The sequence below is a fragment of the Podarcis bocagei genome, assembly GCF_964188305.1.
Source record: "Podarcis bocagei genome assembly, chromosome: Z".
NCBI lineage: Eukaryota > Metazoa > Chordata > Lepidosauria > Squamata > Lacertidae > Podarcis > Podarcis bocagei.
This window is the reverse complement of record NC_138140.1, coordinates 8,086,777-8,230,955: the sequence shown is the minus strand read 5'-3', so window position 1 is coordinate 8,230,955 and position 144,179 is coordinate 8,086,777. Positions and strand designations below refer to the sequence as shown.

General features: G+C 44.6%; 3 long non-coding RNA genes across 6 annotated transcripts; 1 reads left to right on the top strand and 2 right to left on the bottom strand.

Moving 5' to 3' along the window:
- Positions 1–37,287: 37,287 nt before the first annotated feature.
- LOC308578965 lies at positions 37,288–72,838 on the bottom strand. 4 transcript variants are annotated; one of them, XR_014004233.1, is made up of 5 exons: positions 72,618–72,837; positions 48,987–49,133; positions 45,021–45,102; positions 42,032–42,145; positions 37,288–38,676 (listed from the first exon to the last, which is right to left on the bottom strand). It is a non-coding gene; the product is annotated as an uncharacterized lncRNA (long non-coding RNA). The 4 variants fall into 4 exon arrangements; XR_014004232.1 differs by lacking the exon at positions 37,288–38,676 and adding an exon at positions 40,123–41,522 and having other exon boundaries at positions 41,966–42,145; positions 72,618–72,838; XR_014004234.1 differs by lacking the exon at positions 37,288–38,676 and adding an exon at positions 40,123–41,522 and having other exon boundaries at positions 72,618–72,836.
- Positions 72,839–74,149: 1,311 nt separating this feature from the next.
- On the top strand, positions 74,150–75,315 carry LOC308578966. The gene is made up of 2 exons (XR_014004236.1): positions 74,150–74,259; positions 74,293–75,315. It is a non-coding gene; the product is annotated as an uncharacterized lncRNA (long non-coding RNA).
- A 49,844-nt stretch (positions 75,316–125,159) lies between these two features.
- Positions 125,160–135,215, bottom strand: LOC308579111. The gene is made up of 3 exons (XR_014004295.1): positions 135,136–135,215; positions 125,876–126,025; positions 125,160–125,316 (listed from the first exon to the last, which is right to left on the bottom strand). It is a non-coding gene; the product is annotated as an uncharacterized lncRNA (long non-coding RNA).
- Positions 135,216–144,179: the final 8,964 nt, after the last annotated feature.

Here is a 144,179-nt window from a genome sequence, read left to right as displayed (position 1 = left end):
TGGTTTTCTTTTTCATTTGTGGGGGATCTTTACAAGTTTGGTGATTGTGAGATGAAGCTTCCATTATTGCTGTGAGATGACAACAGCTGGTGTGTACTGTGCTTTTCTTTCCATTAAACTTTTCTCTAGTGCTCTAGCCATTACTCTTAATTTGGTGGGCAGTGGGGCAGGAAGTCCCATGGGAGAAGCTAACTCATGGCATCTTCTCCTGGGTTGTAACTAAAATGTGGGAAGCCAGGAATACCGGCTTTGAATCATAGAATATTGGAATTGGAAAGGACCCAAGGGTCATCTAGTCCAACCCCCTGCAATGCAGGAATCTCAACTAAAGTTAGCTCATTTAGACCCTGGAGATAATGATTTTATACTCAGTGTTAACCATCCTTAGAGTGGATCTATTGAAATAGAAAGATATAGCTAACTTAAGTACCTTTATTTCAGCAGGTCTACTCTGAGTGGAATTATAGAAAATTGTAGAGTTAGAAGGGACCTCAGGGGTCATCTAGTCCAATTCCCTGCAATAAAGGAATCTCAACTAAAGCATCCATGACAGATGGCCATCCAACTTCTGCTTAAAAACCTCCAAAGAAGGATAGTCCACCATCTCTTGTGGGAGTATGTTCCAGTGGCGAACAGGTCTTACAGTCAGAAGGTTTTTCCAAATGTTTAGTTGGAATCTCCTTTCTCGTAACTTGAGTCCTAGCCTCCAGAGGAGGGGTAAACAAGCATGGTACCCCTTCTGTTTGACAGCACTTAAGATTTTTGAAGATGGCTATAATATCTCTTCTCAATCTCCTCTTTTCCAGGCTAAACATATCCAGCTCCTTCAAGTGCTCCTCATTTGGCTTCAGTTTCCAGACCCTTGATCATCTTGGTTTCTCTCCTCTGCACATGTTCCAGCTTGTCAACAGCCTTATTAAATTGTGGGGCCCAGAATTGGACACAGTATTCAAGGATTGGTCTGATCAAGGCAGAATAAAGTGGAAGTATGACTTCCCTTGCTCTGGGCACTATACTTCTGCGGATGCAGTCTAGAATAGTGTTTGCTTTTTCTTCTTTTAATAAATTTATTTAACATAATTATGACCAAATATAAGCAAAATATTGCAAATACATCCATACATCCATACCTATATAGTTCAGATAAGCACACACATATATAATAAGAACAAAAGAGAAAAAAAGAAGAAAAGAAGAAAGAAGAAAAAATAGAGAGAAAAGAAGAAAAGTTGGAAGAATTTCTTCCAAATTTATTCTACAAATATCTCAATATGAAAATATTAATAAAATTTCATTGATTGACTTCCATCGCTTACACTGCACTTCCTATATATATTTTAAGCAAGATTGTATAAACAGTGCCGCCCTGTGGCCAGTCATGGAATAGACATCGACAGGAAAATAAACAGTGCACTGTGTGGCCAACGCTGGTATAGACATTGAAAGGAAAATAAACAGTGCCACCGTGTGGCCAGCGCTGGTATAGACATTGAAAGGAAAATAAACAGTGACCCCGTGTGGCCAGCGCTGGTATAGACATTGAAAGGAAAATAAACAGTGACCCCATGTGGCCAGCGCTGGTATAGACATTAACAAGAAAATAAATAGTGACCCCGTGTGGACAGTCCTGGAATAGACATCGACAGGAAAATAAACAGTGCCACCTTGTGGCCAGTCCTGGAATAGACATCGGCAGGAAAATAAACAGTGACACTGTGTGGCCAATGCTGGTATAGAGATTGAATGGAAAATAAACAGTGACCCCGTGTGGCCAGCGCTGGTATAGACATTGACAGTAACATAAACAGTGCCGCCGTGTGGCCAATGCTGGTATAGACACAGGACAGAAAAATAAACAGTGCCGCCCTGTGGCTAGTCATGGAATAGACCTCGGCAGGAAAATAAACAGTGCCCCGTGTGGCCAACACTGGTATAGACATTTAAAGGAAAATAAACAGTGACCCCATGTGGCCAGCGCTGGTATAGACATTAACAGGAAAATAAACAGTGACTCCGTGTGGCCAGTCCTGGAATAGACATTGACAGGAAAATAAACAGTGCCATCATGTGGCCAGTACTGAAATAGACATCGACAGGAAAATAAATAGTGACCCCGTGTGGCCAGTCCTGGAATAGACATTGACAGGAAAATAAATAGTGACTCCGTGTGGCCAGTCCTGGAATAGACATTGACAGGAAAATAAACAGTGCCGCCTTGTGGCCAGTCCTGGAATAGACATTGTCAGGAAAATAAACAGTGCCACCGTGTGGCCAGTCCAGGAATAGACATCGGCAGGAAAATAAACAGTGCCCCGTGTGGCCAACGCTGGTATAGACATTGAAAGGAAATTAAACAGTGACCCCGTGTGGCCAGCGCTGGTATAGACATTGAAAGGAAAATAAACAGTGACCCCGTGTGGCCAGCGCTGGTATAGACATTGAAAGGAAAATAAACAGTGACCCCGTGTGGCCAGCGCTGGTATAGACATTGAAAGGAAAATAAACAGTGACCCCATGTGGCCAGTCCTGGAATAGACATTGACAGGAAAATAAACAGTGCCATCATGTGGCCAGTCCTGGAATAGACATCGACAGGAAAATAAACAATGCCACCTTGTGGCCAGTCATGGAATAGACATCGGCAGGAAAATAAATAGTGACTCCGTGTGGCCAGTCCTGGAATAGACATCGACAGGAAAATAAACAGTGCCTCCCTGTGGCCAGTCCTGGAATAGACATCGGCAGGAAAATAAACAGTGCCGCTGTGTGGCCAATGCTGGTATAGACATTGAATGGAAATTAAACAGTGACCCCACTGTGGCCAACGCTGGTATAGACATTGAAAGGAAAATAAACAGTGTCCCCGTGTGGCCAGCGCTGGTATAGACATTGAAAGGAAAATAAACAGTGACCCCATGTGGCCAGCGCTGGTATAGACATTAACAAGAAAATAAACAGTGCCCCGTGTGGCCAGTCATGGAATAGACATTGGCAGGAAAATAAACAGTGCCCCGTGTGGCCAGCGCTGGTATAGACATTGAAAGGAAATTAAACAGTGACCCCGTGTGGCCAGCGCTGGTATAAACATTGAAAGGAAAATAAACAGTGACCCCGTGTGGCCAGCGCTGGTATAGACATTGAAAGGAAAATAAACAGTGCCATCATGTGGCCAGTCCTGGAATAGACATCGACAGGAAAATAAACAATGCCACCTTGTGGCCAGTCATGGAATAGACATCGGCAGGAAAATAAATAGTGACTCCGTGTGGCCAGTCCTGGAATAGACATCGACAGGAAAATAAACAGTGCCGCCCTGTGGCCAGTCCTGGAATAGACATCGGCAGGAAAATAAACAGTGCCGCTGTGTGGCCAATGCTGGTATAGACATTGAATGGAAATTAAACAGTGACCCCACTGTGGCCAACGCTGGTATAGACATTGAAAGGAAAATAAACAGTGTCCCCGTGTGGCCAGCGCTGGTATAGACATTGAAAGGAAAATAAACAGTGACCCCATGTGGCCAGCGCTGGTATAGACATTAACAAGAAAATAAACAGTGCCCTGTGTGGACAGTCCTGGAATAGACATCGGCTGGAAAATAAACAGTGCCCCGTGTGGCCAACGCTGGTATAGACATTGAAAGGAAAATAAACAGTGACCCCGTGTGGCCAGCGCTGGTATAGACATTGAAAGGAAAATAAACAGTGACCCCGTGTGGCCAGCGCTGGTATAGACATTGAAAGGAAAATAAACAGTGCCATCATGTGGCCTGTCCTGGAATAGACATTGACAGGAAAATAAACAATGCCACCTTGTGGCCAGTCATGGAATAGACATCGGCAGGAAAATAAATAGTGACCCCGTGTGGCCAGTCCTGGAATAGACATTGACAGGAAAATAAATAGTGACTCCGTGTGGCCAGTCCTGGAATAGACATCGACAGGAAAATAAACAGTGCCGCCCTGTGGCCAGTCCTGGAATAGACATCGGCAGGAAAATAAACAGTGCCCCGTGTGGCCAATGCTGGTATAGACATTGAATGGAAATTAAACAGTGACCCCACTGTGGCCAACGCTGGTATAGACATTGAAAGGAAAATAAACAGTGTCCCCGTGTGGCCAGCGCTGGTATAGACATTGAAAGGAAAATAAACAGTGACCCCATGTGGCCAGCGCTGGTATAGACATTAACATGAAAATAAACAGTGCCCTGTGTGGACAGTCCTGGAATAGTCATCGGCAGGAAAATAAACAGTGCTGCTGTGTGGCCAATGCTGGTATAGACACAGGACAGAAAAATAAACAGTGCCGCCCTGTGGCTAGTCATGGAATAGACATCGGCAGGAAAATAAACAGTGCCCCGTGTGGCCAACACTGGTATAGACATTGAAAGGAAAATAAACAGTGACCCCGTGTGGCCAGCGCTGGTATAGACATTGAAAGGAAAATAAACAGTGACCCCATGTGGCCAGCGCTGGTATAGACATTAACAGGAAAATAAACAGTGACTCCGTGTGGCCAGTCCTGGAATAGACATTGACAGGAAAATAAACAGTGCCATCATGTGGCCACTCCTGGAATAGACATCGGCAGGAAAATAAATAGTGACCCCGTGTGGCCAGTCCTGGAATAGACATCGACAGGAAAATAAATAGTGACTCTGTGTGGCCAGTCCGGGAATAGACATTGACAGTAACATAAACAGTGCCGCCCTGTGGCCAGTCCTGGAATAGACATCGGCAGGAAAATAAACAGTGCCGCTGTGTGGCCAATGCTGGTATAGACATTGAATGGAAAATAAACAGTGACCCCACTGTGGCCAGCGCTGGTATAGACATTGACAGGAAAATAAACAGTGCCGCCGTGTGGCCTGTCCAGGAATAGACATTGGCAGGAAAATAAACAGTGCCACCGTGTGGCCAGTCCAGGAATAGACATTGGCAGGAAAATAAACGGTGCCCCGTGTGGCCAATGCTGGTATAGACTTGGACCGGAAAATAAACAGTGCTGCCCTGTGGCCAGTCCTGGAATAGACATCGGCAGGAAAATAAGCAGTGCCCCGTGTAGGCTGTGCTGGTATAGACATCGGCAGAAAAATAAACAGTGCCTCCGTGTAGCCAGTCCTGGAATAGACATCAACAAGAGAATAAACAGTGCCCCGTGTGGCCAATGCTGGTATAGACATTGAGAGGAAAATAAACAGTGCCAACCTGTGGCCAGTCCTGGAATAGACATTGACAGGAGAATAAACAGTGCCCCGTGTGGCCAGTCCTGGAATAGACATCGACAGGAAAATAAACGGTGACCCCATGTGGCCAGTCATGGAATAGACATTGACAGGAAACTAAACAGTGCTGCCGTGTGGCCAGTCCTGGAATAGACATTAACGGGAAAAGAAACAGTGCCCCGTGTGGCCAGCACTGGTATAGACATGGACCGGAAAATAAACAGTGCCGCCCTGTGGCCAGTCCTGGAATAGACATCGACAGGAAAAGAAACAGTGCCCCGTGTGGCCAGCGCTGGTATAGACATGGACCGGAAAGTAAACAGTGCCGCCCTGTGGCCAGTCATGGAATAGACATTGACAGTAAAATAAACAGTTACCCCATGTGGCCAGTCCTGGAATAGACATAGACAAGAAAATAAACCCTGACCCCATGTGGCCAGAGCTGGTATAGACATCAACAGGAGAATAAACAGTGACCCTGTGTTGCCTGTCCTGGAATAGACATCGACAGGAAAATAAACAGTGACCCTGTGTCCCGTGTGGCCAGTCCTGGAATAGACATCAACAGGAAAATAAACAGTGCCCCGTGTCCATTGTGGCGAGTGCTGGAATAGACATCGACAGGAAAATAAATAGTGACCCTGTGTGGCCGGTGCTGGAGTAGACATCGACAGGAAAATAAACAGTGCCGCCTTGTGGCCAGTCCTGGAACAGACATCGACAGTAAAATAAATAGTGAACCCTGTGTGGCCGGTGCTGGAATAGACATCGGCAGGAAAATAAACAGTGACCTCGTCTGGCCAGAGCTGGTATAGACATTGACAGGAAAATAAACAGTGCCTATTCCTCAGCCTCTGTGGGCCCAAGGTGTTTGAGACGGCCCGAGTTTTGGTTGTGCCACTAGCAGTCCAGGCAGCACTGTGGGACGTGGTAAAGGAGACGCTAAAAAACAATACCATCCGAAGCCATCTAAAATTGTTGTTCGCCATGAGTTCTACCACCGGAACCAGGCAGAGGGGGAGTCTATCAACAACTACATCGCTGCCCTCTGAAAGGCTGCGCTGCACTGTGAGTTCTGAGACTTAGATGATGCCCTGATGGATCTAATTCTCTGCGGGGTTCGGAACAACCATTTGCAATGGCGTCTTCTCACCCATCCTGACCTCACACTGCAGAAGACCATTGAGGAGGCTGCAGCCTCAGAAGCTGCTGAACTCTCCACCCAGGGGATTTGCAAGGACAGCAGCCCGCATCCTGCTAAGAAGCCAATCCCAGTGCACCAAGAGGAGGCCAGCAGTATCGAGGCATCTCCCAGCAAAAACAATGACATGCACCAGACGAAGCGGGAGTGCGGGAAGTTCAGAGGTACAAGGATAAATGTCTTGGGTGTGGAGGCAATCATTCCCGTGTCAAGTGTCGATTCAGAGACGCCATCTGTCAGCAATGCTCCAGAAGGGGCTACATCGCTAAGGTCTGCCAATCTGCTCCATCCGACATACCAGGTCTTCGCTAAACTGGACCTTGCCCAAGCCTATCAACAACTGCCCGTTGACGCTGCCATCGCTGAAGCTCAGATGATTGTCACCCACTGCGGGGCATTCCAGTGCCCCCGGCTGCAGTTTGGGGTGAGCGTGGCTCCTGGCATCTTTCAAAGCTTCATGGAGTGTCTCCTGCAGGGGCTTCTGGACGTGGTACCATATTTCGATGATGTGTTGGTATCTGCAGACTCAAATCAGTAGCTGTTCGAGCGCATCTGCGCTGTGCTCACCAGGTTCCAGGAGGATGTGTACACGCTCAAGATGAAAAAAGAAAAGTGCCAGGTTGCCGTTCCGCAGGTGGAGTTCTTGGGCTACCTTATCAACGCCTCCGGTCTTCACACGGCAGCATCCAAGATCCGGGCCATTCAGCAAGCCCCAATTCCAAAAAGCAAGGCGTTGTTGCAGCGTTCCTGGGGCTGCTGAACTTCTATAATATGTTCCTGCCCCACAAAGCAATGCTAGCCGAGCCTCTACACTGCCTCCTCAGCATGAAAGTACCGTAGTCCTGGGGTCATCGGGAAACGGTGGCCTTCAATGCAGTCAAAGCCCTTCTCTCATCAGACAGCGTGCTGGTACAGTACACTGAAGCCAGGCCGCTGGTCCTTGCCTGCAACGCCTCACCCTTTGGCATCGTTGCCGTCCTTGGTCACTGGTTTCCAGATGGTAGGGAAGCACCTCTTACCTACTTCTCCCAGCCCAAGGCACCCTGGTCGAGGGTGCACATTGATCTTGGCGGCCCCTTTCATGGCCAGACCTTTAAGGTAGTGGTGGATGCCTATTCCAAATGGCTGGAGGTGGCCCTTATGCCCTCCACCCCTACTGAAGCCGTCATCCGGGTGCTGCAGGGCCTGTTTGCAACTCATGGGTATCCTGATGTCCTCGTCTTGGACAACAGACCTCAGTTCACATCAGGCACCTTTGAAAGGTACCTCTTGGGGCTGGGCATCCGCCATGCCCTAACGGCACCATTTCACACGGGCAGGCAGAAAAAGGCACTGGCGCACCTGGAACAGAGGAACTGGCACGACTGGGTCACTGAATACTTGCTCGTGCAGCACATGACCTGTTTGTACCAGGTGGCACCCGAGAACGGATACTTGTGGCGCCAGCACATAGACCACCTAAGGTGCAGGGTTGGGGATTTGAACACTACTGATGTGCCCCCAACTGTGGCCCCAGCTCCAGAGCGGTCGCTAATGGAAGGCAAGGCTCCACCTACATCTTCCTCACAAACTGAGGGCATGGAGCCGAGCCAAACCGTTCTGGTGGGTCTGCCTGGCTCTCCAGAGACTCGGATCACTGCCGTGCCTGACCATCTGCTGAGTCTGCTCGCGGTGGTTCCTTCAACAGCAGCGGAGCCAGGGAACTCAGGCTCAACGCCACATTTGGTCGCACCACAGTCGCAGCCAGAATCGGGCGGCCACCCGGACTCTGGTACTGGCCCTCGGCGGTCCAGCAGGGTTTCCAAGTGCCCAGCTTATTTAAAAGACTACGATCACTGGACAAACAGCACGTGTAAAGCTGTATGGTGAATAGGGTCAATTAATATGCTTATGTGCCTTACTGAAACCAAAAAGGGTATTATACAGCAATGGAACCACTATGATTGTAACTAATGTCTTATCTCAGTGGGGAGGGGTGTTATGTATTGAAGTGCTCACCCTGGCCACCACGGATATTGTGTATATAGTTTTCACTCAGGTCCACGTCAGTTACTTTAGGCGGGGAACCTTGGGGTGTAGTTGTTACAATGTTGACAGCCGGCTGCGTATAAAAGCAGGGCGGCTGAGCTGTTTGCTGTTCAGTTCAGTTCCAGCTTACTATAAAGAACCTCTTGGAAAAATCTCTGTGTTGTCTGCTTTGTCAACCCACTATTTAATACTTGGGGTGTTCGTTTTTGCTCCTAACAAACTCTTCTGTGGTATTATAACAGGATTTATCTGTGCTGTGTTGCGATCCCCTCTTTATTTCAAGCCAAACTCTGTGTCTAAAAAAGCTGATTATCTTGTTGAAGATTTTAAGTTTTCTACCGCCGATTTTGGGAGTAAAACGTCTTGTTTTTAACAGTCTCTCTCTCTTATTGGAGAGTTCGGCACCGCCTCACCAGGTTTTGGGGCGTTTGTGTCGGAGAAGGAATTAACCCTTTTGCACGGAGGTCCTCCCTGCGTATTGGCTATATACTTTGTTTTCTCGCTTTGGGAGACCCCTTATTGCACTGCCATGGGCACTTCCCTCAGGATCCCACCCTGAGGTCAGGTGACTTATGCCTTGTCACCTGTTTCTGCCTCTCTCCAATGCCGGGTCTGCCTTGAGATATCAGGTGCGCAGATCCCCACCCGACTGTAGGCGCGCTGCTCAGGAAGCTTTTCTTGCTGCTGAATCAAACTGCTGCTGAATCAAACAGAAGTGTTAAGCTTCTGTTCCACCAAGACCTTTTCACATGTACAGCTAGTAAGCCAGGTGTCCCCCATCCTATATTTGTGCATCTGCTTCTTCCTGCCTAAGTGCAGAACCTGACATTTGTCTCTATTCATTTTGTTAGCTTATGTCCAGTTCTACAATCTCTTAAGGTCATTTTGAATTCTGATTCTGTCTTCCTCAGCATTAGCTACTCCTCCCAGTTTGGTGCCATCTGCAAATTTGATGAGCATCCCCTCAATTCCTTTATACAGGTCATTTATAAAGATGTTGAACAACAACTGGCCCAGGTCAGAGCCCTGTGGCACCCCACCTGACACTTTTTTTCCAGGATGAAAGCTGCAGAATGCAGACTGCACTAGATTCTTTAACTGGCAGATAGATTTAGGGTACTAGCAAATCAGGGACATAAAAAGAAATCATGAGATTTTTATTTAAAAAAGGATTTGACTTTGATTGCGAAGCTTTTGTAACCTGCTTTCCGTTTAGTGATAGGTGGGCTATAAGTGCAGATAAATAAAATTAGAATAACAAATGAAAGGAGCACAAAATCCCAAGTTGAAAGAATTAGGAGGGTGTGTGAATTCTGTGCCAGATATTGCGTTCCCTAACCACATGGAATATGTATGGCTCTGACCCTTACTTGCAACCTGGTGGGCTCCATTACCTACCTGTATACCAAGGATGGAGAACCCCAGAACCAGGGGCCAAATGTGGCCCTACAAACCTCTCTGTCTGGCCCCTGGGCCACTCTCCCTACTGGCTCTGCTTCACACCCTCAAGGAATGTACATTTTACCTGTACAGAGTAGGCAGTTTCCAAACACACACCTCTCTATCACCCGTCCAGGCAGCAGTCATATAGTTGTCATTCCTCCATCCACTTTTGCCTCTGACCCTGATCAGCACTGACGTGTGGCCCCAGAGGATGGTCCAGAAGGGAATGTGGGAAAAGGTTCCCCAGCCCTGCTTTTAAAACCATCAAAAGTCCCTCTTTCGAAAGGATCCCCAGAAGAGCACAGCAAGGCTTGTGCTTCTTGCATTCAAGCTGTCCTGTAAAGCGTTTGAGAAATTAAAGCAGGAGAAGAGTAAATGCCTCTCTTGCTGGAGTAGTTCACATTATGCAAGCCAAGGGATCCATTTATTGGAATTGTCTGTACAAATATCTCATCACCATAAAAATAAAAAGGATTTGGCATTTGATTTATTTTTTAAAAAACAGCAAAGTAGTCATAATGGAGGAAATCAGAACTTACTTAGATTTCTTTAAACTCCACTATTAACCCTTCCAGCATTTTTCTGTTTCGCTTTTATTATTTGTTTGTTTGTTTATGCTGCCAGTTCCACCAATCAAAGTGGTGAAGCTGGCACATGTGAGGTAAGGCAATCTCGTAGGTGATATTACTTTGTTGTTCTTGTTTAGTCGTTTAGTCGTGTCCGACTCTTCGTGACCCCTTGGACCAGAGCACACCAGGCACTCCTGTCTTCCACTGCCTCCCGCAGTTTGGTCAAACTCATGCTGGTAGCTTTGAGAACACAGTCCCACCATCTCATCCTCTGTCGTCCCCTTCTCTTTGTGCCCTCCATCTTTCCCAACATCAGGGTCTTTTCCAGGGAGTCTTCTCTTCTCATGAGGTGTCCAAAGTATTGGAGTCTCAGCTTCAGGATCTGTCCTTCGAGTGAGCACTCAGGGCTGATTTCCTTAAGAATGGACATGTTTGATCTTCTTGCAGTTTGTGGGACTGTCAAGAGTCTCCTCCAGCACCATAATTCAAAAGCATCAATTCTTCGGTGATCAGCCTTCTTTATGGTCCAGCTCTCACTTCCATACATCACTACTGGGAAAACCATAGCTTTTACTATATGGACCTTTGTTGGCAAGGTGATCACCAGCTAAACCAGGGGAACGCCCTACTAACATACAAAGTAATCAGGTCCTTTCACGTGTTGTAATAAATCTGTATCTCCACATAAAAACAAGCACATATTGCGTAATTTGGATTTTTATTTTATTTTGAATTACATATGCAGGCAACATAGTATTTTCAGTACTTTTCAGATCCTCTTAATCCATCCCTGAATGCAGGGGCAGAGGAAACGGGGGTGCAGTGGGGGCAGATTGCCCTGGGTGTGCTCCCCCAGGGGTCTGGGCGGCTTCCTCCGCCGCTGCCTAAATGCCAACCACCAGAGAGATGATTTGGAGAATGAGACTCACAGAACTATCTCAAGAGTAAGGTAGGGGAAACAAAATCCTTGAACTCCACCCAGGACTATTTTACAATTACAGAAGCTTTTCAGTTCCTGCTGAAAGCAAACTCTAGGTAGGGTGCAATAAGAATTGCATGCTGCGTATCATATACAACCTGGTGGGAGAACATGCTCATTACATCCAACTCTCACTTTTTCTCATTAGGTTCCCCCCATAAGTGTATCACTTAATGGAGCCGTCTTGAGAGCTGCATTGATTTTCTTCAGAGCAATTTCCATCCACAATGCAAAGGAAGAGTGTGTCTGTGTGCACATAGGTATGAAAGGGACCTTATTACCGGGCTCTGATTAGGTAATTTGGTTTAGGAAGGATACCAGCATCTCTCAGGCAGGGAATATATTACTTTCAATTTTCGTCTAATGAGCGGAAACTTGCTTATGTTCTTGCACTGGCAGCAAGTTTCCCCTGAACTTCAGAAAATGTGCAAGAGTTTTCTGTTCCAGGGGTGGGGTGGGAGTAGAGAGAGTACCAGCGACCCCCCCCCCCTTTGCCACCTATTTCTTTTTAAAAAAGAAATTTAGAGGAGGGAGAAAGGTTGTTTTCTGCTGCTCCAGAGAAGCGGACACGGAGCAATGGATCCAAACTACAAGAAAGAAGATTCCACCTAAACATTAGGAAGAACTTCCTGACAGTAAGAGCTGTTCGACAGTGGAATTTGCTGCCAAGGAGTGTGGTGGAGTCTCCTACTTTGGAGGTCTTTAAGCAGAGGCTTGACAACCATATGTCAGGAGTGCTCTGATGGTGTTTCCTGCTTGGCAGGGGGTTGGACTCGATGGCCCTTGTGGTCTCTTCCAACTCTATGATTCTATGATTCTAAAGCCTAGTTTACACACCTGTAACGTAAAGAGGTGGTGGAATAGTCAGGTGGCACAACAGGCTTTCTCATTTTGTACTGTAGATGAAGGATACAACTCAGAAGGGTCACCATTAGGCAGGGCCATAGCTAGGGGGTGGCGAGGTGGGTCCTTGCCAGGGGCACAGGCGAGGGGGAGACACACAAAATCTGCTAAAAATGTGTCCATAAATATGTCTATAAATAAAAATATCAATTATTGCCTCATAAGATATTAAATAAAGGGTGAATTAAATGGGTGGTGGGGGCAGGGTTGGAGGAGAGGCGGAAAGAAGAGCTAATTTGTCCGTGGCTAGGGGGCGCAATCTGGACGGTTCTGCTAGGGGCGCTAGATCACCTAGCTACAGCTCTGACATTAGGGGTGGGGGAGAAAGTTATAATTCAGTTATCAATGAAAGGTGACCCTGACCTGATCAGCACTTTCCTAAATAATACAGCTAGCATTCAAAATTCATACTTTGCATTGGAAAAAGATTGGAGGGAAGTGACCCAATGTCTATATCCCATGAGTCATCAACTATTTGGGGCATCTGGGTACATTCAGCCTCCCTGATAAAACATTTGAGGAGGGCAGCCCCCCCCCCAGTTGATTAGCATTGCCATTCAAATGATGTGTGTCCCCCACAGCTTAGCTTGCTATTTTCATTGGAACCATCTTCACTCATTTAGCTATTTATGGGAATTTAGTCTGCATGTGCTCAGAGGCATTGTTCTTTATTAGGTAAAGGTAAAGGGACCCCTGACCGTTAGATCCAGTTGCGAAAGACTCTGGAGTTGCGGCGTTCCTCTTGCTTTAGTGACCTAGGGAGCCGACGTTTGTCCGCAGACAGTTTTTCTGGGTCATGTGGCCAGCATGACTAAGCCGCTTCTGGTGAACCAGAGCAGCGCACGGAAACGCTGTTTACCTTCCCGCCAGAGCGGTACCTATTTATCTACTTGCACTTTGACGTGCTTTTGAACTGCTAAGTTGGCAGGAGCAGGGACCGAGCAACGGGAGCTCACCCCGTCGCGGGGATTCGAACCGCTGACCTTCTGATCAGCAAGCCCTAGGCTCAGTGGTTTAGACCACAGCGCCACCCGCATCCCTTGTTCTTTATTAGTTCTGCCTTATAGCCTGGCTGACAAACCAAGGATGTTTTTGGTGCACTTGACAGTGTCCCCAAACTTAGGCACAACCTGCTCTGTCTTGGATTCCTGACCTGCTTCTGCTTCCCACTGGAAACAGAATTTTGGATTGGAGGGACATTAGATCTGATCCACCAGGGCTATTTTAAGGTTCTTGATACAGGATCTCCTGTCTCATCACATGTGTCTACATGAAACAGCCACTAGATGGAGACAGCTCATTGCACTTATGAAATGTACATCTGCTCACCTCAAGATTTGATTAACTTGTCACACTGCTGCTCCATAAGCCAGCAAACAGCAGGGGAAAGGAGTAAAAGTTGTTTGCAATGCCTGTAGGCAGTGTCTGTTTCAAAGAGCACAATGCCGTTTTCCCTCTGTAGAGCAAAGAATCCCATTCAAGAATCCCTGATGAGCTTTATAAAAAAGACCAAGGCACACTTGCTTATAAGTAAGCTCCACTCAACTGAACAGAACTTGCTTTTTCATTGTAAGTGAGGATATGATAGAAGTGCGTTAAATTATGCATGCTGTAGAGAAGGTGGGTAGAGAGAATTTTACCCCCCCTCTCTCATAATCTACCTTAGGGCCATCCAGCGAAGCTGAATGTTGGGAAATTCAAGACAGACAAAAGAAAGGACTCATTCACATAGTGCACAGCTAAGCTATGGAATGAATTTTCTCTCACAAGTGGCAGTGATGGTCACCAACTTGGATGGTTTTAAATGTTTACACAAAATGGCTATTAGTGATTATTAATCACTATGGCTATGTCCTACCTTCATCATGAGAGCCAGGACTCAGCTACATAAGTAAAGAAAAAGTGTTTTAAATGCATTATAGCACTGTGACACCAGGTGGCGATGTGGAGTTCCGTCTTTCGCCGAGAAGATCCGATGGAAGATCTGCTCCCAACAACGCTGCGAGAACCGAGTAGCTGAAGCGGTGAAAGAGGACGAGCCCCGGCCGCGCCGACCCTAAATAGGTTGGGCCACACCTCCCCAGTCAGCTGATTGGCTGCCTGGGGAGATGACGCGGCTGGGGATTCCCTAGATCTCACAGGGGCTGTGCTCAGCCCCCGCGCACGTGTGGGTGGGCGTGAAGCCCGCAACCCCACCTCCTCCCCAGCTCAGAAGTGGCTTTCCCATTGCGTGCCTAGGTGGAGACCCCTGCTCCCCCGAAAGACAGTCCAAAAGCAATGAATCACACATGACAACGTGTTTTGGGATTTAAAATGGCCACAACTTTATTAACAGTTTCAGGTGTAGGAAACCTTGGCTTAGGCATTGGGCATGTATCCTTCTCAGCTCCGCAGCCGGGGAACTGAGGCACAGCAGGGTTAGTTCGATCAGAGGGGGCACTGCAAAGCACATGTTTACACAGCCTCTGTGCAACTTTGGGGAGTTCACTGACAACCTTTCAGCGTATGGCCAGTGACTCTCTTCACACAACCCCCTTTAATGGGGAACCCTGGAATGATGCTGGGGGGGGGGGCGAGTCACCACTTCACGCCCCCTATAGGAATGATAGAATAAAGGATTCTGCCCAAGGCCTAAAACCACCAAAGTTGTGACAATTGCTACAGGGAAGGCGAAACTGGCAGAGCAGGGGAAATTCCTCCCCGGCTCTTCAACAACAACCATCACAAGACCCTAGCAACACTCAATAACCTAGAATGAAAATAGTTAACCTGCAATAAAAGCATGAAATCAAAGGGAGGGTTGGGTGTGTGTGTGACGCTCCGGAGCCAACTGTGCAAACTGTGCTGGCTCCACCCTGTTTTTAAACCCCCAGAGTGGAGCGGAGTGAAGCCTGCTCACTCTCGGTCTGCTCTCCTGGCCCCGCTCCCATCGACACCACGGATTGCTTCATTTAAACAGGCACCAGGAAGGTGGGCCAGCTCTGGCAACCCGGTGTGTCTCACAAACAATCGGTGGTGCTGTGTGCCGGTCCGCAGATGGTGCCCACCATGGAATGGGTGAGTGACTATAAAGAGGTTTACAACACGTTTTCCTGAAACTTTTTTTTATATGTCTAGATCCAGCCACAGTATGCCTCTGAACACCAGTTGTTGGAAATCACAAGGGGAGAGAGTGATGTTGCACTCAGGCTCCAGCAGGGCTCTTATGTTCTTATGACTGCTGAGTTCAGGCTTGGATATTAACCTCTAAATTCTTCTCCTGATTTGATGACAATCTAAACCAGGGGTTGTCAACCTGGTCCCTACTGCCCACTAGTGGGTGTTTCAGGATTCTAGGTGGGTGGTAGAGGGTTCTATGGCACAAGTGGGTGGGCGGCTGCTCGTACCCTCAGAAACGCGTTTCTCTCTCCAGAGAGAAGCGAATGGACCCAGCAACGGGTAAAGGGACTCCTGACCATTAGGTCCAGTCGCAGACAGCTCTGGGGTTGCAGCACTCATCTCACTTTATTTGCCAAGGGAGCCGGCATACAGCTTCCGGGTCATGTGGCCAGCATGACTAAACTGCTTCTGGAGAACCAGAGCAGCGTATGGAAACGCTGTTTACCTTCCCGCTGGAGTGGTACCTATTTATCTACTTGCACTTTGAGGTGCTTTCGAACTGCTAGGTTGGCAGGAGCAGGGACCGAGCAACGGGAGCTCACCCTGTCTCGGGGATTTGAACTGCCGACCTTCTAATCGGCAAGTCTTGGCTCTGTGGTTTAACCCACAGTACCACCCACGTCCCTTACCCCGATCTAAACCAAAGAAGAATTCCAGGCCTACCTACTTAACTCCCAATGCTCCCCTGCCTCCACCTATCCAACTCTTATCAATTGCAAAAACGCAGAACATGCTGATAACCCTGAGGTGTGTTTTTCCCCCCTCAGTGGCCCATGTTTGGCTCTATTCCTGTTGACTCTAATGACCTAACATTGGTATTAGAGAGAGTGACTATAGGAAGCTACTTTATACCATCAGACCATTGGTCCATCTCTGCCTGTTTAGTCTAAATGGATTGGAAGTTGCTTTGCAGGATTTCAGACTGGAAGCTTTCCCAGCCCTACCTGCCAGGCATTGCACCTGGAATCCACTTTGTTCATTGCATGTCTAGCATATAAAAAGTGTGCAAGTGGTACATCATAATGTGACCATTTGCCTTAAGAAAGAAAAGATTTTCTACTGTAGGAATGGCAGCACCTGTTTTTCCCAACAGTATCCAGAGGCATAGAAGAAACCTCTATCAACTTCTGTTCTCCACGGCTTGGGGAAACACTTTGAGGAAATCTGCCTGCCAGAGTACCTCTGATGTTCCAAGATGAAGGCCTCTCATTCCCTCCACTGAAGAAAAAGCATCAGAGGAAAACCCAACACCAGTCTCACTCCTTCTGAAGTCCCCTGAAAGCTGAGATCACAAGATTCAGTCGCAAAACATTGCCAGCACATAACTGGAGGCAAACAAAACCATTTATTTGACTAATGAATCCCCTGGGTGGCTGGGTTCTTTTATTTCTTTAAGCAACCAAACTCTTATCATTCGTCATCCTAATTTACTAGGCAGAAATGTTCGCTACAAGGATGAATGAAATGCAGAGCAATCCTGTTAAGGTTCCACAGATAGTTGTGTGTTGTGATGATGAAGGGCTCCCAGAAGGGCAAACATGGATACCGAGAGAGACTGGTTCTGGCAAGTTGGAAGGGTGCCAGAGAAGGACCAGACCAGATAAAATAGCTCATGGCCTGGTTTCAGATATTGTCAGGAGGTGCTGGAACTCTATGCAGATTCCCTGTGTGGTGAATCTTCTCAATGAAGTTCCTTCATCCCTTGGACCTGTTGCATCCACCCAGCTGACCACTGGACCCTGATGGGCAGAAAATAGTACAACAGAGCTAGGGAGCTTTTTTTAGCCCAGAGGACACATTTCCTCATGGGCAACTTTCTGGGAATTCCATCAGGAAAAGTAGGCAGAGCAATAATCGTGACTTTGTATGATAGGTTGTGTACCAGACACGCAGATTTCTATGCACTCGCACACCCATCTCTCTGTCATCCATCCATCAATCCAAGCAAGGTGCTGCTATCATATTTCCATTATAGAAATCTATGTTGTAGCCACATTTGGAATATTATGTACAGTTCTTAGAATCATAGAATATAGAGTTGGAAGGGACCCCAAGGGTCATCTAGTTCAATTCCCTGCAATGCAGGAATCTCAAGTAGATTATACATGACAGATGGCCATCCAACCTCTGCTTAAAAACCTCCAAGGAAGGAGAACCCACAACCTCTTGGAGTCTGTTTCCTATGTCAGACAAGTCCTACTGCCTGAAAGTTCTTCTTGATGTTCAGTTGGAATCTCCTTTCTTGTAACTTGAAGCCATTGGTTTGAGTCCTACCCTCCAGAGCAGGAGAGAACAAGCTTGCTCCATCCTCCATGTGACAGCCCTTGAGATATTGGAAGATGGCTATCATATCTCCTCTCAGAAGCCTGCCTCTCCTCAGAAAGGATATTGTAGATCTAGAAAGGATTCAGAAAGCGGCAACCAAAATGATCAATGGGGATTGAGCAACTCCCCTATGAGGAAAGGTTGAAGCATTTAGGACGTCTTAGTTTTGAGAAAAGGTGAGTCAGAAGGGACATGCTAGAAGTTTATAACATTCTCTGAATGTTCTTGCCAGTAGTTTTTTTTCTTAAAAAAATGTTTGAATACTGCCCCTCAATGAGGCCAAACTTACCATAGATTCACAAAATGTTTAGGGGTATGCGAACCCCTGCATCCCCCCAGAAAAAAAGCACTGGTTCTTACTATCATAGTTCAAGGACATGTTTCTAGCCTGACAAAAAGCATTTGAGCAGGAGGTGGAGCGGTCTGGTAAGGCGGTGTTACCTGAGAAAGTCTCAAGGGCCTGGAGGGCACATTCAGTCTTCATGTCTAAGATCCGTCACCCTTACTGGATTTCTGTTCCAGATGAGTCTTGCTTGAGCAACCAGGGCTTCCTGAGCTCCATCATATTCTTGTAATTCCTGTTCATTCTCGGGGCCTAACGTCTGATGTTCCCCTTTGCCCCTTGGTTCAGCTCCAGGGCAGCTGGTCATCCATCAGTGATGCCTGGTGTATTTAGATTGGTGGGGCATAAGGTAGGGAGACAGAAGGTGGAGACTTGCAGTTAAGATGGTGATGGTTCATAAAGCAGGCTCCAGAGCTCTGCAGATCACAGGATCTTAACTGAGTTTTAATTGGATTTAACAGAAGGTAGAGCCAAAGCCAATGAATGACTGTAAATAAGGAGATATGGATTGGCTGAAGGCAGCCTGAGGGTAGTGGGGCCATGTCCTATTCACCCTAACAGCCAACACTGTTATTATTATTTATTATATTTCTAGACCGCCCTTCATCCAAGGATCACAGGGCTGTTTATAATATAAAAATACATAAGGTAATAACAAAGAACAACAACACACACACACACTGACCATTGTAGGAAACCCGACAGGCTTTTGGTGTGGTCCAGCAGAACTAATCTTACATCCTGAAATTGTCAGTGAGTCAACCCTGCCATCTCCACCTCTGCTACCAAGCACATGGAGTCAACTGCGCTGGTGCAAACTGACTTTGACTAGAAGGGGCATTCGCTTGCCTGCTTCCCCAGTCCTGGGCCTCAACATGCTGACCATGCAAATGATGGTGTCCATCCCACTCTTCAAAATGAGAGCTCACAAAGGTATTTTCATGGGACAGCATCTTGGCTTCTGCTTAGCTATGTACACTAGAGCAGTGCTGTGCTTCCTGACTTTGTAACTTGTAACCCAAGTTATGTCTAGGCCACTTGGTGGATTTTGGAGTAAAGCTTTCCATCGTAACAATGGATTTGAGAGTCTCAGTACCGCATCTGTGAGTGGGAGTCAGGACAGGCTGTCTCCTACCAATACGTCCATGGATGCCCTCCTCTTCTTTCCTGCATTCCTCTCCTCTTGCTCATCCGCCTCTCTAGTCCCCCATGTAAGTAAGCATTTAATACATTCCCGAGCAACACTACCCCCTCTCCAGATGCACAACACATCTTCATTAACTCCCCATGACATTCCAAATTGCTGGCAATAAAGGCAAACTAAATCTGGAAAGACAACTAGAAATACTTTCCCACCCCCACACCTCCTCCTTCTCCGTGCCCCTGCACAGTGCACTTCCCGCCCCCCTGGGGCTAACGCGCAATTACAAAAGATGAATGGAGTGAGCATTCCGCTCTCAAATGCTTGCAGGAGATGTGGAGTTGGCATGTCCCCCACCAGATGGCGCTGGAGCTCACTAGATGAAACACCACTGCAGAATTTTCAGAACCAAGGGAGCACACCTTTGATCAAAGTTCTGAAGTTGATCAAAGGTCTGAAAGAGATACGGGCTCAGGAGGAGATTCATGATTGGATCTTTCAAAACTTAAGTTGTTTTATTTTGATTGTTGCAAGTGTGCTGGTGGGTGGAGTGTTTTAACCCTTACGTCTGTGGTATTTCTCCCAACCTGATGTTTGCTCTCTCTGGAATTTGGTAACACACTGCTTCTTCTGCTTCTTATATATCAAAGTCAAGGGTTCTGGATAGCAAGGGATGGGGAGCCTCAGAAAGGTGTCCCTCTAGGGAGGGACATTGAGTGGAAAGAGCCAGGGGATCAGCCCCCCCCCCCGAATTCTGATGAAAGGGCCACCACCCTAAAGTTCCTTAGCGGCCACGCATGCATGCTGGGTGGCGTTCTCATGTCCAGCAGCTTGTGTGAGTGACGTTAGCACACCACAGGGAGTGTGTGCATGGTGTGCTGATGTTGCACAGCCCTAGGCCCCTTCAACTGTGGGTACAAGGCGTGTGCCTCCAAGTCTTTCTATCTGGCCCTTGGGACACTTCCTCAGCTACACCTTCTGTCCACAGGCTACATACCCTGCTGCCTTTGCTTTGCACTCTGTGTGTTTTTGTCTAGCTGGGATGTGTGCTTGATTCTGATAATGACTTGTGTTTGTCTGGAGCAACTGTTACATGAAAGCAAGCATTGAATGGGGTTGGGCTAGTTGACTCAGACCCAGCTCTACAATTCTATTATCTTTATTCTGGCTAATAGCAGCAGCAACTACAAGGTCCAGATGTCAAGAGTCCAAGATACATGAGCTTGGCAAAAGAATCATAACTGCAAGTGGAAACTACGAAGATGTCTCGACAATTGATATGGCCCTCCCACCAAACTTTTAAAGATGAGGCCAGGCAAGCTTACCCATGGAACTCTTTTGCCCTATGAGTCTGCTGCTCAAGCACACAAGTTATTCTATCTACAAAGTTGGTGCCCAGTTCTTGATGGCAAGACTGCCTCCTATCCCTCTTCCAGCATTGATGCCACCTCCTCCTGTTCAACTCCTCCCTCAGGCTGGTCCAAGTCCTCTGTGGTGAGACTCTGCACTCCTCAGAGCAGTGTAGAGAGGGCCGGCACATCTGCCTTCTCCTTTCTGACATCCAGAGTCACAAGGAGAGGACCTCTCTCATTCATACTTGGGTGCCAGCTTTCCAGACACCAATCTGCTCCTTCTCCTGCTGCCTCCTGATTTATCTGCGCTACCAAACCATGCTAGATCCTGATGACCTCTGAGCCTCTCATCTGCCACCCATCCACTACTCCATCGGTCCATGGGTTGCCTACCATTTTCCTCTCTTGAAAAATGCACAGAGCTGAAGGGGTAACCTGAAAGAGTGACACTCTTCCCTACTTCCTTTTTCAACTATGTTTTGAAAGCTCAGCTGAATTCTACTAGATCTGACTTTTACCCAATTCCCTGGAATAAGTGTGTAAATGAGTGATTTCTCTCTAGGCCTGGGTGCAGGGCCGTCTTTAGCAGATGCGGTGCTGGGGTGCAAATAGAAATTACCGAAATTACCACAGATAGTGTTAGGGTGGCCATAACTGCGTACTGCCAGCCATTGGGGGGGGGCACAACTCTCCCCCATGCCACTGCGGGAGAGCGATCCCCGCAGAGGCTTAGGAGTGAAGTTGCGCCCCTCCCAAGCCTCCATGGGAGGAGAGTGCAGCTTCCCTCCCAAGCCTCCTCGAGAGGAGAGCGATCCCCACAGAGGCTTGGGAGGGAAGCTGCACACCCGCCAGCCTTATGGTTGGTGGGGCACAGCTGGCAGGTGTGCAGGGAAAGGGGAGGCTGCCAGCAAAGCCATGCAGCTCCCTCACTTGCTGGGGCGCCCCTGAGAGGCTGGCGTCCTGGCGTGACGCACCACTAAGCTCTATGGGAAAGACGGCTCTGCTTGGGTGATACATCAATATATAGCCCAGGACTGGTATCAGGAGCAGACCATGATGTTGGCTTCACTCAGCGGTATATTGCTGGTGAAACTGCCACCACTCCCGAGTCCCTCTGCCAGCAGTGTCCTTCCTCCAGTGGTGCTACTAGCAGAGGGGCTCAGGAGCGGTAGCATATATCGCTGAGAGAAACCACCATTGCACTCTGCCAACATATGATGCAGAGGGAGAAACAAGCTGTACTGGCAAGGCGCCCATACAGCTTGTTCCTCCCTATGCATCTTTAAACTGCTCGACTGAGGAGTGTGCAGCTGCCCCTACCTCAGCCAAGCTGTTAAGAGAGCCTCCAGCGCAGCACTGGCTCCTGTGGGCCGGCAGCAGGGTGGGGGCTCTGCTTGGTTGGCGCTCCCTGCACAGAGCAGTTGAAGGAGCCCCAATGCTCTGCCCGCTTGCCCATGAGCGGGAACCTTCCTCCTCCCCAGCTGAGCTGCGCAAAGCATGCTTGGTGATCCTGCCCCTTGCGTGCAAGCAGCAGGAGCTCCAGGGCTGTCTCAGCTGGGGAGGGGGAATCTTCCTAATCACCACTCTGAGCTGTGCAAACAAGCTGCATTGACCCAGCCTGTTACTGCCTGGGTGAAACTGCCTGGGTTCCCGAGGTGAGAGCTGGGGCAGTTTCACCAGGTGCCTCACAGGCAGAGGCCAATACAACTTATTTTTTCAACATCGCAGTGTATCGCCAAACCGCAATGTTTGGCTGGCGATACACTGCGATGTTGAAAAGCTGATATCGCCCAGCCCTTTTTCTCTCTTTCTGTTTCTTGGAGGCATGGGAAGCAGATCTGGGCAAGACAACAGAAAAGTGATTAGATGAGACAGGCACCTACGACACTTGCTTATAAAATAAACTTGCATATTAAAATACATGTCATATTTACATGTCTGGGTAGGCTTGTTTAAACCAAATAAGGTTTTAGTAGACACTGAATACAGTAAGTACAGTACAGTGAAGGAACCTGCCTGATATCAATGTGGAGGGTTTCCAAAGGTGGTAGCACAGTGAAAGATCAACTCCTTGAAAGCTCAGTGCCGATGTTATATGACATTTGTTATATGCCAGTTCCACAAATCAGTGTGGTCGAGTGGGCATATATTGGGTAATATCCTTTTGTGATGTAGTGGCACGCCCATTTGGATCAGGGCTCAATCCAGCTGAATGATCCTTTATTTTCAGGTGAGGCTCCTGGTGTTTGTGGAGAGGTTTTACTGCCAACTTCCTGAACACCCGCATCTTGCTAAAGGGTGCCCAAGCCTTGGTGAAGCCTCTCCTTGTCCCCCCACTGCTGCCACCAAGGAGACCTGAGAGCTCCCCCTTGCAGTACCCTTAGGGTTTGTTCCTTGTTTTTGTTTTCAGTCAAACCATCTCAAAAGACCTTTGAGGAAGCTGGAAACTGTGAGCAGGTTTCATGTATGGGAAGTTCCATGAATCATGGAAATCTGAATGAAGTCATTTTCAGCTTGAACCTGGTTTCTGTGAAGGCAGCCTCAGGTTTCTTCATTGCAAATGAAGGCAATTTTAGAAAAAGAAGAGTGGGCTGGGGGAGAGACCAGGTTTGTATGGAATCGGGGGGGGTGACACCCCCACCCCATTATAGATCATTGGAGTTTGCTCTTGTTTCCAAAGCTTGGAATTTCTTTCCCATTTCTTACAGAACTCAAGGCTTTGCCTCTCGGCTCCCATGTCCCCCCACTGCAAATAGGCTTTTCAAAACATTTTGCGTGCCACCATCAGAAAGGATAGGGGAGGATTTCATTGTGAAGCTCACCACACCAAAAACAGTTATGTGAATGGCTTCGAGGCTGAATGTGCCACAGAGCTGGCCTTGGAAATTTTAATCTTTGGTTACAGACTTCTTAGTTTGGAGAAAAGACAACATGACAGATGCATGACATGGAGAAGTGAATGGAGAAAGGTTTTTCTCCCTCTCTCATAATAACACTTTGTTGTTGTTGTTTTAATCATTTAGTCATGTCCGACTCTTTCTGACCCCATGGACCAGAGCACGCCAGACACTCCTGCCTCCCACTGCCTCCCGCAGTTTGGTCAGACTCATGCTGGTAGCTTCGAGAACACTATCCAACCATCTCGTCCTCTGTCGTCCCCTTCTCCTTGTGCCCTCCATCTTTCCCAACATCAGGGTCTTTTCCAGGGAGTCTTCTCTTCTCATGAGGTGGCCAAAGTATTGGAGCCTCAGCTTCAGGATCTATCCTTCCAGTGAGCACTCAGGGCTGATTTCCTTCAGAATGGAAAGGTTTGATCTTCTTGCAGTCCATGGGACATAATAACACTAGAACTTGTTGATACCCAATAGGGCCAAATGCTGGATGATTCAGGGCAGATGAAAAAGTCCTTGTTCACACAGCACAGAATTAAATTGCAGAACTCACTTGCGCAGGAGGCAGTGATGGCAACCACTCTAGATGCTTTCAAAAAGACGATCAGACAAATTCATGGAGGAGGAGGCTATTGGTGGCTATCAGATAGGTTAGCTATACTCTGCCTCCACAGCTGGAGGCAGCAATGCTTTTGAATAACAATTGCTGGCAACCACAGGAGGGAAGAGTGCTGCTGTGGTTCAGCCCTGCTTGCAAGTTTCCCATAAGCATCTGGTTGGCCACTGTGAAAATAAGATGCTGGACCAGGTGGGATGTTGGCCTGATCAAGCAGGATTTTAATATGTTCTCATGGATATCAGGAGAAACATCTTGAGGATAAAAGCAGTTTACAATGACATCAATTACCTACAGGGGCATAGAGATCACTTTTGATGAAAGCTTTCAGACAAAGGCTTGACAGTCATCTTCTGAAGTTGCTATAGCTTAGGAGGCGGGGAAGCTCAGGTTGGGGACCAAATGTGGCCCTCCAAGCCTCTGTGTCTGGCCCTCAGGGCTCTCCTGAGCCTATGCTCCTTCCCAGAGCACACCTGTGACCAGCAGTGCAGCACAGGCAAGATTGTGCACCCTTGAAGGGCGAGGGGCATTGAGGGAGCCCACTGCAACCCTGGGTCAAGCCTGACCTAGGGGTGGAGCTGCCGCAGCTGGCACACTACAACTGAGGAGAGTGGGTGGCAGCGTTGCTGCAACTCTCCTCTCTCCACCCCTGGTTAGTCTTCACCCAGGGGTGGAGCTGTGGCTGACAGCGTTGGGCCGATTCAGGATCCAATGAGGTAGCCTGTCATGGGGGCACCTGATCACGTCCCCCAAAAAACATGTGTCTGAGGGCATGTCCCCTCCCTCTATGCTACAGCCTGTCAGTGGCCTTGTCCCATCCACTCCCAGAGGGCTTTTGCCTGGCTGGGCTGTGCCCTTGCTGTAATAATGCCTCTTACTTTCCCAAGTATGTTTGTATAAACCACTTTATTTCGCATGCCTTGAATGTAGGGATGTATGGGAAGATTTTCCCATTTCAGTTCCTCATTTTTTCAATCTTCGGTTCCTCACGTTTCTGCATTACTTTGTGGTTTAAAAAAAGCAAAGTTGCTCATGTGAAAACTTATCTGCATTTAGGAGTGAAGGTCTGCTAATGCATAATGTTTGTATACAATTTTGCCAAATGTGCTCATCTTTGCAATCATTCCCCCCCCCCCAAAAATGTAATGCATTTTGGCTTATTAGTTTAATAAATATTTGCATCTTTATGTAGTTTTGTTTGTAGTTAATTGAATTTATATACCGCCCTATACCCAGAGGTCTCAGGGCAGTTCACAGAATAAAACCACAAAATACCTAATAAAAATAAAACCAACAGCCCAATAGCCCCCCCCCCAAAAAAGCCCCCACATTTTAAAAGGGCAAAGGATGTAAATCAGATTAACCAAAGGCCTGGTTAAAAAGGAACGTTTTTGCCTGGCGCCTAAAGGTGTATAATGAAGGTGGCAGGCGAACTTCCCTGTGGAGAGCATTCCACAGACGGGGAGCCACTGCAGAGAAGGCCCCATTCTCACCCACCGAACCTTTTGAGGAGGAGGCTGTGATGTTAACATATGAGAGTGCTGGAGGTGAAATAGTTAAACAGGTTACCCAATCAGAACCCAGGGAGGTGGAATCAGAGGGACTATAAAACCAGCTCTGGGAGGGACAAAGAGAGGAGTTCGTTGGGAGTTGGGTGGTTGGTTGGAGTGGGAGTGAATTGGGAGAGAGTCTGTGGATAGGTTGAGTTAGTGTCGCGAAATAAGCTGAGTCAGGAACAATTATGAGCTAGGAAGACAAGTAAATATCTGAGAGATGGTTTAGTGAGTGAGAGCAGGTAGCGGAAGTTATAGGTCTGGATAGGCACCCCATGATTGTAATTGACTGATACCGTTTATGAAACCACATGCTTGTTAAACTGCAATAAATAAACAGAAGTTTATGTTCCAATTTAACCCTGACTGGACTCGGTATTTTACCAGGTAGGGCCTGGGTGGTGGCAGCAAGAAATAAAGTGGTGGCACAGGGATCAATAGACGGTGAAACCTCCGGGGACCCTGTGAGATTGCCACAGATGCACATGAAGGAGGGCCTCAGAAGATGATCTCAGGATCATCTTGGTTGGTTTTCACCATTTCCTGTGGGAGCCATTTCCATGGTTTAACTATGTGACGGGTGGAAATATGCACAGCATACGTATTTCCACACACATTATGTGGCCGGAGATCTGCACTGCAAAATTTGGAAGTGTGTGAATTTCAGAGGGTGGCCGTGTTCCAGTTCTCAAGCTCTTTTTGGAGAGTATGAGTAAGGTAAAATCAACTTTTAAATGTGAATAGGAGCAAATTTCTCCTCCAACCCTACTTTAACATAGCCTACCATGCAAAAGAAAGAGTCACATCAGAGCTAGCATTCCATAGTGTGATGTGGTAGGTGATATGGTAGCAGAGGCATTGCTTGAGCTCATGGCACCTGGAGCGGGAGGGCATAAGCAAGCACCGGGGGAGCGGGGCACCGAGGGTGAAGGAATCTGGCGTGGCACCCAGCCCTGCGTTCCAAGGGAGAAATGAGATGCCATGACCAAGAGAACCCAGTCCTTCCTCGGCTGCAGGGCCCCCAAAATGTGCCCCCTCCCCAAAATGCACCTGGGCCCCCTGCCCCAGCTGCCCCCTCCATGCTATGCCACTGTATGGTAAAGGTAAAGGTACCCCTGACCATAGGTCCAGTCATGGACCACTCTGGGGTTGCGGTGCTCATCTCAATTTACTGGCCGAGGGAGCCTATGTTTGTCCGCAGACAGCTTCCAGGTCATGTGGCCAGCATGACTAAGCCGCTTCTGACGAACCAGAGCAGCGCACGGGAACACCGTTTACCTTCCCGCTGGAGTGGTACCTATTTATCTACTTGCACTTTGACATGCTTTCGAACTGCTAAGTTGGCAGGAGCAGGGACCGAGTAATGGGAGCTCACCCCGTCGCGGGGATTTGAACCGCTGACCTTCTGATCGGCAAGCCCTAGGCTCAGTGGTTTAACCCACAGCACCACCCGCATCCCTTCTCCACTGTATGGTAGGCATCTGCAAATAATGGTAGGCATCTTCAAATATTTGAAGGGCAGGATCCAAACCAATGGATTCAAACTACAAGAAAGGAGATTGTAACTAAACATTAGGGAATGGATAACCTTGGAAGGTGGTTGGTCCTCCTTGGTTGGAGGATTTTAAGCAGAGGTTGGATGGCCATCTGCCAGGAATTCTTTAGCTGTGATTCTTCCATTGCAGGAGGTGGGGCTACATGACCTTTAGTGATGCCTTCCAACCACGTTTAGTGGATGCCTTAAAAGGAACTAGGGTTTTCAAAAAGTGAAAATCCAACAGCCCCAAAGGAATTGAAGGTGGAACGGAAACCATACTTAATATCAACCAGTTGAGCCAAAGTAATGCTGGGATGTGGACACTAGGGGGCAGAATAGGTTAACAAGTAAACTCAGGTGGTACCTGCTTACTCTATGGGAGGATCGGCACAGAAGCATCATCCTTCATACTGACCTGTCTCCCATGTTCCACTTGCTGTGAATTTATGGAGCAGTGATTGTGTGAGTTTCCTTCATTATTCCCAATGGCATTTTCACTTCTTAAGTGTGTTTCCATAATTATGGTAATTATTTTTTTTTCAAAAAAAGAATAATAATCAAACTCTCCATGAGTAATGGGAATGCCAAAAGAAACCTGACAAACCATAATTTTATTTTGCTGGGCGATAAATCAAAATGCAGGCTTGATTTCACAGTTGACTGGGATATTTGTTTCACTTGATCGCACCTGCGTCCCAGACGTTTCTTGTGCCAAGCATTCTCCCCAAAGGCCCAGCATGGTGCTGCAGAACCTAAATCTTCACCTTTGAAGGGGCCAAGTTCTAAGGTGATGCTTAAATGGTCTTTGTCTCATAGAAGGTGGAGGGAGCAAGAGTCCTTCACTGACCTATTTTCATTGGGAAAATGTTGGCGGCTATGGTAGGATGTTCCTATTTTCATCAGAGGAATATTGAAGAGTTTATAGAGTTATGTAACCCCCAAGCCAAGGAGATAAGTAGCTCTACAACTTTTAGAAGACATTTAGAAGACATCTGAAGGTAGCCCTGTATAGGGACGTTTTTTATTATTATTGCTTTACTATGTTTTTATATATGCTGGAAGCTGCCCAGAGTGGTTGGGGCAACCCAGTCAGATGGGGTGTGTGTGTTGTGGTTGTTATTTAGGACATCCCTATTGGGAGGGTATGAAATTAGCAACAGCCACTACCCTCCCCTTACCCTTTCTTCAGGACAGGTAGAAAAACTGACCTGGTTGTGGTGATGTAGTTCATGTGTAAATGAAGATAAATTAAAGGGATGGGTTAAGGAATCATTATATTTTCATTGTTACAATACCCCAGTGCTGATTGCTGCTGCCATTCATTCACAAGTGTATTCTTGCAATAAGCTTTTAATTGGCAATATGTAGACACATAAATTGAAGTCATTGAGGTTTCCGCTTTTTGCTTAAGAGAGTCATTAAGAGAAGCACTTCAGCACGTTTGGATTGCAAGAAATCTGGGGCCTTTCCAGTCATCAGAGCAGATGGTAAAGGCTCATCAGGGGCACATTTGTCAGAATGGAAATTCCTCTTTAGACTTCCCAAAGGAATAAGCTTTAGACACACATTTCATAAACTATTTTGGTGCATCTGGCAAGGAACATCACTTTTGATGTCACTTTTTTCCTGAAGGGGACATATTGCAGAGATGAGTTGCCCCTCACATCTGTTCCAATAAGTAGCTACAATTGGCTGGATAAAGGCAACCACACACAACTCAAAATGCTGGTGTGACTGCTAAGCCAGGCTTGAAAACAAACTTCAGCAGATCTTAAAAGCCCAATTCTAATGAGATTTCAAAGCTCTGAAATTATTTCCTGGCTCAGATAGTAATTTGAGCTAGAGAAGAAATATTGGGGATGGGTTGTAGCTCAGTGGTACATACAAAAGATGTTGGGTGCATCTTCCACATCTCCAAGTGGAGCTGGGAGAGACCCCTGTTTGAAACACTGGAGAGCTACTATCAGTCACTGGAGACAATACTGATCTAGATGAATTGATAGTCTGACTTGGTATAAGGCAGCATCCAATGTTCCTACCACCACCACCCACTCTGTGTATCAGCTCCCCACTCCCCTAAATACCTCCCTGGTTGGTGTTTTACCTGGAATGGCAGCAACAATTAAACTAACACTCTGGAGAATTCCATGTCCCATCAATTGCTGAATCCATGCATATCAGCCAGCCAGGATGCCAGGTCGGGATGGCAGGATACTAGGTGAGGGTTAAGGAAAACCCTTCTTCCTCCCTCCCTCCACTACTGATCCTACTGTTGCTACATAGCCAGGAAAAAATTCAACTGCACTTTTCTGAAAGATAGTTTACTGGTTGCTGGTTTCAGACAGTGGACATATTCTTTTTTTAAAAAATAATATTTATTAAAAGTTTAAAGATTACAGAAAGAAGTAAAAAAAGAGAAAAAGTGAAAAAGTAAACAATACAAATCAATACATTACATTGCATAAAAAAACCAAAAGACACAATACATCAAAACAAAAACAAAAGCAAAAACCATTAAAAACACATCCAATATTTCCATATCTTTGTCTTTCATTAACTTGTTTCATCGACCTCCTCACACCTCCCTTTTTTGTATTCTAGTTATTAATTATTTCAGCAAATCCTTTCCATCTTTGACTGTTTTCTGTCATTTAATTGTTTTGATTTATTTTAACCTTATCTTACCATTAAAACCCTAAAACTTATTTGAACTTAACTCCTTATAACGTTTCTACTAAAGCCATGTAATTTCATTCCAACATTTTTCTAACACTCATTAATTTTACAATATTTCTCTAAATAAATTTTAAACTTTTTTCCAATCTTCTTTCACCGTCTCTTCTCCCTGGTCTCGGATTCTGTCAGTCCTTTCTATCAATTCCATATGGTCCATCAACCTGGTGATCTTCTGTCCGAGGCTCTTAACTCTTTTCCATGTCCCTTCTGCAGATCTTCTTCATATTTATACATGCACTTAACTTTATCTTCTGCTGATCTTGTTCTTAATTTCCTTCCTTTGGCGCTGAGTAGTAGATCTCGGGGAAACTCCAACCTAACAATGTCTTTATTCCTTCTCAACAGGTCAGCCCATTCTACATAGTCAAAACTAAAGTCCATAAGATATTTCAGAGCGTGTTTCAAAATCCCTCCGAAGCTAAAGGCCCCCACAACTCCAATCTCCCCCTGACCCAAATCCAGATCCCAAAAGCCAGAGCATCCCTGCATAAGGGGATCTATCCAACTTTCCTTCTCCAATCCATCCCTCCAAATCTGGGTTTCTCTAAATTCAATCGTAGAAGGCAACAGCTTATAATCATCAAATTGCCTCTGAGCGGCTGGGGCTCTCTCCACTTGTATTACTTGAGGTTCAACAACAGCTTTCTCCCTTGTCTTCTCCACAACTTGCCATGTCAAAGTGGATTCCTGAATCGATTCCTGAGTAGTTTCTGTATAGGTATTCACTTTTTGTCCCAAATCAGTCATTTTTTGTCCCAAATTATCAATTTTAGTAGTCATCACATCCGTCTTCTCATGAAGCTGTTCCAATAAAGCACTTATCTTGCAAAATGCAATCACTAAGGCTTCTTCTGTCGACATTCTTGTCCAAGGTCAATCTCTGATTCTCACAGTCTTTAATCTCTGCAGCTGGAAAATTCCCCAGCTCCACTCCTGCAACAGTTTCAAAAGCTCCCTCTAGAGGAAACAATTTCTATTTGTATCCGTCCTTTTAAACGCAGATCCAGCAACAAAATTAGTTTCAATTTTCAGCTACTTTTGCTCCTTTTTAAGTGCAAAAGGAAACAATGGAAACAATATATTTCTCTTATTTAACTGTCTGTCAACATACATTTTATTCACAGTCAATGAACTTTCCCAAAACGTTGATCTTACTGGCAGCCCGTTCCCAGGTTCAAAACGGTGGTAATTTATCTTTCTGCGCTCTCTCTCCTGCAGGCTTAGGCAATCTAGAATTTCCCCCCTCTTCTCCTGCTTCCAAGGGGGGCTTAGTAGTTTTAACCAATGGAAATTTAATCCTTTAGAAAAGGCTTTCCAAGACTTTAGCTTCCAGCGCCTTTGCTTCAATCTATTTACAAAAGAGGAAGGCGGACTACCAGTTTGAAACCTTCCCGTTTCGGTGCCAAATTAAGATGTTTAAAGATCCAATTTTCCGTTCTACTCACGGGTAGCTGTTTAAAGTCCAATTGTCCACAGGAAAAAGTCAGCGCTCTCCGGCAACAGCAATGCGACTTCACTCCGTGAAAGAAGCAGTCAATTCGAAGCACTGCACCACTCACCCCACGTTGCTCCGGATCCCCAAAACCGGGTTTCCCCGCGAGTAGGGGAGGCGCAAAAGGTGCCAGCCGAATCCCACATCCACAGGCTTCTCCCGCCGTGGTTTTTAGTGGGTCTCCGCCTCGCCGTGGCGGTCCAGACCCTGATTTCCACGGAGCGGAGTCCTCCCGATGAGAGGAAATCCGCCATTGCCGGAGGCACTAACCCGGAAGTCTCAGACAGTGGACATATTCAACCCTACCTGAAGATGCTGGGGATTTGAACATCAGACCTTCTGTGTGCAGATCTCTCTGTGGCTTTTGATATCACTGACCATGGTGTGCTCCTGGAACAGCTCTGTGGGATAGGCAGCAGGGGTATTGCATTACAGTGGCCCTGTTCCTATCTGCAGGGTCAAGTTCAGAGCGTGGTTTTTGGCCCTCTGACAGCTATGGTATGGAGTGCCACAAAGCACTATTTCATCCCCATTCCTGTTTTTTCATCTACATGAAGTTGGTGGTCATTAGGATATTTGGGTGCCAAAAAGAGCATAGGAAAAGGCCTAATATTGATCATTGGTTCATCTAGCTCTGTACTGATTTGCACTCAGCTCTGTTTTTCCATAGCATCCCTGCACTAGTGCCTTGACGAACCAGTGAGCTAGAGAAAGGGAAGTAAACCAAGCTTGAATTCTGGCAAGAGAGAGATGAGTGGACTTTGAAAAATCAACCAATTGCCTGGTTTTAAGCAGGAAGCACTCCCACTGAAGGAGGAGGTATGCCATCTGGGATGGCTCCTGGATCCAGCTTTGTCACTGAAGGCTTAGGTAGCCTTGGTGGCCAGGAGTGCCTTTTTATAGCTTTGACTGCTGTGACTGTTGTGACTGTTCCTGGGCTGGAACCGCTTGATCACATTAGTTCAGGCATTGGTAATTTCAAAATTGGACTACTATAATGCACTGCATGTGGAACTTCCATTGAGGTTGACTTAGAAACTCTGGTGTCAGGGAACTGACATCGGAGCGAGAGGCGAAGGGGAGGCTCCCAGATGATGCTGGCGAAGGACCCAGCAGCAGGGGGAGAAACAGCTCAGTAGAGGGGGAAGCCATTCAGCGCAACACCAGGGATGAAGGGGGGCAGACGGGGGAATTGGAGAGAGGGCTCCAGGACTCTTCACTAGACATCAGTGAGGAGAGCCCAGGTCCTCTGCTACCCATGCCTTCCCTGCGCAGAAGACTCCCGCGCAGTGAGAGGAGGAGGAGGATGGGTGTCAAACAACTTTTATGTTGGAAGAGGTTCAAGAAACGCCCACTGACAGATTCTGCCAGTGACTGAGGCAGCCACCATGAGAAGGGGCTGTGCAGTCAGAAAGGTTTAACAAGGCAAATACACCGAGAAAGGCACCAGTTTACGCACGAGTAACTATTACATCTGGGTACCTCAGAATGTTGCCATGCAATTGCTGGCAGGAGTGAGATCCTGTTGGCATATTAAATCTGTGCTCAGGTATCTGTACCGGCTGCTCATTTGTTACTAGGCCAAGTTCAAGGCTTTATATAAAGCCCTTCATGGCTTGGGACCAGTTTATTTGATGGATTACTTTGTCTGATACATGCCTGTTTAACCACTTTGATCTGTAGAACTTGTACTTGTACAAGTGCAGCTCCTATCCTTTGGAAGCCACCCCACTCACTGAGCAGGCCTACCCAGGCATGTACCATATTTTTCCATGTATAAGATGCCCCCGTGTATAAGACACCCCCCACTTTTGGGGACCCCAAATTAAGAAAATGGGGGGGAGAGAGAGAGATGGCTCAGAGTTGTTGAGCTTTATGGGGAGAGGATTGCCAAGGTTTCTTGGGAGGGGAATGCCCCAAAAATAACTTACTCGGCGCTGCCAATCGTGCGCGTCACATAAGAAAACACCTTCTTTTAGAGTAAAATAACCTCGTCTTATACACAGAAAAGTACTGTAATTTAGTTATCTATATTTCTGTTTCAAAGATTTACTGAATATTGGTGATTATTTTATGCATACAGTCATACCTCGGGTTGAATATGCTTCAGGTTGAGTGTTTTCAGGTTACGCTCTGTGGCGACCTGGGAGTAATGGAACGCGTTACTTCTGGGTTTCGCCATTCGCGCATGCGTAAACGCTCAAAATGACATCACGCGCATGCACAGAAGCGGCGAATCGCGACCCGCAGATGCAGGTTGCGTTCTACTCAGGATGTGAACGGGGCTCCAGAATGGATCCCGTTCACATCCAGAAGTACCACTGTATTTATTTGTGCTAACAGTTTTGTGGATTTTCGCTGCATTTTATTGATAATTTTATTACATACACAACTTAGAGGAGGATTGGGGAAATGTTTTCAGCCCAGGAGCTGCATGCCTTTCTTGGCAAACTTCCAATGGTCACATGCCTTATGGTGGGTGGGACAAAATAGGTGTGTGGGGGGGATGTATTCAAATTGTACCATTGTACAGTAGGCTGGGACTGAGAGAAACCTCCATCTGAAATTCTGGCGAACAGTTGCCAGTCAGTGTTGGCAGTACTGAGCTAGATGAAATAATTGGTCTGACCCAGTGCAGGGCAGCTTCCTAAGTTCCTAACCTTTATTAAATAACATTGATTGCAATGTTTCTACTTTGTGTTCCTCGATCTAACAAGGAAACCTAAAGAAAAGTTTCATGAACTCATTTGAACCTTGGAGTAGAAATGCTGGGGAGAAATGTCAGGGTGTTTCCAAGTCAGGTTGATGGTTCTAGCCTGCTCTTATTTTAGTCTAAATTTATGTACCCAGCCAAGAGTAATATTATTTGGAAAGAGAAACAGAGAGAAAGAGAGAGAATATGTACACAGAGGCTTACATTGGGGGTGAAATGGAGGGAATGGTGTTCTTCTTCAAAAACAATCAATTTCATATATTTTGGACAATGACAAACAGGGAAACAAAAAGCCTTCCAGGACAATATTTGCTATTGGAGCTCAGATGGAAATTCTACAAAATGCTGGCTTTGCCCCATGCAGGCTTCCCACTCCACTGTTCTTAAAAGGATGACAAATTGCTTATCTTAGCATTTGTAAGTTTATTTTTGGATGTGATTACAAGGCCTGTCATGTCAACTTTCTGAGAAGGTTGCATCCATTGTCCTTAGAAAGCTAAAGTGTGATTACTGTGGGGATTGCTTTTTTCTGTTACTCAATTGTTTAAAATCGGAGAAGTCACTGAGGTTGTTCTTCGACCCAGATGTGTTGATGGATTAAAGATGGAGTGAGTCAAATATTTACCACAATCCACACACACACACAAAAACAAAAAACCCAGAAAAACAGTCAGTGCCCATAGGCTGTGGTAAGTGGCTGCAAGAGGATTCCCTCAAGATAACATCCAAATAAAACCTTGGCTCTCTGTCAGGCCCTCAAGACTGTCCCCAAACCACACCACTCACTCGCCCCACCCTGCATCTTCTTTCATTCTCCCCCAGATGGATAAGATAGAGAGGGCTGTATGAGTGTGTGTAGAAACTAGACTGCTATAGGTAAAGGGTAAAGGGAACCCTGATCATTAGGTCCAGTCGTGGCTGACTCTGGGGTTGCGGCGCTCATCTCGCTTTATTGGCCGAGGGAGCCAGTGTACAGCTTCCAGGTCATGTGGCCAGCATGACAAAGCTGCTTCTGGCGAACCAGAGCAGCACACGGAAAAACTGTTTACCTTCCCGCCAGAGTGGTACCTATTTATCTACTTGTACTTTGTCGTGCTTTCGAACTGCTAGGTTGGCAGGAGCAGGGACCAAGCAATGGGAGCTCACCCCGTCACAGGGAATCAAACCGCCGACCTTCTGATTGGCAAGCCCTAGGCCCTGTGGTTTAACCCACAGCGCCACCCACGCTATACTGACTGCTATACAGAGGTCAAATTTACATTAGTTTCTCCACCCCTCTTGACTTTGTGCCCACCACTGTTATATGCTCCCCTGCAAGCAGGAGTCACCCATCCTATTTCGATGCCTGAGGTGAAAGGGGAAGGCATATCCCCCAAGTGTCCTCATTTTCCAGGGACAGTCCTGGAATCATAAAAGCCATCCTGGCTTCTGATTCGATCCCAGAATGTTCCTATTTCCCCTGCCAGTGCTGCCGCCACTGAGCTCAGAGAGGAGGATGAGCCTGGGCTTGTCCTGAGCAGTGGTGATGATGGCTGTGAGCGAGCAACCCATGGCCTCTCCATGGCCACTGCTGGCAGTCTCCTCCCTTGGGAAGCTCGTTGTGGTTGCTGGAGAGCAGGCAAGGAGGAGAGGCTGGCAATGCAGAGGCCAGCTCTGTGTGACATGCCGGCTCAGAGGGGCAGGCAGAGGGCTGGGTGGGAAGAAAGGAGGAGCAGAGCACAGCACAAACAATATTGATTTTTTTAAAAAATAAAAAAATGCTTCAGGTGTCCATGTCTAATTTTGCCCCTTTCTATTTATTCATTGGGGTGTATTCCTTTTTATGTAAATCTACTAAATCTACTAAAGAAGGGTGTGTGTCCTGTTAATGTACTGGAGGTGGCACTTGTCCTACTGGTAGGAAATGATCGGGGGGGGGGCAAAAATGGGGGGTTGGGAAAGGTCAGTTGGAGGGTATAGGAAGGTTCTGCACTGCTGCTGCCCCCAACTGCCCCTGCCCCCCATTGTAGTCTTGCTTACTGAGACTGCATGACTAAGGCTTTTAGGTTCTCACAAGAGGTCTGTGAGATGTTGCCAGAACCCAGAAGCCTCAGCTGCTTCTCCTTGCTTCTCTGGTGCCAGTGGCAGAGGGCAAGCAGGACACCCCACCACACCCCCACACCATGGGAGAAGTGAGGAAAAGCAGCAGCAGCAGCAGCAGCAGCAGTGAGATCTTGTGAAAGTTCCATGTGATCTTGTTTCTGTGGGATTCTGCTGCCCAACGCAGATGCTTCAGTCCACCTTCAGGTGGACTGAAAGGGAAGGCAGCCCTCACACTGAAAAAGACTCCCTGCTGTGGCTGTATATGTTGATTTTATTTGAACCTGGGAGGAAGTTATGATAAAGGGGGTTTCTTTAACTGGACATACTGGAATTTGAACTTGGGATGTCCTACATGCAAGGCCCAAAATGGGACTACTGAGATTTTGTGCTTGTCAGTAGATCCAATGATTACTGGGAAGTTTGCCCAATATAATTGGGCCTATTCTGGTTAGAAAGGCCATGTTCCTTGTCACAAATGTCCTGGCCATTCATAGCAAAAGAACATGTATCAGGGCCCTGCCAGATGATCATACACGGGGAGCCTCTATCTAAGATGTTACATGAAACTCTATGGGAAATAAATTGTGAGCAAGCCTGCACCTTAGGGGGAAAGACACTGTGTTCTTAAAGCGTTCTTGGAGGGTTTGACACACAAAGTTGCCTCAGGTTAAGTGCCTCGTGTACTGTCTTTGGGTGGGGGGGGTGGGTTTCACAAGAAAGAAAAGCTTTTACAGGGATATTTTTAGAGAGATACAGAATGGTGAGAGATTCTGGCATAGGAGCCAACTCCTAGAGGCCAAAGTCCCTTCACCCCCCCTAAAATATTTGAGGGGGACCCCCCCAAGTTAATGGGCATTGCCATGCAAATGGTGTGGGTGCACTGCATCATGTGATCGATTATGCAGGGTGGGGCTTACCTGCCCACCACCCAATATTTTACTCAAGTTGGTGTTGCAAAACAGCAGTGTCTGGGCTGAAGGAAAACTCCACGCAGCAAATGAGGAACAACAAAAGGTTTATTGCCTGGCTAGCCAGCAAGCTGACTCAGAGGAATCAGTTTCCAAAGTCCGAGCCCCCTAATAAAGGGACGGGCTCCTTCATATATACATTTCTGTTATCTCTTAAGGCACTACATATGCATAAACTGCAGCAAAATCCTTCCAGTCCTAGGCTACATCACCCTATTAGCATACCATTTATGGTCTTTCCTTAACTGCATATACATTAAGCAATCACACAAATAACTCTCTCTAAGCAGCACCTGGCTGCACTTTGCATGTGATCCCTTTGCATTCCTTTTCTTATATGGGTTTACCTAAGGGAGTTTAGGACATGGAGCAAGGCACATCTCCCTTTCTTATGCAGACACTCTGGAATGTGTTTTTGCGAGACAAAGATAACAGCCCATGGTATGAGATTAGTATAGCCTGGCTTGAAGGTCTCTATATGCAACATTGGTACCCCTGGATTCTGGCCAGACAAAAGGAAGTCTGTCACATGGAAAATGGAGCAAGCTTTGTTTTCTGCTGCTCCAAGGGCCCCAGCCAACAGATGCAAGTGACAATAAAGGAGATTCCAACTAAACATTAGGAATAACTTATTGATGGTAAGAGCTGTTCAACAGTGGAACACACTCCCTCAGGTAGTGGTGGACTTTCCTTCATGGCCATCTGCCAGAGATTCTTTACCTGCTTTACAGGGGTTAGACTAGATGATCCTTGGCGTCCTTTCCAACTCTACAGTTCTATGATTTTATAAGTGCTTCTTCACATAGCACACTTAAACTATGGAATTTGTTCTCCCAAGAGGTAGTGATGGCCACCAACTTGGATGGAATTAAACAAATCTATGGCAGTGAAGGCTATCAATGGACACTAGCAGTGGTGACTATGCTCTACCTCCACTGTTGGAGGCAAGTTACTCTCTGAATACCAGTTTCCAGGAAGCATGAAAGGGGAGTGTGCTGTTGCGCTCTGGTCCTACTTGTTGGCTTCCCTTTTGGGCATCTGGTGAGCCACTATGAGAGGCGGATGTTGGACTAGGTGAGTCTTTTTCCTAATTCAGCACGGTTCTTCTTATGTTCTTAGTCTTAGTAAGGGCAAAACGGTATGAAAAGAAGCAGGGAAGAGAGAGCAAGGGAATGAGGAGGTATAAGCTCTATTCAGTCATTCCATTAATGTCTTAAATGTCTTAGCTATCAGTCTCCGTTTCCTCTTATCCACACTAAACATACACAATGCCTTCAACCATTCCTCATAAGACTTAGTTTCCAGGCCCTTGATCATTTTGCTTGACCTCCTCTACACACATTCTAGCCTGTCAACATCCTTCTCTAATCATGACACTCAGAACTGGACACAGTATTCCAGGTGTGTTCCAGATGTGTTCTGACCAAGGAAGAATAGAGCGGGACTATTACTTCCCTTGATTAGTACACTATACTTCTGTTGATAAAGACTAGAATAGCATTCTTTTTTTGCTGCTGCATCACACTGTTGACTCATGATAAACTTGTGTTCTTCTAAGACCCCAAGATCCTTTTCTGGTGTCCTGCATCTTATAATTGTGCAGCTGGCTTGTCCTGTTTAAGTTCAGAACCATACCTTTGTCCCTGCTGACATTTATTTTGTTAGTTTTGGCCCAATTCTCACATCCGTTAAGGTCATATTGAATCCTGATTCTGTCTTCTGTGGCATTAGCTACCTCTCCCAGTTTGGTGTCACCTGCAAATTTGATGAGCATCCCCTCAATTCCTTCATCCAAGTCATTTATGGAGATGTTGAACAATGGGCCTAGGACAGAACCCTGCAGCACCTCACATCTAATTTTTTTCGAGGATGATGAGGAACCATTAATGAGTACCATAATCCTTGGGTTTGGTCAGCCAACCAGCCACAAATTCACCTAAGTTACCTTGTTCAACCCACATTTTACCAGCCTCCTTGCAAGAATATCATGGCAGATGAAAGCTCATACCAATAACAAACTTAGTTGGTCTCTAAGGTGCTACTGGAAGGAATTGTTTTATTTTGTCAAAACTCTTACTGTAATCCACCAAACTTGTAATGCCATCAAAAAAAAAAAGAAATGAGATTTGTTTGACATGACTTGTTTTTAAGAAACCTGTTTTGGGTCTTAGTAATCACATCATTATTTTCTAACTGCTCACAGACCAACTGTTGAATTATTTGCTCTACAACCTTTCCTGGTATCGATGTCAAGTTTACCAGTCGGTAGTTACCTGGGTCTTCTCCCCCCCTTTTTTTTAAGATGGGAGCAACATTTGCCTGCCTCTAGTCTGCAGGGACTTCACTTGTTCTCCAATAATTCTCAAAGATCATCAGTGCCAAGTGATGGAGAGAAGGACCCATTAAGATCTGGTCTATTTCAGTTTTCAGAGATAATAGGACAAGTGGCGTAGCGTGGGTTGTCAGCACCCGGGGCAAGGCAAGTAATTTGCGCCCCCTAACCCGTGGATTTGCACCCCCTAACCCGTGGATTTGCGCCCCCCTAACCCTAACCCCCAGATGTTGTGCCCGGTGCGGCCGGCCCCCCCTGCACCCCCCCACGCTACGCCACTGAATGGGACTAACTCCATCCCATGCAATTCTGAGGCAGGTTTTTTATGAAAAATTCTAAGACATCCATCCCCACCCCCCATTAAAGTTTTTCCTTCTAAACTGCTAATATCACACCTGGAGCAGGGGGAGGGACAGCGGCAGCCATTCTTTCCCCATACAATTCCCTCTAAGAAACACAACCTAGTTCCTCCTAGGGGCCTTGCCTTACACGCATTCAATGCGCATGACAGCAAGGAGCCCTGTGCACTAGCCTCTCGGATTGTGGGCAGCTGTATACCCTATTTTAGAAATGAAACAGGAGGGGTGCTATGGATATAGCACATAACCTACAAGGCCACCTTGTAAAATAACCCACTAGACTGGGGATTCTAAAGTGGACCGTCGTTTCGTTTCAGGTCATGATCCATTGGGACTGAACAGGGTAGGCATAAGAATCTAAGAGCTTGCTGGATCAAGCCAATGGCCCATCTAGTCCAACATCCTGTTCTCACAGTGGCGCACCTGCGAACAGGATTTGAGCATTAGAGCACTCTCCCCTCCTGTTGGTTCCAACAGCTGGCATTCAGAAGCATCGCTGCCTCTGACTTTGGAGGCAGAGCATAGTCATCATGGCTAGTAGCCGTCAACAGCCCTCTCCTCCATGCTTTTGTCTAATCCTCTTCTAAAGTCATCGGGGTTGGTGGCCATCTGTGCCTCATGTGAGGCATTCCGTAGTTTAACTATGAGCTGCATGAAGATATCCTTTCTTTTATCTATCTTGAATCTTCCAGCACTCAGCTTTGTTGGATGTCCACAAGTTCAAATATTGTGAGAGGGGTATGGCCCATGGACACCAATTTTACAATGGCAATGCCCATCAATTTTTTTGGGGGGGGGGCAGTCCCCTCAAATACTTTATTTGCGGTCTGAATACCCCCTCGTCCCCTAGGAGTTTGCTCCTATGCTAGTGGGATAGCTCCAGATGGTGCTTTGAAGTAAGCCATCCATGAAACTAGCACTCTAAAAATGGATCCTTCTAGGGAGGAACCCTTATGAGCTCATCCACCTTTTCATTGGATTGGCTGGGTTGGATGGAATTTATCAATAAAAGCAGGAATGAGATGACTCATTGTTATCTCCCTGGCAATGAGGTAATACACCTAAAAGAGGATGTGACTCTCATCTGAAAAACGTATTTCCCCCTCCTCTTTGAATTCATTTCCCTGATGCAATGTGGCACAAAGAAATTAGAGTCATTGTATTAAGATTAAAATGGGTATCTGTGTCAAGGCAATTTAATTCCGCCCAGAGACAGCAATTCAGAAAATAACCCTCTCACACTGGAACTTTCTTCCCTGTAAGCTCAGAGGGCTTCATCCCACTTGCATATCGGCACTACACCAATTTTAACCAAATTGTGTGGTTTTTTAAATTATACAAGAGGCTATAAATTGTAGCTTTGAAGACACAGGGATGGATAGTCATAGATCATTTCCTAATGAGTCGCAAATTGTTATTGGGATAAGGGAAGGAGCAAGGAGGCAAGATATCAAATGAGCTGTCATTTGAGTGGTGGAGTTTGTCAGAAACTTCTGCTGCTCATTGCCTCTTGTGAACAGCATCAGTGCAGCTTCTTCCAGGTTGTCTCCACCAATCGTGCCTGTTGGCTTCTCCTGTGCCACAAGAAGGTTGCCAAATCAGAAAAAAGATACATTAACAAATGAATGAACTGTGCCCTGAGGACTGAAAGACAGCATTTACTTTTGCAGCCAGAGGACTAAGGCTGCAGCAGACAGATAGGAGGGAAACAGGGCAACTCTATCAGTTCTGCTCTAACTGGCAACATTTGCATCACTTCGTTTCCTCGGTTTCTGCATGAACATATCCCCTCCTCCCTCACAATCCCCATTCCTTGTATAACTGACAGTTAAGTCCAGTCGTGGACGACTCTGGGGTTGCGGCACTCATCTCGCTCTACTGGCCGAGGGAGCCGGCATTTGTCCACAGACAGCTTCCGGGTCATGTGGCCAGCATGACTAAGCCACTTCTGGCGAAACGAGAGCAGTGCACAGAAACGCCTTTTCCCTTCCCGCCAGAGCAGTACCTATTGATCTACTTGCATTTTGACGTGCTTTTGAACTGCTAGGTGGACAGGAGCTGGGACTGAGCAACGGGAGCTCACCCTGTCGCGGTTATTTGTGTATTTCCTTGTGTATTGTCCCTTTTAAACTGTGAGCCTGAGTGCAGGGACTGTCTTTTCACTGATCCGTGGCAGCTGATCTAGGAGTCTTTTCAGCTGATGAAGAGAGTTTAAAAAAATAGTTCTTAATAAGAAAACATATTATTTCTTGCCATGTATTATTTTACCATTAACTTGAAAAAGAACACATGCATTTCAATACTATATAAAGACCCTTTCCTTGAAATAAGGAAAAGGTGGAAAGCCTAGTCCCAATGGGATTACATATGCATTACTGGCCCTACATGTCTAATTAACACAGTAATGCAAGTGGATTTCTTTAAAATGTTGGATCAGTGTTGGATATGCCTGACAAAATTCAAACCATGCATTCATCAGCCATCCATACATTGTTGGGAGGCAAAGTAATACAAGTGAAGCAATTGTTTTTATGCTTGTAGTAGAATGTGCAAGCCTATTAGAGGGACGTGATGTGAGATGTGAAAGGATGGGTCAAGAGTTCCAGTAGCACTTTTTATTAGGATTTGTTCGAAAGGTGATGTTGCATTTGAAGATGAAGAAGTAATGGGTGGTTATTGATTTCTGCACACACAAATCGACACAAAAATGAAAGGGTAAAAGATTTCCCAAACTGTGTAAAAGTGAAGAACACTAGAATTTATGGACATCCAATAAGCTGGATGCTGGAGGATTCAGGATAGACAAAAGGAAGAACTTCATGCATGATATTGTTAAACTGTGGAACTCACTCCCACAGGAGGCAGGGATGGTCGCCAACTTGGAGAGCTTTGAAAGAGGATTGGACAAATTCATGGAGGATAAGGCTATCAGCAGCTACTAGCCATTGGTGGCTGTGTTCTGCCTCCCTCCACAGTCAGAGATACCATGGGGGTGAGGGAGAGTGCTCTTGTTTCTTGGTTGACTACAGGCATCCGGTTGGCCATTATGAGAACAGGATGCTGCACTATGCTTCTCATGTTCTTGGGATCTTAAGAAGGTAGGAAGGCATCATGGGTCAGTGGTAGGGCACAGGCTTTGCTTGCCAGAAAAAGACAATTCCCAGATTCAGTCATCAGCATCTCCGGTTAAAGCAGGGAAAGACTCCTGTCTGAAACCCTGGGGAGCCACTGCCAGTCGGTGTTGGCAACAGCTGGGTAGGTGGTCTGACTCAGATTAAGATAGCTTCCTCAGTTAATTTTCTCAGGCATTTGTTTGTTTGTTTTTATTAATAATTTTTATTAACAGGCCAATCACATCACATTATCCATATCACATTGATTCCAAATTATACAGCCAAATTTTAAATTTTGTTGGGGGTGCCCATACATCAAGCTCGGCTCAAGTCCAAAACAGCATCACTTATCTTACTGCTTTCATTAGACAGTTCTGTCCAGTTTGATCCGGATAGTCCTTTATTACTTCCTTTCTCTTCTTGTTGTTATCATAAATTCCTTTCTTTGCGATCTCTGATGATTTTCACAAGCAGGTTAAAAGCTGGCATTCTATGTGGATTTTTGTACTCTTCCAAAAATCATATCGATCAGGGACAGCCTCTGTACAATGCTTCCATACACAAGATTAGTCTCCGATCTGTCCTTTATTTTTCAAATAAATCAAATGTGTCTGGGGGCTCTGTCAGGTCAAACTTGCATTCCAACATTCCTTCTCATTCGAACAGTCCTGATTCTCCTCCCCCAGTCCTTCTTCCTCCGACAAGCCTGTCTTAGCGAGACGCCATATTTTAACTGCGTCATAAGAATTTTCCACTTTTCTCACTATTCTCCAGTCTTCTTTCCTGTTTTAATCCATCCCACATAGTTCTTAAAATCCTGCCTGTGATTCATAAAAATGCAACGATCTTGTTTCTATCTGGGGTGAAGGGTTATCTTTGTCACATCATGCTGGGGAAAAAAGAGTTTTTTCCTCCACCCCCCCCCCTTCGTTCCAAACATACAGTCTCCTTGTGGTAATTCATCAGAAGATTTACTTATTCGTCCGTCACTCCTGGTCGCAGAGATCCATTAATCAGCAGTCTTATCTTCGAGCTTTACTTGATGTATATGCTTTCAGCTTCATTTCCAATCGTATGTTTCCAATTATAATTCCAAGCTGCAGCACGCGCTGATTGGAATCGGCGTCAGGAAGATCTGACTTCACCGAGGGCCTGTGCCAAGTGTTCGGCACCCCCATCACTCGTGTCAGGGGGTGCATTGTGAACACCGCTGGCAGGACAGTGCTCCCCCACATCCTGGGGGGGCTTAGGAAGGCTGCATACTTCCCATAGCAGCCCCTTAGTACCTCGTATGGGTCAGAGAGATGTTATTGTCAGCCATCTTCCAACGTGCCACCTGGTGGCCCCCCTTCTCAGGCGTTTGTTGATGATTTAAAGCAGAGGTGAGGAACCTCAACCCTTTGCCAGCCCTGCTCCGTGCTCCCCTCAAGTGCTTTTGCCTGCCTGGAATATATGTCTCCTTGAACTGTGATAATGCATGTTGATTGCCAGGATTGAGAGATGTTTGTGCATGTTGGTGGGTGCTGCATGAATGGCTTTTTGGGCTTTTGCATGAATGCATTCTGGAATGCAGTCCACTGTACAAAAGATGAGAGTCTCATCCAGTTCACCAATTTTTACCTCTGGCACCACCCACCACCAGAATGCATCTCTTGGAAGGTTGCCCAGGGCCAAGGGCTACCTAAAAATATCCCAGGATTCTCTTTTGGTCCACAGAACAACAGTTTCTCCCCCCCCAAAAAAAAATGCAAAATCCAACCAGCTCAAGCCATGTGGGTTTATTAACGAGTGACAGAGTTAGTGAAGGCTACAGCAAACCACATGTTTAAACTACTCAAAAAGCCACATAATAGAGACAAAAATAAACAAACCTATATGCTAACTCTCTTCCTACATTTACTAGGGCACAGCTATTGCAACATCTAATAATGTAGGCCGCAACACCAAAGATCAATCCACCTGCTTATCTTCCAGTGTGATGTATTCTGTCACCTGCCAGCAAATCCCTTTGCCATTCTGCATAGGACTAGAAGATCAGTTCCTATACAAAGGAAGAAATGGGCACAGAATTGGCATCAGAAACAAGCCATCAGGAAAACATTTCATTCCCTCAGAATGCTCTATGGTGGACATCTTTGGTGGCACTTGAAGCATCTGAGAACTGGGAGGGAGGCATGGACCATCTTCATTTCCCCCAGCACTTCCTGCATCTGCCACCAGGGCTGGGGCTATGAGAGACAGGAGCAACGGCTACCACCCAGGGAGGAACTCCTGGCCGGTCTAGCTTCTTCGTCACTCAATGGACTCATGTGCCAGTAGACTCAGTAGCAGAATGGCATTTGCTGGAACATCAGAGAACAAACGGTGGGAGCCTCACATATATATTTGCCCTGGTGCAGTGGCTATTTGCATCACTGTCTGTTTTATTGTGTTTCAAATATAAAGGTAAATAGTACCTCGGGTTAAGAACTTTGCTTCAGGATGAAAGCAGAAATCGGGCGGCAGCAGTGGGAGGCCCCATTAGCTAAAGTGGTGTCTCAGGTTAAGAACAGTTTCAGGTTAAGAACGAACCTCCAGAACGAATTAAGTATGTGACCAGAGGTACCACTGTATATACTTGCCAATGAGAATTATACCGTATGCATCTAATTCTAGTCCATGGAGGTATATGCCATGATAAATGTGTTAGTCTTTAAGGTTCCACAGGACATTTTGTTGCTTAACCTCAAATAGTGTTTTGAGTCAGTGGCGGGGGGGGGGGGGAGTAGGAAATGAATTGCTTATTGTTCTTTCCATACCTTCATACCAGCTTTCCCCCATCAATTCACAGCTGGGAAAAGACATAGTGCAGAACCTCTGATAAAAGCCAAACCATCTTTTAGTTGGCTTGTTCTTTTACTCATGTAAACCTTATAGGGCTGTTGCTACTCTATGTGTGTGTGTTGCACAATTTAAACAATATTAATATGTATTGGCTCATTTATCAGCTTTTCTGTTTTACTGAAGAAACTGTTGCCAACATGTGGTAAAATCTTCTATTGACTATATCACCCTAAACTTGGACCTCTCCCTTGGTTGGTCTCCTTTCCCACTTGGACACATGAAATCCTTCTTGTTTGGTTTTGCAAATACTGCAAAGGCATTAATGCCTATGGGGAACATGCAGGTTTCATTAGGACAACAAATGGGGAAGCTTCTTCCCCAAATACATGCCACCCAAAATGTAACAGACTTCACAAAAGCAGCTGGTTTCCAAATAGGAGATGCACTAGAGTTTAAATCTAAGTCAAAGTGGCACCAGGTGATCTAGATGCCCTGCTTAACCCCACATGTGTGACAAAACCCAAATATAAGAAAAGACTCACATCTACTACTCCAGACTTCAGCCTTATCCCTTCAGGAAGAGGAATCTGATCTCAAGGTTATGGGACTTCAGGAAATGAAGCCCTGACAGAAGTGGTGGTGAAGGGTAACAGCATCAGAATCAGCAGCCACAAAATGCATCATCCAACCTCTTCTTTAGTTTCATTCCCTGTGTCAGTAGTCAATTCAATTTGGGACCTCCTAAACAGTGGTGCCCTCCCCTGCTGCTACCTGGACCTTCATGATCTGAGGCTCTAAGCTAGGATTGCCTGATCAGGAGCATCCCAGACTCTGAGATTTCAGGATCTAAACCAGAATCAAGGATGTCATGGGAGACGGTCTTGGTGATGTCCCACTACTGAGCCATGGAGATGGAGGTTAATTGGCGGAGGGGATGAGGATCAGAGGAAGGCAGATCCCCAGAGAGCCATAATTTGCAGCTGGCTCCTATTAGGCTAAAGCTTGCATGCTGCACACATGTCTTCTTAAAAATAAAAATAAAAAAATTAAGCCACTCTCACCCACCTGCAGATTCAGGCAAACCTGGAGGGGGCCAGGTAAACCTGGATACTTCAGGTCAGCTATGGAGAGCTCCAGACCTCCAGAGCTAACCCTGCTCTAAGCCATAGCTTACTTAGCTTGCTTGTCTGGCTGTCAGCAGCTAGAAGGCTGCCGGCCTAGATAAACAGCACACAGTGGTGGTAATTACAAGAATGGAACAAAGTTCAAACTAAAGAATGCAATATTAAGATATAATAAAACAGGCAGGAGAAGTTATTATGTAAAGAACCAGAAGAGGAAGTTGAGGGAAATCGATGGTATATCATGCCCATAAAAATGGCAAAAATGTATAGAACAGGCTTCAATAAATGTTGGAAGTGTAAAGAGAAGGAAGGCATGTTTTATCACATGTGGTGGAATTGTAACATAATCTTTTTTAAAAATTGGGGGACTTCCGGTCTGCTGTGGATCGGAAATGGTGGAGCAGCTCATGTCGTCTGATTAAAGGGAGACCGTTCTGAGGCTGTTTGGGCATTAGGGGAGAGTGCCAGGGCTAGGCACCCCCCTAGAGAACCCCATGGATGAAGTGGAGCATTGAGAGGACCAGTGGAGCGATTATACTCCCGCAACCTCCTGTGAACCCGCTGCTGCCACGAGGTGAGTGGAGCGGGGGAGGAAAAGCAGTTGAGATTGCTCACGGCTTCACCACAACCCTACAGTCAAAGCCACAAGTTGTCACCGAAAGCAGCAGATTTTCCAGCAAGGTCTTTGGATCTAAATCTTATTTAAGGAGAAAATTGGAAGCTTTTAAAATAAAAAGTTGATTTGGCGAAAACGGAAACAAAACAGGAAGTCAACTTCCGTTTTCTGGCTCACAGGCAATTGCAACGGAAACAATTTGTGAGTGAGAGAAAAAGACTTTTTGCAGCCTTTAGAGGGACTTTATTATATCATTTTATTGGGTACAGAGATTTCCCTTCTGATTGAACTTGACTGGTGAGTTTCAACTTGATCTATTGCTCCTTGTTATTGGAATTTGGAACTTAAACTAGAAGTCGACTGAACAGCTCTGGTATTATTATTATTATTATTATTATTTATTATATGTGTCTGCTTATTTGGAGGTCCCTGGAACTTCACAATCGAACCCGAAGCTTGGCAGGGGAACACTCAGCTAATCCTGGAGATTTACTCCTGGAAAGGCTGAGTGCCTGAACAGCTGGAGGTGAAAAGTTGAAGAGCAACATACTTCATAAAGTGATTGTAGAAGACCAGGGCACGGAACAATTTGGTATACAATTGCCAATTTTGGAATTATAAAATAACTATCTTGATTGGATGTACAAACTACACATTTTAATACTTCCATATTAGACAGGGCTCCGTCATCACTTATCATCAAAGTAGTGACCCAATGTTGTGCTCCTCCCTCCAGAAGGTTAATGAGGAAGCTCACTCTCTCTCTGTCATCTTGAAATTCCTTCCCCCTAATCTTCATGAGGGATGCAGGTGGTGCTGTGGTGTAAACCACACAGCCTAGGGCTTGCCGATCAGGTCGGCAGTCGACGGTTTGAATCCCCATGATGGAGTGAGCTCCAATTGTTCAGTCGCTGCTCCTGCCAACCTAGCAGTTCAAAAGCACGTCAAAGTGCAAGTAGACAAATAAGTACTGCTCCAGCGGGAAGGTAAACAGCATTTCCATGCACTGCTCTGGTTTGCCAGAAGCAGCTTAGTCATGCTGGCCACATGACCCGGAAGCTGTCTGTGACAAACACCGGCTCCCTTGGCCTATAGAGCAAGATGAGAGTGCAACCCCAGAGTTGTCTGTGACTGGACCTAACGGTCAGGGGTACCTTTACCTTTAATCTTCATGAACCAAAGAAATCCCATCCTGAACGATAAATAGTCCAAATTTTCCCCAGAAAACTTGGGGGGAGGGCCAACTAGAGACTTAGACATTTGCAAGTCCTGTTCTTGAGCTAACTGCTTGTTCTGCTCCCCAAAAGCTCCTGCTAGATGATCGAGCTGTGATTTAAGTTTCAAATATTGTTACCATAGTACCTGATAGGGGTCAGCTTCAGTGCCCGTCACCCCTGCCCCCCTCAGCGCGCCTCCAGCTGCTCCTTGCTCTTCGGACATCCCAACTCTTTCCTGGCCATCTCATGTGAAGAGTGGAGATGCTTCAAGCTGGCAGGAGCTGGCAGGCAACTGGCATAGATAAACAGCACACAGTGGTGGTAATTACAATAAGATTTATTGTATACAGTCATTAGCCTCAGAGCCGCACACACTAGCAACTATCCATCGCAATTCAATTGAAGCATCTGAGCCATCATCACATCTCCGAGAGGAAACAGGAAAGTGTCCACCCCTCCTCCTTTTTGATTGATGCCTCTCTTTGACCTTTGTTCTTCTGCAAACTCTTAGACTTTCAGGGTCAGCTCCCACCCCTTCTTCTGCTGAAGATTCTCCCCTCCCCTGAGCGGTGACTAATGGCCACCCGCCAGAGGGTTGGCCTGCATCCAGCCCAATCTCACTGTATTGATAAGGTACATTCCCACCTCCTTCTGGAAAGGGGGACTCTAACCCACTGCTTTTGGCTGGCTGAGAGAAAGGCACGTCTCTATCTCCCCCTTCTGACTGACTGCCTTCCTCCCTGCTCGGACTGTTCCTCTGGACTGTGGGAAGCTATGTCCATGACACTGGCCCTGAGTAAGTCCCCTAATTATGTTGACCACCAGCACTGGGCCTGCTATGAAAACAGGCCTTGCTCAGTTGTCCTTTTGCAAATGCCAGTGTCATCTTGAAATAATGTCTCATTGGAGCAGTTATGGTTCTTTCCAGAAAGAAGAGAGGAGAAAGAATATAATTAGGCTTGGTTGGCAGCACAAAAATGCACAAATAAATATGTATCATGCGACCAAGTCACCAGGAGGGGCACATTCTCCTGTAATTATGCAAATAAATCCACAGGGTGCTCTCTGGGATCAACCGCCTTGTACATTTGTATTAATCAGAGGCAATGTAACTGACAAGGGAATCTATTGCACTGCTTTCCTGGCAAGAGGCACATCTAATGGCAGAGGAGTCTGCACCACAGTCTGCTGCAGAAGGCAGAGGGCTGCCTGCCTTATCTCAACAAGTCCTTTAGGTATCTGGGGGAGGCCACCAAACCCGCTACAGCTCTGAATAAATAACACTTTCTCCACTTCAAAGTTCACCAGTTCAACCCTCCACAATGCACACATACAAATGTTGATTGTCCCCTGGAATTTGCACTGTTTTTCATATCCTCCTCTGTATAGGATGCTGGGGCATCTGTTTAATGTAAAGATGTTTGCATATCCTCAGATGAACTTTTCTGACACTTCAGCAAGAACAGCTGGATTTGGGGGCAAATAACACAGCCCTGGATTTTGTATTCAAGGCCCCGAGCTGCCTGATTTGTCCCCAGGTTGAAGCCTCTACTTTATCAAGCAGCAGATGAAAAAAGGCAGTTGGTTTCTGGTGTTTCTCTGATATATTTCCCCTTCTTTCTTTTTTTTTTTTAAGAACAAAACAAAAAAGATTTTCTAACCATTTAAGAAAGATGAGAAATGTTTTGTTTGGAATGGGGCAAGATCTGTTTTTACCATAAGAACAGTGGTATTCAAACTGACCCATAATCTGTCTTGCCCAGTGAACAGATTGGGTGCCAGGATCATATCAGTGACTATAACAGTCAGTTCTGATAATTTCACGTCACACTGGAGTGTGACCAAGACACATTGATTGAGGAACCAGCTTGTGGGGAAAAGAAGACAATCCTCCAGGGTGCTAATGCCTCCCCTAAGCCCTCTACCCTCCACCCATCTCCTGCCCAATGAGGCCCTAGTTGCCATAGTGGGTGAATAAGACTAACTTCACATCAGGTCTTTCCATTTCTTTGCCAGAAAAAGCAGCTTGTGAGGGCTTGTGGGGGGCAGGGAGCAGCTCTGATGGTGAGTAGGCTGCAGGCAGAATTTGAAACTTAATAGTTGAGAATGGGGTTTGGGAAGAGTACGAGAGCTCTCCAAACCTTCTCTTTACTGAATCTGGTAGCTCAGACATCTCCAGCATAGGTGCCCTTGATGTGTTATTGGACTCCAACTCCTATCAGTCTCAGCCAGCATAACAAATAGTCAGTAATGATGGGAGCTGCAGCCCACCAAGAACACAGGTTTGGGGAACACGGTGATTAGCTTTTGGCTGTGTTGGAGGATTCAGGACAAACGAAAGGAAGTGCTTCTTAATACCATGCATAGTATGAGGCAATGGTGGCCACCAACCTGGGTAGCTTTAAAAAAGGATTAGACAAATTCATGGAGGTAAAGGCTATCAGTGGTTGCCAGTCCATTTGCTTTGCCTCCACAGTTGGAGGTAATAATGTTTCTGATTACCAGTTGCTGGAAACCACAGTAGGGGAATGTTGTTGCACTTGGGTCCTGCTTCCAGGCTTCTCAAAGGCATCTGGTTTGCCACTGTGATAAAAGGATGCTGCCACTGGCTTGATCCAGCAAGACTTCTCTTTGGTTCATATGTTGTAATATACTAGGGAGTTTAAGTTGATTATCACACAGCGTGCCATTCACCCAGCCCTTGAGGCTTTCCAGGTACTAGGGACATCTTAACGTTCCTGTCTTCTCATTTCATGTGAAGGAGAGTCATAGGAAGGTGCCTTAACACTATGTCATGCTATCTGTCCAATCACCACAGATTCTCTACTCCAATTGTCAGCAGCTCTTCAATGGTTTCAGAGAGCTTTCCCCATCACCCTGCTACCTGTTCTTTTTTAAAAACAAAAAACCCTGGAAATGCCATGGATTGAATCTGGGTCTTCTTCACTGACACTGGCGTACCCCCCAGCCCCTGCACACACATTTAACCATATGAAAGCCCATAATAAAAAAGTGGGATGAGGGTGGTGCTGTGGGTTATACCACAGAGCCTAGGGCTTGCCAGTCAGAAGGTCAGCAGTTCGAATCCCCGTGATGGGGTGAGCTCCCGTCGCTTGGTCCCTGCTCCTGCCAACCTAGCAGTCTGAAAGCACGAAGTGCAAGTAAGTAAATAGGTACCGCTCCAGCGGGAAGGTAAACGGCATTTCCGTGTGCTGCCCTGGTTTGCCACATGACTTGGAAGCTGTATGCCGGCTCCCTCGGCCAATAAAGCAAGATGAGCGTGCAACCCCAGAGTCGTCCGCAACTGGACCTAATGGTCAGGGGTCCCTTTACCTTTACCTTTAAGCCCATAATGTGGAGCCTCATTCCCACTTGCCTGCTCAGCACCCTTGTCAAAATCTATGTTTTCTTATGCCATGCATCCCTCCAGATGTTTGTGACAAGGGTACCATAGGTATCCTGTGCCAGACATGGGGAACCATTGCAGATTAGCATGGGGAACCATTAGCAGTGGGGAGAAAAATGGGAAGATGGGAGTGTGGATTTAAAAAGACTCATTTATCAGCTGACTGATAAATATGTGCGTACATTAGAATCACAGAACTGTAGAGTCAGAGTAGGCACCAATGGTCATCTAGTCTAGGCCCCAGCAAATGCAGGAAACCCACTGCTACAGCATCGGGGAAGGGCTGTAGCTCAGTGGTAAAACACCTGCTTTGCATGCAGAAGGCCACAGGTTTAATCCCCAACACCTCCAGGCAGAGTTGGGAGAGACTCCCTGTCTGAACACCTAGAGAACTACTGCCAGTCACTATCCTGAATGTGTACTCTTACTGGCAGACAATGAAGAACAGGGGTGGGGAACCTCAACCCCAGGGGGCAAATGTGGTTCTTGTAGCCTCTCTGTCTGTCCTTTGAGGCTCTTCACATGCTACAGGTCCTCACTAGCCACTCTTCTCCCCAGCCCATGGTCCTTGGTGCTCCTGCTTTGCATCCACCTTGAGTGCTTTCTCCTGGCTGAAATGAGTCATTTAACTCTGATAATGCCTCTATTTCACCTGGGTGGAGGATGGAAAGGGGTGGGAGAATGTGTGTAGAAACTAATGCAAAGGTAACACTGACATTTGTTGTCCCCCCCCCCCACTTTCATCTCTGGCCCCACTGGTATGTGGCCTCGCAAAAGTTGCCCCAAAGGAAATGCGGCCCTTGGGATGAAAAATGTCCCATCCTCATCTACTCTAGAGGGAAATAGGGAAGACAGGGTATTGATCAGAGCTTCACTTTTAATGAAGTATCAGCAAATGCTTATCCAAATTCCATTCCAGCCAAAAAGGACCTTAACTGACTGCCAATGCAATTAAACAGAGAAGGGGGGAATAAAAGAATCAAAACTGCCTGTGGTCAGATTTCTAAATGGCTATGGTGTCCTGGATCCCACAACAGAGACTCTTACTTGAGATTAAGGCATATATCTTTATTGAGATAGAGTAGAATTACAAGCTCAGCAACAGGTAGCAAGTCTCAGCAGCCATTATGCTCAGGTTAGTGACTAGAAAGGCAAGACTAGGCAGGCCAGAAGCAGCACTTCCAGCTGATGGAATGCAAGATCAGGGCGAAGAATTCAGAGGTGTATGGAAGCAGTGGCATCCCAATGAGTTAACATGCCCACCTGCCAAGCATTTTGAGACTGTTAAGCATGCAAGTGCTCACTACATCACAGGGGAATGTGACAATTCCCAGTGATAGGAACATCACTGAGTCCTAGACAACCAGTCTGTGACCCACCCCCTTCTGACTCTCATTCACCCACTACTAGCAATTGGTTTAATTTTGTTTGATTGTTTGATTGTTATATTTGTGTCCCACCTTTCCTCCAAGGAGTTAAAGGTGGCACACATAGTTCTCCTCTTCATTTTATCCTTACAACAAACCTGTGAGGTCACCCAGTGAGCTCCATGGTCAACTAAGGATTTGAACCCTGGTCCCCCAGGTCCTAGTCTACCACTCTAACCACTACATCATACTGGTTGATTCCCTCCCCAGATTGTATTCCCATGAATCTCTAGCTGGGGTGGGGTGGGGGTGGATTCCCCAACCAGAGTAGGCACATCCTGGGAGAGGGAAGTAACTGCCTCCTCCAGCCTCTGTTCCCTAGTCTCAACCCCCTCCAACACATGTCAGCCTTCTGTTCTCCATCCTTGTCCATCTCACCTTGCCAACGCTTGAGCCTGGCAATACCTCAGGGCTCTTGAAACTGGGCACAAAAATTCACTGAGAGACAAAAGAACATAGGCTGGGTCTTTAAAAACAAAACCAAACCTCAGCCTTTAGGTGATGTGGGTTGATGGCTTGGATTTCCCATGCATTTTGTTTGGCTGATTAATAGCCCCAGAAAGTGGCTTTCAAGGTCAGGTAAAGTAGGGAGGGAGGACATCAAAACCTTCTGCAAACACCTACAGTAAATGGCTGCTACAAAGAGAGAGATAGAAAACTTCCTGGTAATATAAACCTGTAGGATGGAGTCCTGCCTTCTGGATGAGTGGTGAAACCCTCCCAGGCTTCCCAGTATCCAAAACAGTTTGCCTCTGAATGCCAGCTGCTGTGAAACACAAATGAGGAAATTGCTGATGCAGCCAGGTCCTGCTTGAGGCATCTGATTGGACACTGAGAGAACAGGATGCTGGACTAGAGGGGCCTTTTGCCTGATCCATTAGAGCTCTTCTTATGAACTTAAGGAGATGATCTGCCCGTTATCCATGCCACAATAATGCCCACACTGCATTACTGCAATGCTCAGGTCCCCAATGAAAAGGGACGTTGCAAGAATCAGGTGGTATCCACAGGTGATAGTTGACACCAAGCAAATTAGCCAAAATGTCTAGTTCTAAAGGTCATCTATGCTGGAAGTGCAAAGAAACAACCAGCACATTTTATCATTCATGGTGGTCTTGTAGAATAATAAAAGAATTTTGGGAGATGCTGTATAATGAACTTAAGAAAATGTTTAGAAGAAGGTTTTCCCCAAACCCAGAAGCTTTCCTTCTGGGAATAATAACAACAGAAATCCCACGAAATCAAATTACTCTATGGATGTATGCGACCACAGCTACCAGAATTCTGGTAGCTCAAAAGTGGAGAACAGATGAAGTACTGCCACATGAAGAACGGCACCTTAAATTATTAGAATATATAGAACTTGCCAGCATAACAAATAGATTCAGAAACAAAGACAACAAAAAATTAAAAGAGGGTTGGACATTTTATATAGATTATATGAAAAAAACATTATAACAAAAAAATAAGCATGACAGGCTGCCAAAAAATACTCAGCAGTAGAGGTTATATAAGGTAATGAAAAGAACTTAGTAGAGTAAGAAAATGCAGTTGAAAAGATAGCAGTTAGTAAACCAAGGAAAGAGTGGAAGGGGAGTCAAAAGTAAGGTTTATAAGAGTCAAACAAATAGGAGGAGTAAGTTATGTTACTACTAATATTCATTTATATATGTCTTATATTTATGTTATTTTTTCTTAAAGGTAAAGGTACCCCTGACCATTAGGTTCAGTCGCGGATGACTCTGGGGTTGTGGCGCTCATCTCGCTCTATAGGCCAAGGGAGCTGACATTTGTCCACAGACAGTTTATCCAGGTCATGTGGCCAGCATGACTAAGCCGCTTCTGGAGAACCAGAGCGGTGCACGGAAACGTTTACCATCCCGCTGGAGCGGTACCTATTTATCTACTTGCACTTTGATGTGCTTTCGAACTGCTAGGTTGGCAGGAGCAGGGACCGAACAACGGGAGCTCACCCCGTTGTGGGGATTCAAACCGCCAACCTTCTGATCGGCAAGCCCTAGGCTCAGTGGTTTAGACCACAGCACCTCCTGTGTCCCTTATTTTTTCTTATTATCCTGTATATAATACAGTATGCTTTGATGATATGACAAAACAGAAAAGCAAATTAAAAAATATATCCAAGAGAGAGAGAGAGAGAGAGAGAATAGGATGTTGGAGTAGATGGGATGCTGGTCTGATCCATAAGTGCCTATCTTATGATTTTATAGAATGAATCACTCTACCCCTGCTTCTCTATGGTTGAAGATCTATTTGCTTAGCATTTGTCGCCAAATGCTTCCCCTACCCCACAAGCACACACACAGCTGCATTCAGAGTCAAATGAAAGTGCCTGAGTATTGTTGCCATGACTTGGTCCTTTAGATGTTTTCATTGCTTGCCGCCACAAGATGGCATTGTGGATTTAAGGGAAAATAGCAGAAGCATGCAAGCAAGGAGGGAAGCAGACAAGGAAAAGCATAAGGAAGGGAAAGGAAAGGTAGAGGTGGTGGAGTTCTTCCCCTTGCATTAATGGCATACAAGAGTTGGTTGCTTCAAACAACCTATCATACTTCAGTCATCATACATCCTTTTTGAGAACTGGTGGGTGGGAGGGGTGAAAATAGTTGTGTGAATGTCCCAATGCATGTTCCAGCTGTTTATTATGGTCCTGTCAGTGGCAGCAGCAATGCTCCTGGCTGCCAATTTCCTGTAACCTACAAAGCTGCAGAATAAATACAAAACTTGCCTCCACCAAGACCTGGCTTCAGTTGTCATTCCATGACATCATTATGAAGCCAAATCAGAGTGAAGGCAATTCTTGACCCCACATTCTGGAGCCTTGTGGGTTGCAAAAGAAGAAAAGAAGTCCAGCAACAACTAGCAAGTTTGCTCTGCACTTTGCTTTTGTTAGAGCTCCCCCTAAAACAACTGACCCCAGCCAATAAAACTTGATCACTGTGTTCACAGGCTGTCAGTAGAGCCTGTCAGTCATGAGAAACTGGGATTCCTGGAGAATGCATGCTCCAAGCCACATTCTCCAGCAGAACCAGCCCCTTTCAAACCTAGAGCCTCACAATCCCTGAAGCCTGCTTGATGCACAGGCATTACCATGAGTGCCAAATTGTGGGTTCCCAGAGCCATGCATGCCATGCAACATGTATTGCCAGGCACTGAAACTGGAGCCACTTGGAGCACTTTAGATATGTGGCTCCTGCTATGTGGGTTTGAAATGTTTCAGCACCATTTCCACTATGCAGAGACAGGGGACCTTTTAGGATGGTCTGCCCTTGGAGGTTGATGAATCCGAGTGGTTTCCAAACAGCTCTGGGGTTTAATCCAGCCGATATAGCTGGTCAAAGCCCTGGACGATCTGTGGAACATCCAGTGGTTCAGGCTGCAGACACAATTACCCCTGAACACCCTTACCCATTTCATAGAGCCCGTATATTCCCAAGCCTAGGGTAAAGAAGCAATCTAGGAGAAAGCTCGAATGCATGTCAGGAAAACTCCAGATGAATACAACCGAACCCTGGTAGTGTGTATTTTCAAGCTTACTCAGTGGCAGTGAAGACAGCAAAGAAGGCATACTTTGCTACCACCTCACTATGCCACCCAGCAGAGCTTTTCCAGGTAGTGAGGGGCCTTTTGCAGAGTGGCCCCCCCAAAAGTAGTGGAACCAGTGGTCGCTCACTGTGATTTGTTTGCCAAGCATTTTGAGGATGAAATCACTTGCATTCATTAAGACATTGATTCTGCTGTTATAGCAGATCATTCTCATGGGGTGCCCAGAGCACTGTCTAATCCTGTTTTATTGGATGAGTTTCAGTTGATGCAGCTCAAGGATGTGGACAAGGCACTTGGATTGATTTGGGTTACTACCTGTAATCTGGACCCTTGCCCCTCTTGGCTGATAAAATCCAGCAGAGAGGAGACAGCTGTCTGGGCCAGAGACATGGCCAATGCATCTTTACAAGAGGGGGTTGGTCTCTGCCTGTTCAAAGGAGGCAGTGACAAAACCATTCTATAGATTCTGAGAACTTAGGCAACTACAGGTCAGTTGCCAACACACACACACACACACACACACACAAATACATGATTTTTAATTGAGATTTTCCCATAATACAGTAAAATTGCAGCTACAAAACAAAGGTGAAAAACGGAAGAATATAATAAAGGGACAATAGAAAAAGAGAGGAAAGAAATAGAAAGATAAAATAAAGAAAGGAAAGGAAAGGAAAGATTAGCAAAAAATACCAAAGAGGAACTTCAAATTTTCCATCTTTACAGAAAAGAAGAAAATATGATTAGTTAAAACTTTCGGTCCATGGGAACATCCAACTTCACTTTCTGTTAAACAATATTTCTTTTAAGTTAAAGTGTCTCAGAATCATTCATTTCCTTTTCCTACATAAAGTCCAAGGTAGGTTCCCTAATTGTTATTTATTAACCATTCCCCCCCTTTTAATTTTACCTCTATTAATTCCCAACACCATTATGCAATATATAATAATACTAAATTCTTCCATCCATGTCCATATTAAAGTCTCCCTAGTATTCCATTTTTTTCTCATTATATAGCTGCTCATTCATGTCCAGTTTCATATATTCAGTTCCATGACCTGCTGTATTCCATTTCCTGTTGTGCTTACAATGGTATCCTGATCTGCTCTACGACATTCCATTTTCATTTTTTCCCCAGTCTTTCTCCAGAGGTAATACCATAACTTTAATAGCAACATTCTCTGAATTTGCTCCAGATAAAGAAAACGATACTAGTATTCCTATCATCCATTTTAATCTTTCTTGTCCAAGCTTTCCACCTTGCTCTAGCTACTTTTAACAATTTTTTTCAGCAACAGAAGGTGGTACTCAGATTTTTCCCAGCAGATGAAGGAGGGGTCTCTTCCTTGTCCCAAATATGTTTTAAAGGTTTTTTTTTTTAAAAAAAAAAAGGAAAAAAGAGGGTGTAATTCTTATTACCTGTTTTCAGGTGACTGCATGGCGTTTAAGTACCATATCATTCTCCTTGGCTTGCCAGTTTGTTATAATTCCTGTCCAAACCGCAAAGCATAGACAGCAGAAATATGGCTTTGATCCAAGCATCTTGAGGTATCTCCAGAGTGATTAATAGATCCAGACTATCTGTCTGGCTATTATCAGTCACCATGTAATTATCTTCAGTCAGCTGAAGCTACCAGTATGATCTCTGAACTGCCATGCATCTCTCCCGGAAGTTCCCACCAACTTCCCTTTTTTGAGCAAGGTTCTACATCCATTTCAACTGGGGTTTGGGCCTGGCTTTGGCACATAAACTGGTCCTAATCACTTTATGTGATGACCTCTGTTGGGAAAGAGACAGGGTAATGTGTCCCTGTTAATTCTCCTTGCCTCCTCAGTGGTTTTCAGTACCATTGACCACTGTATTCTCTTGGAGAGGCTATCCAAGTTGGGGATGGGCGGCACTGCTTTGCAGTGGTTCAGGTCCTACTCGGATGGTCATCTTCAGTGGCTGATGGTTGAGGAGGGTTGTTGTTGTGTGTGTGTTTTCCACCATGGGGCTTTCAATGTGGGGTCCCTCAGTGTTCAATTCTATCCCCTGTGTTGCTTAATATCTGTATGAAGCCATTGAGTAGAGACATCAAGAGTTTTGGAATATGCTGTCAGCAGTACGATGATGACACACAGTTCTCTTTCCCCTTAATATCTACAGGTGTGACAGTGGATGTGTTGGACTGGTGTCTTGCCTTGGTAATGGACTGGATGAGAGCCAATAAACTGTAGCTCAGTCCAGATAAGATAGAGGCATTGTTAGTGGGTGGTTCCCTAATCTGGCCCTGGGCGCAATTTTGTAAGTGGACACAAACAGGTGCCCCCACAGCAGGCTCCTTCATTGGAGCTCGGCTCTGTGCAAGAAGGAACTGTGTCTTGGTTGCAGCACTTGTGCTTACTACAGCTCTACCCCAGGTCAGGTGGCAGTTTCTCCGCCCCTCTCCTACCCCGAACTGTGGCATGCGCAGGGTGCCCCTGCCCCCCTTGGGGGCGTGACCCTGCCCCTGCCCCGGGGCAGCATGAGCATACGCTATGCCACTGACTGGATGCATGGGAGACTGCCAGTTCTTGCAGAAGTTATACTCCCTCTTAAGGAGCAGATACATAGTGTGGCTTATGGGTGCTCCCAAATTCTTTACTGTTGCTTTAGACCAGGTGGCCTCATTGGCATGGAGTGCTTTATGTCAGCTTCAGCTGGTATCCAAGCTGCACCCTATAATAATAATAATAATATTTTTTTATTTATACCCTGCCCTCCCCAGCCAAGGCCGGGCTCAGAGCGGCTTACAAGCAATAATAAAAACAAGATGAATGATTACAACTTAAAAACAAAAATAAAATACAACATTAAAATAATGGAACATTAAAATGTAGCCTCATCACAGGAGGAGAAGTAAAAGAAAAAAGAAAGAAAGAGAGGGAGGGAGGGAATCAAATTGGCTCCAAGCCAAAGGCCAGGCGGAACAACTCTGTCTTACAGGCCCTGCGGAAAGAAATCAGATCCTGCAGGGCCCTGGTCTCATGAGGCAGATAACTTAGGCTATCCCTGTCCTTATCTGGACAGGGATAGCCTAAGTTCTGTAGTCTATGCTCTGGTAACCTCTTGGGTGGATTACTGCTATGTGTTGTACATGCTAGTGCAAAATTCAATGGCCAGATTGCTCACTGGAACAAGATGGTTTGAGCATATAACACCAATCCTGTCACAACAATACTGGCAGCCGATTAATTTCTGGGTTCAATTCAAAGTGCTGGTGTTGACATATAAAGCCTTACATAGTTCAGGACCTCAATACCTTAAGGGCCGCCTCTGCCCATATGAAGCAACCCAGACCCTGTGCTTATCACCCAATGCCATCTTCTACGTCCCCCTACCCGAGAGTTTTGGAGGGGGACAACATGAGACGAGGTCTTTTCTGTGGTGGCTCCCTGTCTGTGGAATGCTCTCTCCAGAGAGGCTTACCTGGCACCATCATTACATGTCTTTAGGTGCCAGGCAAAACTATTCCGCTTTACCCAGGCCTTTGGCCATTAAATAATCTATGGCCTGGTAAATGTGGGAAGGCGAACTGTTATTATGATTACTGTACTTTATTATTATATTGTGTATTATGTCTTTATTATTATGCTTCATAAATTGTGTCCTTAATGTTGTATACTCCTCTGGGCTCTTTGGATAAAGGGTGGTATATAAATTTAAACAAACAAACAAACAAACAAACAAACGTGGCTGCAATACTTCTTAGGAGCAGTGAGATGTGGTGCTGTCACTCTCAGAGAGATTGCGGGCAGGGTTGGGTGGGGATGACTACCTTTTATGAGCAATTCCTAAGTGTACACAAAGTCAGTGGGAATGTGTAAACATATTCTTGACTGGGGCCAGTTATAGGGAGCATATGACTCCCTTGCTACAACAGCATCACTGGCCTGGTCTGTTTCCAGACACATTTCAAAGTGCTGGTTACAACCTACAAAACCCTAAGGTATAAGCTACAGTAGTGCCTTGGCACTCAAACTCCGTGGTTCCCGAACACCGAAAACCCAAAAGTAAGTGTTCCAGTTTTTGAACATGTTTTGGAAGCTGAACATTCAATGCAGTTGTCGGCTATTGTTTCCGGGGTGCCTGCACCAATCAGAAGCTGTGCCTTGGTTTTCGAACATTTCGGAAGCCAACGAACTTCCAGAACGGATTAAGCTTGGCACTTTTGTATTTGCTATTTATTTTGCGTTTTTGCTTTTGAGGCTTTTTCAGTTAATTTGTTTTTGTGACTGTGTGGAACCCAGTTCAGCTACTGATTGATTGATTGATTGATTGTGTGACTGTGGAAATGGATAAAAGCCCCCCATCCAAACAATGACTATCATCAGTGCTGGTAAGAAATAATAATAATAATAATTTTTATCATCTACAGTACTGTCTTATTTATTTTATTTTCAGGTAGGTAGCCCTGTTGGTCTGACACAGTCGAAATAAATTTAAAAAAAATAAAAATTGTCCAGCAGCACCTTAGAGACCAACTAAGTTTGCTCTGGGTATGAGCTTACATGTGCATGCACACTTCTTCAGGTACTTGAAGTGTACAGATACAGAAATGTATCTGAAGAAGTGTGCATGCACACGAAGGCTTAGGTACTACTGGACAATTATTTATTTAATAGTACAGTATATTGATTATTGCTTTCATTTTATGGATCAATGATCTTGTTAGATAGTAAAATTCATGTTTAATTGCTGTTTTAGGGGTTGTTTTTAAAAGTCTGGAATGGATTAATCTGTTTTGCATTACTTTCTATGGGAAGTGTGCCTTGGTTTTGGAATGCTTTGGTTTTGGAACAGAATTCCGGAACGGATTAAATTTGAGAACCAAGGTACTAAAGTATCTGAAAGACAGTATTCCCTCATATGAACCTGCCTGGGTTTTGAGATCTTCAGGTGAGGCTCTTCTCTTGGTCTTGCCACCCTCACATGCATACTGGGTGGGGATGCGGGAGAAGGCCTTCTCTGTGACTGCTGGCAGACTCCAGAACCCCCTCCTTGGAGAAGCCAGACTGGCTCCCTCCTTGTTGTCCTTCTACTGGCAGGTGACAAATTCTTTGTTCCAACAGGCTTTTAGGAACTGACAGCTTTTAATGAAAGAGCTGGATGCTGTTTTATGGTAATTATTTGTATGTTTTTAATAGATTTATATATGTAAAGGTAAAGGGACCCCTGACCATTAGGTCCGGTCGTGGCCGACTCTGGGGTTACGGTGCTCATCTCGCTTTATTGGCTGAGGGAGCCAGCGTACAGCTTCCAGGTCATGTGGCCAGCATGACTAAGCCGCTTCTGGCGAACCAGAGCAGCGCGCGGAAACGCCGTTTACCTTCCTGCCAGAGTGGTACCTATTTATCTACTTGCACTTTGACATGCTTTTGAACTACTAGGTTGGCAGAAGCTGGGGCTGAGCAACGGGAGCTCACCCCATCGCGGGAATTCGAACCGCCGACCTTCTGATAGGCAAGTCCTAGACTTTGTGGTTTAACCTACAGTGCCACCTGTGTCCCATATATGTATATAGGTTTAATTCTATCAATTGTTCAATTGTTTTGTAATGATTGTTTTTTCTACACTTTTAGCTGTTCTTATTTTTATCTGTAAGCTGCCTTGAGTCACTGGCAGAGGAAGGCAGGTGTGGGGGGGGGGCGGTGCGCACCAGGTGTCAGCTGTGAGGGCGGGTGACATCGCCGCACCACCCCCACCCCTGCTTGCTGCATGGGCAGCACTCCTGGACACTCGCCACGCAGGCGGTGGGCCACTAGGGATGATACTGCCACAGGCGGCTAGCGGCACCGCCGACGCTCGTCGTGCGGGCCGCTAGCGGCACTCCTCCCAACACTCGTCATGCAAGCGGCAGGTGGCTAGGGAAGCTCACCATGCGGGAGGCAAGCGGTGCCCCCCCCCATGCTCACCACATGGGAAGCGGGTGGCTAAGGACACTTGCTGTGCTGCCAGCTAGGCCCCCCCCCGGGCCGGCTAGCCCCACCCCTGCACCGCTCCGGGTGCCAGGGCAGGTAGCTCCACCCCTGCCTTGAGTTCCAGTAGGGAAAAAAGTGGTACATAAATAAACATAACTATAAAGAAACAGCAACAATAACAACATATTGGTTGTATCCAAGTAAGTCATATTCAGAGTAGACCCATTGAAAGCAATGGCTCAATTTAGTCATGTCCATTGATTTAAATAGGTCTACCCTGAATATGATATAGTTGGGTACAACCCTTATGTTTATGTGTCCTATTGACTTTGTCTATTGCTTTATTTCTTAAGATCAGTACTTTTTTCATGGGGTACTCAAGTATATGCAGTACTGGCATCCGTTTTTTTTGGGGGGGGGTGTTAAAAAGTATGACACTTACTGTAACAACTTCATGGTGAGTACCGGCATCTATTTTTCTAGAAAAAAGCACTGCTTATGATGATGTTGTTGTTGTTTAGTTGTGTCCGACTCTTCGTGACCCCATGGACCAGAGCACGCCATACCTGAAGCCAACTCTGAGTAAAGGTAGTCAGTTGGAGTCAGTTTTCTAATAGGTCATCAATGTAATTAGTAGAAATAACAACATGCTATTAACAACAACAATAATAATTGTCCTTAATAGGCATGTGAATGATAAACAGAAATAAAAACAGTTAAAAAAAATTACAGTTACAGGAGCAGGGTGGGTCTTGAAAACAATTTGGGGGTTGACACAGAGAAGTCTTTCTTCTGGGCCACCACTCCCTCCTTGAACATCTGAAGCTGGTGGAATCACCAAGAGGATCGCCCCTGGAAGGGTCTACAGCAGCCTTTCTCAAACTTGTGTCCCCATATGTTATTGAAGTCTCTTAGACATTTGTGGCCTAGGTTACACAGAGTTTAAAGCACTAGTATGAACATCTTGAATTGGGCCTGGATCTGAAGTGACAGCTAATGCAGCTGTTTCAGAACCAAGATTATAAGAGTTTTAAAGGCAACCCCAACCTGCATTTCGGACCAGTTCAGATTTCCCAGTCTTCTTCATGAGCAGTCTCACATAGAGTGCATTGCAGTAATCCAATTTGGAAGTTACTAGAGCATGGAGTACCACGGCCAAGTAATGTCTGTCCAAAAGAGGCTATGGCAATAGTACATAAAAACATATGTGAAACAGACTCATATTACACCATATGCAGGAAACCACTCACAATATAGCCAAGAAAAAACTACAACCCATTAAACAGAAAGAAAATACAAATTTTCTTGTGAAGCTGAATGTAGGAGGAATGCACTGTAGTAGAGTTGTTGAAAAGATCTCCGGATTATATCTCATTTCATTACTTCATCAAAGTAATATAGAGGGGTGTGATTTCTCGTGATTGACAATTGAAAACAACCCTCTGCCTTCTTATGTGTCCTTTCCAAAACACAAATTTTCTTTATCTACCTATCAAACACCCAATTAAATCAAAGAATAGGCTTAATCTGGCAATATAAATTAAATTGCCACTCTTAATTAATCACTTGATTCTGAATCATCTAAAGTAGCTTAACCAGAAGAATTTCCCCACATGGGGTTTATTGTTCCCCAAAAGGCTCACTCACCTCAGTGGGTTTGGATGACTCTCGGGTCCCTTCCTGCTCTAGAATTCTGTGATTCTATGAGACCATTGATCCTTCTAGCTCAGTACTGTCTACACTGACAGGCTAATATTCTGTCTGTTATAGCCATGTTGCCTAAACTTACTCTCACTTGGCTAGGAATCTAGGGTTGTCTCCAACTATATTTTACTCAGAGCAGATCCATTTAAATTAATGGACCTACCTTAGTCATGTTCATCGATTTCAGTGGGTCTAATCTGGGTAGGATTAGCATTGGATACAGCCTGCAAACTTGTAATGGTTTCCTAGTTAACCTTTGTCTTTGCTATGCTGTTGATATAATGGTTTTAAAGCAGTGACAGAAGATATCACTAATTATTTGTAGTGCTTTTTTTTAAAAAAAAAGTTATTCTGAACTATCCATTTTCTTCCAATTCAGAGGTATAAATTACAACTGTAACACAATTCTTGTTTCACTGTACAGTCATCCTTTGGTTGTTGAACGGAATCAGTTCCGGAAGTCCATTCGACTTCCAAAAATGTTCGGAAACCAAGGTACGGCTTCCGATTGGCTGCAGGGGCTTCCTGCACTCAATTGGAAGCCTTGGAAGCCACATCGGATGTTTGGGTTCCAAAGAACTGGAACCCAAACTGGAACACTCACTTCTGGTTTTGCGGCGTTTGGGAGCCAACATGTTCAACTCGCAAGGCATTTGGGGTCTAAGGTACGATTGGGCTGACATTTAGTTATACTCAGAGAAGACACATTGAAATTATTAACCCAAATTACTCATGTCCATTGATGTCAGTGCCTCTACTCTGAATAGGACTAATATTGGCTCCAACCCATCATGTTTTAACTAGACACTCAGAGTATACTCACTGAAACTAAGTTAGTCCATCATTTTCAATGGTTCTACTTTGAGTACGACTAGCATTGAGTGATACTCACTATTTTTCCATAATTCAGCTAAGTTTTACTCATAGTAGACCCTCTGAAATTAATGAGTGTACTCTGAGCAAAACTTAGTTGAATATGACACTTGGAAATAAATGGCCCTACGCATCGGAAGATGGCTGACAATAACATCTCTCCGACCCACACGAGGTAATTTGGAGGCTATGATGGGAGTAATTAGCCTCTCTAACCCCCCCCCCCGGATGGTGGGGGGGGACTGCCCTTGCCTGCTGTGCCCTATACCACCCCCCGAACTTGTGGGGATGGGGGCACTAGGCACAAAGCCCTCCTGTGGGATTCCGGCACTCCTGGACGCCGTCCCTGATTCGCACCACTAGCTGCAAGAACTTCAAAAGAAAACAATTTGGATGAATGAATGCACATATTTTAAGGAAGGAGGGGGAGTAAAGACTGCTATAGAAGAGATCTCTGATAAAACAAGACAAGAATAAAACATGAGAAGATATGCCAAGACACGGTATGGCAAATGACTGATGGGGGAGGGGAAAAAACTTTCCTTTCTTTTCTTATGTGATTAACAAGAAACCCCCCCCCCCTCACGAGTCACGAGTCAGAAATGTCGTTTTAAGGACTTAAGCTGTGGATTTAAGGCTGTGTGGAGATAAACTTTTGAACCAGAGCATGTTTTAAGAAGAGCGAGGAATGTATAAGAGCTTGGGAATGACGCAGTTAAAAATGCCGTCGCCATATTGGGAAGTTCTGACGGAGGTCTTGAGTCTGGGAGGAGAAAGAGAGAAATAGAGCTGTTTATATATTGTGGGTGAAACTCCTCAGAGGGACTTAAGAGCGACAGTTTTGCGAGATGGAAAGAGCGATGTTATCTATGAAGGCGATGATATATGGAAACCATCTCGATTTGAGGAATGGAAGAACGGAAAATTCACACAGGATTATTATTATTATTGGTGTTTATCGGCTTAAGGAGACTATCAGAAGAGATCATAAAGAAAAAAGAGAAAATATATAAACAAGATGTGATGTAGAAACAGCAAGATATGACTGGATAGAATTATGAACTCTGTTTGGACTGATTTGGACATTAATGCAGTAGCAAGAAGATGATCAGAATCCCCCTTCGGATCTTGAAATATGGGTCCCCCCAACAAAATTTAAAATTCGGCTTTGTAATTCGGAATTTATGTGATATGATTTAATTTGATTTGATTGGCCGGTTAATAAAAATGGATCTCCCAAACTGAAATAAATGTTAATAATCATTAGTCTATTTCTATGCCATGTTTCCTGAGCATGCCAAATGAACAACAATAAAGATAACAATTCAAAAACAAATCAGAAATCGGAAGTTCAACATGGAGGAGACCTGCCTAAACTCAACTGGAAGAGAATATTTAAGCACATATCATAGAATCATAGAATCAAAGAAATTGTAGAGCTGGAAAGGAACCGAAGGGTCTTTTAGTCCATGCAGGAATCTCATTTAAATCTCATGACAGATGGCCATCCAACCTCTGCTTAAAAACCTCCAAGGAAGGAGAGTCCACCACCTCATGAGGGAGACTGTTCCATAGTTGAGCAACTCTTACTGTCAGAAATTTCTTTCTGGTGTTTAGTCAGAATCTCCTTTCTTCTAACTTGAAGCCATGGGCTCGGGTCCTATCCTCCAGAACAGAAGAAAACAAGCATGCTCCATCTTCCATGTAACAACCCTTTAGATATTTGAAGATAGCTATCAGTCTCCGTTTCCTCTTATCCAGGCTAAACATACACAATGCCCTCAACCATTCCTCATAAGACTTAGTTTCCAGGCCCTTGGTCATTTTGCTTGACCTCCTCTACACACGTTCTAGCCTGTCAACATCCTTCTCTAATTGTGGCACTCAGAACTGGACACAGTATTCCAGGTGTGTTCCAGGTGTGTTCTGACCAAGGAAGAATAGAGCGGGACTATTACCGGTACTTCCCTTGATTAGTACACTATACTTCTGTTGATAAAGCCTAGAATAGCATTCTCTTTTTTTGCTGCCGCATCACACTGTTGACTCATGATAAACTTGTATTCTACTAAGACCTCAAGATCCTTTTCAGGTGTCCTCCATCTTATATTGGTGCAGCAGGTTTGTCCTGCCTAAGTTCAGTACCATACCTTTGTCCCTGCTGGCATTTATTTTGTTAGTTTTGCCCAGCTTTCCAATCTGTTACGGTGATTTTGAATTCTGATTCTGTCTTCTGTGGCATTAGCTACCTCTCCCAGTTTGGTGCCATCTGCAAATTTGACGAGCATCCCCTCAATTCCTTCATCCAGGTCCTTTATGGAGATGTTGACCAGGACAGAATTCTGTGGCACCTCACTTGTCACTTTTTTCCAGGATGATGAGGAACCATTAGTGAGCACTCTTTGGGTTTGGTCAGCCAACCAGCTACAAATCCACCTGTTATCTCATCCGATCCACATTTAACCAGCTTCCTCATGAGAATACCATGGGGGACTTTGTTAAAAGCCTTACTGAAATTAACATACACTACACCCAAAGCATTCCCCTGATATGAAGTGCTAGACTTGATAGCACATTTGGTGTCATGGGGGGGGGGGAGGCACCAGAGGCACCAGATATGGGGACACAAGGGGCATCAGCCCCCTCAATATTTTGAAGCAGGAGGCCCAGCACCCCCAAAATTGAGGGAGCTGACATCCCCCACAGCCGGTAGCCCTCAACATGCCCCCCACCTCTGGTGGGGAGCCCAGGAGCTGGAGGGAGCTGGGACGAGTGAGGTTGAAGATCACCCTCCATGCATCCCGCTCCCACTTGGTGCATCCCTACACGATGTCCCCATTCCCTACCTCATATGCAAGCACTGGCATCATGGCGGCAGGGGCAGGATGCCCACGCAGCCTGACCCAGCCTGGTGTGCAAGCACTTGTGCACTGGGCAGGGCACAATACATCACATGATGTGTCACATGACATGCTCCCCAGATGTGGGGGCTAGTCGGCACCCTGAAAGGCACACAAACCACCCACAGGCAATGGAATCCCTTCTTCTTATCCATAGCCAGAAGCACATTTCTTCCTGCGTATGCCGGGAGCTTTTTCTCAGTTCCCACTTCCAGCTGTGAATGTCAGCCTCCCCCAACCCCTTCTGCCAGCCGCTTACAGTACATCTGCAACCCTGTGAAAGGATGGGATGTGTGCTTTTAATTGAAAAAAGGCGTCAGGCTCTGGGGACACAGCAAAGTCATTGGGAGCATGCGAACAGCAATTTATATTGTCAGTTCAAGTTACAGTCACCCTGGCATGCAAAATCTGCAGATGTCAGTTACTCTATATGTGACTTTGACACGCCACAATGAAGTGAGGGGTGGGGGTGTCACCATCATCCCTTTTCCAGAGCTTTACAATGAGGTCTTAATAAATGGTGCATGTGATATGATGGATGGAGCTTAGATACATGCAAGCATGTTTGCTTGCGCATGGATACAGAAAAGGTGGTGTCGGGTAAAGCTTTGTGCACACATTGCAGTGCATTGGCAGCAGCACTCCACTTTTCTCACCAGATGCCCTCAAATAGCTTTTTGCTGTTTTTGTTATGCAGCCTTTTGAGAGAGAAAATTAACTGTCCATTTCTTGTTCACCACATAAGGAGGAAACTTCCTTGTCTCCTTTCCAAAGCAGTGTGAAACTCTGGGCAAATATAGGCAAAGGTGTCTCAGGTGATGTTCAGCAATCATTTTATACTGTGGCCTAGTAAGTAAAACCTGTTTATTTTCCAAGTCAACCTGTGTCTGAGCTATACCACTTCAGACTGCATGCATGCAAGTTTAGGTGGAGGCCCACATGATGGAGTGCTCCTCTGTACTTAAAATACCAGCATGTCAGAGAGAGTCCCAGGCTAGACGTAAGTTTTCTATGTGCATGGTATCATTTTCATTTTCTATGGAGGAGCATCCTATCCTATGAGCTCCTACCTTGAGTCCTAAATCATGCAGCTTGGACAGAAGTGGACAACTTCATTGAGACAGAAGCATCTCCAGTCAATCTGAACCCAAATTTGCAAGATCAGACTAATGTAATGCTACAGCTCAGCTATAGTTCTGTCCATCTATACTACCAGTACACACACACGCACACACACATATCCCACCTTTCCCTGCAAGAGCTCCAGGAGGTGTCTGTGGCTTTCCCCAGTCCTTATTTTGTTCTCACAACAATCCTGTTCAATAGTAGGCAGTGCTGAGAAGCCATGGCAGATCCAAGCATGGGTGTAGTGAGGATTTTTGTTAGGGGGACAGGCCTTGGGGGGGCAGGCCTTCTGTGGGGGGGGGCAAACCTCAGTTTACAATGTATTTTTATTTATTTTAGGGGGTCAGCTGCCCCCTCCCCCCCTTGGCTATGCCCATGGATCCAAGGTCACTCAGTGTGTTTCATGGCTGAGTGGGAATTTGAGCCTTGGTCTTTCAGATCCTAATCCAATGCTCTAACCACTGCACCACTCTAGTTCTTCAGTAGCACTGTCTACTCTTCACTGACAAAGATTCTCCAGAGTCTGAGACTTTTCCCATCACCTGTTACCTGAGATCCAGAGAAACTGGGGATTGAGCCTGGGTTTGAGCATGAGACCTTTTGTGTGTAATAGCAAGTGATCTACCACTGAGCTATAGGCCTCCCTGATTAGTCTGATCCTGCAGGGGAGGTCATTTTATACATCTACATTAATCCCAGGACAAGGATGAACTGTTGCCTGTTGGACAACTAGCAGCTTGCTACCATCCCACCACCAAAAAACGAAAACAAAACCCTCAGTGAACCTTTCCCATATTCAGGAGCCTGAATCCCTCTGTTGAAAATCACAAAAATAATAGCTGTGACCATTTTCATCTTGAACTTAGTAAATATCCACACTTCTAAGCTGTCCACAGAAATGCATTGGAAGCCTTCTTCACAGGGTCCTTATGATGAAAAATTGGCTAACCCCTAGACCAGTGGGATATAAATGAGGAACTGTTTCCAGAAATTGGCCACCTAGTACTGCTGGCATCAACAGTCTGTTTTCAGTTTCAGATCAAGTTAGAAACCAGCCCAAGGTCATTTGGAATCCTGGAGATTCTCTCTAGTTCTGCTTATGCCTTTTCAAGCAAGTGATAAGTTAACACTTTTTGCCAGCAGGTAAATCCTTTACAGGAGTGTTTTGCTGAGTGTAAATGGATCCCCTCTGCTAATGGCCCAGTCCATCACCTTGAACTGTACTGCTATCCCCTTTCATATTCATTTAAAAATAGGAAATGGTGAGTCTCAGGTGTGCTTGCAATGAATGCCCTTGCTGAACAGGCAGTGCTTTGAAATGCCATACCAAGAAGCATCCCCTCCCAGCAAGGAGGATTCTGAAATTACGGTGAACATAGGTGGCATTTCAAGAAGCTAAGGTTTCCCCTCTAAAAATCATTTTATGAAGTCTGACTTCACCCAACACATGGCATAGCCAGGCTTTTGAATATGCTCAGATTTTCCCCTTTCCTTTCAAGGTACTCAAGTAACGGGAGGGGCAGAGGGCATGAAAATTCAGGAAGATGTTATGCAGATGCAGCAACTTGTACTTCTCTGGCTCACCACATGGAGCAGCTACACACATATTGGAATGAACATAGGAAGTGGCCTTAAGACTCAGCCTAGTAGATCTAGCCCAGTATTGTCTAAACTCACAAGCAGCAGCTCTCCGTTATTACAGGCAAGGGTCTTTCCCATCCCTACCTGGTGATGCTGGGAATTTGACCAAGGACTTTCTGTATACACTGAGCCCAAAGTAGATGTCCTTCCTCATCTGAGGGCCTTCAATCTGAGTCCTTGAAAGGCGTGTCTTAGAAGATGAATAGGACAGAAATGCCTTCTTCAGACTTGCCTTTACATGAAAATTTTTTAACTTGGTTATTTAAAAAAATGCATTTGGAAGCTGCTGTATATGATCCAACTGTTGTTCCATCTAGCTCAGCATGGTCTACTCTGGATGCTGTGGCTCAAGCTAGTTCAAATGCTTTTAACTGGAGATGCCAAGATGTGAAGACAGGGTGCCCTGCATCCAAACCATAGGCACTATGACTGAGCTTTGAGAATGTAAGAAGAACCCTGCTAGATCAAGCCCATTTCCCCATTCTCTGTAAAAGACCTCTTATAAAAGGGTCCGTTTTAATTGCAGAGAGTTTCATTCTCCCCCATCTTTCAAAATCTTTTTTTACTTCAGTCTATACTTTGCATAATTATCATGAAATAAATGCAGATTGTTAGTGGTTAACCAAATACATATTTTACAGTCTTCACCACCTTAATTCCACTTATTTCTTGTAAAGCTTATTTTCCTTGCACGTCTATATTCTTAGCTAACATTTTACTTTTATTCTAATTTACATAAAAACCTGCCAAGTCCCCATATTGTTTTATCATTTCCAACACCTTTGTTTAGAGTTACCATATGGCTGGAATTTCCAGGACATACCTGGAATACTGACCAGAATAATACAGATATATGGCAACCCCATGCCGGCTGTGTAGTTTTTGCCGATTTTCCTAAAACATAGTTCAAAAATGACTTTATATATAGTCATTTATATATATATATATATATATATATATATATATATATATATATATATTCTAGATTTTCACTTTTTGAAATATGGCAACCCTATATTTGGTACATTCCCCCCTGGGTTCTCTAACATTGATACAACATCGTCTGCAAATGCCTTCAGTTTATAACTTTGTTGCCTCAATTGGATTCATTGTACCTCTTTATGCTTGTTGTGTTGTGGGGATGATTAACAAAATCAATTCTTCTGGCAAACTGGGAATATCCCTTCACTCACCTACGTTGAGGATATTCCACACCTTTCTTCAGCAGAGTTTCTCTTTCTTCGAGAAAAATAAGTGGCTCCCTTAAACTAAGTTTTAATAAAAAATAAAGCTACAACAAAATAACATGAGAGAAGCTAAATACAACATGAGGCAAGTTTGAGGCAAGAAACAAGAAGAGGCAGTTTGTCCCTCATAACTGACACTCTCAACTGAATACACCCTGAAGGGAAGGGCTAATTCTGGAGCAGAACACACAAGCCCTGCCCACCAGATACCAAATATTCTACTGATCAAATTGGGCCCCAGTGTTTTTCTTAAAATCCCCTCTCCCTGAGCCTAATTGGAATTAATCAAATTTAATTTAGCACGTAATTTTTCAAAACTTTCTTTAGACAAAGGCTTTGTTAAAATGTCAGCTGTCATTTCTATTGTTGGACAATATTGCATTTCTATAAATCCCTTCTGGCTCAAATCTCTTCTTGCATGACATTTTATGTCTATATGTTTGGTACATCAATTTATCTTCTCTGATTGCACCAATTTCAGGCAACTCTGATTGTCTTTCATAAGCTTAATGGGCTTAGAATCTGGCATTCCCAAATCCTCTAAAATTTGGTTAAGCCATTGTGCTTCTTTGCACACTTCTGCAGCAGAAACATACCCTGCTTTGTTGAAGAGTGAGCTACTGAACTTTGTTTATGACTTGCCTAACTTACAGCTTCATTCTCTGTCTCCAACCCAGTCTGCATCTGAGTATCCCACTAATTTGGGATCCTTTGCAGCTGACAATTTTAATTTAAGATCAACCTTTCCCTTTAAATGTCTTACTTTTCAATGCAGTCCAGTCTCTTTGGTAGGTGAACTCACCTTTCTGCATAGTATACCCATTGCTGAGGCAATATCAAGCCTACATGTAGTAGCTACAAATAATTTACCTATTACAGTTCTGCACAATTCATTATTACATAAATATTCACACTCAACCTCTCCGGAAAGAAAATTAGTACATTGGAGTTGACACAGAATGTGCTTCTTTCAAACCGAAAAATTATATTGTCAATTATTTCCTGCCTTTGATTAAGAAGAAAACTACCATCTTCCTCCCTCTCTTCTTGCATGCCCAAAAAATAAGATACGTTTCCTAGTCTTTTAATTTCTACAGTGGTACCTCTGGATGCGAACGGGATCCATTCTGGAGCCCCATTCGCATCCAGAAGGGAACACAACTCGCATCTGCGCATCTGGGTGTTGCTCTTAGTAGAAAAAGCCAGAAGTTCAATTCTTGTATATTCTTGTTTGTTTTCAGTAACCAAAATTATATCATCTAAATATACAAGCAAAATAATTCTTTTTTCAATTCATTGTCTTGTATAGAGACATGGATCTACTTTACTTTCTAAAAAACCTCATTTTAAAAGCAGATTATTTAACTTTTCATTCCATGCTCTCTCAGCCTTTTTTAAACCATACATTCCCTTCCACAGTTTACAAACCAGCCCTTCATCTCTTCCAAATATTTCTGGCTGAATCATATACAATTCCTCTTCAATTTCCCAATTTAAGAAAGAAGACTTTACATCCAGTTGTTCAACACAAGTTGCTTGGATGCTGCAACACTAAGTAAAATTCTAATTGTACTATATTTGTATATTTGTAAAATTCTAATTGTACTATATTTAACTACAGGCGTGAATGTCTCATCATAATTTTCAACATATTTTTGTGTCTATCCTTTGCTACTAGCCTTGCTTTATACTTTGTACATTTCCATTCTCATTTAACTTTTCCTTAAACACCCATTTGCACCCTATAGCCTTTTTACCCTTTGGCAATTTAGTAAGTGTCCAAGTGTTGTTTTATTCAACGCTCAATTTCTTCCTTGTCTGCTTCTATCAACTTATCAGCTTCTTCTGCAGGAAGTTTGTCAATTTCTTTCCATGTGTCAGGTTCACCATTGTTGTTGTTGTTGTTTAGTCGTTTAGTCATGTCCGACTCTTCGTGACCCCATGGACCAGAGCACGCCAGGCACTTCTGTCTTCCACTGCCTCCCGCAGTTTGGTCAAACTCATGCTGGTAGCTTCGAAGACACTATCCAACCATCTTGTCCTCTGTCATCCCCTTCTCCTTGTGCCCTCCATCTTTCCCAACATCAGGGTCTTTTCCAGGGAGTCTTGTCTTCTCATGAGGTGGCCAAAGTATTGGAGCCTCAGCTTCACGATCTGTCCTTCCAGTGAGCACTCAGGGCTGATTTCCTTAAGAATGGATACGTTTGATCCTCTTGCAGTCCATGGGACTCTCAAGAGTCTCCTCCAGCACCATAATTCAAAAGCATCAATTCTTCGGCGATCAGCCTTCTTTATGGTCCAGCTCTCACTTCCATACATCACTACTGGAAAAACCATAGCTTTTACTATACGGACCTTTGTTGGCAAGGTGATGTCTCTACTTTTTAAGATGCTGTCTAGGTTTGTCATTGCTTTTCTTCCAAGAAGCAGGCGTCTCTTAATTTTGTGGCTGCTGTCACCATCTGCAGTGATCATGGAGCCCAAGAAATTAAAATCTCTCACTGCCTCCATTTCTTCCCCTTCTATTTGCCAGGAGGTGATGGGACCAGTGGCCATGATCTTTGTTTTTTTGATGTTGAGCTTCAGACCATATTTTGCGCTCTCCTCTTTCACCCTCAATAAAAGGTTCTTTAATTCCTCCTCACTTTCTGCCATCAAGGTTGTGTCATCTGCATATCTGAGGTTGTTGATATTTCTTCCAGTAATCTTAATTCTGGCTAGGGATTCATCCAGCCAAGCCTTTCGCATGATGAATTCTACATATAAGTTAAATATGCAGGGAGACAATATACAGCCTTGTCGTACTCCTTTCCCAATTTTGAACCAACCAGTTGTTCCATATCCAGTTCTAACTGTAGCTTCTTGTCCCACATAGAGATTTCTCAGGAGACAGATGAGGTGATCAGGCACTCCCATTTCTTTAAGAACTTGCCATAGTTTGCTGTGGTCGACACAGGCACTGCTTTTGTGATGTATGATAGTTGCTCTGCTGGCACACCTTTGTTAACTCATGATGAGTGTCTGATTAAAGGTTCTAATTGTTCATCCATATCATCACACGCAGCTTCTTGTCCTGACTCTGTTTCCCCTGGTAAAGTACGGTATCTTACTTGGACTAGTTTTCTCTGTTCTTTCAACTTCTGTGATCAGTTTTACTGGAACCTCTTCAGTTACCAAATCAGCATTAGTCTGTTTCTCTTTAAAATTGTTCTGATTAGGAACACATGCACAAGATTGCTCTCCTTCTCTAAAATACACTACTCACTTTCACTTCTCCTGTCCTTGGATTAAGAATTATGTAACCTTTGCACCCCTTCTCAAAGCCGACAAATATTCCTAACTCAGTCCTGGTGCTAAGTTTGGTATGTCTTTGTGCTGGCACATATGCAAAAGCTTTTGTTCCAAAGACTCTAATGTGACTAATGTTCGGTACTCTTCCAAACCAAAGTTCAAATGCTGCTTTATTTGCAGCTTTTGTTGGCAGTCTGTTCTGCATACATCTGACCATCTCCATCAGAGAGCAATCCTTTCTCTCTGCTATTCCACTTTGTTCTGGGGTAAATGGGGTAGTGTGCAAATGTTTAACATCACCACTGTCTGAAAGTATTGCTTGTGGCTTCCTTCTGAATTGATTTTTAACGCTTGCAACAAACATCTTCAATTTTTCTACAGTTTCTGATTTGTCCTTTAAAAGATAAGTTGTGTAGTATCTGGAATAATCGTCAATAAATTTTAAGATATACTTATTTTTCCCATGAGACATCGGTTGAATATATATATATATCAGTATGAATAAGTTGCAAAGGCTCTGCTGAGCTTCTCTAGTTTGCTTGGGGAAAGAAGGTATTGTTCTCCAGCAAACAACTTTCACATACTTCACTAATTCAGGTCAATTTTACAAGGTTTAATTTCCATTCCTCTCACCAAACCTTTCTTTGGCAGGTCTGCAATAATCTTGAAGTTTCTATGTCCTAGCATTTTCTGCCATTGAGGAATACAGGTTGCACTTGAATTCTTTTTGACCATATTCACCCTTTCTTGACCTATATCTAGCACAAAGATTCCATTCTTTTCAAAATATTGTGCATACAGAACTCCATCTTTGGTAATTGCACATCTGTTGTGATTAAAATTTCCATCAAAACCATGCTTGGTCAGAGTTGACACACTCAGCAAACTGTCTGTTAATTCTGGCAAGTAAACTACATCTCTCACTTCATTACAAACAGTTTTTCTGCCTTCAACACACTTATCCGAACCTGCTCCTTTTCCTTGCACAGAAATTTTGTGGCCATTTGCAACTGTAACTGTCTCTGATGCGTTTTCATTTAACTCTCTGAAAAAATTAGCACCACACGTCATGTACAATGAAGATACTGAATCAATTAACCAACTAGAGGAGTTACTGTTAATAGCATCTGTTTTCCTATAACCTGAGATTGCTAGATAGCTCTGATAGTACCACCCTGGAACCTATCTTTATTAGTGCCACTTTGTTTTGTACAATTCTGTGCAAAATGTCTCATTTTCTCACATGAGAAACATCCAGTTGTTTCTTTTTTGTCTGCGCCTTGAAAAGCACTTTATTTTTAAAATTATACTTACCAATCTTTAGTACAGCAAATACTTGCGTTTCACCCTCTGCTGCCTTTTCTGCTCTCCTAGCAGCCTCCTCTTTAAGTCTTGATACAACATACTTTTATGCCAAGTTTATCTTTAGTCTCTAGTGCATATATCAAAGAATTGTAACTTTCAGGCAGACTTGCAGAATTAAAATCACTTTGTCCTCTTCTTCAAATTTCTTGCCTATACTATTTAAATGATCCATCAACTCTATCACTTGACTTTTCTAAATCTCCATTTTCTTTCAATTTAATACTAAACAGCTTTCTTGATAAATACAGTCTCTCATTCAGAGTGTTCCTCTCATACAACTCTTTCAGACCTTGCCACAACTCCATGGCAATCTTAAAATTGCTTATGTGGTGTAAGTCACTCACATGAGTTGAACTGTCTGCCCTAGCATTTCTGTCCTGCTTTTCCCACTTCACTTTCTCTGCCTCTTCTGCTGGTGCAGATTTTTCAATTGTTTCCCACAAATCCTTCTTCACCACCTCATTCTCCATTCTAGATTTCCATAAAGGATACTTACTTGAAGTGAGAACAGGCACAGCAGGCTCTAGGGCTTCCACAGCTTTTATATACGTGGCCATAATTTCTTTTCTCTCTGCCAGACGGGGCCCATAACCCAACTGTTGTGCAGCGGGGGATGATTAACAAAATCAATCCTCCGGGCAAACTGGGTATATTACCTCAGTCGTGCAGTTTAGGACATTCCACACCTTTCCTCAGCAGTTTCTTTCTCTTTGAGAAAAATAAGTCACTCATGTAAATGTAAACTAAGCTTTAGTAATAAAGAAAACTGCAACAAAATAACATGATTTGAGGAGCTAAATATAGCATGAGGCAAGTCTGAGGCAAGAAAAAAGAAGAGGCAGTTTGTCCCTCATAACTGACACTCTCAACTGAACACACCCTGAAGAGAGGGGCTGATTCTGGAGCAGATACCAGGCACTCTACTATTCAAATTAGGCCCCAGTGTTTTTCTTACAATTCTCTCTTATCCGTCTTGTCAATACATCTAATACCAATATAAACAACAATTGCGATAATGGGCAACCTTGTATTGCACCTTTCAAAACTGAACACTTTTCAGTAAGATTATCATTTACTATAACATTTGCAAATTGTTCCAAATATATTGCCTTAATTCCTTTACTCAAATTCTCTCTAAACCCCATTACCTCTATTAATTTCCCCATACACTGTCAGCTTGTGCATGGGCGCACAAAACAATGCGCTATATATCCAGTGCCCCATGCACATAGTTTCACTGAAACATTTCTTCCCCACCCCCAGTGTCTCTGCCAAAATCTGTTCTGGGGTGCCTCCAACCCTCCAGAATTCCATTATATTTATTTATATATTTGTAAACTATACTTTCATATGAAATATCACAAGGCAGTATGCCGTCGAAAAACACACTGTTACAATAAGTACACCAAACACACCAATACGAAATGGTTATCAAATAATCTCAGGTTTGAAAGGCCTATCTGAACAATATCATTTTAAGAAGATGACTAAGAAGAAGGAGGGATAGGCTCTGGCTGAACCTCTGTTGGCTAGGAGTTCCACAGGGCCAGCCACGCAAAAGTCTTGGGTTCTGGTACAGGCCATCTGCACCTCAGGGGGCATGGGGGGACCAATTAAAGTGCCCCATTGGAATACCTCCATCTGTTGCATCAGCAGAGCTGCAGTGTTTATAGTGACATAGAATTTATAGGGGTACTTCCCAGCCCCCCCACATCCTCTAGTTGCCCACCTAGAAGCAATCAGAACCTGAGTAATAGATTTTGACTCCTCTCCACTTTGTCAGTTTGCCAGTCTAATAACTGTTATCCCCCAAGATTCTGGCAGAAGAAGACAGCTTCCCGACACAGATTTAACAGTCAACTCACTTCAGTAAGATCTCGTATTTCTTAGGACTTCATTACATTTACAAAATACTTTACTTATTCATTTACTGGTTCACTGTGAATCAGTGTCATCTGGCATTACAACAGCACTACAATGAAGTCATAAAACACAAAGCGTCTGCAGGCTCTTTTCAGGATCATACATTTCTCAGGTGGGTGGGCCTCCTCTGTTGCTTCCCTGGAAAAGCAGAAGACACATGCCATGATACTTGTCTGTGGAGCTATATCAGGAGGCAGCAGGAGTTGCCAATTTTTGAGGCCATTGGGAACATTTGGAATGTTGTGGAAGTGCTGTGGGTGCCAGTCACAAAGTGGCTGCTGTCGGGTACAGAGCATAACACAGAATGACTGCCACATCTAAAAGGGGTTTTGAAAAAAAGAGTGTAAACAATATGCTTCACCCTCACCAGCTATTCTTATCTACATTTCCAACTGCCAGGGGCGTCTTACCCATAGAGGATAGTGGCACGGGCGCCATGTTCTGGAGGGTGCCAGGGAAGAGGCAGAGGCTGGACGCAACACCTCCTGGCATCAGCTCGCTGCCCTCGCCCACCTCTGCCATGCTGCGCCAAAGCAGTGCTGCGCCCAGAGCCTCTGTCTGCCATTGCCACCACGGCACGAAGTGGCCAGCTGAGCTGGGAGGAGCCGCGTCCAGCCTCTGCCTCTTCCCTGCTGGAGGAGCCGCCCTCCAGCCACTGCCTGCCTCCTCCAGCGCCATCCTCCCTAAAACACTCTGGGAAATGGGGGGGGGGGTGTCGGAGGGAGCTTTGCACCACGGCGCTGGATATGCTTAAGATGGCCCTGCCAACTGCTACACTTTTTCAGAGAGAGACTCTCTTTGCACCTCCCCTGTTTCGAATACGTGTCCAATCCTGACACGTGGAGAAATGTGCACACTTTTTCTTTATATTACAATGATTGGTTCTTTATTTTCTGATTCATTTTCCAATGCTTTATTAGAAGGAACATCTGATGGGTTTTTTCCTGGCCCTTTTAAAATAACCAAATAACCAAATAACCAAATAAATAAATAAATAAATAAATAAATAAATAAATAAATAAATAAATAAATTATTAAAGATTTTCTTGGTTTACAAAAGTACATGCATTGTCTCTTTTTTAAGGTGTGTGTTTTGTTAGGATATTTCCGTTCCACCTTAAAAGGGAGCAGGCTTTGTGAGTAACAGAGCCTGCGCATGTCCTGTTCACAGGATGTTTATGTTCTGCTGTTCCTTTTGATTTCGCCAGTCGGTCAGAGATGCTGACACAGAACGGTCATGTTTTCTTTTGTTCTGTTCAACGCTAAATAAAGTCTGTAAATTATGCTCTTCTGCGGTGCAAGCTTTCTGGCTGTGTTTACTGCTGATAATCAGTGTGCACAAGCCCCGGAATGCAGCCAATCTATTTCTGAGGCTTCGTGTCGCTAACTGCTGGATCTGCCTGTCTACGGGAGATCGATGGACGTCCGGCAGCCGGCTTGGGGCCATGATGGACAATATCTCCCTGGCAGTATTCCCAACAACGTTTCGGGCCCAGATTCACAGCACCTACAGGAGAGTAAAGCTGCAACAGACTGCGTTTGAGGTACATGGGAAAAGCGAAAGAAAAGAGGGAGGCTTTTGGCTTTTCTGTTTACCTCGGAAGGAGTCTTTGATCTCTGGCTGGGCTTAATTGGCCTGGGAGCTGCGCCAAAGAGGCTTCGCGATTAATGGCTGCCAAGGTACGAAGTCTTTGAAGGCATAAAGGGCTCACGGCTCAAGTAAAAAGCCGAGATGGATCTCTTACCGTCCTCAGAAGCTGCTCCGTGTCCACTAAAGCTGAGTGTCCACAACTATCAGACCTGTGGGAACCATGGTCATACTCAGAAGTTTTGTCCAAAGACTGGAAATAAACAGAGGAAAAAGCCTGCAGGTGGCCCGAAGCAGAAGGGGGGTGGAAAGCCCGCGCCAGGGAAAAACAAGGCTATGTTTGCTGGCACTGCTTCACCAAATGCTAAAGGCACGTCAGCTGACCAGAAGCAGGGGGGCAAGCTGCAAAAGCCCACGCCAGTGGAAAACAAGGTTTTGTTTGCTGGCACAGCTTCACCAAAGGCTAAAGGCACGTCTGGTGGCCAGGAGCAGCAGGGGGGCAAGCTGCAAAAGCCCACACCGGTGGAAAACAAAGGTTTGCTTGCTGTAAAGACTGCTCCAACAGCCAAAGGCAGATTTATTGTTGATTCAGGTGCGAGCCGCCACGTTTCGAAGGATCGCCACCTCTTTATCTCCTTCACACCTCAAGAAGGTGAGATCCACCTAGCTGATGGAAGAACGTTGCAAATTGCAGGAGAAGGGACTGTGAAACTTGCAAGTCTGCACACTACCATCAGTAATGTACTTTTTGTTCCAGGCGCTGCAAGCAACTTGCTCAGTGTTCCACAGCTTACTGGGCGTGGCTTTCAGATATCCTTCAAGAGGAGCGTCTGTGTCATCAGTAAAGGCAAAGAGGACTATTTGCATGCAAAGTTTATGGATGGTTTGTTCCATATAACTTATGACGACACTGCTGTTGTATCTAATGCTGATTCTTGTTGTGTTGCACAAACTAACAAAGTTCTTCATGCAGGTTGCATTCACGATGCGCATCGAAGGTTTTGTCACCTCTCTTGGAAGGCACTGGCCAAGATGCCAGAGGTGGTTGAGGGTTTGAACATCAAACCCTGTAAATTTCACATGAAGTGTGTATCTTGTGCAGAGAACAAGGTGAAGGTTGCTCCAAAAGGCAAGGAGTCTAGCAGGCAGGCCTCCAAGCCCTACCAGCTAGTGCATGCGGACCTGGTTGGGCCACTTGCGCCCTCTTTAGGAGGAGCAAGGTACTTCATGATTCTGATTGATTCTTTTTCTAGGTACATTCATGTGTTTTTGCTCGAACAGAAATCGCAAGCATTTCCGAAGTTTAAGGCATTCTGTGCTTGGTTGGAGAATGTGCACGGTAAACGTATTGCCTGTTTGTTTACCGATCGGGGCGGGGAGTTCACTTCTCAGCAGTTTGAGGCTTTCCTGACTGAGAAGGGAATCCAGCATGACATGTCAACGCCCAGATCGCCATGGATGAATGGGCTTGCGGAGAGAGCAAATCAAACATTGCTGCAAGGAATCAAAACCTTGTTGCATGATGCCAATCTCCCTGATAAGTTTTGGGGCGAAGCTCTGGGGAATTTTGTTTATTCCTTTAATCGCAGATTGTCATCACCCATTGGCTGTACCCCCTATGAGAAGATGTTTGGCAAAAAGCCCAACATCAAGCACATGAAAATCTTTGGTTCTGACATGTGGGTACGCACACAACAAACCAACAAGCTTGGGAAGCGTGGGGCACATGGTTTGTTCATGGGGTACGAAAAAGGTGCATACAGGGTATGGATGACTAACTCTAAGTCCATTAAGTTCACAAGGAGTGTTGAGTACAATCCTAAGTGGGGGGAAAATGTGGGAATTTTCCAGAGTTACCCAGAGGAAGATGAAGGTGATGTCAAGCAAGCAGCAAAAGCTGAGGAAGCTGCTGAAGATGATGAGGATGAGGATGAGGATGATGATGATGATGATGATCAGAGTTCGGATTCCAGTTCAGTGGGCGGTGCTGCTGCTGGTGTCAGTGACAGTGATGACACAGCAGAATACAAGAGCACAAAGGCCTCAGTCAGACCATCTGATGCGTCTGACAATGAACTGGAAGAACCACTGTTCACCATTGGTCATTTTTCTCCTAAGAAAGAGGAGATGAGTCCAGAAGACTTGCGTCTAATACGTAGGTCTGAAAGGGCGACCAAGGGCAGACCTCCAAAGAGGTATGCTGATGAGTTTGCTAAGACAGCAACTGCTGTTCTTAGTAGCTCAGAGAAGGTATGGGAACCTTCAAGCTTCAAAGAGGTTCAGGAGTTAACCTCTAAAGATGCTGAGCCTTGGCTTAATGCCATGAAGGCTGAAGTTGATTCCTTGAACAGGAACCAAACTTGGGAACTGGTACCGGTAGTCCCAGGAATGAGACTGGTTGGCAGCAAATGGGTCTTCAAGGCCAAGACAGACCAGAATGGCAAGGTAGTCAGACACAAAGCCAGATTGGTTGCCAGAGGTTTTTCACAGGTACCAGGACAGGATTACCACGAGACCTACTCTCCCACAGTCAAATATGAGAGCATTCGGCTGATGCTCAAGATCGCTGCGGAGGAGAAACTGCATGTTTCCCATCATGACATTAATACAGCTTTTTTTACGGGATTTTGAACGAGGAGCTGTTTATGCTTCCACCTGATGGGATGGAGATACAGAAGGGAATGGTCTGTAAACTGCGGAAATCCTTATATGGTCTTAAGCAGAGTGCCAGGTGTTGGAACACAAAACTCACTGAGACATTGCTTTCTCTAGGTTTTCACCAGGGCAAAGCTGATCCATGTGTGTTTGTCAAGGAGGAGGGACAAAACAAACTGTATTGTTTATGTTTTGTTGATGATCTTCTAATGTTTTGGAAGAATCAGGCTTTTTATCAAAGCACCCTAGCTCAGCTGAAGGAGCACTTTGACATGAAGGGTCTTGGTGAGGTATCCAACTATCTTTCTCTGCAGGTGGAGAAGGACCAAGCAGGTAATTTTCTGGTACACCAAACACAGAAAATTGCTGATGTATTAACCAGGTTGAATTTGGTTGATGCAAACCCAGCAGACACACTGATGGTGACAGGTTACCAGGTAGATAGTACTGCTGAAGCGTTTTCTGACACAACGCTGTACAGATGCATTCTAGGCAAACTGAATTTCATTGCCAGATGTTCAAGACCTGACATAGCTGTAAGCTGTAATCTGCTTAGCAGACATGCCAACAATCCTACGGTTCAGGATTGGAAAGCTCTGAAGCGCATAGCCCGCTATTTGAAAGGGACTATGCACTACAGGCTGAGGTTCACCAGTCAAAAGACTGGAGGTCTTGAAATCTTTGCAGATGCAAGTTTTGGAAGTGACACCACGGATGGTACAAGCACTTCTGGAGTATGCTACATGTACAACCACTGCCTGTTTGACTGGTTGTGCAAGAAGCAGACAACAGTGAGCCTAAGTTCCTGTGAAGCAGAACTCAATGCTCTGTCATTTTCACTCATGGATTGTGAATGGTTGATGCAACTGTTTAAGGACATCGGGGTTTCTGTGAAATGTCCTGTACAAGTGTATCAAGACAATAGATCGTGTTTGGCTTTGCTGAACTCCGAGAGTTGCAAGCAAAGGACCAAGTACTTGCAGATTAAGCCACATCGTGCAAGAGAGTGTATTCAAAAAGGACTGATTCGGGTGTCCTACATGGCAGGAAATGAAATTCCTGCTGATCTGTTGTCTAAGGTTGTTAACAAAGAACAACTTAAGGTTTATGTACAAAGGTTGCAATTGGGTTGAACCACAGGTACTACAGGTTACACGGAAAGGGGGAGGATGTTAGGATATTTCCGTTCCACCTTAAAAGGGAGCAGGCTTTGTGAGTAACAGAGTCTGCGCATGTCCTGTTCACAGGATGTTTATGTTCTGCTGTTCCTTTTGATTTCGCCAGTCGGTCAGAGATGCTGACACAGAACGGTCATGTTTTCTTTTGTTCTGTTCAACGCTAAATAAAGTCTGTAAATTATGCTCTTCTGCGGTGCAAGCTTTCTGGCTGTGTTTACTGCTGATAATCAGTGTGCACAAGCCCCGGAATGCAGCCAATCTATTTCTGAGGCTTCGTGTCGCTAACTGCTGGATCTGCCTGTCTACGGGAGATCGATGGACGTCCGGCAGCCGGCTTGGGGCCATGATGGACAATATCTCCCTGGCAGTATTCCCAACATGTTTAATTTAGGAGAGGCTGAGACAATGGAAGCAGGAAGAGTGAACGGTTTCTCAGTCCAGGTGGGTTTTTGTCTGAGACCTTTCTCAGGTGCCAAAGGAGATATTGGCTGGCACATTGGCACATGTGCAGATGCCACATTGGTGACCTAGTTCATAACTACTAGTGATATAAAATTCTCCAAGTGTTGTTGCTTGTGTAGCCCAAAGCATAGCTCTCCATGCTGTGAGTGGCATCAATGCCTGGCATCCTTGGGCAGATGCCAAGACTGTTCCCTGCCCATATTGTGGATTTGCCATGGACAGGTGGATGGATTTAACAGTGTAATGCCCTGACCTAGCATCACTTAGAGAGATTCTGGAGGGTGAACACATAGCTTGACAGAACTGCCTAATGGTACTCATGAATGTCGGGTTGCCATATCTTGAAGAGCAAAAAAGAGGACAGCCTGAGCCAGGGAAAGAGGCATGTAGGCATGAGCGCACAGACCCACCACAGTTGTATCCATGTGCCTCTTTCCTTGATTCAGGCTAGCAGTGGTCAAAGCATACAGAGCACCCACACCCATGCACCTCTTTCCTTCCTTGGGCTGGCAGCGGCTGGGGCTTGTGGAGCAGCCCAAGCTCAAAAGAAACCCCCCAAATCCTGGACATTTCCAGAAGCAAGGTCAGGTAGGTCTCAGACCTTTGTAGGAAACACAAATTCTGACTCTCCTTCTTGCCAGATCCCTCTGGGTAATCCAACCAAACCCATAGCGATCTGTGTCTATATATGGTCGGTACAGGGAGCAGTAAACTTGGGGGTGCAGGGGGTTTATTCGTAATTCAATGGACCAGTGGGTTTCTCCTATTCCTTTCCTTGATTATTCTTCTGGGGTTCCTCTCCTCTTAAATTCCAGTTCAGATAGGAGAATTTCTAAGATTAATTCCAGACTTGGCACATGCACGGTTTTCCATTCCACTGCATCATTCCCTCCTCATTTACATACACCTACAATACTAGTTTGCTGAATAAAACACACACACACGGGTAATTACTCATCAAGATTCATTTTGTACAGTGTTTTAGTACAGGAGTGGGTAACCTGTCACCTTCAAGATGTTGCTAGATGTTGGTCTTCATCTCTGACCATTAATCATACTGGTTGGGGATGATGGGAGCTGGAGTCCAGCAGCTGGACTGCCACAAGTTCCCCATTCCTGTTTTACTGATTCACATACCAAATAAAAAAAATGTGTGCAAATGTTATTGATGCACATACCATCATGTTGCTTGACTTGGTAGGGGACATGTTTCATCAGTTGATGCAAGAAGACTGATACAGTAGTGGAGCGGTGTGTGAAATAAACCAGCACAAATGAACTGAAAGATGCAGAAAATTGGTCTCACATCAACATTATTTGACTACAGGTACCATCAGCCTAAGCCAGAATTGTCAATGGTCAGGAACTGTGGGACTTATAGTCCAGCAACATCAGGAGAACCACCAGTTCCCCAATGCAGCTGTACCAAATTTGTAGTTTTTTCATTTAAAAAAAATGAAATGGAGGTTTGCTTAATGCATCATTTCCACTTTGGAAACAAGTCTAGGTAATTCAAAACTCCACAACATCAGGAGAAACTGGGATCATTTTAGAAACATCCCTATCTATTTTAATCTTTGTGGTCTGCTCTCTGGAGAGCTTTCTACTAACCTATCACAATGTGTTAAGAACAGAGAGTATTGCAGAAAATTCATTTCTTGGATCTCTGGCCACTAGAGATTATTACAAATTTAATGGATGGCACTTAAGTGTTTAACTGTTGTACACTGTGCCCTTCATAAGCACAGAAACAGACTGTTCTTTTTCAACAGACAAGAATCTTGTCTCTTTCTCCCCATCTCCACACCCTCCATTAGCTTCCAATGTTCTGGGGAAGGTCAAACCATTACATCACCAATTGCACCTCAGTAGACATGATATGATCCCCAAACTCCAGGCCTGGTTTAAAACAGAAAGCCGGGCCAATAGGCATCCTTTAGGGAAAAATATAAGAGCTGGGAAAAGGAGAAAGAGAGGAACACGTGTTCTCCAACTGTTTGGTTTCTACAGTTGCCCTATTGTTACTATCTCCTCTCCTCCTCTTATATATAGCCAGTGCTGGTGCAGTAGTGACCTTGGGCCAATGACTGCCTCCCAGATTGATCTACTTCATAGGGTTGTTGTGGGGATTGAATAAGATTGGGGGGGGGGAGAGAGAAAACAGTGTATGCTACCTTGAGATCCTCAGAGAGGAAAGCTGGGCTGTTAATGCAATAAGTAATCGTTATATATCTAATTGTCAACTATCCTGTTTCACCAACATACAGGTCTGTATTTATGCACAAATTAAATAAGCTTCAGTTTAGGACCTCGGATTGTGATGGGGCTCTAAATACAAAAGATAAAATACTAATTTTCAAGATTTACATAAATGCTTTAAAATAAGGGAAAATAAAGACCCTAAACCAAACATTATCATTCTGGTATCACAAAAATGTATTAAGTGCTAAAGGATTATTTGATAGCCCGGTCCATTTACTGAATCACTTTGGCACAAACTGCTGGAAATCATATACCAATTTTGAAAAAAGTAAAAATAATATACAAGTTTACCACCCTGTTTCCACCACTCTCACCTCCCACCTCTCTTCTCCTTAAATCCTATTCTAGATACAACATTGTCTTACACTGAACATAACTAAGAGATTCTATGATCGGGGGAATGGAACAATGACTTGCAAGAACCACCACCATATAATATTTATTGCTGTCATCCAGCTATCTACTGGAAACACAACCTTAGTAATTCAGGAGACCCATAGGAAATGAATGAAGTCCCAGCTAGGGAAGAAATAATCTCAGTTTTGGTTTCTCTCACTTTCTCTTTGTGAAGGGATCTCAGCTGGCATGGCCAATCTGTGTATGGCTCCCCAGCTTGCCTGATACACTGCAAAGACATTAGGAGAGAAGAGGAGCTGTTATGGGATGCCACACGTCAGGAGGATGCAAAGAGTGTCCTGCTTAAAAAATTGTGTGTGGGAGTGCCTGGGTTTGGGCCCCAGCGAAAAATCCCCCCTCCCATGAGGGTTGGACCAGTTAAAAATCTATACATGGGATATAAAATAAATGTGTGGTCTCTTTCGAATGTTAATAATAAATATGATACTATTCATACCTGCTCAGAATATTTAGATCCCAATGACACATCAATAATGCCAGCTCACCAGGTCCGAGTGGTGGCCATCTTCCCGAATCCATGCCGTTCGGTGGCCATTGCTTCTCCCCCTTTGGTTGCTGCAGAGACCTCATGAATGTGAGTGCTGTGGTGGTTCACATCCCTGTTCTAAATGTTTTCATGCCAGGACCTCTTTTCATAGCTTCTGGAACTCAGGACTCACCTCAGGAGAGAAGGAGTTTAGAGTGGCTGCTGGTACTGTGGGCTCCTAGTCAGCAAAAGGATCTGCTCAAATATGACATGCTTTTCTCCCTAGCCCCCTCCCCAGTCTCTCTTGCAGGTATGTTACCTCTCTGGCGCGTATACCCCAGCAGGAAGGCAGTAAGATACCTGGAAGAGAGATTTCGTGAAGGCTTTCATATCCCAGCGGAAAGTACTCTGATTACGACTAACCCACCAAATCAGAAGTCAGTGAGGGAAATGCTACACATCACTCAGAAGAAGATTGAAAAGGAGTGCGACCTTGGCAGGGTCACAGATCTGTTTCCAAATCCGCCTTTTAACAAATTTATAGTGTCACTCCTCAGGATTATACCCCAAAAGGTCCTGGGTGAATTCCGCATGATTCACAACTTATTTTACCCAAAAGGTGGTTCAGTAAACAACATCATCTCGCAAGAGAAGTGTTCTGTTAAATATGCATCATTGGATCATGCAATCAAATAAATTAAAGAGTGTTGCCCTGGCGCCATCTTGGCAAATTGTGACATTGAATCTGCATTCCGCAGACTACTCCTGGTTCACCTGGATGACTTCTGGTTGCTGGGTTTCAAGTTTCAGGATCAGTGGTATTTTGACAAGGCCGTGCCCATGGATTGTTCCATAGTGTGTGCCAACTTTGAGACTTTTAGCACATTTGTTGACTAGGCTATGAAGGTAAAGTCAAGCTGCCCCTATGTTATTCAGTACTTGGATGACTACTAGATAATGGGTCCTCCGGACTCAGATGCTTGCTCCGGGGCATTAGCTTCATTTATCAAAATTGCTACCGATTTTGGCATACCCTTAGCAGCAGAAAAAATAGAGGGCCTGGCCAGCAATTTGTCATACTTGGGCACTGAGCCTAAACATCTCGTTTACCACAAGCTAAGTTAGATACTCTTAGGTGTTTGTTAAATTCCATGATTTCTCTCAAAAAGACCACCCTGTGTCAGGTGCAGTCACTTCTAGGGCACCTCAATTTTACATGTTAGGTCATTGGCCTGGTAGAGCTTTCTGTGCCTCTCTTGCGCATCTCATGGCGGGGGGAGTTGTTCCTCACCATCATATTAGGGTGACATACAGCATAAAAGAGGATCTCAAGATATGGTTGACGTTCCTCAATAATTATTGGGCTCATTTTGGCAGGAGTCGTTAATCACAAAAGAGGACCTGCAGGTGCACTCTGATGCCTCCGCTCGCTGCGGTTTTGGAGTCTACTTCAGGGGCCACTAGTGTGCCCATCCATGGCAAGCATTGTGGCATTCTGGAGACATCACACATGATCTAACTTTTCTTGAGTCCCCCCCCCCCCAATTTTAGTCACACTTGGGCCATTAGTTCAAGAACAACAGGTTTTGTTTCTGGTCTGACAACCAGGTAGTGGTAAAAATAATAGCCAAGCAGTCAACCAAACTGGAACAAGTTATTCGGGTGCTTTGCTTCTGTGTTAGAATGCCTTCGAGGTAACATTTCCTTCTTAGCTATGTTTGTTCCTGGCCTTAATAATGTCATTGTGGATGCCTCGTCTTGTTTCCAGATGGAACATTTTTGCGACCTGGCACCCGAGGCTTCCCAGCTACCAGATGCCTTCCTGAAGGAGGCTTGGGAAATTGAACAAGAGAAGTGACACAGGGACTATTGCAGGTCCTTGCACCCTCCACAATATGGGCTTACACAAGAGCATGGTCATCCTTTGAAGGGTTCAGAGCCCAGTTCTGCTCATCTCACAGGCATTCCGCTATGGAATCTGACGTTCTAAAACACCTGGTTTTCGTTAAATGGAAAGGCTTGACAATCAACACCATGAGCCTCCACAGGGCGGCTATCTCTTATTTTAGCAAATGTCTTTGGATACCTGATCCCTGTAATACCTTTCACATAAAAAAGCTAATCACTGGCTGGCGTCATGTGCACCTGGTGTTGCCAGACACAAGGAAGTCTATTACTGTCAAGACTTTGCAGCTGATTTGGGGCAAGTTGTGCAGTATTTGTTGGTCCAGTTTTGAAGTCGTTATTCCAAGCTGCATACTCTTTGGCCTTCCTTGGGGCCCTGTGTATTGGTGAGTGCACTGGGGGCGCAGCATCATCGCCCCGTGCTGGATTGAGTATTAAGCATATAAATTTCCATGGCATTTTCTGAAGCTCAGAATACATTCTTCCGAAACTGATTAGTTCTTCCAAAACTGTTGAGGGGCACAACCCTAATGCTGGCCCCTTCACCATACAATGGCCCTTGCCCTGTTTGTGATACCCGTAGGTTCCTGAGAGTCAGGCCCAATCTGGGCGGCTCATTCCTTATTCACATGAATGCCCGCCCTCTGTCCTAGCGCCAAAAACATATAATGAAACTTATAAGATAAATATACATCATAGAACAGTAGAGTTGGAAGGGACACCAGGGGTCATCTAGTTCACCCCCTGCAATTCAGGAATTGCATCTGAATAATTCCTGACAGGTGGCCATCCAACTTCTTTTTTTACAATCCTCCAATGAAGGAGAGCCCACCACCTTCCAACATGGCCCATTCCATTCTCGAACTGCTCTTACCACCAGAAAGTTCTTCCTAATGTTTAGTCAGAATCACCTTTCTTGTAATTCAAATCCATTGGTACAGGTACTATCCTCTGGAGCAGCAGAAGACAAGCTTGTTCTATCTTCCATGTGACAGCCCTTCAGATATATAAAGACTGCTATCATATCCCCACTCAGTGAAACATGTTCTAATACAGTCATAGCAATAAAATAGGCATATACGCAGCAAGAAAAGGATTCACAAAGAAATCCTATGGCAGGTCTCCCACAGTGAAAGGTTCTCTGTTAGAGTGAATGGGGCACTGCCCCACCAGCATTACCTGCCTTCTTACTTGCAACCACTGAAGGGATGGCACTGCCTGTCAACTTCTTCCTCCTTAATCCCAATATTGCCCTTGTAGAACAGAGCTAGAATTAGCTGGCTCTGCCTGTCATTCACTACAGTTCCACCTGCTGCTAGTTTCCTTGCCTTCCCCCACCAGTCCCAGTGGGCACCAGTCATGCCACTGGCCCCCCAGTTTTCCACCTGTGGCGTTTTCCAGTCTACAGTGCTGATAATCAAGCTGCAAGGAATTCTTTACAAGCCTCTCTAAGCAAAACAGTTTTGTGTGACTAGCACAATTAGCATACAGATGCTTTGTTTATACAGGTCATTAGCCAACTGTAAATACACAAGGCCTTTAGTCAAAGTTAAAGTCTGTTCATCAAAGTAGCTTGAGTGGGAAAAGGTTTACATATTTGATCTCCTCTATTCTTCATATCCAGCAGGGAGCTATTGCCTTAGCTTGGCAGCAGTCCTAAAGCCACTTAATGCAGATGACTTAATTGTGGAATTGACAGGACAACTCGTGAGTAAGTGCTTTGAGGGCTATGAGCTTAACTCATCTTAGAACTACTGAAGTCAACAAAGCTTCAAAAAGAAAGAAAGAAAGAAGAGAAGGATAATAATGGAATTAAGGCATTCAGAAGCTCAAGGTTTATACAATTCTTACCTTACCTCTCTCCTTCCCAGCCACTGCAGTCTTTCTCTCTGTTTCCTCCCACTTTTACTTCAGAACTCTGCTCTCTTGAAAACCATGACACAACAGGGGTGTCCACACATTATATTCAGTGAATGTACTATCTGTGTACACAAATAGTTGACCTAGGACTAGATTAAGACCTTTAGAGGACATAAGCACTTAAAAGATTTCATTGCCATCATACATACCTAATTTAAAATATAAACAATAATATATATACGTATGTTGGGCTTGCAGGCAGTGACTCAGCTCTACTGGCGCTTTCTCCAACAAGTGGACAAGAGGTCTCTTCTTATAGATCAAGGGTAGCCAACATGGTGCCCTCCAGATGTTGGTGAACCACAATTCCCATCGACCTCAGCCACCATTGTCAATCATAGGGATGGTGAGAGCTGTAGTTCCACCATGGAGTGCACACATGGACCCTTGCTATGGATCATGTTCTGCCCTTCAACAATTTAGATGGTTCAGTCTTGGTCCAGAGGGTCCACAGGCTTTACATCTTTATCAACACTGTAGCTATTTTCAGGTGGAATTCAGTTACACACCAGCAAATGAAGCTTGCACAGTTAAGATTGTCTGGGAGATCTTGCACAAAAGTACAGCATCATAATAATCATAATAATCATAATAATCATAATATAAAAAATGATAAGGAAGATGATGGAAAAATGCAGCAGGAAGTGTGGGATAAAACTGTTGTATGAACTATCCTAATCCCCTTTGGCAGATGATGAATTCATGTGATAGGGCTCTCCAGGTGTTCTTTTTATTGTGCTTTCATGATTATTTCTTCTCGTGATGGTTTCAGGGCAGTTATATATAATCACACCTTCAACACTTTTTTTATTTATATATGTATGTATATAGAAATTTGGTGTCATCGCTGCCTCCAAAAAGTTGCTTCCACCGGATATAGAATTATGTTTCTTTCCCTCCCTCCTCCCTCCCTCCCTCTCACACAGAGAGCAATAGCTAAAATAGCTGTGCAATATGTGATATCTGTACGTGAAGTGTACCGGCATTCCTGCTGCTTTGAAAACGGCCTTTAATAAAACTTACATAGACAGTCCTGAAGTTTTGTTGGCTTCAAATAAGGCTTAATGAGATAAAGGCTGAGGCATGTCTTCCAGAAGTCACCCTAAGAACAGAAGAAGAACTCTGTTAGATTAGGCCAAAAGCCATCTAGTCTAGCGTCCTGTCCTCACCGTGGCTAACCAGATATCTTTGGGAACCCTACAAGCAGAACTTGAGTGCAACAGTGCTCTCCTGTCAAGCATGGGGAGTCCTTCCCTCCCTTCGGTAACTTCACAGGTAAGAATTAACAAGCAGTTGATAGATTTATAGTCCTTTTATTGCAGCGTCATGTTGCAAGCACAAATACACAGCTGTCTGCAATGAGAATGGTTGCCTGGTCTAGACTTCTGCAGCATTTTGAACACCAACGGGAAGTTCCTCCCTCCCTCCTTCTGACTCCATTATTCTCTGATACGTTCAGACCTCTGAGTCCAAGGGAAGGGGAGGTCCTCCATGCTCTGAAGAGATGTCTCAGCTAGCTGCTGCCTCCCTTCTGGTTCTGTCTTCATTATCTCATAACTGGGTAACTCCCCTCAAAGCTGTTCAGTTTCTGCCTCTCTCTCCGCTTCTGAATACATTGTGGGCAAGGGGGGCGATTCTTCCATCGGAGAGAAGCTGGTCTGCCATTGAATGCATTCCCCACTACTCATCTTCAGACCATTCCCTGACATCTCCCCACCTGTGCAGTGGAGGTAAAATAAGCAATTTGAATTCAGAGGCATACTCCCTCCAACAGCGGGTGTAGAATATAGCCATTGTGGCTAGTAGCCATTGCTGGACACAATGCCTTATAGTCACACAATTTGCAGACAGCATGTATGCCATGACTTCCCAGTGGCGTAGCGTGGGGGGTGCAGGGGGGGCCGGCTGCACCGGGCGCAACATTTTGGGGGGCGCGCTAGCACTAACTAATCTAGTGGAAGAGACTCGAGTGCTAAAATCCACGGGTTAGGGGGGCGCAAATTACTTGCCTTGCCCCGGGTGCTGACAACCCACGCTACGCCACTGTGACTTCCTACTGGAATCCTGTAACTTATAACACCACAAATGTTCCTGGTGTGTATGTTGTCCTGCTTTTGATGTGCATGACCACAATAAATAACACTGGGGAAGCATCTCAGAATAACTAACAAAGTGGAATGATGTGGATGCACCAGTATAAATTCACCACTAATGCCCTATTATTGAATCAATGACATGTTGCGGAATAACCTCCCCCCCCCCAAAAAAAAAAAAAAAATAATGTCCAGAGAGACTCTGGGGAGGGGGGAAGTGATGCCATTAGATCTAGTGATGGTGTTAGGGCTGTATCACTGTAGGTAGCAAAATGTAAGCCTCTTTACTGATTTAGAAGCACTCTGACACCCCACCCTGTATTTAAACTTTCATTTCCTCTGATATCACCACTCCAGTTTACACAGTACAGCTAACTCTTGCCTTAAATAAGAGGAGTCAGTTGTTTCTATGGCTTTTATCCACTCTGGGCAAGTTCAGGCATGTTCAGACATGCCTGTGCATATCTTGAAGGCTTGGCTTTTGAACTTATTAAATAAAACATACACACAGGGGGGAAGTGGTAGGGAGATACAGCATATCCCCCATCCCAGCCCTGTTCCCCCACATCTCTCCCACACAGAAAAGTTTGACATCAATTCATTATTCCAAAAGTTCAGTTTATATACAAGAGACTTTGATTATGATTTTACTTAACAAGGCTCCAGCTGCTGGTATTTATCTTCTAAAGGAAGAGGTTCAAAATCAGACGAAAATGAAGAAAGATGTAATTGCGAAGGGCAGATTCTTTCCCTCCCTTTTCTTAACCAAGTCAAACCCTCCACCCCCCACCCCCCCACATGGAGCTTGCTTTAAGTTTGCTGTTGGGGCTTCCCACCACTACAACCCTCCATTAATATTAATAGCCTGCAAAAACATATCATATTAGCAAAATCTGCTTTGCAGAAATGAGTATGTATGGGGAAATTGTATACAAAAATTGCAAATTAAGAGAAAATAGTACTGAAATGCTGATAAATTTTCACGATAATTAAAAAAAATAAAAATGTGGAAAACTGAGAAACTGAGCGAAACTGAAACTAACAGTTTTGCCCATGCCTAATAAGATTGCAAACTTAGTGTTTTAAATAAAAAATTAGTATCGGTAATCAGAAAACTGCAGTAACCTATAATGTTGCTAGTAAAAGACATAGGAGTCTGCCTGTGAAGAGCCCTGTGAAGTCCAAATTTGGATTTTCATTTGCTCAGCATATGAATTTTACGTGCAAATACCACATGTTTTAAAAGTACAGCCCTCCTAAAGACTGCTATGTTGCCAGATGTTGCCCCCACAGATGATGCTCTGGCACCCTTTACCATTATAGTTTGCAAAACATGTTGCACGTGCCAAACGCTTCGAAGGGAAAATCTTGAGGGATGCATAATGAGATGCCTGATTTTCAGTCAAAGCATTGTCCTGTCTGGCCCAGTCCAGCTACAGTTACTAGCAACTGATTTCCAAGGCCTCAGGTAAAGATATTTCACAATCCAGCCTTCCAGTTCCTGGGAATGAAGCAGTTGGTTTTAATCAGAACATCTGGTCTAACACCTAGGTGCACACCTCCACTTCTCCCTAAGACAGACAAACCAATTCCTGCGCACTTTGATAGTGCGCCATGGTCCACTGTGGAGGCTGGACTGTTAGGGCAAATGGAGAGCTGCCCCATCAACCTCAGGTCTGCCTTCATCTGCCTACCTTACTTGCGTACAGGGGGTGTAAGTCTCAGGACTTATCCACCCTTTCACTTGACCTGTATTTTGCTCATATTGTGTAGCGAATAATTATTCAGGGTTTGAGCATTTTAACTGTTGTTCCACAGCTGTGCCTTGTGAAAATCCAATCTTACCTGGTGAATTGGATCTTCTCAGGTGCACAGAAAATTCAAAGAGATATTTTGCTTAAATGAGCCTCAGATGAGTAATGAGTAATGTATCAGTGTATATAGAACTAAGTAGGAGGGTTAGGACAGAAACTTAGTGACATAGAAGGAAGCCATGGGTTAAGGGGCAGCCCGTAGACTCAGAACTGATGGATGATGGAGGAGAGGCATCTTCAGGAGCCAGAAGAGCCATAGTAGTAGTGAAAACCCATATCCTGGAGAGGGCCCAGCTTCTCCTGCACAAGTGAATGACAGCTCACACCAGAGGTGGATTTAGGGGAGCATGACTGATTCAGTCACACCGGGCGCAGCGTCTCAGGGGCTCCATGGGGGATGCTGCAACTAAGACTTAGAATGGTGGTGTGTCGAATTTTGGCTTCACACTGAAATTTGAGAGCCCAAGGTCCGCTACTGCTCACACTCACCTCAATCCTGTTTGGATACCACATATTGCAATCACCACCGTGAAATAATTATGTCACGTGCAGCAAAACAGATAAAGACTCTGACAGGTTAACTAGTATAGAAACCCCATCATCTAAGACCATGGCTTTTTCCCAGCCAGAACTTGATGGAACTCGGTTCCGACACCTCTCAGGTGGGTGCCATGGCCTTTACAGGAGAACAAGGGAGGTGTTCATGGTGAGTTCTTGCACCTATTTTTTTCTAGAAAAATACCACTGCCTGAGACTCTGTCTAAATTCAAGTGGGCACACAGACTTTTGAAACTATATAGTCAACTTAATAGCCAGTTTTTTGTTCTTGTTTTGTTTTTATTAAAGTTATAAAAGGAACGGTTAATGTATGTGGAACTAAGTAAGAGCTTAGGACAATGGTCAGGAAGAGAAACTTAGTGACACAGAGGGAAGGCACGGGTTAAGGAAGCAGCTACCAGGAAGTGATTCAGCACAAAAAGCATGTGGAGGCAGCAGGAGGGCCAGAGAGTTAGGAGTTAATAAAGTTCTTTGTTTTATAGTACATGTGCCTGATCCTTAATGATAGATAACAACATTTGAAGTTGATAAGATTGGTTTTTTGCAAGGCACAGCTGCAGAGAAGTTCTCAGACCCAGGGGGAATAATCAGCAATGTACAAAATATTATCAAAATAGGGGTCAAGTGAAAGTGTGGGTGAGCTCTCAGTGCTGCCATTATAGAACTAGAATGAGTTGGCTCTGCCTTCCATTGGCTCTGGCACAACCTACTGTTGGCCTCTTTGCTCATTGCCCTACCAGTCCCAGTGGGCAACAGTCACCATTAGTCATGGAGAAGGCTAGACTGAAATTTTCTCCCTGACATTATCATTGTTGTTGTTTTAATGTGCATTGATTTTATGCCTTTGTTATCATGGAGCAGCATTCAGTTGTGTGAGTCTCCATCCATCTGCCCAGGAAATGATACAGCCCAGGGGCAGGCTCATTACCTCTGTAAGATCTTCGCCATAGTCAAAAAGATGCTAAACATCTTCAATAGTAAGAGCAGTTCAACAAAGCAGACCTTTACCAAGTATAGGTGTAGGGAACCATTTTCAGCTCCGGGGCCACATTCTTATCTTGCCAACCTTATGGGGGCCACAGCCGGAGGGGGGGGGGACAGGGCCAGAGGCAAAAGTGTGCAGAGCAATGAATGTGAATTTTACCTTTGTGCAGTAGACTAGTTTTTGCACACACTAACACACCTTCTCTGTTCCTGTTCTAGGCAAATGAGTCTTTATCAGGATTCAAGGGCAGATTCAAGACAGGCAAGGTACTCAGGGAGGGTGTGAAGCCAGTAAAGGGTGTGGCCTGGGGAGATCCAAAAACAAAAACAAGAAACCAAACTGATAAAGAGGCCAGGAGGACTGTATTTGGGATCTGGGCCTGAGGTTCCCTTACTTGACTAAGAGGACCAGTGGGATCTTATAGAGGTCTTCGGACAAATGCTAAATTAGTGTCTGTTGAGGATTCTCTAGTTTCCACCATCAAATTGGGAGTTGATGGTCTACAAGGCCTTCTCAAACTCTAGGGCAGTAGTCAACAAAGGTTTACTCTGAATGGACCTACTGAAATTAATGGAATAAACTCAGTTATGCTTTTTGATTTTGGTGGGTCTGCTCTGAGTAAAACTTAGTTGATACTTAATTGATTCTTTGATCCCAGGTAACTAGGAGCTCACCTTTCCTGACCCTCAGTAGCAAGTGTGCAGCTCCGTATCTTCTTGTTTGTGATTATGTGTACAACTGTATGATGCTCCTGTCTCGCATCTATCAACTGCAGCACTTGCTGATGCAGTAGTGTTACCCACCCCCACTCTACAGACGCAACATCTGGCAACCCATGCTATACCTTGGGCCCTGTTGTGGGGAGCTGTACTTTTTTGTGTGAGATATTTGCACGTAGAACGCATACGCTGAGCAAACGAGACTTTGAAAATTGCCTTTTGTGGTGCTGGGTCTGCATGTACACACGCACACACAGAAAGAGTCATGCACAGATGTTGAATCTGTTTGTAGGCCTTCATCTCTGGAGGCTTACATAATCTGTGTCTTCTGAGTAAGGCCAGACTTGTAACTCTGTTAAATCTGCTCAAACTTCCCTGTTTCTTTACTCTGAAGAGCGACTGACAATCATGGATGGATTTAGAAGGGGTCTTTTTGGACAATTGGGTCCCAACCGCTGCTTGGTGCAAAAACAGCTCAAGAACAGCCTAGGTGTCATATTAGCACTTAACAGCTAGTGGAGATAGGCCAGATGGGCCTATAACTTGTGGAAAGCCATGGCTCAGGGTTAGAATTGTGGAATGCTGCATACAGTTCTGATCACCTCACCCTAAGAAGGATGTTGCACAGCTGAAAAAGCTTCAGATAGGGGCAACCAAAATGATCAAGGTGCTAGAGAAATTCCTCTGTGAGGAAAGGTTACACGTTTGGGGCTTTTTAGTTAAGAGAAAATGCAAGGAGCAGCACTGATGTCACTTGTGCATGCTGCAGGGCGTTCTGATGTGTCATGCACATGTCATGCGACTTGTGCATGTGACGCAAGCATGCCCCATGGCATTCATGCATGGCCGCAGTGGAATTTTGATGGGGCCTGGTACTCTCCTTGAAATTTTTGTGGACCCCAGCCCCCCTAGATGGCACCCCTTGTCATCCAAAGAAGCTGAATGCTGAAAGACTCAGGAGAAACAAACAAACATTTGATTCCAATAGAATTAGTAATGATGGGCACCACCTTGACTGGCTGTAAAAGAGGATTAGACAGATTCAAGAACATGGTTTCTCCTCATGCTGTAGAAGGAAGTGAGGAGCAGGTGGGCTTCTCCATCTAGGAGAAGGAAAACTCTGATCCTAAACCTCCTCGGCTTTGTGGTTATACACATTCATTAGAAAGGCTTTGAGAGTAAACCCTGAGGAAAAATCTGTACCTGCTGCCTAGTGGGACATCTTCAGGAGATGAAAAGGCTAAGGAGTAAACCCTACACAAATCTGGAATGGAGTCCCTAAAGTAGTTGGATAGCATCTTGTATGCCTGCTTCCAGCAACTCCTGCAGCCAAGCTGGTGCCAAATGTATTGCTTTCCTTTCCTTTGGACCATATCAGCAAGGCTGAGAGCAGGGTCTTGTCATCTCAGCAGCCCAGAATCTCCAAACATGCTGCCTAGGATTGCACCCCAGAGAGGGCAGCAAAAACAACGTGGGAGACAGCAATTATGTGTTACTGTTCTCTGCAGCCATAGTGGCCGCTGTGATTGTCACCCCTGGAGGCACACACCATTGTCTCTCGAGACAGACAGATGCCAACAGACACATTCATGAGGAATAAAGCTATCAGCCACAGTGGATATGTTTTACCAGTATCAGAGGCAGTATGCATGAGAATACCAGCTTCTGGGAAATGCAAGTGCATAGAGTGTTATTGCAGATCCTGCTTGTGGGCTTCCAATAGGGACAACAAGATGCTGGATTAGATGGATTTTTGGGCTGTTACAAAATGGTTCTTCCTCTGTCCTTAGAGAACACTGTATGTGGTCAATGGGCAGGGCCAATGGGAATGGCAGGCCAATGGGAATGGCAGGCCAGAGGTTCCCCATCCTTGCCTTACATGCACCATGTTCCATTTCTACAATCTCTAGCTAGAAAGATATTAGTTAGCAGAGCTTGGAAAGCCTTCCTGAGATCCTGACAGACCCTTAAAAAACCCCAACCTAATTTACCGCAGAATTTCCTAGATTTACCAAATTACCAGAGAATTTACCTGATTTACCAGAGAACATCCCTTTTCTGCATACAACATCTTGGGTTGCATCCAACATTAGTCCTGCTAAGAATAGGCCCACTAGAATTTACATATATTGCTCTAACTATGTCAGTGAATTTCAGCAGGACTATTCTGAGTATAACTTACTTTGATTTAAGCTCTTGTTTCCTGTGTGCATGTATTTTAGGGCATTTAAGGGCACAAAATCATTCAGATAACCCACAGTGCACAGCCTGATGGTTCCTGTGCTGTGGCTTTTGAGGTTTATATTGTACTCTTAATACTAAATAAGTGCTAGAGTTAGGACAAACCTTTCAATGCAGCTTATTTTGTCCATTGACCTCTAGTGGGGGAAGTAAGGCCCCATTTGTGCTATACATTCAAAGCAGTTATCAGACCACTGAGTTGTTAAGAGACTCTTATTCCCCTACAGTTCTCAGAGCTACAGTTCTCAGAGTGGTTAGACAATCAATCCCTCTTGCCAGCAAACTCTGAAATTGTAGCTCTATGAGGGTGACAGGGGTGTCTCCTAAGCCCCCCAGACTCCTCACAGCACCCTAAACAAACTATAGGTCCCAGGATTATGTAGGGAAGCTGAGCCTATTCAAAGTGGCACGATGCTGTTTTAGATGCAGACAGTGGCAGAAAGAGAGAGAGAGAAATGTTCTCAAAGAGTAGAATTTTTTGAGTAGATGAAGTGGTTGGAAGGTTTTTCTTGCAGAGGGTGGGGGCTGTATGGTCCCTCCTTTTTTAAAAAAAGCCCCATGACTCCTCATCCCAACCACAAAGCTCTCTGTAAATTCCCAACCACCTTTACTAAACCAATATGCAATGTGAATGGTCAATTCGGGTTGATTCATGCCCCCCCCCCACAAATGCCTGTCTGCAGTTTCCCCCTATGTACAAAGTGGCAAATTAGAAGTGTCAATTTCAACCTAACAGATAAGAGATGGGGAACCTTGGGCCCTCCATATATTGCTGAACTACAGCTTCCATAATCCCTACCCATTGGCCCTTCTTTCTGGGGCATATGGGAGTTGTAGTTCAGTAACATCCTGAGGGGTTCATTTTCCCACACTAGATGTTAGATAGATAGATGATAGATAGATGATAGATAGATAGATAGATAGATAGATAGATGATAGATAGATAGATAGATAGATAGATAGATAGATAGATAGATAGATGGATGTAGGCCATGGGTTACTTCACAGCCACTTCTAAATCTTGGAAGTTCAGCCAGCATGGCCAATGATCAAGGGGAGGTGTAGTCCATCAACATCTAAAGAGCCAAAGGTTCACCCCACTTTTGTTCTATGGAGAAACACTATAATGTTTTCCTTCACATTCTTCACTGTCCTCTTTTCCTTCTTACTAACTTTGTTTAACTTCATATTACAAATTGTTAGTAGTAATGTTCATATTAAAGTATTATTATTTCAATATAAAACAAGGGTAGGAAGCCTATGGTGCAAGAGAAATTCTTGGACTCCAGCTCCCATCAGCCCTAGCCAGCATGGCCTATGGGCAGGGGCTGATGGAACTTGTAGGTCAACAACATCTGCAGTGTCAAAGGCTTGCCAACTTTGGCTTAAGTAAAGAGAGGGACTTGCTTTCAGAAATTAATATGTGATTCCATACACTTCCTCCCCGCCCACCCCAGTTCCTTCCTTCCTTCCTTCCTTCCTTCCTTCCTTCCTTCCTTCCTTCCTTCCTTCCTTCCTTCCTTCCTTTAATTGTACTTTTTATTTTATTTTTGCTCTCATACTCAAAAACCCAGCTGTGCAATCGTAAGATGTGGACATTTTAGAGACCAGCCTTACAAATGCATTCTTCCCCTGATTTTTTATAACAAACGAAGCCACCTTCACACTTTGGCTTTGGGTTGGTATCTTGGGAAGCTTTAACATTTTTTGCCCAGCTTACATTTCAACTAATTCCTCAGTGCATATTTTGTTTTCTTGGTGTGTGTGTTTAATGGCCTGAGAGCTATTTCTGGAAGCAAAATGATGCAATCATCCATCTTCCCATGGCAATTGCACTTTTGGTGTTGGAAAGCCAGCAAAAGAAAATCCTTCTTTCCCTGAAATCTAACCCCTGAAAGCACTTTCAGCAGGCTGTGCTTATGCCATCTGGGCATACAAGAACATAGGAAAGCAGGACTGTTTATCCACCTAGACAACAATTGTTCATTCCCATGCCCAGAGGCTCTTCTCTGGAGGCTCCTTCAGTCCTCCTGCCTGAGATTTTGAAAAAGTCCCCTCTCTGCCCAAGTCTTTGGAGGTTTACTCTGGAGATCAGATGAGACAACACTGGCCTAGATGAGTCATCATTCAGCAGTAGATCAAAGAATTTCCATGTATAAGGTTCCAGGTTCAATTCTCAACATTTCCTGCTAAGTAGGACTGAGGAACCTCAGGCCCGGTGGTTGATGGCTGAATGTGGCACCCCAGGCCCCTCTGACCCTCAAAACTCTATGCAGGCTACACTCGTCACTGTACTGGCTGCACATCCTGAGTGCTTTTGACCAATGAGAATGAGCCCTTGAACTGTGATCATGCCTCCTGCTTGTCTGGATGGTAGATAAAGAGTGGTGTGCAAGTGGGTGTAGAAACTAGGCTACTGTACAATTGTAAAGTTTATTGTCTTGCTCCACCCACTTTTCCTCTAGCCTCACCCACCATTAGCATGTAACTACCATTCCCAAAAGGTAGTGGAGCCCTCACGTTCAAAAGAACTCCTGCTTTGTGGAGCTAAGCCACAGGCATCGTGAAAAGGGTTATGGGTTTTTTAAAGAGGGCTTTGGAGGCAGAGGTGATGCTTTGTGCATTTTTCAGAGAGAGAATTCTAGCTTAGTGGTAGCTTGCCAACTTTAGGAGGTCCCAACTTCAATCCCTGGCAACTCTGAATCAGGTATCAGTTGATGAGGAGCACCATTCTTTGCTATTGGCTCTAGAGGGCTGCTGCCTTTGAAAGTATACGGACCAATAATATAACCAAGCATAAAGCTGTAAGTGTCTCATGTTTCCTAATCAGGTCATGAAGAGCAGCTAGAGAGAACGGGCAGAATCATTCTGGTTAGTAGAGAGGGACAGATGTGGAGGGGCAGAGGTGTCATGAATTTAGCTGGCAATATGGGTCAAGGTATCTTGGTGGTGTGGCAAGGAACTGACCTGTGACATGGCCTTCTTGGTAGTGGGTCCCTATCTGTAGAATGTCTTCCCTTGTGACATGCATCTGGCTCCCTCATTGTTAACTTTAAGAAGAAATCTAAAAACATTACTATTCATCCAGGTATTCAATATTGTCCCTAGTAACCTTGAAATTTTCAGATGGGAGGGTATGTGATTGTTTTTAGGTATTTTTTAAAAAGGTAAAGGACCCCTGACAGTTAAGTCCAGTTGTAGACGACTCTGGGGTTGCGGCGCTCATCTCGCTTTACTGGCCGAGGGAGCCGGCGTTTGTCCGCAGACAGCTTCTGTGTCACGTGGCCAGCATGACTAAGCCGCTTCTGGCAAACCAGAGCAGCACACAGAAATACTTTTTTACCTTCCTTCCGGAGTGGTACCTATTTATCTACTTGCACATTGACATGCTTTCGAACTGCTAGGTTGGCAGGAGCAGGGACTGAGCAACAGGAGCTCACCCCATTGTGGGGATTCGAACCGCCGACTTTCTGATCGGCAAGAGGCTCTGTGGTTTAAACCACAGCGCCACCCCTACCTAGGTATTTTTAGATGTTCTTAATTACATTTTAGAGGTTTTAAATATATTTGCATTTTTTAAAAATTGTATCTTCTTGTTGGTTTGTTGTTTGGGCTCTTTTGGGAGGAAGAGCAGAATAGAAATTTTAAAAATGAGTAAGTAACTAAGGTGGGTCAAGCCATGAATACCTTTAAAGCAGGAGAGGTGAACCAGATCTGGCTGGTGAGACTAACTGTTATCTCCCTCAGCCATTTGGTAGGCAAGTGAAGCCAGCCACGTGTCATATCACCTGTAATCACAATGACACCAGGTGACCTTAGCTTGTCAGGTCCTGTTGATCCCTTTTTTAAGCACTATACAATGAAGTCCTGTGGCTGACGATTCCGCACCCCTGCCTCTAAAGCAAATAATAATAAGTTTATGATGGGTATTAGTGCAGGCAGTGGTGGCTAGTGCCCACTGGGACTGATAATGTGGTAGACAGGGAGGCCAACAGTAGGTGGAGTCAGAGTCAGTGATTGGTGGAGTCAGAGCCAATGACAGAAGGAGCTAACTAATCCTGATTTTGTTCCCTTCTCAACCCTGCAGAGTTCTTCAACAAGTGCAAATCTGAGACTAAGGAGGAAAAAACTGATAGCCAGAGCCTCTGGGCTGATTGTAAGTGGGGAAAAAGGCAGGGAGGTGGATGCTAGCTGAGGTGGCGGCTAGCTGAAGACAGACTGAGCCTGGTGGAGTAGTACCCCATTTGCTCTGGTGGATCAGCTTTCCCTAGGTGCACAGAAGGGAATGCAACAACTGGGAAAAGATCCCTAGTTATTAAAAATGATTAAAATGTTTGTTTTAATAGCACTCATGTCAATGTTAATGACAAAGCAGACAAGAAAGAAAGAAAGAGTCTGCCATAATGTTAACAGACACTGATAATTGTTTTCATTTGTGGAAATGTAAAATGATTACTGTGAAATTACATATTTCATCACAAACCCTGAAGTCATGGCGTAATTAGATGTCAGTAGTGAAACCTATGGGTAGTGTATATTTATCCCTGGTGTTGCATATAAGAACATCTATGTTCTCTGTCTTGGCACTTCTACTCAAGGAAATGAATTTTAAACATTTTACTGAAGAAGAAACTTTATTTATACAGGGATGCTCTTTGCTCAATAAATAGACAGCCCCCCCAAAAAACCCTGTGGTTAGATATCAATTATGTAATCTTCCCCTAATTACCCTTACCAAGTTCTTGTGAGCTGGTGTGATGCTGTGGTTAGTGTTAGGCACAGACTGAGTGACTGTGAATTCTTAGCCTAATTTACATCACAGGGTTATTTTGAGGATAAATTATGTGGAGGGGTGGAGAGGACAGACATTGAATGCCAAGGCTAGCCACTACAGCTACCATCAACCCTAGTCAACACAACCAATGGCCAGGGATTATGGAAATTATAGTCTAGAAACATCTGGAGAGCACTGTGTTGACTATCCTTGAAGCATATGATCTTTTTTGGAAGAAAAGTGGGATAACAATGAGATGTGTTAGTGTTAGTCATACTCTGAGTAGACCCATTGAAATTAATGAACATGACTGCATCAGGTGAAATAATTTCCAGTGGTCTACTCTGGGTAAAATTTAGTTGGCTACAACCTATAATTAGTTCTTTTAAAAAAATTAAAATATATCCCATCTTAATATTTGCTTGTAAATTAAAGGCATTTGCTTGTAAATTAAAGGCACTATATGCATGTTGCAACGTTGTAAAGGACATGCACAATGATGGCACATTATTAATCAAAGCACCTTCCTTCATCATCTTGGAATTTAGCTTCAACTCAATTTAGCTTTGGTTGGTGATATTTGTTTCCTCTCCTTTGTCATTATTTGAGTGGTTTCCCCCAATTCCCCCACTCCCCTAGGGTAACCACAGTATGTCATACTGTACAGAGGACTAGCCTCTCTTTGTAGGGCCATCAGAAGACAGTCCCCCCTGAAGGCATCCTTTATTTCAGAAGTGGGGCACCTTTGGCCCTCCAGATGTTGCTAAACTACAGCTTGCATGAGCCCCACCAAGCATGGCCAAGTGCCAAGGATGACGGGCGTTGTCGCACAGCAATGTTTTGTAGGCCAAAGGTTTCCCATACCTGCTTAGTTCATCTGATTTAAAAATAAATTACCATCAGAAGTGAGAGAACATCAGGGTCCTTCAAGCTGCCCATCCAGTTTGCACCTGGACATCAGACTGGAGTGGCACACAGTTCACCTGGTCAAAAGTCTTTCTCACTGTGGTGTACTGCAGAGTTCTATTTAAATTGCCTGCATTATTTCTAAATTTTCACCTATAAATGAGCACATGCAGAATTTTGCCAAACCTGTGCCTTCTTTCATCCCCACTTTTGCTGATGCATTTGGGGGCTGCTACACCTACCCTTTCTTCAAAGCTAGCATGAGACTCCTAAAAATATGTGGGTGGTGAGAGACTTCTCTGCCCCCCCCCCTTTGCAAACTTAGCTGTTTCAGCATTTCATTTGGGGGCAATACTTTCACTCCTCTCCACATTCAATTCCCTCTCATCCACCCCTCCCCAACACAGTTTGCTTGGCTTGAAAAAAGTACATGGGTTATGTGTGTGTGCACACAAACTGCAGCCTAAAATATGCTCTGAATTAAGACAAAAGTGTTGCGTCTCCTGGGTTCTGATTGCTGCTGAAGTGTTCTAGTGTGCGTGTGTGCGCGCGTGTGTGCATGTGTGTGTGTGTGTTACTTTATGGCCAAGACAGCCTCTGGGGCTCTCCCTAACAGTTGAGGTCCAGAAAAGGGTCCATTCTGCCGGTTTGGCTGCCCTCCATACTGATGGAAGGGGGAACTCTTTTGACCCCACCCTCTTCCCTCAGCGCATCTGTCCAAGGCTGTACATTGCTTGGCCCCATGTGCTGCAAGCATTTTCTTGGCGTTTGCAGAGTCCTCGGTGCTTCATGCTGGAGGCCCCCATTTCTAAAATTTATCCCTCACCCTGCCCACCTCATCAGCTCTGAATGTGTCATCCAGGAGAAGGAAGGAGTTCACAGATCAGTAAAACAGAGAGTCTGAGAATCTTGCAGCTCAATTTATTCTTATCTCCAAAGGGAAAAGTTAAATAGAGAAAGGCAGAGAGAAAGAAGAAGCAGGGATGAAGACAGGGTTTGGAGGAGGAGACAACGATATGCAGAAAATGTTGTCTTTTAACCACTTCGGGAAGTCTAGAAATTTGTTTGTTAGGGGGGCATTGTCTTTGAGCTGTACATACTGTATCCCTTTCAGTTTGAGTTGTTAGAGGAGAAGTTTGTAGCCCAGAGGCAGCTGCATACAAGACAAACAGGACAACAAACAAAAGAACTTCTGTATATTGCTCGATCCGATCCAAGGTTTGGGGCTGGGATTTGGGATATGGTCAGTGCAGCTGTCTGGGAATCTGGCTTGTTTGGATCACAACAGTTTAGTCCTAGTAAGGGTTGATGTGCCGGGGGAGTCAGCTATGGAGCTACAGGGGATTGTGTAAAGCATCCACTTCCAGTCGTGATGATAGAAACTTATTTTCTACAGGCCCTGAACCTGTGTATAGGGAGGTAAAAGGGTAAAAGGATGGGGAGGTCCTAACCTGGGATAGACACAGGAAGGAACATAGGAATTGGCTTTCTATTGATCAAGACCATTAGTACACCCAGCTCAGTAAACATTTTAACACCACAGGTGGAGAACCTGTGGACCTTCAGGTGTTGTTGGACTCCATCTCCCATCAGCCTCAGCCAGCATGGCCAATGATCAGTGGTTATTGGAGCTGGATCCCAGCAACATCTGGAGGGCCAATGGCCACAGGTCTCCCATCCCTGCATCATGGAGTTTGTAGGCTATAGAGACTAGGGCAGAGATGAGGAAATTGTGGCCCTCCAGATTGTGAACTCCAACTCCTATCAGTGCTACCCAAGATCATCAATGGTTAGGGGTTGTCGCAGAGTATGTCAGACAGTACATCATTTAGCTCAAGGTTGGAATTAACTCTTTAGTAGCAAAAACACAATCTCCACAGACTTGGCTGAGTGTCAGGCCTAATGAGCACAGCAGCTCATTCCCCGTGGAAATTTCTATGGAATTCTATGGAATCGGTTTCATAGAAAACCGATTTCTGTGAAATCAGTTGCTGAGACCAAAGGTCCCTGCTTCCTCACATCTGCCTATGTCTCCTTCTCTCTAGGGCTTTCCCCAAGCAATCAGAGACTGTGCTGGTATGTGGCCAGTCTCTCCTCTGCCCATTTCATGCCTCTCCTGGTTCTAGGAGACAGGGTGGAGGGGAGCTTGTCACAGCAGGAGGGGCAGACACCCTCACCAAGCAGACTCATCTCTGTCTTTTGACCTCCCTTCTGACACTTGCCAGCTTCTGCCTTGGATTCTGGACTCCCCTCTGCCACAGACCCCTCTGTCTCACTAAGCCCTGTTACTCCTTCAGCTTCTGACTCCTCTTTCCACTCTTCTCTCTCCAACCACTTGTCGTTGTCCCACCACCACTCTCTAGGCTCTGAGCCTTCTTCCCTTGGTGGTTCTCCAGCTGCTTCCGCTTACCATTCCTCTGCATCCAATGAGTCCATGACAGGGGTGGTGATGGGAGTTGCAGATGTAAAGGGCCACAAGTACACAACCTTGGGTTATAACGGCAATAATATTCCCAACCAAAGGTCACATCCAGTAGTGCCTGGAAGGTCCAAGGAAGGGCAGCTTGCAATCTGTAGCTAAAAGCACGGGTATCAGCAGGGTCCAGATAAGTTCCCAGCTCTCTGTGGCCTGTATTTTTGCCCCAGCTAAGGGCTAAACTACTAGGCATCTTCAGTGGTGGCAGGTGCCCATTGGGACTGGTAGGGCAGACAGCAGAGAACCAATGAGAGGTTGAGCAAAGTAATTTTAATTTTGCCCATATCCTCCTCCTTCCTGCTGTGTTCTACAAGGGGTAACATTGAGACCACAGAGGAGGAAACTCACAGCCAGTGCTCAATGCAGTGAGAAGGAAAACAGGTCTTTTAGCGACTGGGCTATATCATCCCTGGTCATTGGGCATGTTGGCTGGAGATAAAGGAAGTTGCAGTTCAACAATATTTGGAGGACCAGTATTTAGAGCCCTTCTTGGTTATTTTCTGCAAACAAAATTGCCCCTATGTGACTCTCCAGTATGTGTGTGTATCTATGTTTCCCCCCAAATGGAAAAGAACAGCAAGTGATATCTAAAGATGGGTATATCTGTCAATTTCAGTTTCTCTCCCTGTCTGACTCTTAAATTCAGTTCACCACAGATCCAAATCAATGTGTGACAATTTAAAAAAACCCACAACTTTTCTAATCTGCACATTTTTTGTATGCAGTGTAGCTCAAAACATGCATTTCTATAAGCTATTTCCTCTAATACATTTGTGATTTCCCATAATATATGCACACTTTCTCCTAACATATGCAATTCTGGATACTTTTTTTGGTAGGCAAACTGCAACTTAAAATTCGGAGAAGTGCAATTTTTGAAGCATGTATGTGTGTTCACATCCTTTTCCAAGAAATATAAAGTAGGTATGTTCACAATGAAATGAGAACCAAATTGAATTTCTTGCAGTGGTGTTGTTTTACATAACTTAAAGAAAGTATTTATGAAAGAATGACTACATTCACATCATGCATCTAAAGCACTATGATATCACTTTAAGCAGTCATGGCTTCCCCCAAATTGGGAATTGGCACCTTGTTAAAGGTGCCAAGTGTTGCTAGGAGTCCCCTCTCCCTCTCTAGAGCTACAATTTCCAGATTTGCCTATGAAGAGGAATTGATTGATGAACCATTCTGGGAATTGTAGCTTTGAGCTTATCCACACTTACCTTTCCTCCACTCTTTCCAAGTATGGTCCTGCATTTTAAAGTTTGATGTCCAAGCACCCCTAACAACTCTTAACACTCTTAACAAACTACAGGTCTCAGAGGTCTTTGGGAGGAGCCATGCCTGTTTAAAGAGGTATCATAGTATTTTTAATGTATTGTGTGAATGTGGCCCAAGTTCCCTAGGTGGTTTTCAATATATACATAAAAACAATGGATATACAAAGAAACAGATTCAGTGTTCAAAAGTGATGGAGAATTTCATAAATGCAGCAAAACAAAAGTGTATACAGTGGTGCCCCGCAAGACGGATGCCTCACAAGACGGAAAACCCGCTAGACGAAAGGGTTTTCCATTTTGGAGGTGCTTTGCAAAACGAATTTCCTATGGGCTTGCTTCACAAGACGAAAATGTGTTGCGAGTTCCTGCGGGGTTTTTTTCCTCCCCCCCCCTTTTCCCCAAGCTGCTAAGCCGCTTATCAGCTGATCCTAAGCCGCTAAGCCGCTTATCAGCTGATCCGCTAAGCCGCTGATCAGCTGATCCGCTAAGCCGCTGATCAGCTGATCCGCTAAGCCGCTAAACCGCTTATCAGCTGATCCGCTAAGACCGCTAAGACGCTAATAGCGCTAATCCGCTAAGCCGCTAATGGGCTTGCTTCGCAAGACGAAAAAACCGCAAGACGAAGAGACTCGTGGAACGGATTCTTTTCGTCTTGCGAGGCACCACTGTATAAGATTTAGATATGGAGTTTGTAGATTTGGAAGGGGCCCTGAGGGTTATCTACTCCAACCTGCTGCAATGCAGGAATCTCAGTTAAAAGCATCCATGACAGGTGGCCACCAAACCTCTGCTTTTAAAAACTCCAATGAATGACATTTAAAGAATTAGGTAGGTTTGCCATTAAATGCAACTGAATAATTATTTCTTCTTCATTGAACCATTACATGAACCACAACACAGCCTTCCTTTGAAATTCAGTTTTCCAGATTTTGCAATGCAGTTCTCCAGCCAAGTAATAGGTACAGGAAAAGCATATGTTAGAGGAAACTGTACATCAAAATGCAAATATTGGGGGGGGGGACATACAAAAAAGTTTGGTATCAGGGCCATAATGCCTCTGACAGTATGGGGAGAACATAGCCATAATGGCTGGTAGCCATGGGTAGCCTTATCCTCCACTGATTGAATCAAAAAGCCTTCCAGGTTTAAAGCCAACTATGGAATTCACTCTAAAATAAAAAATAAAAATAAAAATGGCCACCAATTTAGAAGCTGCCAGTGGCTACTAGTCAAAATGGTTATGTTCTCCTTCTATGTCTGGAGACATTATGCTTCTGCATATCACTTTCTGTGAATGGGGAGAGTGCAGGTGTCCAGATGACCATTATGAGAACAGGATGCTGGACTAGATGGGTCGTTGGGCTGATCCATCAGGGCTCTCCTGGTGTTCTTATGTTCCAGACAGTGGTCTGGGGCAACCAGTTGCCAGGGAAACAGAAGGGAAGCTGGCTGCTCCACCCCTTCTCTCAACCTCCCAGGGTAATTTGGGATAGGCTGGCCTGTAGAGGGCACTCAGAACCCTTTGACATGCCAAAACTCAGAAATCAAAGTTGTTGAGCTTTTCTTGGAAAAGAGGGCATTGCAGCAGGGGCAGGCTTTGGCTGGGGGCGGGGGTAGAACCTCAGATAATAGAGTATTTTCAATGCTTTTCAATAATATTTGTGGATCTAGGGGGGCTTTGCCCATGACAGAGCCCTTATAATGTCCAGTTGTTCCAGCTAAGGGCACCAATGCATCAGTGTTGATGTTTTTAAACTGACCCATTAATGTGAACCAGGCTCTGTGCTGGTTTGGTATCAAGAATTGAAATTGAAATACGTTATTGTCGCTTGTACAACTTGTATACAGTGAGATTACATGAGCACACACACACCCTCAGCTCTCTTAGTCTTAATTCCCCTCGTTTACTGGCGCACACCCACCAAACCGAAAGTCAGTCGCCCTGTTGTTATCTTTTCATTCAGCAGCCTAACAGCCCACGGATAGAAGCTGTTCTTTACCCTGTTGGTGCGACTAATCATGCTTCTATATCTTCTGCCTGAGGGCAGATCAAGAAAGTGCCGGCCAGGGTGTGAATCATCCCTGAGAATTTTCCTCAATCTCCTGAGGCAATGATCTTCTGCTATTTCATCCAGTGAATTCACGGGACAGCCCATAATATCTTGTGCTGTATTCAACACCCTCTGTAGGCACTTCCTATCAGATGATGTCAAACCAGCATACCACACCGTGGTGCAGTATGAAAGGACACTTTCTATTGTTGACCGGTAGGAGATCATCAGATGTTGATTGACATCATTCTTCCGCAATACTCTGAGGAGATGGAGTCTCTGATGGGCTTTCTTAACCACCTGGGTTGTATTTAATGGTTCTAATTATATTCTGGTTCGGGGGGAAAAGCACAGATTATTCACACCAGTTTTTGGTTCAGGCTTAGTTTGAATTCCCCCCTGGCCCAGACCTACAAGGATCTGTTTACAACATTAAATGTTTCACTGGAGTCAGCTCAACTGCCTCACAGAAATTACATACGCATGCGCATGTGCGCACACACACACAAACACACACACACAAAGTTATGTAAAGTTAGGACATTCCAGTAGATCTTTTATTCTTCCTTTCAACATATACTGCAGATATTATGATGAATGCAAATGCCAGAATCATATATAGTATGGATGGCAAATCATTTATATCAGGATAGGAGTGGGAAACTTTTTACAGTCCAAGGGCTACATTCCCATCTGGATAAATTTCCTGGGGCCACACGGATCAAAAGTGGGCAGAGCAACAAATGTAAATGTAGTCTTTGTATGGTGAGCTAGTTTTTAGACACACTCACCTTCCTTTCCCCTCTCTATCCTCCATCCTTTGAAGGTCCACTTGATGGATCCCATGTCCACTTCTTAGGCTGCCTTGAGTACATCAAGTTCATTACCTTCTTCCAAAGCAGATTCAATCCAGGACATTAACATTTGTTTACTGCCTAATGTGTCTCAATTTCTACAGGGGCCTACAGCTGATTTTATACACACACACACCAAGAAATTATTCATTGCTTAAAGCCTTTGGTTATTTAGACATGTAACTCCAAATCCTGCTTCCAATTATATTTGTATAAATATAGAAGTTTGCAGAGCTGCTCCTGATTTTCTACAAGGTATCTGAGCGTCCATTGAGCCTTCTGATGATATCTGCCAAAGTAGCATCACTTCTGGGCATGCAGCCCAAGGTAAGTGTCTTAAGTAGGCTCTCTTTTCAGGGTATGGAAGTCCTGTGCCCTATTTTACAGTGGACAGCCTATGCAAAGAACTTACCAGTCACAGACCAGTTTAAAGATAAAGTGTTGGAAGTGCAGATACACAAGATCATTAAGTTTGTAATGTAAGGGTTAATTATATTATCAGTAAGTCATATAACCATGGGGGAGGTGTTGCTTAGCAACCTGGCAGAGTGGCATGATGTTTGCTGAGGCTACATCTGATTAGCTGTGGATTTCTTTTCTCTCTGGTCTCAGTCTACATTATATAAATGATTTTACTAACATAAAGAGCCCCAAGAAAGGAGATCAGAAGGGAGGAGTTTTGGCGTTACCAATCAACTGTGAGCCCCTATACTGAGCAGGCACGCAGGTCACCTGAGAACTACTGTATGATTGCCAGAGTTCCCTGGGAAGAGGAGTTGCTTGTCAAGGGAATAGAGCTGTCCTAACAACTATCATGCTTGACAAACTACAGCTCCCAGGATCTCATTCAATATTTTATTGAATCAAATATTTTGAATTGAATCAAATATTTTGAATTGAATCAAATATTTTGAATTGAATATATTGAATATATATATATATATATATATAGAATAAAATATTGGGGGAGGGCAGGTAAGCCCTGCCTCACATAATAAATCCATCAACTTGAGGGGCAGCCCCTTCAAATATTTTGTTGGGGAGCCAAAGACCCCTCAACTCCTATAGCCGTCCTTATCTGGGGAAAGGTATGGCAGTTCCATTTCAAGAATAGCCGTTATTTCCAAATTTGCATTTATCTAGGGTTGCCATATGTCCGGGTTTTCCCTGGGCACACGCTCTTTTTCAGGCTTAAAATTTGTGCCCGGGCGGAAATTTAAAATGTGGCAAAATGTCCAGGGTTTTTTGTTTGGCTGTGCGCAAGCCCCGCCCCTTGGTCCACGAGCGCCAGCAGGAACTGCTCTTTGTCTGAGATTTCGTCGCCCCATCGTGGCTGGAGCTGAGCTCCTTCTTCTTCTGACTTTGGCCGGCGGCGGCAACATCGTGGGAGCGAAAAAAGGCGGGGAAAGAGGTGGTGGGGAGAGAGAGAATGGCAAGAAGAGGCTGAGCGGAGCAGCGGCGCAGCCTTGCCTCAGACTGGGCTTAGCTGGGGCCGCCGCTGCTCTTCCTCCTCCTCCTCCTCCTCCTCCTCCTCTGCGTGGGAGAAGATGGGGTGGCGGCAGAGCCTGGATTCGCCTCACACTATCGCCACATAGTGAGAGCCTCCGCCTCCTCCTGGGCCTGCCCATCCTGTGCCCAGGCGTGCCAACCTGTGTGTTTGTATGCATACGTGCGAGTGAGGGAGAGGGAAAGAGGAGGAAGGGAGACCGAAAGACAGGCAGCAACCTCTCGGCATCAGACTGCAGCAGCGCTTCTTGATTGAAGCCCCCCCAGGACAAAATCGATAGTGCCTCTCTCTCTCGGGCTCCCTCCTCTTCCTCCCCAGTGTGCCTCCTCCGCATCCCCCCTCCCGTCCCGTTCTCTTTTTCCATCCAACGATCCCTGCCCACACCACAAAACCCCCTTTCTCTCCCCTTTTGGGGGCGTCCTCCAGAAAATGAGGCTATCTTTGGCTCTGGGAGACTCTTCTTCTCCCCCAGTGGGACTTACTGATTTAATCTCCCTCCTCCCTCCTTTACCCGCATCTCTGCTGCGCTCCCTGACTTTTCCCCCAAACGAGTTTTCCTCCTGCTTCGATTTCTGATCGCTCCCCATTTGTTTGCACTCCCTTTTTCTGTTGCTTCATTCCCTTGCCCCCACCCCAGCCTCTCACCATGGCATACCTTTTTCAGTGTTTCCCTTGCCCCTACCGCCCCCCAGCACTCCCCTCTCCTCCTCCAGACCCTCTTCCTTTCCTTCTCTCTCTCTTCTCCTTCTGCTGGGATCCCTCTTCCATTCGCTCCCCTGACTCCCTCGTCCTGCCAAGGGCTTTCCCCTCCTCCCCCCCTCCAAGTCCAGAGTTCTACCCCTACACTACACTGCCCAGCCTCTGCCTAATGCTGAGTGAGAGCCTCATCCAGGCTCTGTCCATCTCTTGAAACCTCTCTCTGCTCATGCAATCTTCTGCTTGTTTTAGGGCCGTAGCTCAGTGGCAGAGCATCTGCTCTGAATGCAGAAGGCTTCAGATTCAATCCTTGGCATCTCCAGGTGGGCCTGGATAAAGAGTCACTGCCTGAAACTCTGGAGAGCTGCTGCCAGTCAGTGTAGACCTGGAAGTAGGCAAATGCGTCTTCCTTTTTGCTCTTCAAAATATGGCAACCCGAAAGCGTATGCCCAAATCCATGGAAATCTCTTTGATCCTCTTTTTGGATATTGTCTAAGTGCCAGCCGTGTGTGTGCATGTGCATCTTAACGAGGACCGTGCTGGCAACTTGTTGGACACAAAAAATTAAGGAGAAAACAAGGTTCAACGGAATGGAATGGAACATTCTGAAAGAGAGCATGGCTGGCTGACTTTCACACTGAAAAAGGAGAACCCTGCACCGCAACGTTTTGGTACAGCTCAGATAGACAGACAGACACACAAAAATATTATAGTAGGTTCAGGTGGCATTGGCATGTAGGGGCTGGACCTTTGGTGGGATCAGTATGGAGGGGAGATTTGAGAGGGAGAAACACTTCTCTGTTCTGGCTGGAAGTTTTATTCATGTGTTTTCTACCTGCTTTTATCTCTTTTTATAATTCTATACTATATTGTTACAACCTGCCTGGGACCTTATGGTAAAGGGCAGGTAAGAAATCTCAAATAAATATACTTTTTGGATAATGTATGAATATTACTTACTCATTCATTCATTTATCACATTTATATGCCATCTTTTATGCAAGGAGCTCAAGGTAGTGATCCCTCTCCTCAGTTAATGGTTCTCCCTCTCCCCAGTTAATCCCCAGAACAACCCTGTGAGGTATGTTAGGCAGTGGCTGGCCCAAGGTTACCCACTGAGCTTGATGGCCAAGTGGGGATTGGGACCCTGGTCTCCCAGATCCTTGTCTGACAGTTTAAGGACTGCACCACACTGGCTCAACAACAACAACAACAGAATAATAAATTCTTTACTTCAAAATAAATTAATGATTTCTTTTTTTATAAAATAAAATTTTATAAAATACAATACAATATATCTATTATTTATTGAAGGAAAAGAGGAAACTACCAGCTTACGCTTATTGATGGCACTCTTAAAAGCAGGATGAAATCTGATGATTTTAGGGGTTATCATTTTTAACTAGCAATTTTCCGGGAAACGAAAAGGATTACTGTGCTCCTTTGTTAATAATTTCAGTTGAAATTAAGGGAACGGGCACCTGAGACCAGAGCTTAAATTTATACCTAACAACTAAGGCAACTGTCATGATTACGCTGGAGCTCAAATTTATACTTAACACAGGGCAACTGGAGTGAAGCTGGCAAATCATCACCTTCTTGACGGTAAATTGCAAGGAAGTATAAATATGTCCATCATAATTAAGTAGTTTTCAAAATTAATGATTCTCTTTGTTGTATTTGTTGCTTTTAAAAAGCATACTCTGTTTGCTGTAGGCAAGATTCCCCAACCTAATACTATCTAAATGTTGTTGGACTACAACTCCCAGGAGCCCCAGGCAGCAATCCCTATGGTCTGAAACGATGGGAGCTGGAGTCCAACAACACCTGAGAGGTCACCAAGTCTGGCTGGCCTAGGCAAATTCTCCTTTGCTGGCATTATATATTTTTTTTTTTTTAATAAATTTTTATTGGTTTTACAACATTTTTAAGAAAAACAAACAAACACAAAAAATGACAAACATACACAAATAGTTTCAAAGATATTTTCATAAACCTCTTTTCTTGGACTTCCCCATACCCCCCCTCTCTGCATCCCAATGTCCATATTTGAACTAGCAACTCCCAATTGTTACTTTCTAATCTCTGTCATCTTAGTCCTCTTTTATTGTCTAACCTTGTATCCCTGTACCCTATTGCTTCTGGCAACCACAACATTTTAACATTCATTCAGTTTATAGTAGTCCTTAAGATAGCTTTTAAATTTTTTCCATTCTTCTTCCACCGTCTCTTTTCGTTGGTCACGGATTCTGCCTGTCATCTCAGCCAATGTCATATAGTCCATCACTTTCATCTGCCATTCTTCCAGAGTAGGTAAATCTTGTGTCTTCCAATACTTTGCGATGAGTATTCTTGCTGCTGTTGTGGCATACATAAAGAAATTTCTATCTTTCTTTGTCACCAATTGGCCGACAATGCCCAAGAGAAAGGCCTCTGGTTTTTTAGGAAATGTACATTTAAGTACCTTTTTCATTTCATTATAGATCATTTCCCAAAAGGCCTTTATCTTCGGGCATGTCCACCAAAGGTGATAGAAAGTACCTTCAGTCTCTTTACACTTCCAACATTTATTATCGGGCAAATGGTAGATTTTTGCCAGTTTGACTGGGGTCATGTACCACCTGTAAACCATTTTCATAATGTTTTCCTTTAAGGCATTACATGCCGTAAATTTGATACCGGTGTTCCATAACCATTCCCAGTCATCTGACATAATGTTGTGTCCAACATCCTGCGCCCACTTAATCATAGCCGATTTAACTGTTTCATCCTGTGTGTTCCATTTCAACAGCAAGTTATACATTCTAGATAAATTCTTAGTATTGGGTTCTAACAATTCGGTCTCTAGTTTTGATTTCTCCACCTGGAAACCGATTTTCCTATCCTGTTTAAAAAATTCCATTATTTGGCGATATTGAAACCAATTTTCTACTTTGTGCTTCAATTTCTCCTGACTTTGTAGTTTAAACTTGTCTCCATCCTGTTCTAAGATTTCCCAATACTTCGGCCATCCGACCTCCATATTGAGTTTCTTCACTGCTTTAGCCTCCACTGGTGACACCCATCTAGGGGTTTTATTTTCCAATAGGTCTTTATATCTTATCCAAACATTAAATAATGCTTTTCTAACAATGTGATTTTTAAAAGTACTGTTAACTTTGTCATACCAAAGATATGCATGCCAACCAAAAGCATTATTGAAACCTTCCAGATCCAAGATGTCCGTGTTCTCGAGGAGCATCCATTCTTTCAGCCAGCAAAAAGCTGCTGCCTCATAGTACAATTTTAGGTCCGGCAGGGCAAAGCCCCCTCTTTCTTTAGCGTCAGTCAGTATTTTGAATTTAATTCGGGGCTTTTTGCCCTGCCAGACAAATTTTGAAATGTCTTTGTGCCACCTCTTAAAACATTCCATCTTGTCAAGAATCTGCAAGGTCTGAAACAAAAATAACATTCTAGGCAATACATTCATTTTGATTACTGCAATTCGGCCTAACATTGACAGTTTCAGATTTGACCATATTTCTAAATCTTTTTTAATTTCTGACCAACATTTTTCATAATTGTCCTTATACAAATTGACATTCTTAGGTGTTAAATAAACCCCTAGGTATTTCACCTTCTTGACCACTGTCAAACCTGTTTCCTCCTGAAATTTCTCCTTTTCCATATCTGTTAGGTTTTTCCCTAAAACTTTAGTTTTTTGCTTATTCAACTTAAATCCAGCTACCTGGCCAAATTGTTGTATTATTTCTAAGACCCTTTTCGTACTAGTGTTTGGCTCTTGCAAAGTCAATACTAGGTCATCTGCATACGCTCTTAACTTATAATGTTTAGCTCCGACCTGCACACCTTTGACCTGCTGGTCATTTCTTATCATATTCAGCAACACCTCCAGAACCGAGATGAAAAGTAATGGGGAAATTGGGCACCCCTGTCGTGTTCCTTTTTCTATCTTAAGTTCCTCAGTCACAACATTATTTACAATCAGTTTAGCTTTTTGTTCAGAATATATTGCAGCCATACCATTCTCAAAACCCTGGCCTACCCCCATCCCATGAAGATTCTTCCTCATAAAACTCCAAGAGATGTTATCAAAGGCTTTCTCCGCATCCACAAAGATCAATACTGCTTTAGTGTTTATATTCACCTCCAGCTTTTCCAAGATGTCTATTACATTCCTTACATTGTCTGCTAGGTGTCTTTTAGGGAGAAAGCCTGCTTGGTCTTTATGAATCTTCTCCATCAAAACTCTTTTAAATCTTTTTGCCAAAATGTCTGCAAAAATTTTGTAATCCACATTAAGGAGTGATATTGGGCGGTAGTTCTTGAGTTGGGTCTTTTCAGTCTCTGACTTTGGTATGAGTGAAATATATGCCTCTTTCCACGATTCAGGTGCCCTTTTTCCCTCAAGAATCTCATTACAAACTTCTCTTAGTGGTTGAATCAGCCATTCCTTCAGCGATTTGTAGTATCTAGAAGTCAGTCCATCTGGTCCCGGAGATTTGCCCAGTTGCATATTCTGAATGGCAGCCTCTATCTCTTGTTCTGAGATTCTCTGGTTCAAGTCCATCTTACTTTGCTGAGAGATATTTTGTAATCCATATCTTCCAAGGAATTTGTCTATATCTTCTTCATTTTGCGGGCCTTGGGTGTAAAGTTTTTTGAAATAACTTAAAAAGCAATTTCTAATTTCATTGGGTTTAGATATGTTCTTTCCATCCACCTCTAGGCTTGTAACTGTATTTAGTTTCTGCCTTTTCTTCAATTGCCATGCCAAAAGTTTGCCACATTTATTTGCTGATTCAAAAGTCTTTTGCTTCATTTGCTTTATCTTCCATTCAATCTCTTGGTTCATCAATTCCATATATTGAGTTTGATATAACTTGATCTCTCTTAAAATGTCCTGAGACTTTGGTTTTGTTCTTAATTTCCTCTCTCCTTCCTTTATCATTTCCAAGATCTTCTCTTTTTTCTCATTTTGTTTTTTCCTCTTTATTGAATTTTGTTGAATCAAAAATCCTCTCATAACCGCTTTACTTGCGTCCCAGATCACTCTTTTCTCCACGTCGGTCCTCAAATTTATTTCAAAATAGTCTTTTAGGGTCTTTTGGGCCTTCGTGAGAATCTCCTTATCTCGAAAGAGGGTGTCATTCATTCTCCATCTAAATTGACCAGTTATTGTGGGTTTCATCTCCATCTTCACGGCGTTATGGTCGGAGCAAGTTTTTGGGCAGATTTCCACTTTCTTAATCTTTGGAGCCAGTCCACTAGTAACCCAGATTTGGTCAATTCTGGTCCAGGTCATCATTGCTTGGGAGAAAAAGGTTCCCTCTCTCTCCAGAGGGTTCCTTGTTCTCCAAATGTCTATCAAGTCCATGTTTTCTGTCATTTCGAAAAAAGTCTTAGGGAGTCTCCCTTCTTTAGTGACTGTTAGTCTTTGTGCCTTGTCCATATTAGTGGAGACCACGCCATTCATGTCTCCCATGATTATCATATTGTAATCCAGATAGTCCGTCAAAGTTTCATGAAGTCTCTTAAAGAAGTCAGATTTGCCTTCATTTGGTGCATAAATTCCAACAACTAGAAATTTTTCTCCTTGTACTTGTATCTCCACAGCCAGATATCTCCCTTGTTCATCTTTGAATATCATTTTTGGAGCCCATTTCTCCTTCACATATATTACCACTCCTCTCTTCTTAACTTTGTCTGATGAAATAAATTCTTGTCCTAGCCTTTTATTTGTGAGTAATCTCCTGTGGGCTCTGGTTATGTGAGTTTCTTGTAAACATATCAAGTCCAGTTGTTCTCTGTTCAAAATATGAAATACTTGTCTTCTCTTCAAAGGCCCATTCAGTCCATTACAATTCCAACTAAGGAATTGCAAAGCCATCTTGTTATTTTCTTAAGGCTCCTCCAACAGCTCCAAGTTGTTGCTCTTCTTCTGATGGTGGTGGTTTTTGTCCAAACGAGAGATTCAGGATATCCAGTGCTCTCCTCTGTTCTGCAAGTACGTCCACAGTCCCCTTCTGTAGGTCCTCCTGGTATCTTGCCAAAAATTTGTCTTTATCTTGAATTGTCTTTATTTTCACTTTCTTTGCCTTGTAGTCGAATGACAGTCCTTGTGGGAACTCCCACCTGAAGCGGATAGAATTTTTCTTTAACAAAAGAACCAAGTCCTTGTAGAAGTTTCTTAAATCCAAAATGTATTTTGGTATGTCTTTAAAGATCTGTACAGCTGAATTTCCAATTTGCAAGGCCTTTTCAAAGTGTAGTCCTAAAATTTTATCTCTTTCCTCCTTAGATCTGAGTGTGATCAGACAATCTCTCGGTGTCTTTCTATCTTGCTTTTTACCCAGTCTAAAGGCAGTTGTGATTTTGAATTCGTCTTCCTCAAGGTCCCAGCAATCCGCAAACTCCCGTGTCAAATATTCCACAAGGTTGTCTCTTTCATTCTCCGGAATCAGTCTTAATTTTAAGTTTCTCTCTTTCCTCTGTAACTCCCACAAGGCCAAAGTTGCATCATGCTCATAGACCTTCTTGGCAAGTGGCTCTAATTTCTCCTGCGTCTCTCCAGCAGTGGCTTTGGCCTCTTCGGCAATTTGACGCGTGGTGGCGTTTTCCTCGACCAGTTTGTTTATAGATTCTGTATTCTGGTTTAATCTTGTTGATATTTCTGTTAATTTTTGTGTGTTCTCTGAAGTCTGTTTTGTCAGAGACTCCAGAGTCTGGTTTATCTTAAGCAAGGCTTCTGTCACAGCTTCCATAGAAACGGCTGCTCCTTTGTCTTGTCCTGTTGTTCCAGCTAATCCGGCTGTTGCGCCTGAAATTGAGCCTCTTTTCTTTGCTTGTTGCAGCTGCAACTGTTGTTGTTGTTGTTGTTGCTTGATCTTGGCTCTTGTAACTATCTCTTCTTGTGGTCCACTCATGTCAAGGTCAATTCCCACGGGATTTATTCTCCCTTGGAAAATTCCACTGTCTTAGGCCGTGCCGGACTTTACTTTATCCTCTAGAGGGAGCAAATCAAAATGGCCATAGAAGGAAGTTTCCAAATACAAGAACAAAGGAGACAGTCCAAGATGTAAAAAGAAAGGAGATTAACACAGTCAAAGTCAATGTTGCTAAAGTCTTATAACTTCCAATTGCCACAGTTGCCCAATATACTGTTTATACTGTTTCTTCTTATAATATACAAAAGTCAGGCACTGTGGAAACTTTGTATCAAAGTGTCACTTCACAGGAAAAAGTCAGATCAGTGTACTAAAAAGGCAGACCGTTTCAAGCTTTCAAATAGATGAGATAGCAGAGGTTTTTTCCTCCAAATAAATCATGCAATTGTTAGTCAAATTCACCTCCCCTCTGCCCTGCTTGCTAGAGGGGAGATCAAGGGTCTAAATGTCCGGTTTATATGATCAAAGAGCAGGTCTAAACGGATGCAAGTTTAGAGTTCCGTTGCTTTCACTTTCATGCAGTCGGGGGGAGGCAGACTTCCTTTGTTTAAATCTCCCCGTTTTTAGCCCAATTTCTGAAATTTAAAGGGTCCCGATTGTTTTCCAGCTCTTACTCACGGGAATTCAGTCCAAATTTTCTTTTCAGGAAGGAATCGGCGCTCTCCGCTTATGGCGACGCGGCTTCACTTCGCAGGCTGGGTAGCGACTCTCAGCACCGCGCTCTCTCCCGATGTCGATCCGTAGCCTTTAAAAAGGCTCTTTCACGGTACCGGGGGGCGCGAAGGTGCCCACCGAGTCTCCTTGTTCTCAGGCTTCAGCGCCTGGGATTTTAGGGGTCCCCCGCTCGCCGTAGCGGGTAAGACCCGAACTTGCGAAGCAGTCCTTCTCCGGAGCTCGGAGGTAGGACCGCCATTAAGCGCTGGCACCGACCGGAAGTCCTCTCCTTTGCTGGCATTATAGCTGTGGTCAGAGTGTCACAAGACTTACCAGCAGAGATGGGGAACTTTTTTTTCTGCCTGAGGCCTGCACTCCTTTCTGAACAACCTTCTGAGCAATGCTATGTTCCTAGAAAAAGAGATGCCAGAACTCACATGAACACCTCCCTTGTTTCCGTAGAATGGCAATGGTGCCCACCTGAGAGGTACTGGAATTGGAGTGCCAGCTTGGTCCTATGACCATGGGTGCTTGGGGCTGTGGGTACCATGCAACATGCATGGCTCTGGCATCGAAATTTGTGGGTGCCCAGACCCTTCATGGGGAGCTTTTGGGTGCTCGGGCACCCTGGGCCCCACGGAATTGATACCTATGGCCGGAACTGAGTTCCAATGAGTTCTGGCTGAAAAAAAAGTTCTGCTTCTGAGAGCCATATTCTTCCTTGGCGGGATACTGAAATCCTCAAATGAAAGGAAAAACAGACAACCAAGAGAGAAGGCTCAAACAGATTTATTCAATTGACCAAGGCCTACCCTTTTGAAAGCAAAGTAGGCAAGGTACAACCTTTTGCACAATTCTTTTATACAATTTCAGCAAATTCCAAGTCCCATCAAAGAGCTACCCAACCGATATCCCAAAGTCTAGTTATTCTATTTATTTATTTTCTAACCCCACTGCCACCCCTCCAACAACATAGAACCATAAATGTGTGCATCCCTCAAGCTTTTTGCCCCACCTATATACATACATAGGCCTTTCTGATTCCCACTAATGTTGAGGGATAATTCTGGTTCTGGGTTAGGGTTTCTAGTCTTCCTCCCCTCCCCTCCCTGCCTCTTATACAGCACCACAAGGCTTGAAATTAGTCTTGGCCTTGTGCCATAGCTGTGTCTACCAAACCATTTAAAATTATTGCTGTCCATTCCCCCAGGGCCAATAGGAAGTTCAGCTGTGATTCCAGCAACAAGCTAAAAAATAAATGATCACACACACACAAAAAGAGGGGGGAAATGTTGTGAGGGTGAAAGAGGCTGGAGTGGTTAAGGGGGAAAGGGCCTGTTTGCTGTACTTTGATTTCTCTGCATTGCAAAAGTAAAGCAAGCAAGCTAAGGATTTGGTGGACATCTAAAAGGAGATGAAACAAATATTGTCAGAGATGAGTTATCAGTGCCAAAATGTGAGAGCCAAGTCAGGCAACCAGACGAGGTGCTGGATTTGGTGCCAGGAAAGATCTGGAGTCATTGCTCAGACAAAGCCCAAGGCTGACTAAGAAGCCTCATTAGTCAGTCCTGGTGATGAAAGCCATTGACCATCCTCAATATCACTCTTCATTCCATGAGAGTGTGACCTTTCAGGTGTTTTTGGCTCCTATCTCTGACCATTTGCCATGCTGCGTGGAGCTGATGGAGTCCAATACCATCTGAAGGACCACAGGTTCTCCATCTCCTGTCTAAAGCCTTGCAGCAATTACAATACAGAGGGAAGGTTGAACCTATGAACTTCATAGCTCATACTCTGAGCCATTCTACTATATCTCATTAAAGATGATAAGCAGGAACCAACAACATTTTTGCAAACCCTGGGCCAGGAATGGGGAACTCCAGTCATCCTTGACCATGCTGATGGGACTTGAGGCAAGATATTCTCCATCCTTGCTTTACTGCTTAGTATAGGGGGAATGTTTTTCAGCATCAGGGCCACATTCCTTTTGGGGCAATCTTCTGGGGGCCACGTGCCAATGGTGGGTGGAATCAGAGGCAAAAGTGGGCAGAGAAAGCTATGTGAACCTTTGTATAGTGAGCTAGTTTCTACACACATACCCCTCTCTGTACATGCATGTCTATCCTGTATGTTGCTGCAGTGTGCCTGGAAGAGTATAGAATGGCCCCAACTACAGTGCCCATTGCCACTGCTGGCCTGTGTCCCTCAAGAGGGTTGTCCAAGGAAAAACATGGTCCTCAGGCTGAAGGAGGCCCCCAACCTCTAGTTTAGGAAATGTTCTAGCCTGTATCTTTGTTGAGACACAGCATGAGGCAACACCTGTCTGATGCTTGAACCTGAAAAGCTGATGCCTTCATCAGATTCCCTTGTAGCCAAAGGAGAAACCCTGTTTCTCTAAAATAATGCCATTAAGACATATTACAGCCCCAATGCAGGGACCCAATGCAATTCATTTACTTTTTAATAATAAAAAACATACATCTTGCTGGTGGGGTGGGGGAGTTATCAATATATATTGTTTGCTGAGTGTGGTGGTTGATTCATATCAATTGTTACGCAGATTGTGCATCATGTTCCTCAGTTTCAGGATAATTTGATGTGATGCCTCTCAACACAAAACATTTGCTCTCTATTCAATGTCCTCATCACCAGCTCCTGTGCACAATGAAATGGTTCATTTAATGAAGGACATCCTATGTTTATTTATGCATTTCTCTGCAGTTTAATTCTGGGGTGATAATTACCCTCCTTGCCCGAGTCTTCCTTTCTCTGCTGAATTAAAAAGGTTACCCACATATAAACACATCCTCAAGAGAACACAAGGACATTTCTCAGAAACCCTACAGATTAAGGCACCACAAAAACCCTCAGATTAGCCTTAACCTTTTGCATCTTTTCTATTTTCACATCAACACCTATGTCACACTGCCCCATTTAAAGGAAGGTCCCTCTCAACCTGAAAGGGAATAATTGTCCTGTGGAAACTAAGGTGGCAATGACCCCCATAAATATTCGTTGTTTTGTTTGTGAATCAAAATCTTGTAGTAGTTCTTGTTTTTCCTCCTCCCACACCCTCCAGCTTCCTCTAACTTTAGATGCAATCCCTACAGCCCAGTGGTTCTCACTGGCAGTTAACCGTGCCATTCACTATCTTGCCTTAAGAGGAAAGGAAAACAGCTGTTAACGGGAGAAATTGCAGCTAATTCCCACCTACCTGCCCGCTTCACCCACTTCCAGTGCTGCCTTGTGTTTTGATAGCATATTATATTTCCTAGTTCTCTTCATTTCCCCCTTTCTTCGAATAAACTTGCTGTCATCCAGGCCCATGGAAAATGTTCATTGCACGCCATCCTATTCCAGCTAGCTGAGATGTACAGGCAGAAGAAATGAAATTTGAAATACATCTCTTCAAGAGAGTTGGCATGCATGCAAAATGCAAGGGGGGTAGATAGAGATCATCATTAATATTCCCGCACATCCATCTTAAGCAAACGACACAGGAGGCTACAATCCACTTTTGAATGATATTCCAGTGGATCACTATAGAAGGCTGGAATTTTTAGCGGCTGCAGGTTCCTGGGATAGGAGTGGCCTCTTCCTCTTGATTTCCATAGAGGTTAATGGTGACTTGGCTTTCAGGTTCCAATATTTGATCCTTTCTTCATTTGGCTGACAACAGCAATATGGACTTTAATGGTCAGCCCATGGATGAGATACAGCCCTATAAATTCGGTCTGCTGTCTGCAGAGGAGGTGCTTTTTACATAAAGCTATTCTGAGACGACAGAGATCCAGTAAACTGAGCTCAGCTACATTACTGGAGATATATCTACACATTTTTATTACTGGAAATGGCATTAGGCTGAGCAACCTGACAATTCCTGCTGCCCCTACCCATATAGAGTGATTGGGGAAATGAACTCATATCCACATGAATCCAGCTTCTTTCTGGGCCAAATGAGGCAAGATGCAGAAGATGCAATCACAGATCCTCTGTCATCTTTCTTCAAAGCAGCCACAGGGACTGAATTGGTTTGGGGCTAAATTGGATTGGACTGTGGTGGTGGTGGTGTGGCAGTGGGAATCCCTTCCACAATGCAATTTCCCTGAATGAAATCTGCCTCTGCTCCAAAGGCACTAATGGTCACCAAAAAGACCCACCTGGGAGTTGCAGGTGGGGAGAAAGCATAGAATCATAGAGTTGGAAGAGACCACAAGGGCCATCAAGTCCAACCCCCTGCCAAGCAGGAAACACCATCAGAGCACTCCTGACATATGGTTGTCAAGCCTCTGCTTAAAGACCTCCAAAGCAGGAGACTCCACCACACTCCTTGGCAGCAAATTCCACTGTCGAAAAGCTCTTACTGTCAGGAAGTTCTTCCTAATGTTTAGGTGGAATCTTCTTTCTTGTAGTTTGGCCCCATTGCTCCGTGTCCGCTTCTCTGAAGCAGCAGAAAACAACCTTTCTCCCTCCTCTATGTGACATCCTTTTATATATTTGAACATGGCTATCATATCACCCCTTAACCTCCTCTTCTCCAGGCTAAACATGCCCAGCTCCCTTAGCCGTTCCTCATAAGGCATCGTTTCCAGGCCTTTGACCATTTTGGTTGCCCTCCTCTGGACACGTTCCAGTTTGTCAGTGTCCTTCTTGAACATGCTGTTGTGGGCTTCCCACTAGGGCATCTGGTTGGCCACTGTGAGAACAGGATGCTCATGGACCAGAATGGCCATTAGCCTGATCCACCAGGCTCTTCTTATGTTTTTAAGACAGGAATAATATGCATAGTGGCTTTAGGGCATGTGTAGTTTAGTTCTGTGAAATAGTGCAGAGGACATGGTTAAACGGCCTGATCTTGTGGCAGCTTTAAGGCAGGTGTGAGGAATCTTTGTCCCCTGAGATGCTACTGTACTGCAACTAATGCTCAATGGCAAGACATAATGAGAGATGTAGTCCAAAACCACCTGGAGGTCCACATCTGCTTTACAGCTTTGAAAAAAGTGTTGGGAGACCCAGTCTCCCATTGACTTTCATGTTGTGCCCAGTTGTCTCAGATTCTTACATTACGTTCTCCCCCTGCCCCACCGAAAAAAAATAAAAGAAAAAGCTTTTTCATGTCTAGAATCCAAAGTACCATCAAATTTTGCTAATGGGAACCAATGGGTTACTAGAGGGGTGGACTCTCCTTCACTGGAGGTCTTAAAGCAGAGGCTGGATAGAAAGCCATCTCTTGGGGGTGCTCTAGCTCTGGATTTCCTGCACTGGGCTAGATGGCCTTACAAGACCCACTCCAAGTCTGATTCCATGTATCTAAGGCAGAGTCACGGCAAATGCTCAATAGACTGTTCTTGAATGAAAGATGTAGTTATTTTCTCACCAAGAGATGGCAAAAGATATCCCTGGCCCACTCACTACAGTCTGAAGCTTCAGGCACAAATCTGAGTCCAGGAGCACCTCAAACTCACAAGACTTGTGGGAAGAGGGGGGCAGAGGGAGAGAAGATGGAACTTCTACAGATGCATGTGTCATAGTTTTGTGAGATACAGTGGCACAAGCTTGGGGAAAGGACAACTCTTCTGACTCATCGGCTGAACACATTGTCCTGCACATATTTAAAGCAATGTGCCATTAAAAATTAATGATCTAGTTGGGGTGGGAGGGAATCTAGGAGATGCAGCCATGTTAATGCATGGAGAGAAAGAGAGAGAAACCTCAATGACCACAGCACTGGTCCTTTTTTGAGATGATGTCACAGTTTCTTAAGAGAATATCATTGGAATGATGTGGCGATAAGAGTAGACACTGTTCCAGTACCCCAGATCATTCTTGGAAATGTCTCTGCCTTGAGGAGGTGAGCAACATTCCCCCCCCCCTTTTCTGGGGGCCACATTCCCTTGGGAGTAATCTCTCAGGGACTGGAGCTGAAGTCAAAAGTGGGTGGAACCAACTGCTACTTTTCTGTCTTCCTTTCCCCCATATCCCTTCTCCTTGCTACTCATATAAAATTAGGTAAAAGAGAGTGTGTAGAGAGATAGGGCCACACATTGCCCATATGAACATAAGAAGAGCCTGCTGTATCAGGACAATGGCCCATCTACTCCAGCGTCCTGTTCTCAAAGTGGCCAACCAGATGCCTGTGGAAGACCTGCAAGCAGAATTTAAGCCCTCTCTCCTTTCCTGTGTTCTCTAGCAACTGGCATTCAAAAGCATTACAGCCTCCAACGGTGGCAGCAGAGCAGAGCCCTCATGGCTAGTACCCACTGATCGCCTTATCCTCTATGAAGTTGGCTAGTCCTCTTTTAATGCCATCCAGGTAGGTGGACATCACTACCTCCTGTGGGAGCGAGCTTAGCTAGATATTTTCTTTTATCACCATTACCCTCCAAGCAGCAGCAGAGAGGGAAGAAAAAGAGATAAAAGAAGAAGACTCTCCACTGCTAGGAAACAGTGAGCAACACAATCCTTTCTCTCTCTCACACACACACACACAAATGCAAGATACACACAAGCATAGAGGCCACTTTGCAAATTTGTGGGGCCATTTGATTTCAGCTCTAAAAATAAACATAAAATGGATGGTATTCATGATTTCAGCTTCCATCACCACCTCTAAAAAGCTGAAGTGAAAAGAAAGAGAAAAGAGGAAGACTCTCCACTGCTCCTAAATGAGCATCCCCATTTATTCTCCCCATGCAGAGAGAGAGAAAAAAAACAATCAAGACACAGAGAAGGAGTTCAATAACTGAAAACAGCGTGGCAGACTTGAGGGGCTGTTTGGTCTCAGCCCTAAAAAATAAAATTCTAATTGAATAAATTCATAATATTGGTCTCTGGCACCACATCTCATGCTCTAGCCTTTTGGGAATTGTCATCTGTGAGCAAGTTTGAGGAGCAAGAGAGGGTTTCGCAATCCAAGTCTTCCTGGTTCTTTGCCAGGCTGCAACACACAGCTTCTCCAAATGCTGAAAGACAACTCTAAATGCTGAGAACGTCTCTTGGATGACTGGCTTGAAAAGGCCTTCTTTCTCCAATATCCTCCCATACTTGTAGCCTTCAAGTCAAAAGAAAATAAAATTTTAAAATATCCTGCCAAACCTATGATGCTTTTTGTTTTAGTTGTTTAAAATATTATTATTTTAGAGTAGAATTCTCCTATCTGGTTCCAGGTATTAACACATAGGCTGCACCAGATCAGACAAATGCCAACAGTAGCACTAATCAAAACACTGGGATGATGGAATTGAAGCAACACCCACCAGCCGGATGAACATTGTAGTAGGGCATGCCCTGGTAACATCCCAGCTAAGATACTGTAATACACTCTATGTGGAATTATCATTGAAGAAGAAGAGTTTGGATTTGATATCCCGCTTTCTCACTACCCTAAGGAGTCTCAAAGCGGCTAACAATCTCCTTTCCCTTCCTCCCCCACAACAAACACTCTGTGAGGTGAGTGTGGCTGAGAGACTTCAAAGAAGTGTGACTAGCCCAAGGTCACCCAGCAGATGCATGTGGAGGAGCAGAGACGCGAACCCGGTTCCCCAGATTACGAGACTACAGCTCTTAACCACTACACCACACTGAGGGTTGTTTAGGAACTGCAGTTTCTGGCATCAGTTGCCATGAGCACATAGCACCCACTGGCTGCTCATTTGTTTCTAGATTAAATTCAAATGGATTCAAATCTCCAGGACCTGATGACTTGCACCCAAATGAGCTTGTGGATGTAATCTCAGAGACTTTGTCTATAATTTCTGAGAATTATTGGAAAACAGGTGAGGTCCCTGCAGACTGGAGGAGGGCAAAAGGGGGGGGGAGAGAAGAACCAAATAACAACTGACCAGTGAGCCTGACATCAATAGCAGGCAAGGTCCTAGAACAGATAATTCAACAGTTGGTCTGTGAGCATTTAGAAAAGGATGATGTGATTACTAAGACCCACATGGGTTTCTCAAAAATAAGTCATGCCAGACAAATCTCATTTCTTTTTTTTAATGGAATTACAAACTTGGTGGATCAGAGGAATGCTGTGGACATAGTGTATCTTGATTTCAGTAAGGTTTTTGACAAAGTCCTCCATTATATTCTTGTGCGGAAGCTAGTAAAATGTGGGTTGAATGAGGTAACTGTTAGGTGGATTTGGTTGACTGACCGAACCCAAAGAGTACTCATTAATGGCTCCTAGTCATCCTGGAAAAAAGTTACAAGTGGGTGCCACAGGGTTCTGTCATGTTGTGACTTCCAAATTCTTCTCAGACACGGATTTTAATTTGAGATGTTAAAAGAAACTCCTTTGCCTCTTCCTCTCCCACCCTCCTCTGGTGAGCCTTCAAACCCTCCTCACTTCTGCTTAGGGGTCTGTTGCTCTGGTAGCAGCAGCAGTGAGTGGAAGAGAGGAGGCCTGGAAGTTTATAGGTAAGTGGGGAGGCAGGGAAAGGGTTTGTAGGCTCATGGAAGGAAGGGATTTTGGCAGCTTGGGAATGGCGGGGACTTTCTAGTGATAAGAGGGCTAAGGAAGGAGTCACTGGAAAGTGACTTTAATCCAACTGTTTAGCATAAAGATCTTCTCCTGTTTTTACTGTTGGCAGGATGGTCCAAGACTAGCTTTATTAAATCTGTGATAATCTATGGTTTAAAGAGCTACTAATCTTTTTCATATCTGTGGCTAGAAATATAATAATACAATATTGGAAAACAGCTACCAACTTAACTCTAGAGGTATGATTATATAGAATATGGAATGCAAAGACCAAAGACAGTTTTGATACTGTATGGTGCATGTATATTTAGTATAGAGGAAAATACAATGTTGCCCTCTTACCACCAGCTACCCATGACTCACTCTGGGACCATCATGTGAAGTCATATTGTAGAATACACCTAACTGGTGTAATCAATTCTAAACCATTTACAAACTTAGGGCTTGTCCATACTTGCCTTTTGTCCCACTCTTTTTTGCCACAGGTCTGTGCTTAAAAGCTCTGAGTCCAAGCTATGGTCTTTTTGCCCAGGAGCTTTCCCTTCAAAAACCTGCTCTTTAGCACTCAGTAGGAGCAAACATCAGTTCAGGTTTCCCACAGATTGCTGTTTGCTTTGTTTGAGCTTTAAAGAGAGGGGCTTTTTTTGCGGGGAAAGCTCCAGAGCAAAAACAAGGATGGTCAAACATGGAGCTTTAAAGTACAGACCATGCATGGAAAGAGCAAAGGAAGTGAGGATAAGCCCTCTATGTTTGATTGCATTATTTATGTTGTGTATACATGAAATGTTCCTCCGGGAATGGCAGCATATGGGTATTCTTTGTTATATTAAGAAACTGAAAAATAAAGTTAAGAAGGAAAAACAAACAAACAATGGAAGTTGTGTACAATGCTACCTAAAGAGGCATGAGTCAATAATTTCTGGGATATAGTCCTGACTGAATGTCTAACACAACACAGACAAGTGGTGGGAGGTGAAGCAAAAAAGATTGTTTCAAAGAAGTGTGATTTTTATCTTATTTTTACTGTATTAATAAGGGCTCTGAATTTTCAGGCCCACCCAGTACCCATGCCTCACTTTGGAGGGGCTATACTAACAGTTGAAAATCACACAGAGTTGGTAACTTACTTTCTGAGACAATCCACTGCTTTGATCTTTTCTGTCTCTGTACTAGGTATTATATCATCCATGTTTATAACTGGATTCTCTTACGTATGTCTACTCAAAGGTGTTCTATTTTGTTTTCTTGAAATCAATAAAGCAGGCAACAATTAACCTATCAGTTGTTAAGGGCTGTGCATATCGCATATTGACACAAGAGCCTTGAACCTGGCTTGGTAGCATACAAGCTGCCATTGCAGATGTTTTGCCAGAGGCACTATATGCCCTCAGTCATCTGCCCTCATCAGCTGTCTAGCTGCTGCATTATGCACTAGCTGGAGGATCTGGACCGGGCCCAAGGGCAGCCCAAAAGAGAGTGCATTGCAGTAAACCAGCATAAGAGATGTGTGCATTTCCCTGCCTTCACTCTGAAGTGGTACATCTCAGAAGCCGTTTTACCAGCTCAGTGAAACCAGGCCCAGAATCTCTTGCCTTCCAACATTCTCCATCTGGAGAGTGGGAAGGGGAAAGAGAGAGAGACAGCACTTGATACCTCACAGGGGTATTGTGAGGACACCATTAAAGTCTGTGAGGCCCTCCTTTTACATGGAAGGGAAAACATAGGATGGGGGTAGGGTCACGCAAGTCCTTGAGATTGATGAATTGACCTTCTGACTGCAGGGGCTTGTCCAGGCCCAGCGTGTCACATCAGTGTTTCTCTGGAGAAGGCCAGAATTAGCAGACCTCTTCTTCCTCCCCCGCCCTCTCCAAGGCCTCCTGAGGGGCTGAGTTTGCTGCTCCAGCAACGCTTCCAGACAGCGTCGGCTCAGGGCACCGGAACGTCATCTTGCATCCCACAGACAGATTGCCAGAGCACTGGAGCTCTTGGAAGTGCCTAACTTTGATGTATGGCTGATAGTTCTTGTAGGAAGTGTCTTAAAAACCTCTCATTTATCAGGGTTGTTTTCACGGTGCGCATGGCTGAAGATGAGAAGCAAGCAGATTTATTCGGGGAGGAAGCCAGCTAATCCTATTTAAGCAGTTAAGGAGGAGAGGGGCTCGTTCCCTCAAGTTCAGTGGAGCACTGAGATGAGCTTCACCAACACACACACCACACGTGGGACACTTCCCAGACACTTCCTTGGCAGGTCTGTCGGAAGCAGATGCATCTGCTGCTAGCAATTGCTTAGAGGCGTCGCTGGAAGCACTGTCCCACTCTGTAAGGACAACAGAAGGTGACCCGCAGCAGAATACGGCTGCTCTACAATTCTTTGCAAAATCTCTGGACACTGTTTAAGAGGGCAGAATACTGGCTATGTCCAGGAAATTCCAAACATATGGCAACCCAGTGCTAAAAGCAAACTCAGAAGAGGAGGGCCGATTCACACATGTGTGTACATCACTTGGTCTTTTGTCACTCAGTCTTACAGTGGATTTTGTGGGCTCTGGCCAGTGGAATGTGTGTGGCAGGACACCTCATCCCCTGCCACAGTCACCATCTTGTATTGTATAGTGATTTTGGTCCTTCTTTATGCGAAACACTGCTGGGCCACTGTTTGGCCATACTTTCAAGTACCATTACATACAGAATTTCCATTCTAATTTTCACCCAGGCTGCTTACAATAAAGTAGTGAAAACCCATAAATAACTGTATTTAAAAGCTTTTCAAAATAGCTTGTCAGCAGGATGTGTTGAAGAAGACAGGCAGGCACCCAGTAGGCAGTGATGGCAGAATCATTTTCAACCAAAGGGCCACATTGCTAGTGCAAAACTCCACCTATGTCGACCAAATAGCCTCTGCTCACTCCATCATTGCTGCCGTCTGTGGTTTGGACTGGCAGTGGTAAGTAGAAGACCAGCACAGGTTGCCTCTCCGTTGCTACTGCCAAGTAGATTTCAATTAGGATTAATGTAGCTCGCAACCGGATGAAAGGAGGGGGAAGAACAGGTTCCCCATTACTTAGATTTTGGTTGAATCATGAATGTTAAATTCTGATAATGAATAATATCACTTTTTATGAGGTAGTCCAGGAAGGGGTTGTTCTATCTTAGCTTCATTTTATGAGGCTTCAATTTCTTTTGTCAGCTACTGAAACAGCCCTAATTCAAATGAGCATATTGCAGGTTGTGTTTTATCAACTCTGAGAGTGCAAGCCATTATTTTTAGGGTAATATAACTTTGTATCAGGCATGCAGCTCCGTTCCATTTTTACCTTATGCGTCCATGGTTGCTGCAATCCAGGAGTGGGGGGGATCTCAAGCCCAGGGGCCTAATGAGGCCCCTTTGTTTGGCCCTTGGGGCATGAGTCAGGCCACACACCCCTGTAGTGCTTTTGCTGGGCTGAAATTACCGTATTTTTTGCTCTATAAGACGCACCAGACCACAAGACGCACCTAGTTTTTGGAGGAGGAAAACAAGAAAAAAAAAATTCTGAATCTCAGAAGCCAGAACAGCAAGAGGGATCGCTGCGCAGTGAAAGCAGCAATCCCTCTTGCTGTTCTGGCTTCTGGGATAGCTGCGCAGCCTGCATTTGCTCCATAAGACGCACACACATTTCCCCTTACTTTTTAGGAGGGAAAAAGTGAGTCTTATAGAGCAAAAAATACGGTAACCCTGGAACTGGGTTGATGCTTCTTGCTTCTGCAGCTGAAAAGATAGGAATCTCGCGGTGTTTTTATAGCTGAAATGCAGTCTACCATATAAATGTACTGTAAACATAACATCATTGCTCCGCCCACATTTGCAATTGGCCCTCACATGTGATCTCCTGACAGGTTACGCATAAGGAAATGTGGCTCTCGAAATGAAAATCATCTCCCCACCCCTGCTAATCCAGTCAACAGAATGACACAGGAATAAGGTAATGATATCACCAGCAAAACCATATCCTTACCTTGGCCACCTCTCTGAGCCAGATTTGACAGGTGGTCAGGGACATTGGGGACCCCACTGGTCCTTTTAATCTGTACCATCTGAAAAAAGGAAGAAGTAATTGTTATGATCCACTCTCTGTTCTGTTAGAATACTTTCCCTTGAAATATGTATATTCTACAACCCAAAATAAGGGACGCAGGTGGCGCTGTGGGTTAAACCACAGAGCCTAGGACTTGCTGATCAGAAGGTCGGCGGTTCGAATTCCTGCGACGGGGTGAGCTCCCGTTGCTCAGTCCCTGCTCCTGCCAACCTAGCAGTTCAAAAGCACGTCAAAGTGCAAGTAGATACATAGGTACTGCTCTGGCAGGAAGGTAAACAGCGTTTCCATGCGCTGCTCTGGTTTCCCAGAAGCGGCTTAGTCACACTGGCCACATGACCCGGAAGCTGTACGCCGGCTCCCTCGGCCAATAAAGCCAGATGAGCACCGCAACCCCAGAGTCATCCGTGACTGGACCTAATGGTCAGGGGTCCCTTTACCTTTACATCCTAAAATGTGCTTTTGAACATGTGATATTAATCAATATCCTTTTAAAGTAGATTATGACTTATACGCACATGGGCTAATGAGAGAGTTTTATACAATATACCATTCATAGGAGCATGGGAAGCTGCCTTATGCAGACCACTGGCCCCATTTGCTCAGTATTGTCTGCACTGACAGGCAGCAGTTCTCCAGGAATTCAGACCAAGGTCTCTATCAGCCCTACCTGGAGATACCAGGGATTGAACCCTGGACCTTTTGCATACAAAGCAGATGCTCTAACCACTGAACATGGCCCCTGCCCAAGGGAAGTTTGGTTCTGTAATTAAAAAATCTATTTTAAAATTGTCCTACTTCCCAGAAAAAGGTCCAGCAAGGTCTGAAATATATTGGAATTATGAATATCTTTTTGGCCTACCCTACTGCTTTTTGCTCCTACTTCCAGTCCCTTACTGGAGTTCCCATGGGGGTGGGTGGCATTCTTTGCTTTCCTGTCTTGGTCAGAGTCAAGAATTAAGCTATTGCTCATGGTGGTGCCTGCAGGAGACGAGTTGCTTCCTTGCAGCAGCAACTGAAACTGCCTTTCCCCATTTTCTGTTGCCCTCTTCAGCCCCAGAGATTCTTAACACAGTCAAAACAAATCTACTATTGACTGGTCTCCCTCAACGCAGAATTCCTGTGTGTGTGCTTTTCTTCCCCCACTCCCTTCAGTGGGATATCTCTTTATCCTTCAAATAATGTTTGTGACCTCGTAGTCACGGCAGCTTCTAAGCACTCTTTGAACCCAGTATTGATCCTCCAATTAAAACACATTGCAGCTGCTTCAGGTAGCTAGCCAGACTGAGATCTCTGCTTTGGAGTCTGCTTTCTTAAAACCTTCATTTCTTCTTCTGTTAAATTGATTTTTTTTAAAAAAAAAATCCTTTAATGATATGTTCAAGAGCGGGGAGAGTAGAGCCCAGTCTTGATTACTAGTACAGTTTGGGAAGTGGTTTTGTTTCTCAGGATTTTTAGCTCATTGTCTCCAACTTGTACAGAAACCAGATTTGCCTAGAATTTCTAATTGTATCTACACCTTCCATTCTAATCATCCACCCCTGTCTTGTGTTAATTGCTGAACTGATATGGTCTCTCCTGTGGGTCAAAGGAAGGGCAGTATGAACTCGTGTATGGAAGATATAGTTCCAGGCAGAGCAATGGTAGCTTGTGCCCATTAGGACCAGTAGGGCAGAAGGAAGGGAGACCAATCAGTAGGTGGAGCCAGAGCCAATGACAGGAAAAGCCAACTCATTCTTGTTTTCTCCTCATCTTTCTGCCAGAAGAGTTCTACAAAGGCAACACTGAGTCTAAGGAGGGGGAAGCTGACAGTGCTATTCTCTGGACTGGTTCTAAGTAAGAAAGCAGACAGGTAGAGGCTGGCTGAGGGCTGACCAGGGTTGGTGGTGCCATTCCTCATTCACTTTAATGGACCAGTCACCACTGAGCAAGGCAGGCTAATTGAATCTACCGGTAGATCTTCAGGTTATGTAAAGTAGACTCTCAACAGTTCATCCAAAGCGACAACAAAAGACTCCTCCTTAGGTTGCAATCCTAACTCTGCTTATCTAGGAGTAAGCTCCATTGACATCAGTAGGATGAAGAGGAGGTTAAGGGGTGATATGATAGCCATGTTCAAATATATAAAAGGATGTCACATAGAGGAGGGAGAAAAGTTGTTTTCTGCTGCTCCAGAGAAGCGGACACGGAGCAATGGATCCAAACTACAAGAAAGAAGATTCCACCTAAACATTAGGAAGAACCTCCTGACAGTAAGAGCTGTTCGACAGTGGAATTTGCTGCCAAGGAGTGTGGTGGAGTCTCCTTCTTTGGAGGTCTTTAAGCAGAGGCTTGACAACCATATGTCAGGAGTGCTCTGATGGTGTTTCCTGCTTGGCAGGGGGTTGGACTCGATGGCCCTTGTGGTCTCTTCCAACTCTATGACTCTATGATTCTATGTTCTTCTGAGTAGATGTGCCTAGGAATGTGTTGTTCATTAGGTTGCTGAAAATGAAGACAGTCTGCTAGGGTTGAAGGAGACAAGGAGTGTCTGTGAAAAGACTAAAGCTGTGTAGACGTTTAGCAGCTTGGAAGGCAGTGAGGTCATTTCATGTCACTTCAAGTCCCATTCTTATATCTTATGACCACAAGGAAGCACATATGTCTTCACCCAATGCCCAACTTGAACTCCCCCTGTGCTGTTCAGTTCACTGAAGCTACCACCTGCACACCTGCTGTCATCTGAGCAGGCACACCTGATGCCTGACATGTATGCACTTCAGCTTCCATTTCCATTTTCAAATTGGATGGAAGCTGGTTTGGTGGGAAACACATTAAACAGGAGTATTTCTCAGGAAGCCACAGGGTGCCTAGGGATTGTGACTATTATCACATGTACTCGGTTTCAAACACTAGCAGTGGGTACATGCACACTGGAGCTGGAGCAAGCAGTAATATGTACACAGCCAAAGAAATCAGTTCCTGTCCTCAAAACAGATTCCTGGGCAGGGCATGTGCTTAGAGGCACCTTGGTTGACTCCAAGTGTGCAGAAGCTCCACCCCCATTTTGCATCTGGCTCTATATGGCGTATCATGAGGTTCTTGCGGGGAAATATTAATTGATCAAAGTCTCATTCAGCTATGGAATGAAGTTATATTTGTATCTGCATATGTACATTAATGTGCATCTAATAACATTTATCCCCTTTTGGTCTCTTAGGACTATTTTAAGGAGTGAATTAGAGTACAAGAGAAATTTGTTTAGTCAATATTTTTAAGCTAATTCCTGGACTGGAATTGGAATATAATGACTCTTCAGATTTAAAACTTCTCCAAATTTTGCAATACTTCCTGGTATAAAAATGCAGAAATGTGTTAAAATGCATATTTTAAGTTGCAATATGAAAATATGTTTAGGAATGTGTGCATTGGAATAAAATAGGGTTTAAATATGGATTTTGTGCTATTATTTAAATATGATTTTTATACTTTTAATTTTTTAAAATCCACAGATTAATGTGTAGATAGGACAGAATGAACAGAAGGATTAACATGCAAAACAGAGAGGGACTAAATATAAGAGAGATCTATCCATCCCTAGATTATTTATTATTGGTTTATAACCATTTTTATTCATAGTAGACTTATTGAAATTAATGGCCTTAAGTGACTCATTTCCACTAATGGGTTTGCTCTCAGTATGACTAATATTGGATACATCCCATTGTTTGTGATTCTGATTCATTTCAAACGATGATTTATTCTGAATGTGATGATCTTGCATCAGTTTTCAAAATACCGAATAAATAAATAAACACAGTCCCAACATAAGTGTGGCTGCATACACACCAACCAATCTGCAGCACAGAAATATATTCCCCATATATATATATATATATATATATATATATATATATATGGAAATATTATGTGTTTGGCATACTGCACCACAAAATTCAGAGAAGTGTGAATTTTGAAGGATAGGTGTTTCAGTCCATGTATTGTTTCAGGAAGTATGAATTAGGGAGTTTTGCACTAAAATAAAAACAAAGCTTAATTTCTTTCTCATCTCTAGTTGATCCCAAAGGGGAAGTATCAATGCAAAGAATGAGGTGAGCCCATTGACACCCCCCCCCAACTCAAAGCTTGTGTTGATCATGCTCCTTCATTCTCCTCTGTGTGACCAAATTTCTTTTCTCTCCTCCTAAGCCCACATGGCCTCTATTTTCCCCGCTGCTGATCTGCTTCAAGCCTACTCAAGGTCAGCAAAGAGGGATATATTTTAAATGGCGAGGGCTCTTATGAGCATTTTTTCCCCCTGGATTCCCCAGAAGCAAAAAAGTAGCATTTACACAGTAAGTCTTGTAGATCAAGGTCTTCCGAGCCTTTCAACATCCTAAAGCCCGCACAGACTTTCAACTCTTATCCCCAGCCCGTTGGCGGAAAGAAGAGAAAGAGAGGAAAAATGAATCGAACACAAAGCCTTTGCCTGGAGGTCTGGTGCAGAAGGCTTGGACTCAGAATTGTTTCAATCTATGTAAATATCAGGAAATTAAATTCCATATGTCCTGTGCCAGATGCTCCCAGCTGCTGCAGCTGTGCTCAGAATGGTAAGTAGACAGTTCTGATTTATCAAAGCAGATTTTATTTATTTATTTTCCAGTGTCATTCCTTGAAAGGGGGGGAGAAGAACAGTTTGTCATTGGGAGGGCAGAAGTGTAATGCACAAGAGTGATTTGATGCCAACGATCTGACAAAAGGGATCATTGGTCAAATGTGGAGATCCAGGCAAGGCTGGAATCTGGAAGACCCCAATAAGGGTCTCAGTGTTCTTGGCGCATGTTCTTGGCATCAAAATATTTTGTTTATGCTGAAGAGTATAGGAGTCACATGCATATGGAAAAATGCACTCACTCAGGCTTGGAGTGCAAGTGACTCTTGTTTGTAAACCAACCTTCTGTGCATCGTCAAAAGATGTAGGAGATGAATGTGAATGATTCCATCCCTCTGACTATTGGCAACCCTTTCCAGCCCCTTGGCCTGCAAACAGCTGGACTCTCTGAGCAGTGCTTCTCCATCCTACATCTTTCGGGGCCAGTAGGAAATATATATGGAGTGTTAAGGGTGATGGTGGAAGAGGCACAGCTTCAAATCTCTGCTCAGTCATAAAGCTTACTGGGTGTGCTCCTCAAAGCTGAAATCTGTTTAGCCCCCTTAGCTAGTTCACGGGAACTCCTGTGAAGATGGATGACATAAGAATTGTATGAGATCAGTAAGCCAACTCCTCTTGACTGACCTCCATTTCCATTTGCAGTGTCAGAATATTTGTTAGATATGTATCTTTCCCACTTTATCAATGAAATTACTTCAAAATTAAAACCAAAACCAAAGCTCTATTCCAGTTCTGATACTGACACCATAGAGTTGGCCATGTTTGACAGGCCCATCCCTGTTACCCAGCTCTTCTGCATTTCCTATGTGGGAAGAGAAGATAAAGTGGGGAGCTCGCTCTGTGAATTTAGGCTCCCCATGTAATGTAAAAAATTGTGCAGTCAGATGTCTAAAAGTGGTGGAAGGACCCTATTTTCATGGAACAGGCTCCCCTCTTCAGATCTTCTCCAATAAGGAGTGGAGGGATGTGATGGAAACAAGAGGGCAGCAAGCATGGCTCCACTCCTTCCCCTCTCATAATTTGAACTGTATATTGTTGCTGGCATCTCTCTCAGGAGACAATGGAAGAGTGCACCTTTGGTGTAAAGTCAAACCATTGGAGTGTTACAGCACCAGCTGTGGCTGTAGAGACCGATACAGAAGAAACATATGTTATTGCAGGTGGGGCAGATGGAGGCATCTGGTTTTGCTGCTACAGGTGCACTGTGGCATTTCTTCTCTCTGCAGTCCTCCCAGCAGTCATTCCTCCTCTGGTCACTGCTGCGGATACACGACCTGACTGTCTCCAGGCACTGTGATAATCTACAAGGAATTGTGTGAAGGGCTGAGTACATGAATAGACCTGAATTCAATATGAACTGAGTGCAAAACTCACGGGCCCAGTTTGATCCTCATTCCATTTGCGGTGCTCTAGCAACTTCTGGAAGAAACATCACGAATTTTGCCACCTGTATTAATTTCAAACCCAACTCCAAAAATGGACATGGAACTATACTCCCTTCCATTATTGACTCCCCCTTCCTCCAAAGAAAGATCAGCCCTTTGAGAACATTTGGTCCAGCGCTAACCTAAACATTACAGCAGTATCCCAGGCATAAGGAGTCTTTGAAGATATATAGTTCTCTAAGGCTTCTTTGTCCAATTCAAACTTTTTTCCATAACTAATTGTAAAGCACATTGAACAACATTTTTTGTGGAGGCCTTTGAATGTCACATGGTAGTTGATTAACATGTAAGAATTCAGCCATACATAGGAACCTAATCAGGGAGTCAAAACCCTTTTGTGGAAACATAAAGCAGGCCAACAACCCTTCTTCTCCAGCATCTTGTTCTCATAGTGGTCAACTAGATGCCTGTGGGAAGCCTGAAAGCTGGACATGAATGCAAGAATACTCAACCCACCTGCAATTCCCAGCTTGTGCTTGTGTCAGATTGGGCTATGGGCAGAGGTGAGCAAGGAGCAGGGATGGGGGAGACATTTGGTTTAGTTTTTATTCCAAGGTGACAATGCCTGATTTGCAGTTTCTGAAACAATATGTGAAAGAGCCACCAAAATTCCTCCTCAGAATTTTGTCATGAGGTTCTCCAGCCAAATAATTTTTTGCAAAAAAAGGGGGGGAAACCCTGTATAGACTGGGAGGAATTGTGAATGTAAATGGGTATATGAGTGAAAACAACAAGAATAAAAGGCATTATATGAAAGGAAATTGCCTTCAATTTTGGTGTGTGCACGTGTGAAATTACATTAAAAAATGTGCGGATTTGGAGCTGGTGAATGATTATTTCTTGCATCTGTCCTAAATCTTATAACATTTAGCTTCCTTGGATGTTCCCTCATTCTAGCATTATGAGAGAGGGTCAACCTCTTTCAGAGGCCTTTAAAAGAGAAAAAGAAGGCGGAGGGCAGTAAGAAACAAACAAACAATAATCAGACAAATAACCCCTGCTTCCACCCTTAGTATGTTTGGGTTTGGGCAAAGAGAGGTTTGGGCTGTTTCTTCGTAGGCCTCTTTTCCTTTGAACTGTCAGCCTAAGTCAACGTATTGGAAACACACATGAGGAAATGAAGGGGAAAGCAAGAATGTATGTTGCGAGGAATTCCTTCGACATATAATGAGAACCCAGAGGAGGATGGCAGGCTGACAGATTTGCTGTCTGGATATGTAGTAGGCCTCAAAAAGGGCCTGCGAAAGAAACAACAGTCAAGTTAGAGGCTGTAGGAATGCCAGGAAAACACCTTTTCCCCTGTGATAGTTATGGTGATGATATTGCTAGTACTATAGTCAGCTTAAGAAAGGGAGAAAGAAAGAAAGAAAGAAAGAAGGAAGGAAGGAAGGAAGGAAGGAAGGAAGGAAGGAAGGAAGGAAGGAAGGAAGGAAGGAAGGAAGGAAGGAATATGGTGATGGTGATCATCACTACTACTACTGCTGAGAAACTGTTAGTGGGTGGTTCCCTAGACCAGATGGATGGGAGGTTGCCTGCTCTTGATGGGGTTAGACTCCCTCTGAAGGAGAGGGTAAGTAGCTTAGGGGTACTCCTGGGTCCTTTGCTGTCGCTCAAGGCTCAGGTGGCCTCAAGTTGCAAAAAGTGTGTTCTATCAGTTTCAACTGGTGGCCCAGCTGCACCCCTATCTGGACAGGGATAGCCTAACTACTGTTGTCTATGCTCTGGTAACTTCTAGGTTAGATTACTGCAACACGTTATACATAGGGCTGCCTCTGAAGACAGTTCAGAAACTTCAGCTGATACAGCATTCAGAGGTCAGGTTGCTCATTGAGGCAGGCGGTTTGAGTATCTAATGCCATTCTTGGCCCTGTTCCATTGGCTGCCAGTCACTTTCTTGGCCCAACTCAAAGTGCTGATTTTGACCTATAAAGCCTTTAGCGGCTCAAGACCACAATACCTTAAGGCCTGTCTCTCCCCATACAAACTGACCTGGACCCTACAATCACCATCTGAGGACTTTCTTCATGTGCCTCCTCTGTGAGAGGCCTGAAGGGTGGCAACACAAGAATGTGCCTCTTCTGCAGTGGCTCCCAGCATGTGGAATGCTGTCCCCAAAGGAGGCTTGCCTGAAACTTTTCTTACAGATCTTTAGGCACCAGACAAAAACATTCCTCTTCAGCCCTTTGGCTGGTTAAGCAAGCTATGGCCTTTTAAACTGGGAGGTATTGTTTTGTTTGTTACTATGTTACGTATTTTTTGTGTTTTTATACTTGATCCTTGGAGGAATGGTTGTGTATAACCTTAAATAAATAAATACTATCATAGTGGACTGGTGTTGGGGGAGAAGAGGTTTGTTACTTTTGATGATGGTGAGGCCAATAGTCTGCCTTCCTGTCAAGGCACCCAGGATGGTTGACAATTTAAATACGAAAACAAATACATCACACAAAACTGTCAGAGCCCTCTCATTAACAACTGGGAGCTGATGACATGTGTGCTTCTTGGCTTGTGATCCCTTGCTTCTGCCTTCCCCAAGAGCACAAGTTCTTCAGCAGCCCCCAAATAAGGTAGGCGAAGAGTTACCCAACAGTTCCTTCAGGCCATTGATGGCCTGGCCTCTCTTGCTTCAGTCGCAGCAGTAGCTGTAGTAATAATGACTATCTTCCTCAACTCTCTTTCCAAGTCTCTCCATTCAAAAACATTGCATCTAATAATATTCCTCAACCTCTCAAGGCCTACAAATATTCCTTTCAGTCAGATTTCCCCAAACAAACTCTTGAGCAATGGAGAAATTAGCATGGCTTCTGTCTGAAAACTAACCGCCACCCAGGAAGGGCTGTGAAGGAATATTTATTTTAATTTTTAATAAA